Genomic DNA, 144,179 nt, shown 5'->3' with positions numbered 1-144,179 from the left:
ATTGCTTTAAAATCTTTTCCACAATTTGGACAAAGAATAACTAGATTCCATAAAATAAACAAAACATTTCAAAATTAATGACAATGATTTTAAATATTCAAAACATTTTAAAATCATTGTCTGATCTCCAGCTAAGTTATAAAGCTTGATTTTGTAAGTTTTCATCAAAACATAGTAATTAAAATCCTACAATAAAAATCTCAGAAAAGAATTAAAAATAATTAATTTAGCCTGTATAAAAATATCTGAAAGTTTTAAAAAAGTAATGCACAAAATTGATTAAAATATTTGTTTTGGAATTAAATATCAAATTAATAAAATCACTTCCTCAAAAATAATTACAAATGAAATGAAGATAATAATATTTTCAAATTAAAGATATAGTTTCAGATATAGTTCAAAAGATATAGTTCAGACAACATTCCCCTTTACTGATACTTGTGAAGGTATAATAATCAGTATGTGCAAGTAATTTCCGATATAATCTCTCAAAATCAAGGCTATTTCACTGATAAACACCATTAAATTATGAGCTTTAACACCGCGACTCTGCTATCTATCTTCATAATTCTATCCAGTATTCCGAATAAGCATCCGGAATAATTACTCATCAGTAGGAGAGAGAGTTACCAAGGTACTTATCAAGCCATCTGTGGTGCAAGGTACCCGGACAAACATCGGAAATCCTAATCAGTCGTTTCAATTCACACTTGAGCGACAGTCATCCAATTCCTCGACAGGGATAGAAAATTGTAACTGAGATCTCAATTGATCAGGAACGCGAATCTGCACGAATTTAACATCGCAGAAGCAATCACGAACGCTAACACTGGATATTAGGGATGAGGTCTAATTAAACAGATTTGCCTGGTGCAGGATGTAGTCTTCTAGCTATATGGAGGTTAATAGTTATATATGATTTAAATCCTTAACGACATAAGTTTCTCCAGTTTATAAGTAGGCGCACATCGAACCCTTCTTATCTAGATCATATTCTTCATATAAATGCATGATAATTTGTAGTTAATTTAATAAAACGCATTTGTTAAAAAATCACAATTATTATTTAAATATTTAAAAAAAAATCTAATTTTTAAACATCTTTTGTATAAACAATTGAAATTGAAAATAACTACTCTAATATTCGTGAGAACGTATCTTTCCCAACTGAAATTTGATGTTATTAAGTGCAAGTGTTAATACTCTCTCTCTCTCTCTCTCACACACACACACACACAAATATATATATATATATATATATATATATATATATATATATATATATATATATATATATATATATATATCATTCTGCTATAAAATATATATTAATATTAATTTTATTTTAAGCAGCACCATTTTATGATTCTAGTTAACGGCAATTTACAGAAAATCCATTAAAAATTTACATGAATATACTAATATAAATAAATAAGAATATTCGATAAAAACTGAAAACAACTAATCCACAAATTTGCATGCTATCCTCTACTGGTCGATACGCTTTTAAGGGGTTAGGGGACATTAATATAACTAAACTAAACTAAACTGAACTAAACTAACGCTTTTAAGGGGTAGTATGAACAATTTTATCTCTCCTTTTTTAGTCTGAGAAATTAATAAGGAAATTTCATTCTAAATCTATGAATTTGTTTTAAATACATTCCTTGAATAGTAAACATTTCTTTTTCAGAAGACATTTATTTAAAAAGACTGTTTCTTTCATTACGAATAAAAAAGGATTTCATAGCTCAAAGGCATAAAGTTTAAATTATTTTTAAGTCATTCGAAATAATTTTTGTTACTTTTGGGGACACCTTATGTTTATAATTTTATACCTAATAAACATATAAAAAACGACGAAAAAAAATCTTGCACATTTTTCCTTTATTTTAATATTACCAGCCAACAATTATTGCAGAAAATTATGATAATTTGCCTTTCTCTTGTTTTATTTTCAGTCACAATATTGTGAATATTTTGAAATAACAAATAGTACGAGAATCATGTTGCCTGCTTCAAAAAAGAAGAAAACAATTTTTTCTTTAAAAAAATATATTCCTTTTATCTGTCAATTGCAGATGAATTATATATCTATTCTTTCTGCAAGAAAACATTAATTTGATCTCTTTTAAATAACACTATTATTTTTTTCTCATGATCTATAAGAGCATTAATAATTTTAATTATATCTTGCTCAATAATGTTTATTTATTTCTGAAAATTGCGACATCTTTTTCATGGAATGCCTTATTATTCATTCTCGCTCGAATCGTAATACTCACAGAAATGTGACAAAAACTAAAAATATTAATGAATTCTTTCTTCAATAAAACGGAATCAGTGGATTCTGCTCCGAATTGTAATATTTTGCATGATAGACTTAATTGAGTGAACGGAATATATATTTGAGAAAATTACAAAGGGTGAGATCTTGTGCTATTAGTTGAAAATAATGATAGTGAATATTTATAACAAAAATTATTAAACATCGAAATTAACTGATAGAATTTTTTCGTGAGCAGAATATATCGCTTTAGATAATTACATAAAAATATCTTACTTGTAATTTTCAAGATACATATGTACACACACACACACACAGGGTCTACAGAACGTCATCACTCAACAACCAACAAGATACTCTCTGATCGATAAGAAGCTATTTGATTCTCGCCATTAAAACTGTATTCAGTACTGTAATAGCGTTCATCGATGTAAAGCGGCCCAACCGTTCGTCCAGTTCATTAAATTCGTTTATATTAAATTAGTGTCTGATTCTTGCAATATGAGCTATCTCTAAGCATTCATCTCAACCGGGCTTTCTCCTTAGGCCCGTGAGAGATATTTGATTTGATATATAATCCGGTAAGTAGAAGCCTGTTTTTCGAGCCAGAGTTAACATAAATAGTACAACAGCGAAATCTGTGATTTTAGAAACATGGAACTGTTACTGTAAAGCAAGCACACACACACACACACACACACACACACACACACACACACACACACACACACACACACACACACACACACACACACACACACACACACACACACACATACACACACACACACACACATATACATATATATATATATATATATATATATATATATATATATATATTACTTCCTAATAAGAAACACTTTTTTTCTTTATATAAAATGTTTTGATTCGTAACCAAAAAAAAAATATAATTTCCAGAAGATTGACATCAAAAACAATATTGTTTAATATTTTAAAACGAAGTGCAATTTATAATCTTGAAAAATTTGAGAACTCAGATCTGAGTTATCATATACAGCTTTCAATCTTGAATTTTCAAATCCTACTCCAATGCAAAGCACTTCACCCAAAAAAGTTTGGATTTTATACAGAAGCTCTGTTCCAGTTAATCTCACTTTTAATCGTTGTATCTAGCTATGCGCAGAACTGCGGAAGCAGAGTCGGTTTCCGGACATTGCTTCCTGGTCGCCGTTCGCCTTGTGGTTATGATAACATCCGCCTTGCTTCTAGCAGATACATAACGCTTGGGATCTTCCCTTTTCCTTTTCGATTTTCATGTATTGTGAAAGACGTGATAAGGCTTTAGGACTCCTTTTTCCGAGAAGAAACGATAAACGGCTTTCTATTTCTAGCAGTTAGTTTGGAAAATGTTTAGTATTTGGGTGATGGAAAATGCTATATAATGGCACAGATGCAAAGAATGCTTTAGACTTCATTTCTGCTCTTGTAAATTTCATAAATAGGCTGATTTAACTTTGTATTGACGATTCATGTCTCTTAGTCTACTTGAAATAATATGATCACTGAAATGCTTTAAATATCAAAGAATATTTAACCTTTATTCACTTTTGTCTTGCTTGTTCATAATAGCTTTAATGAAACATTTTTCGGAACTATTTTTGATTAATATTGAAACATGCTGTGAACAAGAGAAATATGAGATGATAGAATGACAACAATACTATATTATCACTCAGAATTGTCAGGCCTTATTTTGATTGTAAATATTTACATTTTTGATTAAAAATACTACATTTTGACATTTTTTGCAGTTGAAGTTAAATGCGGTTGAAGTTAAAATAAAAATTCAGTTAGGAAATTGTTGAAAAGTGTAAAATAAATCTATAAAATATCGAGAATAAATTTCATTTAAATCATTAAATAATTAGATTGACATATTGCAGTTTTCTTATGAGCTGTAATTCACTTATCTGTGGTATTATATCGCACCATTATATATATTTCTGTCACGCACAATTCACAATATTTTTGTCAGTTTCTAGTCACAGATAACTTTTGATAAATGTGATATTTATTAATTATTCTAAGCATATTTCTTAAAAATATATAATTAATATATATTTTTAGGTTTCCTTATTTTCTGCCGTAGTTATTCCTTAGATAGTAAAACACTATTTCTTTTGGGCCATCATTTGGATTAAAAGATATTAAATACAATTAAAAAAATTTAAAATACTTCATCAGTTGTTTTCAGCCTCTAAAACCATAGGTGTCAATAAAAGTATAGAATTTTATTAGGGCTTCGATTACCTCTTTAACTTATAGGGTTACTCAGAAGTAATGGATATTTCATTGGATCTCATGATAAATCAATAACTCCAGATGATTTTATTTGACATTTTCAATAAATTAAAAAGCAGCTAGTAAATTTTTCCTTGTTTCGGTTGATTGCCAGTAAGTGAAAACACAATTTGCAAACCTTTAAACATATTTTGACGTCTTCTACATTGTATGTTTTGATTTGCTTATGATTTTTACAGATAAAGTTTTTTTTTTCTGTATTTCTTGATCCAAGGCATTCTGGGCATTCTTTCTCTAAATAAGAGAAAGTTTGTCCGGTTTTTGGAATATAAGTTAGCATGCTAACTACAAAGTGAAGAGCGCTGAATAAATAAATTTTGAAACATAAGTTTAACACCTAAAATACAAAGAATGAAATTTGGAGACATATCCATCAAATGATTGATCATTTGTTACTTTGTACTTTCACAAACATATAAAGGCGGTAACTTAAAAATGTATCACTGATATATATCACTTAAATATATCAGATTCGGTATGTGAGTTTGTGACAACTATTGAAGTTTTGAGTCCAATAATGATTAATATCGTTTGAAAAAAATATTCAAAGTATATATTCGATTTTTTGTTGCTTATTTGTAAACCGTACCCCAGCAATTAATGTCTAAAACAATTTGATGCTCAAACATTTTCACTCATCCTAACGATCTCGTAATGAACCGTGCTTTTTTGGTACTGCATGCCGCACTTTTTTCACCATCTTCATATTCAGAGTGATAAGGAATCCTCAAATACACAAAAAAATCAAGGCATACTTCTAAAATAAAAACTAAAAAACAACTACCCACAAGCTGAACTTTTACTCTCTTATATAAGAAGCAAAAAAACACTACTTCTTTCTTTTCAGTCATATTATCATTTCTCCTTCTAATGATCTTCAAAACCGCGGTACAATTTCATTTCTTTCTTCTCCCAAGTTCTTTCTTTATTTATTTCACTCTCTTCATATCTCCTCTTGGATTTTCTTGTCACTTATTCATGGACGAACAATAATGTCTCTCCAAATGAGATAAAAATGAGGCGAGTGGAGAATTTTTCTTGTGAGTGGAGTGGAATCAACCCACTCTGATTCCGCTGGCGAAATTTCGCATGATGGAGAATCGCAGAAGGTTTGGTGGTTTCAAAGAGAAACTCATGAACGATGAAATCAGCTTCGAGAGGGGAAAATGTCCTTGAATATTTGTATTGATATTTGAAGGTCATCAGTGGAAATAGCTTTCGCCGAAAAGTGACGGGGAATAAAGTGTAAAGGCTTGAATGTATAATCAATTGTATAACAAATCGGTTAGGTTTTAAAATGGTATTATACATTGTTTAATAGCTGACTGTACAACTGTAAATTAGTAGTTTAATGATTGAAAATAAGAATTTATCTTAAAATTCTTAGCATCTTTAAATTTTTATAATGCATTGCGCGATGGGTTTAAAATGGACGGTTGAAAAGTTGTTCCTGCTATATTTTTCTTGCACAAAACTTAACAATGAATATTTAAAAATTAATAAATAAATAATTTCTTTTAAAAATACATTATTATTTTTATATCAAAAATCAATTAAAATCTGTTTGCAATTTCTTTTTTAAAACAAAATAATTTTTAGCTGCAATTTGACTAAAATCCCAGTTGCAATATGTCATCTTTATAAATAATAATTTTTTTAATTCATTCATAAATAATTCCTTAAATTTTATATTTGTTTCCCTACAAAATCCAGAATATTCTCCTTTTTTAATAAAATTCTCTACATATATGCATTATTTAAAACTTACTGAAAATTGAGATTTTTTATAAAACGAAATTTATAAAAAAATAAACTTATATATTTTATTTTTCTAGATGTGGTATACGATGGATCCTTAAGCTTAGAAAGAAATTAGTAAGAACTAAATCTTAGAAAGAAATTAGAATTTTGTAAGAAAATAAATCTTAATAATTTGTCTTGAATTATATTTATTTACTAAGGCAACAATAAAACTTCTTCATTACATACCATTCAAGAAAAAATATTTAACAATGTTTAATTAATAAGTATTGTTTTATATATCCTGAGAATAACTGTATATTAATTTTTTTCAGAATTGCCATTTTTTCCCAGAGCAAGTGCAAAATAATATTGCATTATCCTTTCCAAACAACAACATTCATGCTGATAGTATTTAAATAAAAATTTTACCTACTATTTAAGATACAATAAAATACCACTTTAAAATTATTTACAAAGGAAAACTGTCTACTATAAAAGAAGTCAGTTTCAGTACTTGTCATTCCATTAAGTTAAAATGTAGATACTGCGAAGCAAATTTAAAAATTCCAAGCCACTGTGATGAAAATCTTAAAACAAAAATTGTAAGAACATAAAACATTCACGAATAGAATAATTCATTTTTCTGTCCCCCCATCTAACGAAAAACGTCTTTTGAAGTTAGTAAGTGAATAATTTATAAATTCATATAAACTTTCTGAAAAGGAGAATTTTCAAAGCTAAATGGTATTCATATAGTTAGATCTTCGTATGACATCATATGTAAAATCAAGCTCTTCTGGAAGTATATTTGCTTCTTTCATAAGTTTGGAATATTGTAGAAGATTTGATGGAAACTCCTATAGTTTGGAACATCACTTTTGGAGGAAAAAAAGAATGATACTTTACGAATAACATTGATTTGGGTTTATTGCATGATATAAAAATGTCACTGATGTTTCGTAGAGATGTTATAACATTAAATTGGAATTCTAAATTTCGAAATGTGTTGCAGTTCTTTCAGTTTTCAGATTAACGAAAGTTTTTATACTTACTTAATATATTAAAATTAAAATTAAATTACGATATTGGAAAATTTAGTTCCAAAGGAAGAAATAAATTAAATTATTCCTCTATTGAACTCTTATCATTCGTATTGTATTGAATAAATCTTTATTAAAATTGCATTATGATTTAAAAATGAAAAGTTTGATTTTAATCATTCCATTCACTGATTTTACTCTGCTTCTAACGGATATCAATTTAATGATTATTTACTATTCATACAAAAGTTCGGAATAGAAGTAATTTGATGGAGCTGGCAACCAAGAATAAATGGCATTTTTAGATAATAATACTTTAATTGCATTCTAACACTTTGATATAATTAAGACACTTATTTATTATCATATTTATTAGATTTTCCATAAAACTTGTTTGAGCTATACTACCATTTTATTTTAAACAATTGACGAAGCTATCCTTCGCGTTTTCTTAATTTTTAATATAATTTATATAACATCAGATATTCTAATAAAAGTGGATTTTTAAGTCAAATTTAAGTGCAATGAAAAAAATCCCAGATAATGCTTCAGTTCTTGCTTGCTTCTAAAGTTATCAGAAGATCTTGTGAACAATGTCCTTGTCCTAATATTGAATACTAACTCAAATATTCTAAAAATGAACTTTGATTATTCACTTTATTTTATCCTTCTTATCATTAATTTCATGCCACAAGAAGTATAAATGTATTTTTTTATTGGCGTATCTAACAGATATACCAGTTTAATAATGTGATTAATGAGATAAATATTTACCATTAAACTAGTGTTCGATAATTCAAAATGAAATAATCTTAGACGTGAAATATAAAATTATTTTTCTATAATGTATATCTCAGATGTTATTAATTGCATATACAAATTCCTAAATGAATAATCATAAAACACTTTTGAACTGTTTGAAAATATAAATATCAAGTATTTGCTTTCTTGCTAAAATATTATTAATTTCAAAAAATTATTCCGATAAAATTTTATAAATACTATGAAACATCAGAATGAAAGCTCAGATTGGAATATTTAAATATTTTTATTCAGTATAATTACTAAATATTTCTTGAATAAAATAATATCGGACATTGGATTAATTCTGAAATTTTCACATTCACGGGAATCTTTAGGTATACTTAGTTTATTTTCTTTCTTTATGGAAATATCCACCTTAAACATTCGTTTAAAAATATTTACCCTTTCACGTAATGCTATTTTAAGTTGCGGAACCATTAAATCTCTGAACTTTATGTGACTACCATTTCCTTAATGTTATTGAAATATTCTTAAATACTTCACCTATTAACTGATCTCAAAAGTAAACTTTTTAATAGACTAAAGACCAGTATTTATTAAGCACAGAAAATTTTGATTATTATAGTTTTTAAGCAAAAATTGCTTTTTAATAAATGAAAATAGAAGTTAACGTTTTGTTTCTCGAAATGAGGAATAAATCAATTCAATAAAAGCTTTTTAAAATATTAATAATGATTTCTTAAGATATAAAAATTCTTTGAGATGCATAAAATTTTTAGAAATGCGCTTTGAAAACTAAAATCTTCATATTTCATTGAAATTCTTCACATAATCTTTTATCAAATATAAAATTTAATATTTGATAAATATTCCCAAACATTTTACTCACATTAAATATGACCAATAATATTCTTTGTAATTAAAATACATTATCGAAGTTTAAAATTAATTGTAAATGTTCATGGTATAATATGCTTACTAAAGAATTTTATCGATTCTTCGGTGAAATTTGACGTTTAATTTTAAATGTTGGTCAATAATTTTGCGATGTTAAATGTATCTGCATGATTGTTTTAAAATAAAACATACAGAGAATCGGTAGAATATTACCCACCATGAATTTATAGAAACACTGTATTATTCAGTAGAAAATTAATTTTCTTTATAAATTAATTTTTATTCATAAATTTTTATTAGCTTTACTTTTTAATTTATAGTTATGTATTTTTTGTTAAAATAAGTAATTTGAATTCGAATCTATCTTAATTTATTTTTCCATACTATGCAACTAATGTATTGTCATTTATCATTTTCATAGATACTATTTCATAATATTTGATCTATCTTATAAAGATATTTGTTGAATTAAAGAAGCTACTAATATATAAGGGTTTTTAAAATAATAAGGATCCAATAAGCTTTTCAAGCTAGTGAAATGTTTTGAAGAATTAGTAAACACATTGAAACATAAAAAAAGAGAATATTAAAGTTTAATATAAGTGAAATTTTGGTGCTTTATTTTCCTTTTTTAGCTATATATAAATCTTCATATTAATTCTCTTTACATATCCGTTTTATAAAATGTTTTTTCAGAGATTTTTTAGTATATCTGCTCTTTATTGCAACTGTAAAAGGATATTTAGAATTGTTAAAAATCTTGATTTCAACAGTTAGTAACCATAGTTAAAGGTTAATAATTAGCTATTTTTTATTTTACACATATTTGTATATCTTTTCTTTTTTCTACTTTTGAGAGTTTAAAAGTTTAGTTCTTCTGAATTAGCAATTTTTTTTTTGGTATGTCTAGACATCTATGTCGACAAATTTTGTCTCACAATGACATTTTACTTTGCTATTGTATCATAGTTCAGTAACACTCTTCGTTTAATGTTGAATTTGGAACAGAGTAGCTCACATACTCAGCTATTTTTTTCATAGATAAAGAATTAATATTTAATTAAAAGAGCTTATATTTCTTCCCTGCCTGTTCTAATATGCCCAGTTTTATTATCTGTGATATTATAATAATGTCTCTCAATTAATACTAACTCATTTTAGCAAGTACAAAGAAAAACAATAAAAAAAACTTTTTATGGAATTTTACAACAGCTTTTGGATAGAGTAGGCTTTAATCAAAGTTTGGCAGATATTTTAGCAGATAATAAAGTTAATGCTAAGATAAAAAAAAAATTCTTAGCATTAACTTTAATTTTAAATAATCGAAAATATTTATGTATGCTACAGAATTTTTTTAAATGTGTCATTTTTAGTTCATATAGCGTTTCCATAAACATTATTATCAATGTGCTACTTTTAAATTTAAATTAAATATTGTTATCTTGCTGTTAAGGTTCATTCTGTTTAGTTATAAGAGCTAAATGATACCTTTGTTTAAAATAATGCATGCTTAATTTAAAATACTTTTAAAATACTCATATTACAACTACATATTATTTAATATATGATTACCCGATTAAACCTGCATTATGTGATTAAATAGTTTCATCTCTTCAATTACAAATTTCTTTTTACATTTAATCGTAAAATTGAAAAGAAATTATTCAAAATATTTAATGAAAAAATTTTGATGAAAATAAGACAATGGGAAAACTATTAATGCTATAATAATTTTATAATTTATTGTTTTATTACCTGTATTACCTGTAAACACATAATTATACTGTCAATAAAAAGAGACGTGCTGGTCTGGATTTTGTGCTTAATTTCAAATAATATTTTTATGTATAATTTCAGCTCACTATTTCCTCCACAAAGCATTTTTAAGTTTCAATTTGAGACAATAGAGAATTTTTGATATCAATAATAAAAGCGCGAATGTTAAAGTAATATATTCTCTAGTTGAACATTGTCTTTCACGATACTGGAGGTAAAATTCATCTTTATATAAATAAATTTTGCAGATAATAAGCGAAAATTTATTTTTTAATTGGTGGTAAAAATGGTAATGGTAAAAAACACATGCTGGACAGAATTTCACAAAATGAAAAACATTGCTGAAAATCACACAAAGAATATATACACATATTTTAATTTCATAAAACTTTAAAACTATTTGTGTTATTTTCACATTCATGAATTTTAAAATATTGTAGAAATTACTTTTATACTATAATATTTTCAGAAGTTATTCCAGAAAAACGTCAAATCACACTATTTTTTAAGAATTAAAATGTTTTGTTATAATTAAAAATTAACGACATCGAGGCGCATACTTCCACCTTTTAATTTGTTTCAGCTAAATTAGGCGAAAGTAATTCAAACAATTTGGTCTAAAGAGTATTAGATATATACTAACAACAGAATTCTTTTTTTTTTTTCGTTCTTTTTTTTTGTCAGCAAAAATAAATATTGCTTTATAAAGAAGATAACAAGAGATAGTTTTCTCACCTATGCAAATCGAAGAATGCATTTTTTTCATCCCCAAATATCATTTGGATTTCCTTCGAAGTATCATTTTTCAAACTCATCTCAGATGCATTTATCAAATTTCGATGCATAATTTATCAACTGTGATTCAATGAAATTTAACTATAACAAATAGTATAGCAAAATCTTTTATTCAGATATTTCGAAGGAATTTCATCGTAAAAGAAAGAAAAAAAGAGACTTTTAAATTATTCCCCTTTGGCAGATATTTTTAAAGATTAATTTAATATTTATTACCATTAATCATTTATATGCTTAAAAGTCCAAATATAAAGGCAGGGGTCTTTCAGAAAAAAAATCATAAAATATGTTGTATATGTTAATAGTTTTAAAAATTTCAAAGATTCAAATTACATCATTTCGTTTAGATGCATTTATTATTTCGTTACTTCATTCATTACCATTACTATTAAATGTTATCTTTCAAAACTACCTCAAAGGTTTTAAAAACTCATAGATGAACATACAATTTATATTTAACAGAGATTTACAATATATTGTTCTCATGAAATTTTTATAAGCAAAATAAGGAAAAAAACAGTGCTAGTTAGAAAAAGTTTACATTTTATCTTTTCTAATTAAATTTATTATTCCAATATTTATTCAAAGGGTAAGTTTCATCCACATTTTGGAATATATCAATACATATGAATAGAAAAGGACTAAAAGTTTGTCTCCATAAATAATAAAATTTCCTGAAATTCTTTAGCATTCTCTATGAATCATCAAATATATTGTAAAACTAAGAGATGTTTATTAAATGTATCATGAATTAAGCGTGAAATGTATATTGGAGTATTTTAAGTTAGAATAAATATTTCGCGGCTGTTCTTAGTTCGTATGAAATGTTATGCTTTTGTTGATATTAATCTAATAATGTACTTTCAGCTTCTGTTCATGATTTACCGGAACAATAACTGTTAATGAAATGATGATTTCTAAGCAATGGTGGCATTGAAATGGTTATTCATTTATTCCGATATTAATAAAATCAAAATTTGTGAATAATAATGAATAAATTTATATACCATCAATATTGAAAATAATTTTAAAAAATCCTTTAATAAAAAAAAATAATTCAATTTTTTTGCGCAAAAATGCAGGAACTTAAAGATGAATTATTGCCAAAAAGTTACTAAACTTACAAATATGTAATATCACTTCCCTTTTCAGCCAGTATTATTTTAATGGATGCTGAATGGATTTCAGTTCAATAAGAAAACTGCCTGACGACAAAAATATAGGTTATAGAAAATACAAGAACTATAGATGATATCTGCCCAATCTGCCATCTGTTGATGTACCCAAGATCCAAATATCCTTCTTGAAGCTTCAACACTCTGAACTGCAGACTATTTAAAAAGTAATAACGATTTGCTGCTTATATGTGTGATGTTCATTTCTGCAATTGCTGCCTTGCGTATGTTTCAGCTACGATTAGCTAGCTATCTGTATTTCCTATTTCCGTAATGGAAATACTAAAAACGTCATTATTTGTTATTGAGCTTGTTGGACTTCTTACATCCCAAAGCACTCCCAACGGATGGTTTCTGTAAAGTCGTAAATAGAATATAAATTTTACTTTACGAATATGAAAGAATTTTTAAAGCTATACGAAGGCGATAGCTTGCCAGCTGGGAAAAGGAAAAAGATGTTCTATTGTAGTATTTTATCTCACTGCTATGATTCATAAAGAATGCATCCTTTAAGTGAGAATTCTGAATAAGACTTATTGGTTTGAAAATCTTCTTCATAATTAAGATTCGAAAGTTAATCACATTTTTCAAAATGGTGACAATAAATTAAGCTTTGCTGTATAATTATTCAATTCTTGGAAAAATGCGATTGAAATTGAAAAACTACCATTCCAAGGAATTTATAACGAAACTAAAATGACTGTTGTATTAGACAAATAACATTAATTTTTTTTTATTTCGTAATTTAAAAATGCAATTGTGACATAAATATTACTTTAAAGTGATGAGATATATTATATGAATTTAAGGAGTTTATCAAAATACTAATCGACAAGTTACATCACTTTCAGATATCAAGTTTGCCGATTATTTTCGATTTTCTATACATCTTTATATTTCTGGGTCAAAATTATGAATACAAGAAGAATAATCTTTAAAAAATTAGTGTTAATTTTCTGCAATCGTAATAAATGATTTTAAAAATTTAATTTAAAGTAGTTGTCTTTTATATTTCAATTCGAAAGTAGCATGTAATAGATTATTTCAAATTCATTGATTCTTCATTCTTTTACATTTATAACTATTAATTGCAAATGTAGATACGAATTTAAAAGAAAAATTGGGATAAAGATGCGCATTAAAACTGAAATGGAAAATCTGCTTTCATTGGCAATTTAAAAATACACGTAAGTAAATGAAAAAAAAAATGCCAGTATAGGTGTATTTACATTAAATTACAGTTCCATAGTTATTCTGTAAATATTAATTTAATATAAATTCGTGAAATGAACATTTCTATTTAAGCACCTAAACAGTGAATTAATGCTAATGACGGGCAAATAATTAGCAACGCATTCTACGAGAGTGGGTGTTAGATTTCTGCAACGATTATAGTTGGGAAAATAATTTTTGCCAATTTAATAATCTTACTCTGCTGAACACTAATTAGTACTTTATTTAATGAGTCAATTACTTTACCAGTTAAAATTCAGTTGCCATGAAAGAGGTGATTATAATTTCCTGTGTAAAATTTCTGCTAATTTACATATGTTGAAGAATTTAAACAACAAATAACGTATAGAACTATGCAATTGGAAAACTTAATAGTGATTGTTATAATAAGAAACTAGCTTATTAAATATTAGCGCCTAGCTAATATTTAAGAATTTAGCTTAATAGAAACTAACGAAGCCAGCTTATTAGAAACAGAGATATTACTCAAATTATTTAAAGTAAAATAAATAATAGTTATTATTATTAGACATTTTGTTTGGAATACCAGGAACTCCTTTTTCAGAAGTAATTGTCATTTTTGTTTCTTTTTAACCAGGATTCTTGTAGAAGAAATTATTTTATGGAAGTGGAAGACCCGAAAATCCCTTAATTTTTTGTGTATATTTTGAAGACATAATTAAAAGGAAACAATATTTTCTTTTGAAATTTTTTTAGTTTATTTCTGAACTAGAAGAAAAAAAAAGAATTAAAACAAATAACCTTTAAAATTCTTTCCGATTTAAAATATTTAGTACTCTTATATTTTAGATACACATGTTTTTGTAATTTTGAAATATTTATTCTTAATTATAGTAAAGATAACTTTCACACAATGTTCAAAATCCGTTTATTGTTAATGCAAAGTAATAAACGAAATTGTAAAAAGTGTTGATATAATATATTTATAAAATATATTCAAAAAATATTAAAATTAAATGAAAAGTTAATGGATATAGGATTGATAAAATTGAAAACTTATATCTAAAAAACTTTTATGCTCTGAATTTTTACAAAAAAGACTCTGGGAGTAGTACTGTGATATTTCACATCCATCGAATCGGGGGTTGGATATTTTTGTCCCATTTTAGTAATCAAAAATCATATCTTATACATACTTCGTTTATCTTATTCTCCATTCATGAATATTGTATAAATTAAAGTTTTTTCAGGGAGAAACTGAAATCTGGAAATGCTGGGTTCATATCGTTGTTGTCCAAATACCAGAGAACGAATTCCACACAACGAAGACAATCCTCAAACTATAACTCATTGCAATTTTTTGTAAGTGAATGCGTAATGTGCGTACACACATAATGGAATTCCTTGAATGTTATGTATTTAATGTTTATTTTTATTCAGTTCAGTTTCTTCCAATCACAACATTTATTCTTTAACAGAATGCATTCATTATCGTACTGCTCTTTCCCAATTTCTGCATGACCTTATATATCTCTAAATCATCAACCATTCAGCCAGTCATGACAATTTTACGTTTTTACGAAGTTCAATTCAGTTATTATACTTCTGCTTAAATAATTTCTCAAAAGCTCCTCTTCTTTTCATTCATTTTCGAACCGATAATATACCAAGATTCTAATCTACTAATTGAATCTTGCGATTGTTATCTAAATTAATTACACGTTGCTATTTTTATATTTGAAATTGAACAATAATTTAATTAACATCCATCTTTTTAAATCACTTTTCCCATACAAACATGTTTCATTATTCAATTTAAAAATTTTTTCTAAGAGTCCAATTGTTTAGAAAAACAAAATGAATACAATTTTATTGATTATGCATTATTTTTATTACCCAGGAAGCAAATATGTTGTATATTTTAGAGTTGTAGATTTCAAAAATATTTCAAAGCAAGTAAATAACTTAAGAAAGAAAAGGATTCAAATTTCTAATCCGAAACACACTAGTACAAAGATTCTTTTGTCTTAATTCTTTATTCTACTTTTATTCAGCACTCCAAATACATAGGTTCATACATTCAACACAAATAATGATTTTTCTATAGCTCATCATTATATTAAAAATGATGAGAGTTATGCGATTGCCAAACAAAAGTTCTTGATAATTCAAAATACCCTTATAATCAGAATATTTGCTAGTTGAAGAAAAAACATTAATGTCTGAAATGAAACTCAAAATAAAATTTTATCATTAAAAAAACTCAACCTAGAATTATAATGTATTAGCATATTTAAATCACAATACCTGTAATATAACAATAATTAATAAATACCTGGTAATTACCAACTTTACTTTATTTTAGTTTCGACTTAATTTTGTTAAATGGTGAAATTTATTTCATATTCTTCTTGGATCATTTTTATTCTCATAAAAATAATTTCTTCACACAAACAGAGAAAGAACAATTCAACTCTGCTTTAAAAGTTTGCATTATTTCTAAATGTTGGCTTTTTAATAAAGTTTTTTCACTTAACTAGGAGAAGTCACTTTTTTTTATTTACATTTTTTCCCCAATTTATTCTTTATTGAAAAGGGAAAGAAGAACGAAAACAGAAAAAAAGTTTGAGCTTTTACCAATACTCTACTGCCTTTTATTCAATTTCAACTAAAGTAAAGTAAGATGCTCTAAAGTGAAAACCCTTTTACACAGAGCTGTAGTCGACATTCGCAAGAGTTTTGATTTTTAAGGAAAAAAAATTCTAAGAACACCATTTCTTAAAAGGCATGGGGGTAAATTATTTTTGAACAGCCTCAACGACAGAAAAAGTGTCTGTCAATTTAAGTTTCAATTTGGTGTTTCTCTACAAAGATTTGAAAGTAATTTGGTTCGAAAAGTGCATTTTTCGAAAGTGCAGACAAGTGCAAATTTTCCGGTTGCATAATTGTATTTACGAACTTTGAAATGTGCGTGCTTGCTTCAGTCAAATGGCGTTTCGAAAGTTTTGGCGTAGTTATTTCTCGTTTATAAATTGTTCACGATTTATCTTTTGCGAATTAGAATTGCGCATTTAAGTTAAAAAAAAATATCTTCTGACATAAACACATTAAAAAAAGCTTTTTACTAACCATAATTTAATTATTGATTAATTATTGCATTTATTTCAATAAATACGTATAAATTAAAACGAATAAAATTCTATGTTTTTAAATTTTTATCTAATTTTAAAGCATTATTATTTTTATTTGAACAATGAAAATATTGAAATGATACAAACTGTAGCATCTAATCCTTACTTGAATTTAAAATAGTTTCATATTCGATGATATTGATCCCTTTTGATGATAATTAATAAGAGTATTACGTGCAATTTATAAATATAATTAACTTAAGTTTTCAAGAATAGCTTTTTTAAAAATTACTCAATATAATTAGAAATTATATTTCTTTGTTGCTTTTTTATAAAGCAAAATCACCAAATTATAATCATGAAAATTTACCATTGATTAAAAAAATTCGGAATGAAAAGAAATTAAATTCAAAATTTCAGCTTCAATAAATTATTCTTAGAAACACATTTTTAAATAATTTTTAACTACTTTTATACGTATACAAAGGGAAAGTTCTGTAAAAATACTGAAATTGTCAAGCAATTAGAATTCGAGATTTTGACTAAAATTCCACATTCCATACCTCTATGAATTCGAAGAATACATTTTTAGCATTATGTTTGTCTCTTTGTTCTTAAACAGAGTATTTTAAAAACGATTTAAGATAAAAGTATGACATTTAGTATCGCTATGAGCTTGTAATATAGCTTCCAAGGACAATCTAATAAAAAGACAATTTTGCGATAGCTTTATTGGATGCTATGGATACCGATTTAATGGTCTCTCGTCCTTGTCCACAAATTTACCGAGAAATCAAAAATTCCAGAATCTACAGGAATATTGGCGATAGGTCCGTTAGAACTCGATTTTTAAGATTTTTCTAGAATGTCTTTGTCCTGTCAAGGAAACTATAAAATGCTGAAAGACAGAGCTGCAATCTGACATGTGCTGAATAGGCAATGAATAGTGCAATCAATTCCGAGCTGAACATGCAATCAGTTATGAATCCACCGTCGAATTCATATCAAGCAAGTAGTCGATGGAAAGTACCTGACATTCGAGAGGCGTAAATATTCTCGTGCATTCTCTTTTCTGAAGAATTCTATCAGATCATTTTGGGCTATTACAGTAGTTTACTACCGGTTGGTTGCTATTGTATCGGTATTGTACCGGTTTGTTGCTATTGCACTTTTAAGTTATATTCTTCTGCGCATTTCGGCTATATTTTTGTCCCATTTGTGAGTTTGTGTTTTCTTGTCTGGTCTGGAATTCCTTTACCGTGCATTCATCGGATCCAGTAGGATTTCCAGATTTTGATTTTTCTGAGAGAAGTTTGATATTGTAGTGCATTGTATTGGCAACTTCTCAAGCGAAGATGGTTGAAACTTTGAAATAATTGCTTTGGTACTTCATCTGAAGAAGAAGTTTCGAATGAGAAAATGATAGCTGGAAGATAAAATATGAAGAATCTAATTCAAGTTGGACAAGAAGAATAAAAGGGAACGGTCGAAAGTTCATTTGAAATAATTATGGATTATGCTGACCGATGTGTAGGAAGAATGGAGGAAGATGTCTAAGGATTGAAAGGAGATACTCAAGTTGCAAAAGGTGCGATGGAAAAAATAAGCGGCGAAAGTCAAGTAGAAGAAGTAAATGGAAAGTTCGAAAAGGATTTACAGTCGTTGAACAAGACTCAGTAATTCGGAAGACGAACCATGGTACAATAAGGAGGTGCAGATAAAGAGAGAACCAAAAGATTATAGGACTCACTCTGTGCACAATATGATAAATTACTTTTGGAATTCCACATTCTCCTCGTTGTCTTTGTATCTAGTTACATGATAAAAGTATTTTTATACATTCGTCTGTCCTATTTAATGAAGTTTGTATGTAGAATTAATACATCTAGGTAAAATAATTTTTTAATTAAATACATTTTATAATTATTTGGTACAGCCTTTTTTATTTTATGTTTAATTTGGATATAGCTAAAGTTTATTTTTTTAAGTAGGGATATTGTGTATATGTGTTTCGTTTGACTAATTTATTTTTTATTGCTGGAATGCGAAATATTTTCTAACTATGTATGTCTAGCTGAGAAAGGTTTAGAAGCTAATATAATGTAAATATATTACCTCTTTCAATGGAAGAAACCAAGACATATCTTTAAAACATGATTGTTGAACCTCAGAAGTAACAAAATAATGTTGAGCCCTCATTAATTTGTAGTATGAATTCAAAATTTGAAATTAATAATAAATAAATAAAAAAATTACATTTTAAAACTATTTTTTCTTTTTAAAAATATTTCAATAATATACTTAAAACTTTTGTATTATCTCGTATAAAAATATACTTGCTTTTATTACCTACTATACAATATACACGCAAGTTTCTTTAAACATCCATTTTATTTAAAAACAATGCACTTATGAGAATTTACCTGTATTTCCAACATGAAAGGAAAAATAATTCTTTGTTTAAAAATGGGCAAAACATTTTGCTATCAAAGTATTAGACAAATTAAAATATTCTAAATTTCATGTTCATTAACGTTTATAAACTATCTGACCCCCCCCTCCCAAATAAAAGCCCTATAGCGCCTTTAAAACCAGCGAGCCTTTTATTTTTCCATGGAATATCTAGCAATATAATTCGGCCAAATCTGTTATATATTTGATTCTGTCATTCTGCCTGAAATATTTGATTCCGAATTTGAAGGCGGCATATTTGGAAATGTGAACGCCAGACAGCATTCATATAAACGTATCGTTAGATGACGTCATCTGCAAAGGTGTTCGAATCTTTCTTTATTTTGAAAGTCTGGAGACGACTCTATAGAAAATACTGTTCATTCAGAATGTACAAACAACATTGATCCATAGTGATTTATATCCTGTCTCGCGTATCTGTTTCTGCTATAATTCCCCTTATCTTGATTCAAGTTTTAGAGTTTAGTGTTATAGTAAAAAGTTATTTTTATTCCTGATTTGTAATGTCTAATTGTAATATCCTGATCTAGACTGATCAAATAACGAAGCAGAATTTCCAGACAATTCTTTATTTTACAGCCCTATATATACAAAGAACAACTTGTTATAATTTTGGTTAAATAAACAGTTATTTACACCTGTAGTAGGAGATACAACAGTCAAAATCGAAGGGTTTTCTTGAAACTCAGTTCTTCATCTCGTCAACACGACCATTCCAGGGGTAGTTTCTAAGACTCCGAACTCGTGGGCGTAGTCCAACAGTTCCTGCAATTCGTTTCTTCTCTCCTCTCTAAAAAATCTCCGATTCTTAATTTACATTGGTCATTTGAGCTCTCCTTCGGCCAATCGGGGGTCAGCCATATGCTCCCTCAGTGGCGCCAGTGGGTCGTGGGAAGGTCCTTTCACAAAGAAAAACATCTAGCATCCAGATGTTTGAACACCCCTTTCTCTTTGAAGGTACTATCAATACCTCTCGGACGAGGAATTCCATATGTGGTCTTTCATTGTAGTCGCTAATGGATATATTCGAGACCACCCAGGTGGAAAGATCCACCATCTGGATATCTCGATGAGTTTAGTAAGTAACAGCGACGACACAAAGAATCAGTACTACACAATGTCTTATCAGTACTGGGAAACGGGGAATGTTACAAAATTAAAAGACATGCAAAACTATTTATCAGTTGTAGGATATCTAGTGCTTGGCGCTGGAACAATCTTTGGCATATGTTTGTGTGTTCTTATAGTTTCTGAGGAAGTCAGATTTTGCAGAATGCCTTCAAAGCACTTCTAAGCTCATGATGCTGATCAATAGAGATTTTGAATAAGGAAATGGAAGATTTTTTTTTCAATTGGATAAGCATTCATAACGTTTTAAATACTGAGTTCATTTGAAATAAGAATGATAAGCTGAAAGAGGTAATTTATGCAAAATATACTTAAATTATAAAAAATTGGGACTTCGTTTCTTTATATTTTAAGGAATTTTCCAATTATTCTGATCCATAAAATATAGAAGAATGAATTGTCCAAATAAAGTTCTAGTAATCCTCAGTATTTTATTCACATCAATCAACAAAATTGCACTTCATAAAGGATAATGTTAACCTTTTCACAGTTTCGAAATTTTGCTCAGAAAATTATAAGTAAAACAATTGTTTTTATTTGCAATTATGTAAATTGAAAAAAATGCAAACAAAAGTTTCATATTTCGGAAATATTAAAGACTTGAGCATTTCAGATTTAATTCTTCACGTTTAAATAAACATATGTCTTTACTTATATTAATGTACTAAAAACTTATTTTAGTCTATTTATATTGTATTAAAAAATACATTTTATTTTTATATATATTTCATGAATCCTTATAAAAAATATAAAGAATCTTGAATATAATGTTCTTTTAAAGTAACACTTTATGCGATTTATTTGGTTTTGGTACGTCATTGGATTCTTCGATTAACTCATTATTAAGTTCTAAAAACTCCAAACCTTTTCTTTTTTCGTCTAGAGTTAGAGAGTGATTAAAATTTTAGATCTCTAATGCAATTGGAAATGAAGGGAAATAAACACTTGCATAGTCCCATCTTTACAAACATGTAATAAGTTATGTTAATAAAATATGTGTATTAAATACGTTCCATTTTATTATATTTAAATTGAAGTTATAGTCTAGTTTATCATTTCTCAAAGTGACTGCTTATGATAATGTAGCCGCTGTTACTGCTTTTATAGCCATGGTATATATACAATCCATTTATTTATTTTAGAATATTTTAGAGCAGAAAATAGAGAATCGTATTACATTTATTTATTTTTCTTAATTAAAATAATATGTTTAATACTGTAAGAAACGTTCACGTGCTGCTTGAAAGTACTAATAATTAATTATGATCATGGCATATTTCAATTACGTACGGCTGCATCATGCTGTAAAATATATCCCAAAGGTGATACTATTATATTTTTCTTATATCAATATATATATCTTGTTTGTTTCAAATCTTCATATTGCTGTTGTTTATTGGCTGATTTCTTTTCGAAAAATTTTAAGTGTAATTATAGATTAAAAATACTTATTCTGAATGTATTTTAAATATCAGAATTGCATTTAAATACCCTAGCAACTGACATCAAGCAATTATTTTTTTTATCAACTTTCTTTAACAGAATATAACAACATCAATCGTTTGAAAAGAAGCGCCTGCCAATAACATTAAACATGGATGCAAATAAAATTCGAAACCGGACATTTATTGACACAAATAGAATCACAGATTCCACTACAAGCAGATTAAACTTTTTGGCACATACTCAAATTTCACTCAGTGAACTAATTACTCCTGTATTTGGCACTTGTCATCCGATGAACATTTGTAGAGTGAGTCTAAGATGAAGAAAACTCGTATAAACGGTTTTCTGACTCTTACTCCTAATTTGGCATAATAACCAATGTACAACAATAGGTAAAACTACTGGAAAATTGTTATAAATATTCACGAAAATTAATGGGAAGTGTGATAGAGAAAGAAAAATAGTTCATAAAGCTTAAATTATAAAGAGGCATTAATAATGAATTGGTAATTGGTTTTGATATTCTGTTGCGGTAGTATTGGATCTTTACTGGATCTTTCATTAGAAGAATCTTTACTGATTTTTTAATTAGAAGCTAATTCTTCACAAAAAGTGTTTACCTTGTTCATCATGTTTTCTTCCTTTTCTACTTTCTCAATTAAGCTTTTAATGCTGGATATACAGAATCTTCCAACTTAAATCTCTTATATCCCTCTTAATTATCATGGGGATAAAACTGGTACCATGGTGCAACAAAACGGGTATGGCCTATATGCGATGAGTATTCTTATAGCTCTATTTGGGCTTAGCGTTTCTATATCGAAAATGATATAAAATAAGGGAAAAATGCCAGCTAAAAATCTGTAGAACTTTAACGATATAGTAGAAAAAGGTATTTTCTGCACTTTATATCTAAGAACAGGACACTTAAAATGCACCTATATTTTATTTTCCGAAATGAAGGACCCCCTCCCCCCTTTCTTCCAAAAATGACTCTCTTGTTGGAATATATGATCTTTCTGCCAGCAAGATAGGATTTTTGATAACAAAGCTCATGTCATGTTTTGATAACAAAGCTTATGTTAGCTCACCAACTGATATGCATGAAAAGGGAAATTTAAACAACGTTCTAAATTTGATTGCAAATGATGCAATGAAGCTTAAAGAATTACAAAACAGGCATCAAATTATAACTCATATTTTTTTCTCGTTTTAATGGGTTTTATTACTTGACCGCTTCAAACTCGCGGACAAAAATATGCTCCAAGGGCCTTTTTGTACTCAATCGAGAACGTTCCACAGCTATATAATTGGCATTCCTTCTTTCCTTATCATGTACTTTTTCGAGCTAAGTGTCCTACCTACAGAGGTTCATAAAATACTGCATATCTATTTTATTTCACCCAAATCTTACCATGTACATTTTGAAAACCATGTACATTTAAAAACAGAAACCGTGTACATTTTAAACCATGTACAGTTTATAACCATGTACATTTTGAAAATTATAAATTCTGCATGGTTTCTGAAGTTAAGGACGGGAGTATGAGAGATTTAAATGGGCACTCTGCAATAAAATGTGTTCTGTGTTCTTGTAAAAAATTCATTAGATCAGTAATGTCGACAATCACTTCTTCAATTTCTGAGAAGATACTTTTGGTTTCCAATGGTTGATTTAAAAAAAAATGTGAATTGATTCATAAATTTTGAAACATAATTCATTCAAAGTAGAAAAAAAAATGCATGAAAAAAATCTTGAAGTGTTCTTCCGATCTGTGTTGCCAAACGACACTATCTTCTCGTCAAGATGCAAGACGCCATCAAAACCCTCTTTTGGAGAGAGGTTATATATCTCTCAATTTTCTTCCAGCACTGGTATCGTAAAACTTTACCATGCTTTCCACCACACTGGATGCATTAAGGGAAAAAAGTTGTCGATAGTTGCTTTCAATGTAGGAGGAGAAAAGGAAGCAATATCGGTAATCTCTCTCGACGAAAGCTATTTCTCTGTTAGAGATTTTGGTGACTTGGCGACGAAAGGGAGTATACTGGAAAGTTCGAGAAGTCTCACGATCCATCCAGTAAGAACCGAGATACACACAGATACGCCCTGATTGGTCTGAAGATTCTAGCCCCGCCTCCCGGAACTATAAAAGACGGGCACTCTGAAGCTGCAATAAGGAAGTTGTGTGGATAGTCAGAAATCGTGTGTGTGTGAGAGGAGTCGGAGTCGCCGACACGTAGAGAAACTGAAGGATTAGACAGCAAGAAAGCTGCTGAACTAGCAATTAAATGTGCTGAGTCGTTACAATTTATTGGCGGTATTTGTAGCAGAAAAAATTTTGTAACAATATATATATATATATATATATATATATATATATATATATATATATATATATATATATATATATATATATATCTTAAGTAAGAAAAAGTTTGAAAACGAAACTAAAATGAAAACGAAACAAAACAGTTTCGAAATCGCAACTAAAATTTAGAACCTATTAAAACTAAAACCAAAAAAGAACTTCATAGTATTTAGATAGCGCAGTTGCAGCTACTTCTAAAACACAGAGGAATTGATACAAAAGTATTAGAATCAAGTTAATAGGAAAAACAAAAAAACAAATAAAAATTATACCAAAAAATTAAAAAAATATAAAAAAAGAATCCGGCCTGAAGACTTTTTCAAGGGTCACCCTCAGGCAGGGATTCAAAGGGATTTTTTCTGTGAGGAAATACAGACATTGTCTAATAATGATTCCTCGTGACCCGAAAATCCCCTGAAATTATGCTCAAGAGATATACCATTTTAACAGAAAGGAAATACAAAACAACAAATTAGAAGAAATTAACCACAACAAAGTAAAAATACAATAACAAAATAACAATAAAAACAAAAAAATAGCACTAAAATTAAAAATTAAAAACGAAAAGTCCAGTACATACCATCAATAGACAAGGAAACTTTAAACTATCGATTGTGATTCCCTGTTTTTAAAAAACCAACGGTAAATTATGTAAACAGATGTAGGCTCCCAGCGCCATCTATTGAGTGATCCAATATGCAAGGAAAGTTCTATTTTTATTTAGGCCAAAGGATTAATCCCAAACCATACCTTGTTTAATTAAAAAATTGACATTACAGTAATTTCTAGGAAATTCATTTTTAATTAAATTTTTAAGGAGGTTGTTTGATGCTTCAATATAAGAATTTTTATTATTGCAAACTATTGATCCTGTTAACTTGTGAGAAAATTAGATTTTTGAAAATTTTAGAGTTTAGATTGGAATGGTAGTTACATAGTTTTGTTATTTTAAAGTTGAAATCATCCCTTTTATCGTATATACCAACTATTGTTTTATCATTAGCAATTTAGCGAATTTTTAAACTTTAATTCCCCGAATCTGGAACACAATAGTGAAAACATTCACAAAATTAGGAAATGCATTTTTGGTCTTAGAAATAATAAAATGAAATTTTTTTTAAATAACAAATTCGGAGAATTAGAGTTTTAAAATTCGTACACTAAATGTATTATTCTAGATCTTATTAAATGTAAGCTTAACATTGAAAAAAACGATTTACTTTTTAATAATAAAAATGATGTTTACAAAGAATACTGTGTGATTAAATTCTTGGATATTTACTTCGAATATCTAAAATTACCCAAAATTATACATAATAATAATATATTTTTTCCTCTTGCAGATAAAACAACTGTATCAATAGCGTTTAGTTACACTTCAACTTTAAAGAAAATTTTTTTAATTATAATTACTATAGCAAAAATTTAGATAAAATAAATAAAACAGATTGTTACTGTAACAAAGAAAAATATAAAGATTATATAGATATTGATAAAGGTCATATTATTACAGGTAATTTAAAAATTATTGAATCCAACTCTTTAAGAGATTTGATGGGAAGATCAACAAAATTTAGATTAAGAGAAAAAATAAAACATAACAAAATTTTGATTTCTATTGCTAATGATTTGGATGTTTTTATTGCCAAATTATCTAGAAAATACCATTGGCCTGCGGAAGATTTCGGGGAATGGAAAGTGAGAATTTTAAAGGAAATTAAACTAAAAATGAATACTGATTTTGACAAATCTAAAGAACGTGGGATTTATTTTAGTAAAACATTAAAAAACGAAATAAAAAGTTTAAAAGAAAAATTTGTTATTACAGTAATAAATAAATCAGCAAATAATTTCTGTTTAATTTGTAAATATTATTATAAATATAAATATTATTATATAAAGAATTAATTAATATAACTCTAATGCAACTTATATGTTAAAGAATACCGGGAAAAAGGAATTAGATAAAAGAATGCTAGCTTTCGCAAAAAACACCAAAACTAAGACTTGCTCTCTTAACTATCCTTATTTATTCCCAACAGTTAAATTTCATAAAAATCCATTAAAATTCAGATTCGTAACCTGTAGCACTGGCAGTTATAATTACTATACGGGTAAACATTTCTTTAAATACTTAAAAATTATCCTGGACAAAATAAAAAATGAAGACAACTTTATTATTTCTAGTAACAAAGAAGTATTGGATTTTCTTAAAGATAACAACATTAATAAACTTAATACTTTTGATTTCGAAAATTTATACACTAATCTACCTCATGAAAAATTAATAAAGGTCTGCACTTTTATATATGACGAATATTTAAATGAAAATATCATTCCTAAAAATAACTGGCTTCAGTTATGTAATTTTAATATTACTGAAAATTACGTGTTTAATGGTATTAATTTTTATAAACAAGTCAAGGGCATTCCAATGGGAACAGCTTTCTCAAGTGCTTTAGCTAATATTTTCCTGCATTACTATGAGAAAAAAATAATTAAATATAATTTAATACACGGGTGGAGATATATTGATGACCTACTTTTGATTAACTTCGACAATACTAATATTATTACTAATTGCTATCCAAAAGATTTAATTCTAAAAGATACAAATAAAAATCAACTTGAGGCTACCTTTCTGGATTTAAAAATCGAAATTGCTAATGATAAAACAGTAGTTGGTATATACGATAAAAGGGATGATTTCAAATTTAAAATAACAAAACTATGTAACTACCATTCCAATCTAAACTCTAAAATTTTCAAAAATCTAATTTTCTCACAAGTTAACAGGATTAAAAGGGTTTGCAATAATAAAAATTCTTATATTGAAGCATCAAACAACCTCCTTAAAAATTTAATTAAAAATGAATTTCCTAGAAATTACTGTAATGTCAATTTTTTAATTAAACAAGGTATGGTTTGGGATTAATCCTTTGGCCTAAATAAAAATAGAACTTTCCTTGCATATTGGATCACTCAATAGATGGCGCTGGGAGCCTACATCTGTTTACATAATTTACCGTTGGTTTTTTTAAAAACAGGGAATCACAATCGATAGTTTAAAGTTTCCTTGACTGTTGATGGTATGTACAGGCCTTTTCGTTTATAATTTTTAATTTTAGTGCTATTTTTTGTTTTTATTGTTATTTTGTTATTGTATTTTTACTTTGTTGTGGTTAATTTCTTCTAAATTGTTGTTTTGTATTTCATTTCTGTTAAAATGGTATATCTCTTGAGCATAATTTCAGGGGGTTTTCGGGTCACGAGGAATCATTATTAGACAATGTCTGTATTTCCTCACAGAAAAAATCCCTTTCTTTGAATCCCTGCCTGAGGGTGACCCTTGAAAAAGTCTTCAGGCCGGATTCTCTTTTTATATTTTTTTAGTTTTTTTGGTTTAATTTTTTTTGTTTTTTTTTTGTTTTTCCTATTAACTTGATTCTAATATTTATATATATATATATATATATATATATATATATATATATATATATATATATATTCTTTTTGATAATTCAAAGACATGAAATAAGATTAAACCATTTACAAGAGTTTGGTACATAAAATTAATTCATAAAAAGTAATTAATTAAGAAAGTGACAAATTAATTTTTAAATGCGAAAAACAAAGCATTCTAAAATAAATAAATATAGAAAATCAATCAGAACATAATATTATTATAATATCTTGAATATGGGTCAATTATAATTAAAGATGTTTAACTATTAAGGACAAATGACTCAATTTCTTTCTAATTGAGCTGAAAAAGAAGAAAGTGCTTAATAAAAATTATTTTACTGATTTTACTTATTGGACAATTTTGTTGTGTTTTGAAAGAACACCTCACTAATAGCAGCCCACTATAATTAATTTTTAACCTATTATAAGGTGAGTAAGAATTTTTTAATTGCACATCCAAAGCATGGACACTAATCTGATATTACTTTAAAGTATACGCCCAAATAATTGTTTTCAGTAATTATATAATACGTGTTGTTGTTTCTAATTGCACTTGTCACAGGCGAACCCACTGTCTTTAGAAGTCAGTGATTTTAAGCTAAGTGTGCGTCTCTCGTTTTTCAGTAACGCCATCTAGGGCCAAGTGTACGACTTAGCTACACACACGTCACAACCCTTTTAACGGAGAGAATTTCATTCATACATTTCTTTCACTCATTGATCGTTGATAATTTAGACCTGGATCAAAGAACTATTACCCTTGATCCAATATCCCCAGTGGTACCGCTCTCTTTGCGACCACGACAGATTTATACTGCACCAGCCACCATACACATGAGGAGTCTTCAGCCGGCGGGGTTCGAACTCGCAACCCAAGGGACGCGAATCCAACGCCCTACCAACCAGCCATCCCGGTCCACGCAAGACTTAAGTTAGTAGTGTAAGCTTAGGGGGAGGCTACTTGGCTCGCAGTGTAACTAAAATTTATTTAACTTTAAGAAATACATATTTAAATTTCACTTCATTTACTCTGTGATATATCGCTTAAAGCGAATGGTATTTTAATTATATTCTAATTGTTAATATTAACTGACAATTCAATATTAAATTTATCAAATAAACATTGAAATAAAGCGACCTAAGCATACAAAAATCCTATAAATGAATTCATCGATTCTTCAGAATCACACATGTTTGCAAGAAACATTGCAAAAGTCAACACAATTGTAAAAATATTGTGAAAAGGAGAACGAATGATGATTTTGGCACATTTATTTCTAATATCTTAAAGAAAGTAATAAATTATTATAAAAGCAGAATGTTACCCTTTTCATTTAAGTACTTACAACTTCTAAAATTACACACAAGTGTTAAATAATTAGTAACTCACGCCATGAAAGTGAGTGTTATATTTCGGCAGTGATTATAGTTGGGGAACAACTTTGGCCAATTTAATAGTCTAGCTTTGCTAAACGCTAATTAGTACTTTATTTAATGAGTCAATTAGTTTTCTAGTTAAAAGTCAGTTACGTTTAATATGGTTGTAATTTCCTGCTTTAAATTACCTCTTCAAATTTAGTTTCACGAATTCCGGTATGAGTAAGAAATATGAAATATTCCAAACTCTATTCTTTTTCAAGGAAAACGTTTCAGCAAGATCCCTGTCACTTAATAAGCAGTTAAACTAAAATATTTGAAGCGAAATTGTGGCAGTGAAATGATGTGAACTCTCTCTGGCTCATATTTACTGGAATACTTGTTTGAAATAATTTACTGAAAAATGTTTGCTGAAATTCTAGCTAGTTCACTTAGCTAAATGTTATTTTTATAGACGGAATTAATCATTAATATTTGTTGGTTTCATTTTTCTTTTCTTTAATGTTTAAAACGAAGGGAAAAAAATACATACCCACACTTGCACAAGCATATATTTCTTGAAATGCATCTAAATTCAAGTCTACATTGTAGATTAATAATTTTATTGTACAAAAGAAATGAGATTTTCTAAGAGGAAGCCATTTGTTTTCTTGAGGGAACTATTGCCCTTTATTCCATTGAGGGAACTATTTTGCTTCGCTTATAGGCACATATAGTATATCTATTTCGTCCTATAATATATTCTTAAGTGTTGTAGGTGATGATGATATCGTGTCCGCGTTACCACTGAAAGGGGGTGTAGTAGCTTCTGAGGGTAAAGACCCCTGAGCACCCGAGAGACGAAGTCTGACTTCTAGCTCATATGAAGATGAAACTCACACATTCGCTTACACAGCCCCTTTTTACAGGGGGGGGGCACATTTACTCAACTCACAGATAGAACACTGATGAAGAACAACCATGCCCGAACCGGGATTCGACCTCGAGACGCCCAGATCACGGAGAAGATGCTCTACCCCTATGCAAGGACGCCGGAAAGTGTTGTAGGTAATGACATTGATAGAAAGATAAAAACCAGAATGAGTAATGCTAGTAGTGTACAAAACGGTTCAGTTTAGCTGGGATATTCACTCACTTTTGTTCCATTTTAAGTAAACCGCGTGATTTTTAACCATTACTGAAAGAGCAGGGCAGATTTTGAGCCACCAATTCAATCTCTGAACTTCCTTTTCATTTAAGGGAATGGCATTTTAGATTCAGAGAATTTTACGTATAACAGGTTTTAAGGAAAGTTGGATATCACAGAAATTTGTTTTGAAATACAAGATGCCCCATTCATGAAATCGAATCTTAACATCAAGGTTACTGCGATCATCATCAATTAACTCAAAAGAGAAAGCATGTCCTATCACCCAATGATCTGAATATTTGGTGAAATATTCCAAATTTCACATTTTCAGATGAATTCATACGTTCATGAATTTCATAAGAATTTGACAGCTGTTGATTAAAATACAATGAAATATTGATAAGCCGAAAGAACTACAAACAAATAAATTTCCAAATAATATTAATCGGCTTCAAATTATTGTGTATGAATTCCCCTTCCCCCATTGAATGAAATATTTCAATTTACAAACTTTTATTTATTGAAAATTTTGAAATGTTAAATAAATAGAAATTAAAAGGATTCCGCTAATTCAGGGAAAGAATTTGTCAATGATTCGTAAAATGTGTAATTACGATTCTTAAGGAAATTTTCAAAGAAAATTGTTTTATAAAATATAATAATATTAAAATAATTTAATGAAAATTTCTCGTAATTTTCATAGCAGTTGGCACTTTATTTGGAAATAATATAAATTATTTCTTTCAGTTTTCCGATGCCATGAATGCATTTTCTATTCGCAAATACATATTATTCGCATTTTATAATGCATTTTTCGAATAAAATCAATATATCATATAAAACTTCTTAAATTCTATTTATTTTATGCAATTTATATATAAAATTTATCAATGATTAATGTCTTGTTATAATCGTTTATTATGGAATTTCTATAAATATTGTTTTAAAAATAAAGATTTATCTCCGAAAATCTCATTTGTTTTTTTCAGTTAACCACATTTATCAAATGTTTGTGTGCGGACACAAGAAACTACATCATGCGCATTCTAAAGCTTTAATTTTATCCAATTTATAACCCGAAGAGTGGTTTTTATTGCCAAGCTGGCAATGATTCAATTCTGTTGAAACTCATGTTGCATAAAAAATGTTTTGAAACTCTGTATTTGTAATTAAAAATCAGTTTTTATTTTTACTTCTGTTCCATTTTTGTAGCAATTTGTATCAAATCTCTGTAAATAAATTGTAATTATTATTACTTACATTAATATTATATAGATGATTATTAAAGGTTTTCGTAAAGAATATTTTATTTAAATGAAAATGTTGTCCTCTTTTGCGAACTTATTTATGTACACATATATAAAAATCTAAGTAACTGGTAAAATAACAGATAAGTCAGATTTATTTTCTCATTAATTTCTTTCCAGCTTGTCCTGGATTATAACTCATATATTTTAGTATTTAAGTGTCTTACATCTCATCTATTTTGGTTCAAAAATGGTTAATGAAGCTGTTTGCATTCAGCTCGCGTCAAAGTGGTTTTAATCCGAGTAAGTAATTATGATGCAAAGGAATTAAGCAGGAAAGAGAGGATATGCAGAATAGAAGAATTAACCCTTCTCTATTATGATTTCAAAAATATGATGTCATACTGCCCGTAGACCAGTCAAAAATATAATCATTTGAAACAACCTATTTCGCAACTAAAGTATCACTTCAAGAAGGTAACACAAATCTAACAAGTGCCCCGGAAAATGCAGGGTGGAAGGTCGAATGCAAGGACTGCGCCCAACGACATTAAATTTCAAATCACCACGAATTAATATCTCGCCATTTAGTGCTCAGTATATTGTTTGTTCATCGCATAAGTGTTTATATAAGCACACAGTTAACAAAAATATTAAAAATATTCGGTGTTTAAAAGAACTTTTGAAGGAACAGTCAACTACAATAAACAAATATATTCTAATACCAGAAAATCGTTAGAAAAGATAGTTGGAAAAAGCTGATATCACGTTTATATAAAAATAGGCACGTTGTGGCAACATTAATTCAAACATTCATGGATCAACCATGCAACTCACTAAGCACCAAGATTTAAGACAAATTTATGATCCAATGTATGAGATAATAATGGAATTGAAATCATTGTATGAAGATGCAAATCTATATATTAATGCATCGAAAATATGCCAGTTGTGCACGACAAAAACATCAAATATGGATTTTATATTATATTATTTTATACAATTCCTTGAAGACTAATGCCATTCTTTAGAAATTTGGACAGGTGCGACTGAAATTTGCTAATGTTTATAGATAAGTCAATGGCTCTCGAGTAGAAAATTAAGTAGAAAATGTTTTAATGTTCACTGATTTACGAAATGTGTTATTCTGGAAATGGAAGGAAAAAATGTCACATACAATATTTGGTAATTACAAAACCAGTCTTTGATTTTAAGATTTCAAGAAATTAATATTTACTAATTCATTTTGCTGCTGAAAATGTTTACTAAATATTTGCACCTATAATTCATTTAATTTAAAATATTTCCATTTTTTTTTCTGAGCTTATTCAAAAGTAATGGCTTCGGTTATAGAGAATAGGTACACAGAGATCCACTTCTCCCCACTACTTCAAAACGAAGTAGAATAAAGCATTTGCGAAGAGATGATTCTTTGTGACAAGTTCATTGACGATATGACATTTCTGGAGGCGTTCAGGAGTGTGGGATTTGTCAGTTTTGATTCTTCTGTTGAGAATTCACGGGGATTCTTGTAAGTGTACCCCCGTTATTTATAAATCTAAAAAATCTTAGAGCCGATCGATGTAACTGTCTACTCCATTACCTCAAATATGTTTCATCAAGTGCGTTTGAGGCTGCATTATTGTCTCGTTATTTTTGGATAGATCTCAAAATACTAAACTACTGTAAGACGATAGGCACCATAGGAGAGCCGACCACCTGTTCACTCATCAAATTTCACCTCATCCCAAGGCCATTTGACTCAAGTCAACGACTTTAGTATGTACAGCCTACAGAAAAAGCGGATTTCGGTGAAAATCGGGTTTCGAACCTCTACCATTCGGGCCTACAACTAAAGACTAGGCCATCGACACATATATCCAGTGTAATCAATTTCAATGAAACGATAAACATACCTTGATGAATTTTTGCTACTGTGAATATTGGAGATAATTATAATTTTTCTATTTAAAGTATATCCTTCCTAATCCAGGAATTCTTTATGATAAATGTTGCAAAATACAGCTATATCCCCATATTAACAAATTGAATCTAGAACAAAATATCCAAACTGAATGTGGTTCAAATGCAAAATTTAAATGCCCCTTTGAATAATTCTTCGCGTATAACTAAAGACAAACAATTACTTAAATTTACAGCACTGAATTTATGCTCTATGTTGACTCATTTTACTGGTTATTTCATGGGCATCATAAATGTTCCTAATACCCTACATATAAATGTACATCAAACAAATGTGATTAGTTGCTTTGAGCATTACAACGCTCTTAATTTGTTCTAAGTAATTCCGTATTTTATTCCATGAATTAATTAACTCTTTTGTTTAATTATTTTGGTTTGTGTAAACTAATGCATTACGGTTAATAATAAATCACTTCTAAAATGAAACCATTTTTTCAATGGAAAGATAAATTTAAGAGATCCTAATTATATCAAGTCAAATTTAGTGATCATAGTACTGTATATTCTGTAATTAAAATGAATAGATCTAAAGAAGATACTTGAAACACTTTATGCGTCAAAACCATAATGTATTAAAGGTTACACTGAGAGTTTTCTTGCTTCGTTAGCTTTTGAAAGCCAAAGGCTACATAACATAAGAGTGTTGTATAGTTGTAATAGAAAGAATACGCACTATCTTAAAGAGTCAGTAATTGAAATTCCTAATGGCGAAATCAGGAGTAGAAAATCGTGAAATAATTTAAAGCATTAATTATAGAAACATTCTTAGGCTTCAACACTTAATTAAAATTTTAATATATACATATTTATTAAAAAATCCCATAATTAAAAGCTGGAAGGCGAATATATTATTTACTTCAATAAATAGAAGAATCTCTCAAAATGAAATTCAAGAAAAAGGTCGTAATCACACAATGAAATTGAATATGCACATGACTGAAGTACATGAGATTGAAAAGACCACACATGTATACACACTCACACACATCAAAAGCAAGCAATAAAATTTACGAACTGGAATTTCCTATATGTCAATCGCTAGAGTTCATAGTCCCTTTTACGGTTTTATAAAGAGATGCTAAAGATAATGTTCTTCTTGATTAGGCAGATTATATTCGATTGGGGAACAATAAACAATTGTGTAATAGCTTCAATTTGTTATAAAACGACATATTAGCCTAATAATCCTAAAATTGTGGATATAAGATTTTTTTTTCTCGAATTTCAATTGTTCATCGTGAGGAAAATCATCATTAAAGATGAAATTTAAAGGTTATTTACATATTTTTAGAACGACGTGAGTAAATATTTTGCTTATAGAATGTTTTGGGATAAAAATGTTTTGTAACCATTTATTATTTGAGATAAGATATATCGTGAATTACTTTTTAAATTTATTCGTTCTTTTTTTAATTAGAGCAAAAAAAAAAAATTATGGATTGAAAGTTACGTTTTTCCACTTTCCAAACAGAAGTAATCCTATTCCATAATTCAAAAACTTTAGGAAATCCATAGTATTAAAATTCTTAAATAGAAAAATATAAGCAACATTTACAACTTGGGGAGGCTACAAAACATAATCTGCATCACCTTCTGCCCTTCCACTGGGGATACCTCAGACGTAAGAATGAGAAACTCCCGGCATTGTGGTTGATTCTCACTATCTATGTGGGTATAGAAATGATGTGGATTCGAATATCCACTACCAATAATAGAACGTGTTTTCCACGAGAAGGACCGTCAACGGCCACGATGATGGCCCTTAGGTCTCACAAGGGGAGGGCACGAGGTTGAAAATTCAGTTTGGAATGAGACTTAGTATAAAGGTAGTATATATTTATAATTTTCACTCACGAAATATGAAAAAGAAATGACCAGTCAATTTCGAGAAAATGGCCCTCAAACTTTCTCCCTAGCTTATCTGTACTTATAATAAAGCTCAATGTGTGTGTGTGTGTGTGTGTGTGTGTGTGTATGTGTGTGGGTTGGCGATCTACAGGCTAGGTCATTTGACATACAGCTATCAAATTTGGTACATGTATACCTTAGAGGTCGGGAATGTGCACCTGGGGTACCTTTTTTTGAAATTTTTATTAGAATTTTAATTATTAATTAAAAACTAACTTTCCCGCCAAATAAATCTTCCATTTTCCCCAGCGCCAACTTTTTCGCCAAAAAATCTTACATTTTCCCCACCAATTTTTTTCATTTCAATTTTTTTTCTCCCAACAGTAATGAGGCTAGGGTTAATAATTTTCGGCGGATTATTTCAAACGATTCTGTTTATTTTCTTAATGTTTTATGCATTTAAAATTAAACATTGTTAATTAATCCATGTTTCAGAATCATTCTGAAGTACTTTTGAATTAAAATAACACAGAATAAAGGAAATTAAAAATGTCTAATCTGCATAGCGTTACCCCAACTGACGTAGAAAAATTCACGCATTTGCGTTACCGTAATTGGCGAAGAAAATTCACGCATGCGCATTCTGATTGTTACCATGACAACCGTTATCAACGGATGATTTAAATTATTTTTAGGTTAGTTGCATGGTTTTGTAAGTAAATTATATTTATGTCAGTTATATATTTTTTGTATATGCTTATAGTTTTAAGTACATCGTTTTTTAAGTAGTTTTTTTTAACCTGTTTTCAATGATTTAAATTATTTTTTAGGTTAGTTGCATGCTTTTGTAATTAAATTGTATTTATGTTAGTTATATATTTTTTTGTATATGCTTATAGTTTTAAGTACATCGTTTTTTAAGTAGTTTTTTAAACCTGTTTTCGACCGATTATTTTAAACGCTTCATTTTATTTTCTTAAAGTTTGATGCATTTAAAATGAAACATTGTTAATGAATCGATCTGTTCATGATGAATCTGAGAAAATTTTGTTGACAAATTCTTGCGATATTACATAACTTAAGAAAGATATTCTTTAGTGCCCATAAAGTTTAAACGCTCAGTGACTCTATTATCAGTAATCATATTATTAAAAAAAATGCTTTGTTTCAGTAAAAAATATTATTATATGAATTGCAGTTTAGTCATTTCCATTTTAATTTTAAGCATAAATTCTACCGGAACTAACAGAAAATTAGAGAGATACATATTATGTTATGGCTGAAGGACTTTATATTATTATGAGTGAATTACATGACTATCAAAATTTGAAGCTTTAAAATATTTGATGAAGAAGCTATTAAAGTAGGAATTACATAAAATATTTAATTATTAAAATTTTAACGAGCATTAAGATTGGCGAACCGGCTGGTCACCAAAGGCGGCTAGTATATTAATTATACCGCCCTTTCCGAGCCGCGAGTGGCATAATGGTTAAGACACTGGCGTAGTAAATTGAGAACCCACGTGCAATCCTGGACTAGTGTTTTTTTGTTTTGTTTTTTTAAATTCCTTTAGCAATTTACAAACAGTTTAAATTAATATTTTTTTCTTTTTTTATGCAAAAATAAATATTTATTCTCCTAATACGTGGATTACAATTTAGTTTTTAGAAGAAAAATAATTATAAGTATGAATACCCTTTTTTTGAAATATCCCGAATTACTTAAATTAAATTAACAATTTAAAAATGGTTTCAAGTAATTTGATACTCATTTTTATATGGAAAAATAAATGTGTTTTTTCTTAATTCTTAAGTTATAACATTTTTAAAAGAAAAGTAATTATGTTCTTGTATATTGTTCTTGAATTATAACTGTAATTTAATTTTTATGTGCTAAGATAATTATAAACATAATTTTAACTATAAAATAATTCAAAATAACTATTTTTATAATTAAAAGGTTTAATTTTTTGGATTTTAATAAATTATTTATAATAACTCAAAGAAGCTATATTTATATCGGGAGTTAAAGAGATCAGTTGAAATAAATAAAATTATATCTGCAAACATTCAAAATGTTAATAATTGAAAAGAAAAAGTAGAAAGCAGGTGTTAAGTTATGGAATGCACTGGCAGATGGTTCAAAATTTTTAGTAACTTACGATATGCTTTGCGCGCTACATGATTTTCTGAAGAAAAAGAAACATTTTCTGTAGGTAAATGAAATTTGTTTTTTCATCGATTGTTTTAAATTTTCTTTTGTGGATAATTATTATTTACGAATTTTGCAAGATGTCAAAATATATCTATCTTGTCTGAAATGTTTTTAAGATAATTACCATTCTGCCTCTTGTATGTAAAAAAAAAAATTAATGAAATATTTTTATGATGCAGTAATTTAATTAACATTTATCATCATTTAAGTTATACATGCAATTATTTTTCCTGCTTAAAAATAATTTACTTATTTTTAAGGGATATATATTTTTAAAGCATTCATTTTTGATAGATAAAAATAATTACATTTTAAGTGAAACTGACTGTAATTTTATTTAAATAATTTTTTTAAATCCTTGTCAACCTGAGATTCCACCAAAGTCGCGGCTGTCTAGTCATTCAGATTTACCTGTGTGCTTCAAGGCGTGCAAAGAATAGTCAATGAATGATTACCATCTTTTGAATAGGCATGTGACTCAGAATCGTAAGAGGGTAATAAATTAAAACTGTGTCACAGCAGGTAAACGAAATTTCGTTGTGTCTCTTGATGTAACAAGTTTGTTGTGGTTTTTATTAAGTAACTGCAAACTGACAAAAAGATATTATATTTATTAAGCAAATGGACACTGTACCTGTTCTATCCTAAATGTTAGCAAAATTTATTTCTTAATTAATATGATGATGGTAAGCATATGTATTTTCGAGACTGTTTATATTTTTTAACAGGGACAAATTTTAATAAATGTCGTTTTTCATAATGTCTAAATCATAGGGTTTTTCTTAAACGAAAATGAAATAAAATTTTGGAAAGCTTAACGTTCATGTTATAAGTTGAAATATTAGTGATTCTAGATTCGTTTTTGTATAATATCTGTCGGGTCGATTAGTTCATAATAAATTTTTCGTCGTGAATCAGATAATTTTCACATTTCTCTTATTCAGATGTTATAGGGAAGGCACATGTACTCGGATGCTGACAATATCCCTCCGTAAATCTAAAATTAAGGGAGACCAAAGATTTTTATTCATTTTCAAAATGAGATTATAATCTAGCATAAAGTGAGCAAAACACTGCATGAAACTATTTGAAACAGCAAAAACATGTGAACAAAACACTTCACCTCATAAAATTATTTGAAAAAATAAAATTTAAAAAAACAACAACATATTCATTAGAAAGAAAAATGGCAACTTGGAAATCACGAGTGAGCAGAAATCCACAACTGAAATCAATATTTATGATAGAAATAATTTCATTTAAATCAATAATACTTTGTAAAAATTAATTTTGCATCTTTTATTATTTCTTTTAGGTGAAACCCCTTAAAATTCATTTTACGTCTTTGAAGGATTCTACAATATTTTGAACGTCTAAAGGTTATCTGGAAAAATATTTAAAAATTACTGTTTTACTCATTTTTTATTTACTTTGAAAATCTGGAATATTTTTAACCTGATATGAAAAAAAATGGTTTGCTTTCTTTTTTTTCAATTTATTATTTAAAACAAGCTCAAGTTTTCAGAAGAACGTAAACACGAAAAAAACGTCATTAGTTACCAATATTTAGTGTGGTTTCATTAAATTTGATGAAAGAAAACCAAGATGCACTTAAGAAATGTCACTTTTTAAGCCGCAGCATAAAAAAAATTGTGACTTATTAAATAAAAAAATCTGAAGAAAAGTCTGAAATGCCATTTCTTATAGAAGTTCAAAGGCTCTTATAAAGACGCAAATATTTTTTAACAACCGTAGCACCACAGGAAAGTCCTGTCAATTGAAGTTCCACTTCGGCATTTTGCTGTAAAGATTTTAATGTAATTTATTCGGAAAAGTTAAAAGAACAGCAAAATGCAGATTTTCGGTATGAATAAGGGCATTTTAAAATTTTGAAGGGTATGTACTTGTTTCTGCAAGATTTCTGTTTTGAGTAGTTTTGAAGTAGTTTTTTTTTCCGGACATCAGTTTGTGCTCGTTTATCTTTATATGTTCAGTAAAAATCGGAAAAATTGAATCACTACACTAATGATTTTTTTTTTTCTGATTTTACTGAAATTTAATTTTTAAGTTATATACTGCAAAGCATTTGTATTAAAATAATTAATGAGTTTGAAGTAGTAAATTGTCATTCTAGTTCTACCTATTAGATAAAAACTGCAATTAAACATGTCATGTTAATAATTATTTTCAACTTTCATGAAAGGTAGAATAAAAATCATAAATTAAGAACAGCATTTAAATTAGATAGTTTTCTTAAATATTATACAATATGATATATATCATATAATATAATACATATCATAAATTTTCTATACATTTTTAATATTATGCGTTGTTTAATCATTTTCTCGGAATTTAAAATGGAAAAAAGTATACAAATATATTTTTTCTGCTATTGACAGATCAGACAAATGTTTCCGAACAATATTTACAATTAATTTTAAAAGATTCTGTATTTTTGAATTGAGAAACATTTTTAGTGTTTTGTGTCCATTTGCATCATAAATAAAAATTACTTCATGAATTTTAACGTTGAGAATCTATTAAGAAAAGATTGGAAGCCAGAAGAGATTTGTTTTATATTTAGTAGGGCATATCAATTATGAAATTCATATTAAAGAGTTTCCGTGAAATATTAAGATATAATAAAAGAAAAGTTGATGCATATTTTCTTCTTTGATATTGATGGATTTCACATATAAATATTAAATATTAAATGATATTTTGAAATGTTAATTTATTTTATTTGTTTGAGGCACATTAAATTGCTAATATAATATAATGTTTCCATAAAAATTTATTACGAAGTAACTAATTTTGACTATGGTTTTGCGTATAAATGTAAAAGTAAAGTATCAAGAACGCTAAAAAAACTACAGGAAAAAAATAAATCACATGCAATATAATTTTTTCGCACGCCATTTATAGGTACGTGTTTGTATAAGAAAATTCTGAAATTACAAAAAAAAAAAAAAAAAAAAAAAAAAAACAACATGAAACTACGAAAGAGAGTCTACTTGAATTCTTCCGATGGCTCAGCAATGGTGCATGCGTTGAGTGTGAAAGAAGAAAGAGAAGCAGGAAATCGGGTTGATCGAAATGCAAATCAACATGGGAAGGGAAGGGGGGGGGCTCCTGTTTGAAATATGGTCACAAACGAAACGTGACCACATTCATTCAAGCACGTGCTGCGAATGGACATCGAGCGTCTTTAGGAGATGTTTTGTCACTACAGGACACATTCATCGTATGAGACGAAAAGGAATATATCATCTGGTTTGCGCCGTTGAACTTTTTATCTTTTTCGATTTCAGCACTGCAATCTGATATATCAGAATGTCACTTCGGAAGAAACAGAGAGGGACAACAGGTGGCGATGATGCGAAATAATACTCAATCGTTTATCTATTGCAATGGCAACGCGTTTCCTCACATAGAATTAAAATTTCGAAGGAAATAAAAAAACGAACCTTACCTTCGGAACCTCTTAAATCTCGGCAACTAAACTAACATTTTCATTTTAAAACAATGGTAACATGTGGATTATCACTATTTAAATCCTTTTATACTTTATCATGTATTTTTTAAAAACTTTTTATACTTTATCATATATTTACAAGCAACATTTTAGTTTATATAAAATAGATTATTATTAAACAACCATAATAATATTATGGTTGCAATTTATAAATATTCCTTATTAGCGTAAAAATCTTTAAATAATTTTTTTAAATAGCCATACAATTAAATAAATTTTTTAAATACTTATTCAAATTTTCGTACATTTAATTACGAAATAAAAATATTCAAAAAGTACCCATTAATAATTCTGATTATACTGAAAAAAAAATGCAATGCTTTCTTCTAATTTTTTTATTGTCATCTATCTGCTTTTTAACAGTATATATTTTTAATAATTGTAAATATACTTGGCGTTATATGCACTTCTCCCGATGCCATGATCAAGGAACAATAGAATATAAATACTTCAAAACACATGTTAGGTAAATAAAAACGGAACTCTCGTAGGTGAGGTTACATAAACGCAATTGAGAAATAACAAACAACAATAAACATTTGTTATGTATTATTAATTATTTGGCAAATTAAAATTCTAAAAATTGTATTAGCATGCTATCTATATTGAAAATCATACTCTCTTCTTATGGGTAATATACATGACATATTAGAATCTCGCAGTTTATAAATCCATATATATCCACTTTTGATTAGGCGCTTATTGAGGAAGAAATTAATAAAATGTATATCTTCTGAATAATTTAAGAAAAATTGAATGTGTTCAATACACATGTATCAGCATTCAGTTTTATACTATTGGTTTTTCCAACTGTCAAATAAAATAATATACCAAAAATGGTTGAAACCTTTTATTAAAAAACTTTTTAAAGAACAGAAAGTATTTTTATACAGTTCAAATACTGTCTAAAAATAGAGGATGCATTTTTTTTCGAAATGTTTACAAACAAAAAGGGATTTTATTCAATACATTTCTTCAGACAAAATACAACATTTTCGAGTTTTATTTTTCTTTTTGTGAAAGAGAGAAAAAGCCTCTTCATATATTACATAACTTATTACATGAAAAAATTTAATGGACTAAATAAATAAAAAAAAAATATTTTTCTATTAACGAAACCTTCATACATATTAACTTTAAAGGATGTTAAATTTCAGCTAAAGTTTTCCAACACTGCAATTAAAACAATGATATCAATTAAGAAGAATTGCTTCACAGACGACCTTTTATAATCGGACACTTATTCTGTCTTTAAAAAAAATGTTAAAACATAAGAAAAGAAAATGTGAATTTGAATTAGGGAACAAAATTAATAATTTTTTAATGCAAAATAATAGAAAAATAAAAAAAAAATCAATAAGTAAAAAACATTCGTACAGAAGGAACAATACATTAGAAACCAAGTGAAAAAAATGAATGCAAGATAAAAGTGAATAGAAGGGTAGGGATAGAGATAGAACTAGAGATACACTATAGACACAGTTATTTCCACAGTTAGAAGTTCATAAATTACATTTCTGAGACTAATAGCATCACAGGAATATGATTAGCGCTGCCGATTTCTTTTCCATACACATTTTTTTCTTTTCTACGAAAAAGAATGATACGTTTCTATAAGATTCATAAAAACTATGATCTTTAAAAACTGTCTTTAAGTAGATTAGAATTTCTTAATGTCTATTCATTAAGACGACAGATTTGTCCAATGAAAAAAAAAAAACATTTGAAAATCATGATTAATATTTAGAAATATTTTTTATCTTTTAACAGCTGTTTAATTAAACAGTTATTAAAAGAGAACAAGCAATTTCATTTAATAATGCATTTAATAACATTGATAGGATTTTTGTGTTGCAGAGTGGATTATTTAGTAGTAATTTCTCTAATTTTGATATTACAATTTTTCATTTTTTTATACTGAACAGGTTATTTTTTCAAACTCTATTACTTCTTTTATTCTGCTTCAATAGCATTTCGAAATCAGATTATTAAAACTCTTATTCTGCTTCTGAAAGTATCATTAGTTTGATCTCATTAAAAAGATTAATTTTTATTATTATTCTTCGTAGTTATATTACTGGCACTTGTTCTGTACATATCGCCTATATTGTTTAGAAAATCTGACACTCTCTGTTCTTAAACTTATAAACTTGCATTGAAAAAATTGTCAGCCGCATTAGTACAATGAACTCATTAGCTTTCTGCTATTTCAGAAAAATGTGTGCAAAATATAGGTTTGATATTTCAAAAGGATTACTAAAAGAGAGAAAATATAATCACTGTGAAATTGTGCTGAAAATAGTTTCCTGTTGAACTTCTTCCAAATAGAAAACATTGCGTACTCAAGTGATGATGCTTTTTACTGATGAAGGTTTCATATAAGTATAGTTATATGAAGTATATAAGTTTTATATAAGTATAGTTATATGAAGTATATAAGTTTCATATAAGTATAGTTATATGAAGTATATAAGTTTCATATAAGTATAGTTATATGAAGTATATAAGTTTCATATAAGTATAGTTATATGAAGTATATAAGTTTCATATAAGTATAGTTATATGAAGTATATAAGTTTCATATAAGTATAGTTATATGAAGTATATAAGTTTCATATAAGTATAGTTATATGAAGTATATAAGTTTCATATAAGTATAGTTATATGAAGTATATAAGTTTCATGTAAGTATACTTATATAATATTCGTATAAATCTAAGTGTAGTAGATCAGCAGTCATGCTAGCAACCAAGAACTTTCACATGGTTTTATCAGTCGATAAATATAGTGTCAACCTCTAAGTGGAACTATAAGTATTACAAAGGGCTTGTATATAGCTTCTACTATAGTCGGTAAGTACTTTTTTTTCTACTAACACTAACCAATGAACACTAATTTTATTTTTTCATGCTTTTGATATAACAACAACCGACGCATTTACTGTATTTACATGGCTGAAAACTATAAGGAATGTAAATATTATCGAAGGAAATTCTTTTTTCAATATTTAAGAATAATCATATACAAATATTTTCATAATTTCATATATATTATTTTCAATATATAAAAATAACTACCCTACACTAATAACTACCCAACAAGAAACAGCAAAGTATATGAAAACCCGAATTGTGTTGTTTTAGGAATTTCAAAAGATCATACAGAAAAACGTGATGAAACACAATCCTTTATCAAATATAGTGATTCTGTATCATAGAATACTCGACAAAAAAGTGTATTGGATTTGCTTGAGCCGTATCTGCAGTCGATGCACTAAGTGCAATCGATTTTGTTGCAAAACTCATATCAGTATTACAATAACAATATATACAGATGGAATAATTGAAATAATCAAATAAGGTGAATTCAAAGTTTTATATTCAAATTTTAATTCTAATGTTAATTATTCTTAAACATATGCATATGAAACAAATGCATATTTTTTAAAGGTGGGTTCATTGAATGACCATATATGGTCTTTCAAGTTTCAAATTTCTACCTGGTTACCCTAAGGTTTAGCCCAAATCATCTGATCACAATATAATATATTAAATAATTTATTTTCTACAATTCTCCTCCTTAAAATTAATTAACCCAACTTTTGTCTTAAATTGAAAAGATAAGTTGGATAACTATCTGTTTTGTTTGAAGAGGACAACCTTTATTTTCTTTATTTCATATGGGCCATAAAATTATTGATCTTGAAAATATTCTACTCATTCAATTTTGAAATTCTATGAAATTCTTTCTTAGTAATAAATATTCTTCCTTTGAAAAATTAAAACAGTATTTTTTAAATTTATTTGTTATAATTGAGAAAAGTTGTAATTATTCAGTACAGAAATTACTGTACTGAAAGTATACTTATATAATACATTTCATCATTTTCCCACAAATCAGATTTATTATCGTACGAAAAGCCCACACATAAATCGGACAGTTTTATGTTTCAGTTCATAATTTCTGCAATTTCTCTTTAAAAATTAAATATATGTTTTACCATTTTTTTATTTATCTTCGAAAATTCTTTAATAATTATTCCAAATACTTAAAATTTCAAAATTCACTGAAGATAAATTTATGTTATTTTATTCTGCGTCAATGTTTTATTTTCATTTTGTTGATTATTGAAGAGTCAAATTATTTCACTAACTATCAGAGCTTTCAGAGAAAGAATCAGATTCTTTCGTTTATTTTCATGATATTTCTCTTTATTTCAGTTGTAAAATAAAAGTTGAGAATAGACATCATTTTATTAAATTGATAAACAAAACAACATTTTCCGTTGTATAAAAGGTTATTACACCGTTGGAAATATTTCATTTATAATCTAAATTTTTTATTATTTATTTTATGCATTTAATAAAATGAGAATAGACATCATTTTATTAAATTGATAAACAAAACAACATTTTCCGTTGTATAAAAGGTTATTACACCGTTGGAAATATTTCATTTAAAATCTAAATTTTTTATTATTTATTTTATGCATTTTTCATGTATTTACATGATTTGAAAATAAAATAATTATGCGAACCATAGTTTAAAAGAACAAAACATATCATGCATTAACAGTATTTAATCATTTCTCTAATTTCGCAAAAGCTTCGTAAAAAATATTTTCAGCATTTTTTTTTAAATATTTGGTTTGCTGTCCCAGATAGAATCGTGACGTCATCAAGAAAGAGTGGCTGTCGTATGCGTGTGGAAAATGAAATATTCTATAGTTTTCGAGGAAAAGATTTTGCATGAAATATTCACGGTATAAGCCCGAAGCCCCTGCAGAAAAATAGACGCATTTCTGTACGCGGAATACTGCATTCTCTTAGGTAAATGCGACATCTTAAAATAAATTCAACTGAGATAATAAAAACTGAAAAGAATGCATTTCTTTAAAAAAGACTCCTCATGAAAAGAAAAAAAAAATCGCAGTATTTGGTTGTTTTGGTGGATGAAGTAAAAATGATGGATGTCGTGCAGAATCCCCAAACGTTTCTTTTGCTTTTGTCAGGAGCTTTACTTGCTTTAGAGTGTTGGAAAAAAGATATTTATCCCGATAAAGCGAATAGACGCTCGCTGTTGGAGAACAATGCATACACAAAATGGAAACCCGAGAATTGCTTGAGAGCTTTTCGCTCGCTTTGAAAAGACACTCTTTTGCATAATCTTCATTTTCGAGTTGTGTATTAACTCCGAAATATCTGATTGAAGACACGGATAAAATACCCGTTTCCACTTCCTCGTCTATACTTTGGGAGGAATTTGCATTATTTCTAGAGGTGCAATTATGGCCTTTGAAAACGATGTGAAGTTGGAAGCTTAGACTATTGTGGAATGCAAAGACTCTAACAGCTACTGAGTTTAGCCAGTACAAATTAAATCCTTTATACATCCCTCCTTATGGTATACTTGCTTCAACTCTCATATCAATCAAAAAAGGAAAATGTATAGCAAGTTCTTGAATTAATGCTGACATTCCTTTCATTGTAAAAAAGAAATTCTCTCATTTGTGCTTTTATATAAGAGTTTATGTATTTTTGTAGGAATTCAAAATAATAAATCTTATACTTTTATTCAGTTCTATCCTACACGGAGGCTTTATTCCTTTTCTTTAGACTTTTTTTCTTTAAATTTAAAGTCAAAATATTTTTGCAACATTTCTCATGAGAAAAGAGATTGTTATTATCAAGCATTTCATCCATGCAAAAATTTCATAAAAATAAAGTACAAAGATGTACTAATAAAATAAGCGTTACTAATTAAATATCATTGCGATGATACTTTGACATATATTGTAATAAAGATTGAATGATCGAAATTTTCTTTTCAGCAAACAGGCACTTGAGTATTAAAGTTGCTGGTTGGTTTATCTTATCAATCCATCTCAATGTCTCTTATGTCATAAAACCACTCTTGCACAAACGATGTGGGTACTATTCCGCCGGATCCTTATAGGTACCTTATAAATGCCATTCTGATGGATCATTTTTCAAATTAAAATTAATTTAACATGGTAAGAAACTTTTATAATTTAGATTTACGATATTTACAAATGCTTATAACAAATCTATACATAGTTTATAATGTTGATATGAATATTTCAGAGATTTGATGGATCTTATAGCATGAAATTTTTGTGTGTATACAAATTTATTTCGTGTATACCAGAAATGGCTCGAACGATTTGGATGAAATTTTGGATTTAAGTAAGGTTTGTTTTTCAATTTTATCTATATAAGTGTCTTTCCTGAACAAATGCAATAAAAAAGGCATTTTTTTACATAAATAACTATTTGAGTCTTTTTCTATTTGTTCTTATACTGACAATGTCATATAGCGCCATCTGATAATGTTTTGTGGTATTTGCATTGTTGCCATAGGATAACCTACTGGTACCTCAAAACTTTGTGAGATGACGTGAAATTACATTGTTTGAATATAAATAGATTCGGCTCATATTCAATAGCACCTATGCATTCCTTGTGTTAACTAATACGAATAACATGTTAAACTAAACGCATTCAGGATTTCTTAAAAATTTAAATGACTAGCTCATATGTTGGTAAGGTTGAAAAATATTCACATGTATCAGTATGTGATTCATACGTATTCATATGTATCAGTATGCGATTCATACGTATTCATATGTATCAATATGTGATTCATATGTATCAGTATGTGGTTCATATGTATTCATATGTATCAGTAGGTGGTTCATATATATTCATATGTATCAGTATGTGGTTCATATGTATTCATATGTATCAGTAGGTGGTTCATATATATTCATATGTATCAGTATGTGGTTCATATGTATTCATATGTATCAGTAGGTGGTTCATATGTATTCATATGTATCAGTATGTGGTTCATATGTATTCATATATATCAGTATGTGATTCCTATGTATTCATATATATCAGTAAATATTTTCTCAGAAAAGCAAGATTTTACATACACACATTACAAAAATTTATCAATCCGTCAACAATATACTGGGTGAAACTCAAAGTGTAGACACAATGATACAAATTCTCTAAAAATGAAAGAAAATTCAGAAATTCTCTCATAGAATTTAAAAGCATAGTCGAGTAGTTTAATGCAGTAGTAATTGGCTGGCATTTTTACTTATTACAAAAAACAAGAAAATATATTTCAGTAAAACTCAAAAATAAATTTATTTGTCGAGAAAATAAAAAAATAATAATAATATTCATAACATTTTCCATCAATTTCAATTATTGTTTATTTTGTAAATTTCCTCAAAAGAAATTTAGTACACACTTTAAATAGTTTTGCTTATTAATTTAAATTGAAATATTTTTCTTACTACTTAAAATACTCGCATGAGTATTAAATTTTACATTCCTTATGGCTTTTCACTTAATTGAAATTCCCTTCTTTCTTCCATTATTTTTTTAGTTCATTCTTTGCTGAAGTAAAGTGGAGGAGAGAAAAGCAGATGTGAAAGAGTTTGAGCTTTTACCAATATTTTATTGACTTTCATTCAATTTCGACCGAAGAAAAGCAATATACACGAAAGTAAGAAACCTTTTACATCAAGGCATGGTGAATTAAGGCTTTTGCAAAGGCTCTGATTTTAAAGAATAAAATTCAGAAAAAGCCTGTTCTTAAAAAGCACGGTGGTAGATTATTTTTGAGGAACCGCCGCAAAAAGCGTCTGTCAATTTGAGTTTCAATTTGGAATTTCACAGCATAGATCTGGAAGTAATTTGTCTCGATAAGTGCATTTTTTGGAAGAGCAAATGAGAGCAAGTTTTCTGGTTGCATAATTCTGTTTGCGAAAGTTGGAGAGTGTGTTCTCTCTTCTGTCAAATCGTGTTTTGAATAGTTTTGACATAGAATGTTTGAAATATAAATCATTGCATGCAGGTTAAACTTGTGGAATTTCTTATTCGTCAATTAAGCTATCTATTAATACAAGGCAGTTTGTTTGAAAAAGAAATTGCCTTCGGTTGATTTAAAAAAAAATTAATAAGAAATATTTAGTGCAATATTCAATAATTCAATGATTAAAACTCAAATTTTTAAAGATTCCGTTAAATTCCTATTTTAAACGATATCCTAAACAAAATTTTATGATATTTGGAGGGTTTTCTTTTCAATGCAAAGAACGCGACTTTATTTGTAATAAAAATTATAACATGATATTCTTGAACCAAGGTTATTAAGCTCCCAATTTTTATAGTTGTCGCATTAGTTATTACATGTACAGTACTTGCTTTAATAATCGTAAAATGGCTTTATACACATAGATGTTGGAGTATCTTAAAAATCTAATGCTTAATCCTATTTTTTAAGGTATATGTCTACGTTTAAACCCCATTTTCGGCAAAAAATTATAATATATATTTTTTTAAATATTTTATCCAAAAGTCTCTTATTTCTCATTCTTAAAACAGTTTTTATTTTATGTTTGGAATAATTAGGAATAAAATGAAAAGTCATTTAAAAGGAAACATATTAAAATGGAGCTGTTCTGTGTATTAAATGGAATACATTAATGGAAGTCATATCATTTCCTCACCTTTCACTAAGTTCTTGAATAGCACAATTACTCTTTGAATAAGTTGAAAATACAGCTTTATATTCCTAGTTTATTTATATGTAAACCATTTAGTATTTAAAGAAGCTTTTGTCATGTGATTTTAAGTGAAAATATAGATTTCTGTTAATAACTGGGGAAACGATTTTTTTTTTTTTTTTGTAAAATTGTGTTTTGGAGAAAATATCTAGATGCTAATCACATGCTGATTATAAATGAATATTTTTCAATTTTACTTCCATATGAATTGGTCCTTACAGTATTTATTTTACAATTTATCTATAATTACTTACAATTTTGAAGTTAATTCAGTTTTCTTTTGAGGAAATCGAGATTGAGACAACTCTATATGACATTGTCAGCATGAGAGCCGATAGAAAAAGGCTCTAATAATTATACAAAATGATTTTTTTGTGTGTAAAATCATGGCTTTTCAGGAAAGACACCTATGCTGATAAACTTAAAGAACAAAAATATTAAATATAAATAAATAAGTAAAAAAAAGTAAAAATCACGATTCGGGCCTTTTTTTCAGGAAAGAAGCCTTCAGAGATAAAATTAAAAAGCGAAACTTTATTAACTTTAAAATTTTATCCAAATAGATATACACGAAATAAAATATATATATTTATATGCAAGAATTGATCGTTTAAAGTTCTAAGATTCCAAACATCTGCTTACATATTCCATTTAATGCATTTAAATTAAATTTCAAATTATTTGTCTCCAGCAAAAGAATTAATTTACAAAATTATATATCCAACGATATTTATACTTCGCGTTTCAAAATGTTTTCTTATACAGCAGCTACTATTTTAGAATGCCAATGAGATACAGCGTTACGGAAAAATGCCACTTTCACAGAACCATTATAGGATAAAATTGAAAATAGCTGAGTATTCTGAAAACTGGAACATTTGTTAGTATTTTTTTCTCTTATATTTTCTAAAGACTTTTACAGAAACGCATCTTCGTGGAAGAATCAAAGTCTGAATTTTGTTGCAAGTGTTCAATTTCTGTCATGGAAATTGTTACATTGAAAAAGGAAGAACGACGAGATAGAAAAGTAGAGAAATACTTCATGCAAAGCAACAAATATATGAAATACACATGCATTCTGTATGTATACTTTGTACATGTATTTTCAGGAGAAATATATTTTGGTATATTTCTTCTGAATTTAAGAATTTATTATTTGACAGAGTCATTACAAAATTTAAAACAGCAATTACAAACTTCATACAATGAAACATCAAAATAAAAAGAGCATTCAAATACAAATTTAAGGAAATTATATATTCTATAAATAGTTTTAATATAATTTGCAATTCTTTATTCTACTATAATTTCTATATCTATTGTGATATCTACATTTATCAAAGGAAGTAATTTATTTGGAAATCTCAATTAAAGTGAAAATGTAATTGCACACAGCATTTAACTTTTATATGTGTTCTGCTGAGCCATCACATTATTTCTTCTATTGCAAAATAAATTCCAAAATTAAATATACACTTATGGTTAAAATTAACATGGCTCCATATTTTAAAAAAACTATTGTTAGTAATCATATGTAATTCTCAAAATTTTTTACCAGCATAATAATTTGTGCAGATTAGGATACATTGTGCTAATTAAATCTTGTATGCTATCTGCATGATAGTATTATATATTCTAAATAGTGTCTAATACTGCCGACATCATAATATTATTGGCAAACATTTTATGCTGTTAAGGTGAAAGCAATAATTTTAATTTCAGTTTCTGTACCTAAGTTCCAGCCAGTTCGGGAACTCGATAACCCATATCTTATTATTTCGACTTATTTTAATTTATTAATGAATTATTCTTAGCGTAGCTCAAGAATTTATTCGCCATTTGCGCTTGCAGGATGCAATACAGGATACAGAAACTCTTATAGACACGGCTTCTTTTTGAAATGATATTTTTTTTAATTATTTATTGTGTTCCACCTTCTTTTTTTTTTGCGGCATTCAAAGAAAATATCACATGTTAGTCTAATTTAATTTTAGGGAAGCCTTCCATGCAGATGTACAAAGAATCTGTAATTGAATTTCAACTCTGAGTTAATCGTCAAAAAATAATTTAATAGAAGGCATATCCATGCGAAAGACCGGGATATCCTGGTTGGTAGGGTGTGGAATTCGCATCGTTTGGGTTGCGAGTTCGAACGTCGCCGGCCGAAGACTCTCCGTGTCTGTGGTGGATGGCGCACGTATAAATCTGTCGTGCTCAAGTCCTCCATGTCGATAGTAATACCACGGGAGTATTGGTTCAGAGGTGATTGTTCTTTGATTCAGGTGTAAATTGCGATCTGTGAATGAAATGCATGAATGAAGTCCGGCCCGTATAAAGGTCTGTGACGTGTGAATAGCTAATTCGTACTCTTGGCACTAGTTGGCGCTACTGACGAAACAAGAGACGCTCATTCGGCTTAAATAATTGACAGATTGCCAGCGGACTTCTAAAGTACCATAAGTCACAACAATAAGCAACATATCCATAAGTGCTTGCCTAATTTTTTTTCACTGTTGATTTGCATTTTTAAAATGTTTAAGAAAATTTTAGAGTGCAATTTATAAATTTTTCCAAATTAAAATCTTTTCGCACTTTCTAATCATTATTCAAATGATTTTATGCTTATTAAATTATACCAATTTTAATTAAACGTATTTCAATACCAAGAATGAAAATTAAATTTTTAAAAAGCTTTCGAATTTTATACTTTCTATTCAGAAGTATCATTCAGACTAATTAAATTATTCTTTATTTCGTTTATACATTTTCTTGGAAAATTGATTATTTGCTCTCAATATTAAATATTCTCTGAATGCTAATTCAAAATAACCATTCCAAAAATATTTCATTAAATTAATAACGTCTGTCCATTACTTTATTTTCTGTGATTTAGAAATATACTTATAAAATTCGTAAATAAAAAGACCCTATAAAGAAAAAAAAATATTTATTTGGTAATCATAATTAGAATTTTTTTAAAGCAGTTTCATCAGTTGCAGTATTTAAAAATTTTCGGTATAAAAACTTTTGCGTTCTTCAGTATAAAAGAAATGAATCCTTATTATTCCTCCGAAAATCATAATCAATATTTTCCCTTAAAACATCAAAGAATTAAATTTCAATTCAAAATTATTTCTTTTTTGCTTTCGTTTTTGTCATTATCTCCCCTTTTCCAAATTTTCCTTTTAACTTAATAAGTTAATTTTTCTGTCAAGAAAATTATTTTTCAAGCAAAAAATATAATCATAGATAAAAATGTTTGGAAATTGCATCGCTTAAAAACATTTATCTGGATTTTTTTTTTCAAATTAATAGAAATTGCAATAGCAAAAGAAAAAAAAAAAAAAAAAAAAAAAAACGACCAAATGTTAATTTACATAATTTATTTTTGATACAAAATATTTTTTTATAATTATGTATTGTATTTCTATTAATTTTTTTAAAAATTAAATTATATATAATTATATTTTGATACTTAAAATCTCGTAAAAAGTTCAAAATGTTGAATTAGTTTTTATCTGCAAAGCATTGGAATATGCAAGTTAATTTGTTTTCTTATGATGTATTGAAAATTCTCTATGAAAAACCCTGCACTTTGTTTTATCCCAACATTTTCTCTAAAATTTCAAACATAACTAAATTCAACTATTTGTATATTCAGCTATAACCTGTATGCTTGAAATCTACAATTAACTAATTTTACAACGGAAAAGAAATATTTGACTTTTATAACGTTGTTGTTTCTTATGACACTTGCTAAGAGTAATCCCGCTGTTCGAAGACAGCCGATTTAAGCCTGCGGGGGGGGGTGCGCCTCTTGTATTTATAGTAGCGCCATCTAGGGCGAAGGAGCGACTTAGCTACACACACGTCACAACTCGTTTTACGGGGCGGACTTCATTCACGCATTTCATTCACTTAACCACATATCGTCATTTAGACCTGAATCAGAGAACGATCACCCCTGATCCAGTACCCCCAGTGGTATTACTCTCGACATGGAGAACTTTGTGACCACGACAGATTTAACGCGCGTCAGCCACCAAGCATGCGGGGAATCTTCCGCCGGAGGGGTTCGAACTCGCAACCTAAGTGACGCGAATCCGACGCTCTACCAACCAGGCTATCCCTGGCCTGATTTTTATAATAAAAGCAGATACAATGATTTAAAAGCAATACGATTTGTTATTTCATCGTCACTCTTCTTCACATTATGTCAATAATTTACAAAACATTTTTATGTATCGAATGGATGTCTATATAAACTTATTATCTTTCTTTCTTTTTATAGGAAGTGCCATATTGAATGATTTTTTTTTTATTTTTAATGGACATAATATTTTGTTAGTATTTTTTTATAATCCATACGTTTTTTGTCGTTTTTGAAATTTTTAAAAAGATAAATTAATGTCTCATAAAGTTTGTTAGGTTCTTCTAAACTAAAGCAAAAAAGTAAATCCAAATGCAATAAAACATGTTCACTTTGTTCAATATTTTATCGTTCATCAATAAAGACAGAATCAGAAAGTTCGGAACATTCATTCTGGATTAACTGTGTTCAGCGGATGTTACCCAGTGATTATTTAGTTCCGCAGTCGTTTAATCCACGTCAGTTGTTGAGCGCAACATAATCATTTCCCCATCTTTCCTGTCAACAAATAATTTATTTTCGTCATAAATCGTCTACTTGGAAGAAAGACCAAGAATTATTCTTCGCTGTGGTAAAGATATTTGGTTGATAACGTCGGCCATTTCTTTTCTAATAATCACCTACTCACATCCATTTTTAAAGATAATCTAATATTTTATTAAGTATATTATTTGTTCAAATAATTTTGGCAATCAGCTTGTTTGTTCAAAATAATATTGATAAGCCTAAATGACTCATTTAGAAGATATTTATTTTTAGAAATATTTTTTTTTTTAATTTTCATTAATCTTAAATTGTAAATTTCGTGTTCTTTAGTTTTAAAATAAATATACTGGTGTTGTGAGCAAATTATTTAAATAGACTGCCTAGAATTGCAATACTTGCTTTTTTACTTACAAAATGGGATTAAATTATGAGATTTGTTTATATGTATATATAATTTTAAGGTAAAATATTTGGTTTTGGATATATGTAAAGTAACTAAATTATAACTGACACAATGTCTCATATAAATACTATATAAACTGTTTGAATCGTTGTTTAACATCAGACATCATAGTGATCACATTCGACTACCTATTTTTCAGAATGAATATGTGCTAAAAAATCATCCTATTTTAAGTCTTTCGGAACTGCGTATTTAAAATAAAAGTATATACTCACTTAGCATAATATTTCAAAATTTTAAACTTCTGAAATTTAATAACATGAACGGAATACGATATTATTTCACACATTTTTAATTGGTAGATATCTTAATAATTAATTATGAGTTTCTAAAACATCCATACAACTATTATTATATTGCAATATGATAATAGCTGTACGGATTTATACTTGTTAATGATTAATACATATTAAAAACAGTTATTGATGATATTCTTCTCTGCAGTTTATATTGCATTTTAACGTATGGGAAAATAGTCCTGAAAGTGTTGCTTTTTTTTTTTTTTAACTAGCCATTTTCTACGATTAGAAACGCAGTCATCGTATAAATAGTTTCCAGTTTAGTCAAATCAAATAATTATGGTTAATACAACGAATGAGTATGCCATTTTAAATAATACCCGCATAATAATATAGAATTTTGACTGTTTAACTATGCTTTTAAAAGGGCAAAACCGATCCAGATTTTGATAGTAGGAGTTCTGTTAAAGTTTTATTTTTCAATATCTCTCAAAAATGGAAAACGGAAAAGGAGCATCGATTACTGAAGAGAAATTTAAAAGCTATGACCTTTTCTATGAAAATATACTTGGCAAAATTGTCACAGGTGCGGTTTCGTAGTTTACAAACTGTAACCAGAACAAGATTTCCATATAATCCGGTTCCATTATTTCTTGTCGCCCGTGCCACTAAATTCTTTGCTAAGTTTGTTATTGTAGCCGTGGGTCATTAATATGTCATCTATTCAACGTCCATCTATCTTTCTTACCATGAAAGTCGCGCAACTGAGAAGCATTATTAAAAGTCCATAAAATTATATTATCCTTCTTTTATCCCGAAGCGTCAATTTCTAACTCTAAGCACACTCAATTGTTTCTTTGTATATAAATTTTTTAATATTACATAAATTATGACATAGTTTTGGTATCCACGTTTGTGCCAGATAGTTTTATTTACATTCTTATTATTTTGATAATTCAGCAACAATCATTGGATTAGTTAAACCTTTGCCATTTCCCTATTGAAATTAAATACAAAATTTCATCTGAAACGGCATATAAATAGAGAGAGATATTCTAAACTATCTAAAATATAGTAAGTTAAATATTCAAAGAAACTTGAAATATGAAATTACTTTATTGGCAGGTCTATTAAGAAAAGGTTGCACATTATGGAAATTTTGAATTGAAATTGAAATTTTTCCTAAACAATGTTTGCCCTGATTATTTGTTTTAAAATCAGCGATCAATCATGAGAGCTTTTTTGTATTTAATGACTGAACATTTGATTTTAATATAATGCGTGTGTTAAAGTTAAATTTCTAATAATTTTAAAATTAAAAACATTTATTATCCATTAATGGGAAATAAATATATTGTTTATGATATAAAAATTCAGATGAAATGAGCACAAAGTAAAAATTATAATCATATTTCCTTTCACGAGTAACAAGTTAACTGAATAAAAAATAAACTCAAAAATAACAATGTCTTTCATCTCCTGGAAAAGAATTTTCAAATTTTCATCGTTATTTTTAAACAAAAGAAAATCTATCGTTTAGTAAAGATATAAAACTTTCTTCATGCTTCTTACATTCGATAAAGTTTTGAACTGTGACTTTATTCCCATCCGAAGATAGACGGATAATTCCACGTTTCATTTTAATTCCAAGCCGTCACTTTTTTCTATTATTTTTATGTTTGCAATTACGAAAGGAAATTATTCTTCCTTCTTATTGCTTCAGATTATTCATTTTATTTCTTTTTACTATTTTCTAGAAAGTAATGGATTTAAGATTTCCTAAAGGAAATCGTCTTAGAATCGTAACGGCTAAACTGTCTTTATACATATAGATATATCTACATTAAATTACTTTTTTTATTACGGAGCTTTTGTCTAAGATTTTTCCAAAGACTTTGGAATGGAGATGAAACTGTTTTTACAAAGGTCTTTTTAAGAAACTGTTTTTAGGTATTTACTTTTCTTCCAAGTCAGATAACTTCCTTTAAATATAAGAAATTGATATCAAAATAGAGAGTTTTTCAGTTTCCTTATTTTAAAATCACAATTCTTCCTGAAGTAATTTATAACTATATTTTTTGTAAGAAATAGATTTGCAAAATATAATTTTCATTATTATTATTTAAAAAATCTTACTACTGTTTCTGCCTAAAAATTCCAAATCTTTATATTCATTTGTACACAAAATATTCAATCATCTTATAATGTTTTTTAAATAAATAGATCAAATTTTATTTGCGATAGTTTCAATTTTCTTTGTATTTAATTAATATTTTTATCGATAAAGGAATGAATATTTTGCATTATTTTTTTATTTATTACTTGTTATTATCAAGGAATAAATAAAAAAAAAATTGTTTTTGTTTAGTTAAAAATTAGTCTTTAGTTTTTAATTAGTTTTTCAAAATTAAAGTCAGATAATTATTTTATTTTTTGCATTAAAAAGATTAAATTATGAGAATTGAAACCTTCAAAAAAGAAGTAAAAGATAAAACCTGGAACTTACTACTGCTGCTATACAAAAAGAATTCCGCCATTCAAAAAGAATGCATCCTAACGTAAAAAATTAATTTTTCCATCATACTGATATTTTTCTAAAATCTTTCCACTGCATAGTCATTTAAGTATAAAAAAAAATTCTGCAAATATAAATATGCTTAATGAATAAACTTCTAAGAAACTGCAAAAATAATAATTTTGTAAATAAGTTTTTTAGATTCTATAATAAACATTTATTTACCTAAAACGTAAAGATATGATATTGTATTCATATTTTTTTTACTTCTAAACATGTAAAATATGTACTATTCCAGAATATATCTATTTAGGAACAGTACATATTTATAATGTTAACATTAGAAACATTTATGTAATCTGGTCTAGAATATTTTATCAAATTCCATGGTTTATCAAATTATTTCTTGTTTGAAGAAATTTAATTTATTCCTTTGATTTTTATCAAATCTCATCTAGTATAAAATAAGAGAATTGGTAAAAGATAATTTATTAGTTCACCATTTCAAATAATATCTTCCGTGCTTTGATCTTAATTAAAATATAGGGGTTTAAAAATATGTATAATTATACTTTTACATAATGAAAGTAATTAAAACTAACAATAAGTAGCTATTAAAATTAGTACTCAATCAACCAAGTTTTAAAAGGAGAAAGTAATAATTCTACAGTTGTAAGAGTCAATAATGCCATAAATTTGAACGTCAAAATGTCAAGTAAAGAGAATGTGACCGAAACTGTAACTGAAAGATGTATCAATCAGCCTCACTTAACTGCTTAGGCCACTACCTTTAGATAAACAGAAAAAAAAAATAGAAAATCATGTATATTTGATAGTTTAGTTAAAATTTTATTTTAATGGTTTTGAATAAAGGACAGAAAAAACAATTCCATATCATTTTTGAGATATATCTCGTAATGATAGATATAATAAAAAATTGATATCTAGCATATTAAAACTCTTAACTTAATGATTTGCTTTGAGAAAAAGAAAGAAAAAATATATCCTTCATCTTTCTCTTGCATTCAGAATATTTTGAAGTATATGAATTGACCAAAGTTCACTGCCTTAATTATTCAGCCAAATAACTACTAATACTAGCCATTTACTAAAATAATTTCATGTTTTATTAAAATTTCTTTTCTCACGTAATACTGTACTTTAATTAGCAGGAAATGCAATATAGATTAATTGCATTCTACTTTTCAATACTCTAATAAGAGGTAAAATGGATGCTCTTCGAAATAAAATAGCTTTGAATTTGTTTGGAAGAAACTATTTTTGATATATGATTTAATATATAATATTTCATGTGATTACATATAAAGAAATAAAAATAAACATTTTTTTAAATTTTTTGACAGTTTAAAGTATATATATATATATATATATATATATATATATATATATATATATATATATATATATATATATATATATATATATATATATATATATATATATATATATATATATATAGTCATTTTGATCTGATTTCTTAGTGTTCTCCACCTCTTGACAAATTACTCGAAAGGATGTGAAATTACTTTACCAGCAGATTTCTTTATCTGTATTATGATACAAGTATGTATTAACATATACCTAATTTTGAATAGTTAATTTAAATGAGAAAATATAATCGAAAGGTGGTAGGAATGAAGAGGTATTTAATTTTTGAATGACTTGAGATAAAAAAAAAAAATGTATGGCTCCGCCAAACTGCCGTTTTAAGTAGAGCATTTAAGATTTCGCTCATCTTGTAATGTAAAGTCGAATACTTCTTACGCTTTCATAATGTACACCATTCATTCTTTAATTCAACGGACCTCCTCATTTCTAATTGGCTATCCAATGATTGTATTGCATAGCGTCATGGAATTTTATGTATTTAAGACTGTTTCTGTGGAACTGAATACAATACTGATGAAAAGCATTTAATTTGATACTGAAACAACAGCTTCAAACTTAAAGTTATCTTCTAATTTTATATAGTTAGTGTGAATATTAATTATTATTATTAAACTAATCTATATTCCTTTTATTAGTTTGCTAAAAAATTAATGTAATTTTTTTTGTCGTGTGACTATTTTAAGCCAAATTTTGAGCAGTAGCTTCTGAGGGTAAAGACCCCTGAGCACCCGCGGGAGAAGTCTGACTTCTAGCTCAAATGAAGATAGCACACATATACTCGCTTGCACAACCCCTTTTGATAGGGGGGCTCATTCACGCACCTCACAGAGAGAACACAAGGAAGGGGACAACCATGTCCGAACCAGGACTCGAACCCGGGACTCTTAGATCACGGGGAAGACGCGCTACCCCTAAGCCGATTAATGCGATGGAAAAATCTGTTATAAAGAATATTTTTTTTTGATGTTGGTATGTCAGTTAGTGCTTCATACGATTTACAAAGTATTAAAACTGGTAAAATCATTTTAAGTTTATATATCTCTTTAGTTATATTCACATAAATATCTCTCTCTCTACATCTTCACAAGATTTTATGATACCTAGCTATATGAAATGAGTTTATGAGCTTAAAACCTTCTTGATATAAAAAGTAAAAGTAATTGTTTAACGCAAACGTTTGAAAGTGCGAAATGTTTGAAGAATAAGCAGAAGAAAAATTAAAACTTCATTTTAAATTGCGATAAAAATTTAAGGTTTGACGTGGATTTAATTGCTTTCCCTTTACTGCAAATAACTTGAGTTCAATATCATAACAGACAAGATATATCATATAAGCCCTCTATAGTTACTCAACGAAGTAGTATGATAGATTACTGCAGAGCCGGTGGCAACAGGAAATTGAATTCTCTCTACTTTCGAGATTAAATTCTTCTGTCGCGAAATGTTTATTTTTTAACAAAAATACGAGAGACTTAAAAAAAAAAAAACAAGTAAATAAATAGCCCTTAGTGATGGTGTGAAGTTAATCTATAAGTAAAATTTTTCTTCCTTGAACCGTTGACGTATTTCATGTGTGATAACGTCTCTGACAATTTTTATTTATTTATTCTTTTCAACTGTACCTTAGAAAGAAATGGTTGGAAGTTTTTTATTAGAATGTTAGAAAACGTTCTGTCTGTTACATTAAAAACGGTGAAGCGAATTTATTAAATAACAAATTTAATACTAATATTAAATAAATAATGAAATAAAAAAATATTTCCAAAATATTTCGAATTAATTAAAACTTCGTTGCTTTTTATAAGATTAGTCAAATTATGACAAACTGAAAGCAATATACAGAATACGTTTTGACCCTTATATTTAGGAATTAATGCAAAACCAACCAGTAAAAAATTTGAATATTCCTCTAGGATGTACTTGTTAAATCCTGATAAAGAAAGAATAATCAGGTGCATCAGGTTAAAATGTAACTAAAACATTTAGATACCTTCCAGCTCTGTTAAGCACTGTATCTTATAACTTCGATACAGAACATTAACTGAATTTAATTCAGATATAAAAATTTGATAAAGTAATTTATGAATGGATCAGTATTAAGAAATAAACCGTTAACTCAGAACTGATTTATCAAATGTATTCATAAAAAATCAGCGTGCTTTAATTTTCTGATATATCATATGAAAAGCTTTTTATATTCATAAAAATATTGTCACGTATATACTCTAGTATGGAACTCAATGACACACACAAGAAATAGAACTAAACCAATTTATTAACTCATCTCTGAACTCAGAACACAGTGACTGACAGATCTTCTGCTTTTCTACTAACAGGGAAAGTTCCAGAATACTTTTCTGGAGACAGTAAGAAAAGTCCAGAACACTTATCTGGTAAATTAAACAAAGGTCCAGAATCTGCTGGAACACGAAATAAAGGAAAACATAAAATCAAGGAATTAAATATTTACACAAACTGTGTATTGCATTGTCTCTAGCGGGATTCGAACTTAAGATCTATTGATTATGAGACCAGTGCTATAACCATTCGGCCATCGGCAGTCGACTGCCTCGTTTCAACGCGGCAATATGAAGAATGTAATTATTAGATTAATAACAATGCTCCAAAATGCAAATATTTTATTTCAATTTACAATGTCCTGGAAAAAATCTCACAAAAGGGTGAAATAACTTGTGAGTAAATGAAACATGCTATCTGCTTGTAATTTTATGTATCGGGAAATTAATTTATTAATGTTAAAATAAGTAAACTAATAATATATTATATTCTCTATTAAGTTAATAGAATTAATTAATAATTATAGAGAAGTGAATTGTAAAAAAAAATAATTCTTGCAATTTGCGATGATGCTGATTTTTTTTGTTGGTAAGAGAATTATAAAAGTTTTAATTTTAATTTCAATAAAGTGCTATTAAAGTAAAATTCTAGAATTCCATTTCTTTGGTAATTTACAGAAAAAAAAACTTTAATAATTGTAAAGCAGTCATATTTCAATCTTTAATTCTACTGCATCAAATGTATATGTTGCATAAATAAATTTTCATTTTGTCTGTTTACAACACCCATGCATACATAATTTTACATAGTTAAAAATTTCAATTTTTCTAACAAATTGAGTAATATTAGAATCTTAAGTTATCTATTTTATTGCGAACTAGGAATTTATTTATTTTGAACACTACATTTTCAGAAAAGATCATTTAAAAATTAAATGTGATGTTATCTTTAGCAAAAATTATTTTTGAAGTCCCAAAGCATGGTCATAAATGAAATTATGCCTGCATAAATATTATTAGGATTTTATACTTTTGGAGCTGGGATTCTGCTCTTCTTTTCTAATTCAGTACTTTTACTGAGGTTAAAAGATGTGAAGATTTGTGACAATTGCATGTTATATTAGAAATCTTTTTATGTATGAAACTATTGTTTTTCTTTGTCAATTGCATATTTATGCAGCTGTGTTCTTTTTATTTCCGCTTTATTAATATATGATGCAATTTTCTTCTCATGCTTTTATATTTCACAAAGGCATTCTTGCTCGTTTTATTAGCAACAGGCATGTCGCATGTTTCACAATTAAAGCTGTGTTGGCCTTAAGATTCTACAATTTTTTTTCTGCCGCTTTCATGTGTTTTAACATAACATATTCCATGCATTTTTTATTAGATTTACGGGCTCAGTCTCAAATACAATATTAAGCAACACTACAAACCATTTTTTTTCCATCCGGAATATTTCTTAGCAGAACTATCCCAATGCCTTCCGATTTTATGATCCAAAATGAATCGATATATTATATTAAGTGGTGTAGTTAAGAGGAAGAGAGCAAAATAGATAAAAAGAATTGAAAGAACATAGATGGCATTTCTGAAATCTGGATTATTTTATTGCGTAAAGAACTAATATAAATGACAAAAATGATGTCGTTCTCAGAAGGAATAACATGTGTATATGTTTAATTTTACGTAAAGCAAAACATTAATTTGTTTTACATTTATCTTAGTAATGATGTGCAATAGATCCTAGTGGCGGATTGAATGAGGAGAGAACATGGGACCTTGTGGTTTGCAGCTGAATAACATAACCATAATACAATAGCAATTGCTCGTGTAGCGTAGCTGTTTACTGGCTTATAAGCTATTCACTACAGGCTCTCCCTCCAGTGAGTCGGAGGTGAGACGAACGATATGACTGTTGAGTAGTGATATATTTAACTTTTGATTCTAATGCGCCCGTGCCCATTTGAGAAGCGCCAAGCGTTATGGCGAGCGTGTGTGAGTGAATAGTTGCTGATGCTGTTGCTGCGTCAAGTGAGTCTGACGACTTTGGGTTGCTGCTGCCTTTTTGTGCTGCTGCGTCAAGTGAGTCGGACGATTTTGGTTGCAGGTAGATGGCGCCACAACAGCTGTACGAAGGCGATGGTACAACCTGGAACCTGGTGGTTCGTAGCCGAGCAACATGACCACAATACAAAAGCAATTGCTTATGTAGCGTAGCTATTAACTGGCTTATAAGCTATTCACTACATCCTCCTCGGAACGTTAATATTTTTGATTTAAAAATAGATATTCTTGAATTCTTGAATATATATATATATATATATATATATATATATATATATATATATATATATATATATATATATATATATATATATATATATATATATATATATATATATATTTGAAAACTATGGTTACCATTATACTTAGTTATCTTCAGACCGAATTATCTCCAAACAACGTTAAAAAATTTAACTATGAGTCTCATAAATAATTAGAATCAAAGAACATTCCACATTTGATGGAGCTTAGAATTAAATAATGCTCCAAGCTGATTAATTTACATCAATTTTAAAAATAACATAACTAGACGCAAGAAAATACTACACCGAATACCGAAAGTACATTTTGGTTTTAAATGTAAATAAAAAAAAAATCTATAAAATCTGAAGAACTGTAGACGTATTTTATCCGTCTCTAAAATCAGATAGTTGTTAGTGAAAGCACCGATCTGAAATGGAGATTATGAAAAACAATGTCGTTTCCAAACATAAAAAAAAAGGGCTTTCAAGAAATTTCTAAGCTTCTAGTTCCTGCCTGCATTGTTCTCCAACTGCGCGCATGTCTTCGCCATATCTGAATAAATGCCTTCTTTAAGGCTTACAAAAGGAAGTAAAGCTTCCGACAAAAGTAAAAGCAGTATTTGGATACTCTGCACTGCATCCATCATTTTTCTTTCATGCTTCGAAACAACTGAATCTTGCGAAATTTTCTCCCTTCCCCAGGGTTTTAAAAGAAAGACATTTTTCAACTTTTATCATCTTCACTGAATTTATTTTTAGATGTCATATTTACGTAAGCGTAAGCATATCTCAGTGTCTTTTTTTATGCAGAATTTCTGACTTAGGGAGTGAATATTTTATGTGATGTTAAAATTTTTTCAAAGTATTTCTAAATACTTTCAAATGTCTAAAATTCAAGAATTTTTTGAAACACACACACACACACACACACACACACACACACACACACACACACACACACACACACACACACACACACACACACACACACACACACACACACACAAACTAGGAGTCTTTGCTCCCTGCTGGCTTTCACTTGCGAACTCCGATATTGCCCGAGACTCTATGCGATATTCGTTAATTCCAATTAACAAGTTTTTAAACTCCACTGGCCATTTGTTTAGATCTGGGAACTAGGATGAAATGCTTTGCTTCATACTTTTTGGTAACATTTTATATTGCAATGAGAAATATTTCACTAAAAAGTGGAGATCTAAATTTTTTTCCCTAAATTTATTTGTCAATGTTATAAAGCTTAATTCTTTTGGATTTCAAATAAAATATTTCAGTTAAAATATGCAACTTTTGACGAAGAAGAAAAATTGCACTGAAAACTTAATATGAATAAAACTGAATACTTAAGTTCGAATGTATTTAAATTATAATATTTCAGAGAAAATACATTCAAATACTGAAAATTAACTCTTTAATAAACACCTTAAGTTAAAAGCATAAAACTGTAAACATTTCTTTAAACAAAATAAAATACAGTTTGGATATAACTTGTTATCTGTGTATTAATAGAAATTTAATATTTTTACGAAGATTACATTAAAAATTGCGAATTCTTATTTTTTTACTGTATAAAGCATTTAACTATAATCACCTTATTATTTTACTTCCAGTTTGATTTTTATATGCAGTGTGGTAGAAAATGTCCTTAATAATGCATTTTAATATTAGAAAAGATAAGAATATTTTGAAAAGATTCATGTCAAATAAAAATAAAATTGAAATGAATGAAATAACCATATTTTAAATAAAAGAAATATTTCTGAAGACATGATTTTTTATTATTTTTGGCTAATTAAAAATTTAAAATGAACCAAACCATCAATTTTAAGTATCTAGTATTTCTTGGGCCTGATTGTGTATCAAATAAATTTTCTCGTAAACTTAAAATTGTCTTTAAAGTCGCTGAAAAATAAGATTCGATGAACTTTCACAGATAGAAAAGTCTAAGTCAAGGCTTTTTTCTGCACAGAAAGAACATTCTGTCTGGGAAGAACAATGATATAGGTACCAATATGTTGAATATAAAAAAGTATTTTGTCACTAAACGCATGCTATCAAATGACCAGCAGAAAGAAAACGATTTATTACCACGGTAGTTTTGCAAAAAGAATATTAACAACACCAAATTCCATGTATTAAAATATTTTCTATGCATGAGAAGCACGTTGCCATTTCGTTTGTGAATGTTTCTTTACAAGATAGACGTATATTCTTAATAGCTTTTAATTAAAAGAATTACTTTCTTCCTGAAGAACGAAAACCAGGCAGTTCCCTTGAAGGAATGTCTTGTACGAAAACATTTCTTCTATGCGGTTAGAATTAGCAAATGCCTGTAAAGTAGAACTTCATTCGATATCGTCACTTATATACCATGTAAAAAAAGAAAATAATAATTGGAGAAATAAAATTTTATCTAATAAATACTGTAATATTGCTACCGCATTCCTTACAGAGTGCAGAGTGCAGTGTTGGTGCAGAAGCTTAGAGTGCTCATAATTAAAGTTGTCCACAAACCGAATGCAGTTTCTTTCTATGACATCTAATGCTCAATACGTCAAAATTCTAATGTAATCCATAGAAAAAGATCCACAAGATTCAAAAATGATTTTCAGAACTGCTATGTAAATTATCAGATAAAAATCCTCATACCGATATTTGTAAATTTGTACTTTTTGTAGCACTTTTGGTGCTACAAAAGTTAAATGGCCATACTTTTTCTCGAAATGTTGGGCGCTGTGGAGACATGACTACTTGATAAGTTTTTTTAATATAATGAGAAATAATTTTCGATTATAAAGGTTTTTGTTCCTTCCCTGCTATATCCAATATCAGAGATTCAAGTACTAATTCAAATGAATCTGCCTTTTTTTTTTATCTCACGTTGCACAATATATTAAATGCATTTACTTTTTTCTTTAAAAAATGCATTTTTTTTGTATTTATGAGCAGACAATTATTACCGGTAACAACATTAAATGTTTTTTTTTTGAAGACTTTTCATAAGTAATGCATTCGATATTTTAGAATAAATCATTTAAATGTACTTTATTAACAAAGTTCCCTTCAACATCTGGAGGTAATAGTTTTTATTAAGATAGGCATTAAATGTAAAAAGCGGTTATAACAACGAAATCACCTTAAATGCCCAACCATAACACATGAAAGAAAAAAGAAATGGAAAGTATTCGTGCCAACTGGCAAAAATGGGTGTCCTTCCTTTTGCTTGCATTGCGTTCACAGTTAAACTAACTACAACTGCTTTGCAAATGAGAGTTATTCTAATTATTTCCAAAGTAATTTCCTCTAGTTTCTTTCCTGAAAATGGAGAGTAGTAGAGGTTACAGTTGAGAGTAACATAAATTAGCAACTTGACTTATACCATTTAGGATTCAAATAGTTTTACAGAAAGAGATCTTGCTCCACAAATTAATTACAGATGTAGATTTTGATGGTGGCTTATTAAATTGTATGGGTGATTTTTTTTCATGGGATTGAATCAAAGAAAAATTTGTTTTTAGTTCTTTTGGCTATCAACAGGACAAATTTTGAACTGCAATGTAATCGATAGTATTTTTGGGCAATGAATTGGAACTTGCTGCATTTAAAAGTCCAGCTTAATAGTTATATTATGTAAAATATTGCCAATATATAAGGATTTTTCTTTTCTAAACACACATACTTTTTATAATCTTATCTCAACTGATATAAAGATTTTTTTATTTTACATAATATTATGTTAGTATACTGGAAAAATGGTTATTTACAAGATTATCTTTGGTTAAAATGATTAAATATTTTACCAGATAAAATTTGTGATAATATTTAGAAAAATAATCAAAGTTATGAACTTTTTCAGATATGGGACTTTATTTGAATATTTAATTCACCTTAGTAGTATTCTTTTTGTTTCCAATGATTAAAGGTTTTTAAATGAAAGTTATAAAGATTAAAAAAAAAGAAACGTTATAAAGCTTTTTTAAAAAAAAGTTTTTAAAAAATTTAAATAAAGGTCTAGGTTTAAAGAAAATGCTATAAAGCTTTTTTAAAAAGTTAAAAAAATTAAATAAAGGTAAAGGTTTAAAAGAAATGCTATAAAGATTTTTAAAAGAAAAGTTAAATTTCTTCATAAAAAAATATTTTATTAAGAATCGTACATTAACTGAAACTGACTTTTATGAATAATAGTATTTTGACAAAAAATCTAGTATACCTCTCATTCAAAAGTCATCTATTAGTTTCTATTGAAAATTTAATAATCATTTTAGTATTAAATAATTCAGTACGCTGTTTGATAAGTTCACCATTTTGTGAAATACGAAAATATGATGCAGGTTTGTATTTTAATGTTCACTGAAAAGAATGAAGAATTTTGAAAATATAGAAATATACTATTAAACGAAAATAGCAAAGAGGAAATATAAAAATAATATAGATATACATGTGAACTAACATACATATTTCTTTATCTATCATTTAACTTTACTCATGATTTCATTAGAGAAATAATTTGTTGACCTTTCTTTGAAGTAAGCTATTTTTTTTATCCGCAGAGTAATTATAATTAAATTTAATTTACAAAAAGCCATAAAAACCGCCATTGTTCAGAATGACTGTATCTACTTAGTATACGTGAAGCAATGGGAAAACGTTTCGAGAAAGAATAAAAGTCTTTCAAAAATTGAGCAATAGATGGCGAAGAACTTATAATAAATACTCATGGCATACTCTACTCTTTGATCATAATTTATCCACCACGACGAGGTGACAAGGTAAATCTACAGCCAGAAAGTCTAGGAGAAAAAGTTCGCAAGATTTCAGGCAAGATTATTAGTGTCTGCCAGGTTGTTGGTAAATGGCGACCGATATTTCTGCCATTTCTAAAATGCAGATATAAAATCGCTTCACTGGCTTTGAAATTCTCGAAGGAGATCGTATTGAGTTGCATTTGTAGTATGTAGTGGCACAAGAGCCAATTCTGGCTATACTGCGCCAGCCATATGGTAAATAGTTAAAAAATACTTATATAAATAATAATTATTACTAAATATAAAAATTTTATTAAAATGTAATATATTTTTATGTTATCTTATAGTAAAAATAGCAAGAAGTTAAAGTTACGAAGTCAAATGTTTTAGATAAAATGATAAAAGCCAATAGCTGTTAAAAACTTAAAATCGTTTTGATGGGGATGTTCGCCCACTAGCATGCATATGTCCAATGATGAGCAGTTAAAATATCGTTGACGATGAAAGCTAAAATCGGGAAATTCGATCAAAATATGAACAACAGTTAAAGTTATAAGCAACTTGAGCAAATAAGATCTATTTCACCAAGTAAAATATGTCTATGAGTTAGACGGTTGTGAGCAATGAGTATTCTAGTCAATTTGACATCGCACTCAGGTACTGGGAAACCAGACCACAATGAAATTTTGGGTTTTATAAATTAAAGTTTATTCCTGACTTCACAATCCAATGACTCTTGCCACGTTGAGAATAAGCGACTCTCAAAATATTTTTTTTTTTTTGCTCGGTATATCTCACCTGAGAAAAGAAGTATCCCTTTTTGCAGCGTAACTAACACCAGGTTTGGGTGTTTGAGCTAATACTTTTTGTTTTCTTTCAAGATATGAAATAAATTCTTTAAATTTAATGGAAGTTAATTGCTTTTCAACTTTCCAGCGTTCGCAGGTTTGAGAAAACGATGCATGACAACCTCAGCAGTTCACGCATTTTTCGGGGCATTACACTGTTCACTATTGTGGTCTTTTTCTACACAGCTGGTGCATGTAAGTGTCCCGCAGCAATTAATCTTCGAGTGGCCGAAACGCTGGCATTTAAAACATCTAAAAGAATTTGGGATGTACTGCGGGACTGGTAGTTTAATATATCCAGCATATATGAATTCTGGGATTGTCGGTCTTATGATTGTTGGCTTGAAATGTAAGGATATAATGCTTTATGGGAAGAAGTTGTTCATCCCGCTTAATGGTAATTTGGTGTACATCGGTTGCTCCTTGGGCTTTCACTTCCTCAAGAGAAACATTGAACGATTCACCATATGTGATTACTCCCTTGGAAAAATTCAACGATGTATGAGGAACAACGGTTACATGGATATTAATTAAAGCTTTCATTTGCATCATTTGCTGTGCTTGCTTTTCGGTGGAGACTTCCATCAGCAAGTCCTCAGAACGCATGTTACGTGAGGCACCAATTGTTGCAATGATAGCTTTCTGTACAAGAAAAGGTGATACAGAATTGAAGGTTTTGTTTTTATCACATATTCGTTTTATTCCAAAAAAAGGGATTAAAATGTGGAAGATTGGTAATTAGATTAGGTACTTTGCTATGCCCACTGAAGGGTGAATTGGTTTTGGCGTCCATGCGACATTAACAAGGATTCAGGCCCCATGGCACCGCCCACCACGGAGCCAAAAAAGGAAAGGCAACTACCGGCTCTGGGAATTCCCGGCCTCAGTACTTACCATAGTGCTAATCGGTTGTCGATACGTTCGGAGTCACCTCCGGGGACAGTGACCACCCTTAACGCCAGAACAAGAGAGTAACCACTTCGCTTGATCCCTAGCAAACAAACCACTAAGGTTGCCTGCTACCGGCCTATTAATACATCGGGGACCATAGTGCACCGCCTGTCTAATGGGTTGCCACGTACGGCCAACAAGTGGTGTTTTTGGCTCTCCATGATAAGCAAGAAGCAAACAGAGCGGCGACAGCTTTTCAAGACTAGCTAGCTCTCTCACTTGTCGTCGAGGTATGGAAGGATCACGCAGAAAGTAAACGGCGTATAGGAGAGTAAACATGAAGAGAGTAAAGATCCCTGGGTACCTCGAGTTTGGGACGCCCGTACTCACCTATAGAATGTGTACCCCTGAGGGTGGGGGTATAAAGAAAGAATGGCTATGGATGAGGTAATATATTGGCCTGACCGAAGCTTTCCAAATAAGCAAGTATTTCTAATTTCCATAGTTTTTTTTGCGTATTGCCATATTTTTAATGTTAAAAGATTGTTTTTAAGATGAAGACTGTGTCCTCACAGTCAAAACAAACATTTTACTTCGTATCAAATGGGCAAAAATTCTTAGCTAACAATCTCTATCATAACCGTGTTCCTACTAGAAGATACACAATATTTCCGACAAATACCCCAAAAGTAATTCCGATCCTTTGGCAACTGAAGGGGAGGGGATGAAAACCCATTTCTAAAAAAATATCTTGCAAAATTTTTAACTCATCTCATCCTGATTCGTAGGTATAATAATGAATTAAAGAGAACATCGACATTTATGTATGCAGTAATAGCAATAGCATAAGCAATTGTAACAGCATAAGTGTACGGAATAAAAACATTAAGCATTGCCGACTAACTATGGAATAATAGTCAATCAATCACTTTCGTATTCTCAGACAGATATAATACCAATAACCTATTTTTAGGAATCGGGAAGATCTGAAGGGGGAGGGGGTCGTCAAAATATCGAGTTCGAATTTTTAAACGATGACAAAACTTTTTGTTATATTTAGTAGAAAATAAAGAACCAGCCGAAAAGGACTTTACAAAACTTTAAAGTTAAACCTGAGTACTAAATTCTATCCGTCTGGCTTTTTACATTTCATAATTTTTATGCTTACTTGCATTTTGAGAGAAATATAGTAAAAAATGTCGTAAGTGCAATTCTTTCCATTTTTTTTTTTTTGTATAAAGTATAACAAATTTCATTCATCTAGCTCAAAGCGAGTTGCAGTTTTCGTATTTAAAACACACACTGATAACTCAATAATAATTTTTCAGATCTCCGGGGGACCGGAAACATGGAAGTACTTTATACTCTCAGCCTCTAATTTATTTTACAACAATTATATTTCTCTCTCTTTTCGTACTTTGAATTCAGGAAAGAAAAAAAAAATTTCCTCAAATGCATTTTTTTCACATTGCATTGTATTAGTTTACTCTCATTTATATAAAATCCTGTTTTAAACTTATGCAAGAATTAAAAGAGGAAAAATTTATAATTTTCAATCTTGTGCAGATGATGAGGATGGCATGGAAATAACCATCCATCTTTACAAAATTCTAGTCGACATGTCTGTGGGTGGATGCTTGACTTGCCGTACGTTTAACATATGTAATGCTCGGCGGATCTATAATATAACCTAATCTCGAAATAGCGATTGTCCTTAGGAAGGAATTCGAACATTTACAAGGCAAAAATGACCTTCAAGTTATATTAGAAATATATATATATATATATATATATATATATATATATATATATATATATATATATATATATATATATATATATATATATATATATAAAGTTCCTCTAACCACTTGCGAGGTGATATTCATTCATTAGACCGAAAAAAATAAATCCTATCGTGGCGAGTGGTTGCCTGATTGCACGGTGCAAAGAATGTCATAATGCCTATCTTACTAAACTAAATAATTTTCAATGTAATTCTTACATGTTTCAAATTAGTTGATACTTTTAGTCCTAATTGTGCTTTAAATAAGAGTTATCGAAAATCTTTTTAAAGGAATTCTACGACTTTAAAAAATATATATTGTGTGATTTCAGATTACCTTTCTGAGGAGCAGACGACAAAAAGAAGTTTGTATTACATTTTCCATCTCAATTTTATTCTCTCATAGGTTTATTCATAGATTTCACTGGTGAAGCAACTAAAGCGAATCACATATTAATTTCAGGAAATTCATGAAATTATTATTTTGCCATTACATAATCCAATCTTAAGAGCAAACAAGCCAAACCAGCAGAGGACCGAAACGTTATCCCACTGGTTTGATGTGGGGGTGCCAGCTCAGGTATCGTCCTCTTCATCTGACCGCGGTTCAAAATTACGAGGTCCATCCCAAAATAGCCCTAATGTTGCTTTAAAACGCGACGTTAGTATTACTAAACTGAACTAAATTAAACTAACCTGCAATATTAATAATAATGTCATAAACTTATATTTATCCTTCTTAGTATTTCAGTTTCTGTAAAATTCGAGAAAAGTGATTAGAAAAAAAATTAAAACATGAAGATCTAAGGAAATACTTAAACAAAGTTTTTAGTTCATTGCAAAGTTCATTGCAATAATTTGTCATTTTGTACCTTATACGAGAAAAAAAATGCATGTAATATTTGCATTGCCATTAAGAAAAAAGCTATAATAACAGAGAAAGCTGAAAACCATAAGTAATTTTTAAAACTAAATCCCAATTCTTTTTTCTGTAATAGTTTTCGCTCGATTAATTTTTTTCCTAAATATATATAATTCTGTGTAAAGTGCAAGTTAATCAATTGTTTTAAAAACTGCTAAATGTTTGAAAAGTTGCTATTAATTTTTAAAGGATATATATCCAAAATTTCAAAATGTTCCTAATATAAATTTGCTTTCCATTTCAAGTATGCCCCTCCCCCTTTCCCAACACAATCATCGTTGCTAATTGTTGTAACATTTCTTGAAATAATAATAATAAAATTCATTGTAGCGACTCTTATCGTCTATTATTATACGAATAATGCTTCAATAACCAACAATACGAAACAGTGTCAACAAAGAAAACAACGAGGTTATCTCTTAGAGTTTTCTGTTGAAATTCATTTGTGATTTTGCAACTCGAGTTGTTCGTTGATTCTACTTTTCTTACTGCATATTGAAAGCTTTGATATGGATTTGTCAATGATTGTAGCTATTGCTGCGACTGTTTGGGGCACTTTGTTATTTCTTTATAATTTTCTGATGATGTTTCACTCGATCTGTATAATACCAGAACTCGGTGACATTGGACTCACTGCACTGGACATTAATGTCTTGAAACCACCAGAGCGCAAATTTATCCCCACTGTTCAGTCCGTAATGGTGTTTAAGATGTGTCAAGGACTGGGAATACCATTTAAACTGGCTGCTCCTACAGTGGAGAATGCACCGGAGGTTCACTCCGTCATGATTTTTAAAATGTGTGAGGGGCTTGGCTTGCCTGTCAAGCTAGTCTAAAAAAAAAAAAAAAAAAAAAAAAAAAAAATGTCACTCCGCATTGAGTTTTTTTCTGGTTTTGAACTGCTTATTGCATCAAGCGGAGTTCCTTTGGAATTAGTAACAAAATTTTCTAACTGCAAGCAACAATAGCATCCATACATTCAAACTCAAGCTATAGCCTCAATAACTATCTCCACGTCTATCATCTGCCTTCATTTCTTGGATCTGGAGCTTCTCTGCACTAACATCACTGCAGAAGAGGGACTCAAGAAAATGCTCTTTCCCGACATTGACTTTCATATAACGAATGTGACTATTAAAAACTAAATATCGCCTAAATTGAAGTGTTGTTATCTGATAGCGCACCATAACATCAGGTGCCAAAGGCTGCGTCCATCGTAAGATAATGAATGTCCACCATCTTGTCGAAAGATAATTGAAAAGCGGATGGCGCAGCAGTGCTGGGAGGGTTGGCGGGAGGGGAACGAGAGTAGCCCACCTCCACGTGGTGTTCCCCGGGCAACGATGCAATTCTTTTTGATAACTGCATCGGCAAAGAGGCTACTGAACAGTAGAGGGGAAAAAATTTATAAATTCGACACGAAATTAAAGTTTGATCTTATATGAGAAATAATAAACAAGCTTGTACTATGCTCCAAATATTACAGAGAAACAAAATTATCAGTGTGTTAAATTCTTGTTATATCATTTATTAGTTTATAAATAAAATCTTATTTCATTTTAATCAATTGATGAACTTTGCATTATTGAAACAAATATAGAGCTTTTTTATGTAACTCATACCCAAATTAAAACAACCAGCAGAAATAGAAATTTTTGGTTAGTCATTTTCCAACACTCCAGTACGAAGTTTCCTATACTTTAGTTTGTAAATAAAATTTTATTTAATTGTAATTCACTGATGGACGTTTCCATAATTGAAACAAATATACAGTTTGAAAATATAACTCATACCCAAATTAAAACAAACACCAGAAATAGCAATTTTCGGTTAGTCATTTTCCAACACTCCAGTACAAATTTCCTCAATATTGTTACAAAATTTTTCTTCTACAACGAATACCGCTAATCAATTACAATAATGTAACGCATTTAATTGCTATAGTTCAGCAGCTTTCTTGCTGTCTAATCCTCCAAGACCTCTACGTGTAGGCGACTCCGACTCTCACCACACACCGCATCTTTTTACGATCCACACGACGACTTCTTCAGCTTCAGATTGCCCATCTTTTATAGTTCCGGGAGGCGGGGCTAGAATCTTCAGACCAATCAGGGCGTACCTGGCTGTATCTCGGGTCTTAGTGGATGGATCGTGAAAGTTCTCGAACTTTCCAGCAGTATCCATTTAGTCGCCAAACTCGCGAAATGATTGCCAAGTTAATCGCCAACCTCTGAGTTCATTGACACGGCACCCGCTCAGCACACACAGGACAGATCGTACAACGGTCTTTCTTAGGATGACACTAGTCGTCTTGCTGGGAAGCAAAATTATAGGTTTGTAACAATATTGTTTGCATGCTTTAGTCAAATGTGCGTTAATCGTATTTAAATCTGAATTCATTTCAGCCCAGTCAAAAATTTTTGTATTTTTCTATGGAGATCTAAGTTTGGAGAGATACATGCGAACAGAGAAGAATATTCTCTAGAAAAATCACATATATGCAGTAGTCACTCCCAAGTGTATTTCTTCCTTTGTGTTTCATATGCCTGGCACAGTATTGTGAGGTATGGCTCTTGCGCCACTAAACCTCATAATCCAATACAATCCTCTGTGTTTCCAAAATATTTTAATACACTTCTGAGTAGCACTTGATAAAATTCCTAAGCTCGTAAGAAGTTAAGTGTACTTACTTTTTTCTCAGTCCTTTTTGATCCTATCATGTGATGACACTTAGAAGAATGTACTTTTCATGTTTCTATAAATTCTGCCAATATTATTGAAATCAATCCGATCCATCCTTATAAGAATGAAATTAACAAGAGAAAGAAATTTTCAGTAGTCTTCATCTTTGGTTTGTATTTTGTAGCTCACTTTTAATATTGAATTTTGTTCAGCTTGGTTATTCCTCTGAATTTTGCATATTTTATATACTTGTCGCATGCAACTAATCCGGATATTGTTTTGAAGTATATATTTATAATTCTAATCTGTCATTCACTTTCGTACATATCAAACCAGAAAAGTAAATATTTGCTTGTCTTGATATATATGACTTATGTTCGTTGTGTTTTTTGACAAAGCTTATTACAATGCACTAATTTTCATTCAGCAAATCTGAGTTTTGTAGTAAGGCACCTTATTTTTAAAAATCTATGCCCTTCAATATTTCAGATTTGAATTTGTCATTGATGAAAATTAGAGATGTCATTCAACGTATCCATGTTTTATCTAAAATTCAAAATAAAATTTAAATATCCAAATCTGAGCTAGACAACAATTTAAAACGTTGCCAGACTAATAACCGTTATAACGTAATTATATATAAATGCCATGTATATAATAAACGCTATAACATAATTATTAATTTTATTATAGCATGCGTGAAGTAAATAAAATGAAGAAATTATGTAAACAAATATCGTGATAGTTCTCCGCATCAGCCTAAAAACATCAAAACATGAATCATTATTATAAACAAAGTAAAACGTTTTTATTTTGTGTTTGACCAAAGATTGCAAGTATATAGAATCTAACTAATTTACAAACAAAGCTTTAGCAATCTATCTTGCTAAATGATAAGCTCGCAATTCCAGGAAAACATCTTCTGTTGTTAACAAATCGTTTTTCTTTTGAACCATGTAGAAAATCTGGTATTGATTCATTGACTGATTTTAGCTGATGACGATTTTAAATACAAAAAGTTTAGAAAAATAATAAAATAGGGAATGAAATAAAAAATTATTTTAAAAGTTTAGTTAAAATAATTTTTTATTCCACTCAAGTATAATTGCAATAGTAGCTGATTATTCTTCACAGCCTTTATACAACAATTTTTCAAATGTAGTCTCTAATCTTTAAACTCCGATTCTTACTAAGTCACACGAAAATATATGAATGACTGGACCGAAGCAAACATCAATATTAGCGGATCTGTAGTTGAGACTTAATAACCATCATCAGCCACCGTACAACCCTTTTCTTGGGAAGTACGTCCAGTCATCGATGGGAAGCAGCCGACTCCCATCTTTTCCAGTACCTATCAGCATAGTGAGAACCAACCACAATACTGGAAGCTTCTCATCCTCAATCAGGAGGTGCTCCTCATTTGAAGTTTTCAAATGTAACCGTTGATTTACAAATAAGTTATTGATATAGCAAACATACAAAGCATCAGTAATTCATCCTAATTTTTTGCGTTTAAATTTAATTGCAATTCTTAAACTAATTCCCTATTGGAGTCCACACATTTGTAAGATTTAGAATCGTAGATGAACAAAAAATACTAATGATAAGAACAAAATCGTAGATGAACAAATGCTATCTCATATAAAAGTGACGCACACATTCGCTTGCACAACCCTTTTTTACAAAAGGGATCTTTCACACATCTCATAGATAGAACATAAGAAAGAGAACAACCGTGCCCGAACCAGGACTCGGACCCGGGATACCCAGATCACGGGGAAGACGCACTTCCCGTAGGTCAGGTTGCTGGCAGAGTAAATGTCATAATTTTAAGAACTGCATTTAACATCCGAAAAATCGATTTTAAACTAATTTTGTTATTGAATTTTAACATTTTTTTTTAATTAACTAACATTTACTAAAAATAAAATATAAAAAAGTATCTTATTTATTAATTAGCACAAGAAAAAGAGTAAGGGTATTTCGCTTTCGAAATAAGCGAATTATTTAAAAAACGAAACTTAATATTTCATTTACGGAAGAAAAGTCCTCATAATAATTTTTTAAACATAAGAAAACCAAGATATGTCACCTGATGAAAATGTAAAAAAAATCCCTGGTTTTTGTCTTTTACAAAGTTTTTAACTAGGGCTTCATCTCATTCGAAGATAGACATATAATCCCATATTTCATTTCAGCTCGCGACTGCCATTTTTAAAAAATTATTTCTTCTTTTTCCTTCCATGCGTCGCAATTACCAAAGGAAATTATTCTTCCTTTTTGTGTTTCAAATTATCCGAAACTTTTTTCTTTTCTTTCCTATCCGCTGCTATGCAACGGTTTAAAGATTTCCTCAAGGAAATGGCGTTAGTAGCATAAAAGGATAAGCCATCTTTCTACATATATACATATATATAAATCTACATTCAATTACTTTTTTCAATATAAGGTTTCTTTTACAAAGATTGTCCCAGTGCTTTACTCTGGAAGGAAACTAAAACTTTTTTATGAAAATAATTTTTTTTTCTCTCAAGACGGACGCCTTTCTTTAAATTAGTGAAATATGTATTAATGTCTGTGGTTTTCCGTTTTCTCGTTCTGATATCTCAATTTTTCTAGAAATAAATTAGAATTGTATTATATATATATTTTTTATTTGTGTGATAAAAGAAAGTTCATTGTGAACGTATCTTTTAATTTTGTTCATTAAAATAGGAGAAATTTCTAGGCATTTGTAAATTTAGAATTCTAATTTCATTGTAATTTTGGAAGGAATAAAAAGAATCTCTTCGAAATCCATTTTCAGATAAGGTTTCAATTTTCTTTTTAAATAGTTAAATAAAAATATTAATACCAGAAGCTTGTCATTTTTAAGCAAAAACATTATATATATATATATATATATATATATATATATGTTACAGTTAAAGTATATAATGCAGTTATTACATAGAATGCATATAATACCTAGTTATTCTATAAATTAACTAATGAGAGACAGTTAAAGTGTAAAATAAACAATTTATCTAAAATGAAATTAAACTAATGATAGACAATTAAAATGAAAAAGAAGCAATTTATCTAATTTCAGCAGCGTATAAATGGTATTTATGGAAACTTACCATAAAAACATTTGTTACAACAAGGATTACAAAAATGACACTTGGAATTACAAAGAACATTATTTCTAAAACAAAAACATTTTTTGTTGACACACTGGGTTTTGCACGAACATTTTTTAAATCCCTGACCAGTACCTAAACTTTGAGTTGTAGCAATCGACCGGAGCGATATTTCTACATCCGGTACTTCTTTGATTTTAATTAATTTTTGTTCGCAGACACTGAACTGGGATCGGGAATATAATTGTTTCTTGTTATATAGATTATTTTACACTTTAACGGGCTGAAGATCGTTATTCTATGAAATAACTAGTTAAACCATGAAATACACGGACACGATCAGTTATTTCATGGAATAACTAGGTATTCTATAAAATAACGGATTTCATACTTTAACGGTAACATATATATAAATTTAATAGATTATTATAGCGCGCATACACACACACATATACGCATATATAGATTACTAAAAATTTCTAAGTTACCTTACACATTATAATGTCTAATAAATGTGTCCAGAAAGTTTTATTAATGTATTTGTTAAAAATTCTACAAAATGTTTGATCAGATTAAAAAATGAAACTAAAGTACATTGCTATTTTTCAAAAGAATATAAAAAAATAGGTATTTTTGCTTGAATTTTAATAATGAAATTTAAATTATCAGTTCGGTATGTACATAAATAATTAAAGCGTTTTGTATTGCATGTCAATGATAAAACTTTCATTGTAAATTATGCATACAAATATTTTTAAAGATTTATTTTAATTAGAGAAAATATTGAATGATGATATAACTATTATCATTAAAGGTAATAATTTATATTTTAATTTAAATCAATTATTAATTTAACCTGACTACATTTTTGAATTTTTTTGTTGAGGACTCAGAAATGTTTCTAAATTAATAATTGATTCAAGTTTTAATCAAAATTTCTATAAAAAAACTCTTCTCTAATTGCACATTTTGACTATTTAAATTATAATTGAGCTATATAACATAACTTTATGCTCAATATTTAGATTTAGCAGATATCTGCAGTTATTTAGCAGATGCAGTTATTTAGATTGAGCAGATGCAGTTATTAGATTTAGCAGATGCAGTTATTAGATTAGATTAGCAGATGCAGTTATTAGATTAGATTAGCAGATGCAGTTCTTTAGATTTAGTGGTTCTCTGAGAAATACAATGACAGACCCATTTACTTTTATTATTGGCTATGATAAAAGACAACTTCGGCGCAATGCCACAATGAATTTTATTCTTCATTTTATTTTATAAAACTTTTTGTGCCCAATATATGCATTTCTCTAAGATCTTAGATAATGTTAAAGTGGACAGCTTATTCGCCTAGTTTGTTGACTTTTAAAAAATTAATATGAATTTATTATTTTTTTTAGATATCACCTTGTTATATGGTAAGACAAAAAAATTTGAATTTCATTGAAGCAGCCTATCACAGATTATTGTGTATGATAGTTAAATAGTGTATATATTACCAAAATAAAAGGGAAAACGAAAATCCTTTTTTTTCATAAAGTTAATGCTCTAAACAGGCAATTCATTTTTCTTAATTTTAACACGTCAAAAGCATACTATTGAGACTATTGAGTATTTTAATGGATATGTTTGAATTTCCTCATATAAAACATGATTGTAGATTAAGAATCAAATTAAACATTTTTCAAAATAAAGTTGGGAATTGCACAGAAATGAAAGAGTGATATGAATAAAAAGGTAATTTTAGAGCTTCAGGAGATATGAAAATGAAATTGTAGCTTCTAGTGAGAAAAAAAATGCTGTTGTATGTTAGATGTCATGATTATAATGTGATATGACTTGACTTGAATTCTCATGCAAGGTTCATATATAGAGAACAACTAAGACTATTAAAATAAATTTGCTTACATGTTTGTTCTTGAATAGTTCGGATGCAAATTTTGCTCGCTGTGGCTAAAAGTTATTCAGTTTAGATCCAATTTCATTCATTAGAGCTTGATTCCAAAAGAAAAAAAAACTGTTTATGAATATGCTATTGCGCTGTTTCAGAAACAATGGACTACTCACTCCGTTCAACTTATCATCAAAACTGGTATTGTTTCAGATACCTGTTCGATGACAAGTTGTACCACATCCGTACTACTCCAAATAAGTTGCATACACCACATGGTGACTACATCAAAAGACTAAAAGAGTTTCAAGCTAGTATCCCTACTGTGTCAATTGGCATGGTTACCACGATTGCATAACATACATAGCCATAGTCACGATATCTTTCAATCGTTATAGCTCTTTTTTTACAAGAAAATAAACATTCTACAGCTTGCGGTAATTTCAATGATATGCGTGTTATGCAAGCAACAAACTATAAATAGGGAAACTTCTCTAGTACAGACATGTGGTTCTTCGAAACACAATGCACTGAATTTCAACTCTTTCTGAATTCTAATTCACCGAATTCAATCTATTTCGATCAACTTCATGAAAAGTTTAAGATGATTCTGACACATTTATTTTTGTATATTAATTATAAAACCTATCTCACAAGTATATAAATTTACAACATATTCCTAGTTTGTTTGTTTTTTAATTTCCTATCTTTTAAGCTTTATTTTTTAATTTAGTTAGAAAATTATGCCCCAATAGAATACAGTGACAATAGATAGCATTGAATTAAAAAAAAAATTTAACAAAATTCTAATCGAACTAAATTACATAGATTAGAAAACTTTGAACTGTGCTATTGAATTTTCTCCTCGAACTTTAAAATAATTGTAAACAATTGTTTAAAAAAATCAATGAAAACGGAGAACAGTATTTAGTCATTTCTTTCTAGTCTGTTATTCAAAAATAAATAAATAAAAGTGAAGATAAAAACGCTATCGCTCGAGAAATGCGTCAAAAACTCGATGAAGAAATTTTTTTATTTATTGATTGAGTTCACACTATCACTGAGAGCTATTTATTTACTTTTTTGGAGTCCCTCGTTCTTTTGTCAAAAAATAAACATCTCGCGACAGAAGAATTTAATCTCGAAAGTAGAGAGAATTCAATTTCCTGTTGCCACCGGCCCTGTAGTAATCCATCATTCTGCTTCTCTGAATAAGTACAAAAAGAAGATGATATGATACATCTTGTCTGATGTGAAATTGCTCCCAAAGACTTTACAGTATAGGAAAAGCAATTAAATTCACATCAAAGTTTTTTAAGATCTTATTTTAATTCGAAATGAATCTTTAAACCTTTTATTTTTTATCTTCATAAACGTTTGCGTAATATTATTACTATACTCATGTATATATGAAATAGTTTAATCGTCTTAAACAATATCACTCGGAACTTAGAAACGATAGACAAAAGAGTCTTTTAATATTAGTACCGACTTACAAAAACACTTTTCCCAAAATACAAATTATTAATTTATATCAATACAGAATCATTTTATATGTGAGTCACTTAAATTGTAAATGAAATTTAATACATAATTTGGAGTCAGCAATCAAGGGATGCATCATTAGAAAAGGGTACAACTGTTTTGAATGATTCTTAGAATTATTAAAGGAATTTAGTGAGGTTGAGATTTTTTCTTACAATATAGATTTCAAATAAGCAGAATTTTAATTCATAAAATTTTAATCATAAAATTGTAATTAAGATGTACGCACACACTTGAAGATTTTTTTTTTAATTTTAACTTTAAAAATCCATTTTTTTCACAGTAGGTTATTAATATATGTTTAAACTCATTTCAGTGAGAAAAACCCATATTACACTAATTATTAATTAATTAAATAATATTTAATGAGCTAATTAGCATACTTTTTGAAACATGTTATCTTAAATTCTAATTTGTACAGACACACAATTCTAGTTAGAAATGATGCCTAATATTAGTCTTCATGCTGTCTGCCTCAAACAAGTTATAAAAATGTATAGTTTTTTTAAAACAATTTTTTTCATCAACGGTGAATAGAAAAAGCGAGATTTTTTCTGTAATTTTAACTTTTAAACAGCTATTAAAAAATTATTTCTATAAATACAACTTTGATTGAGGCACAAAACATTTGTTATTTCATACAGATTATTCTGATATATAAATATCTGTATTTGCTTAATTTCTTATTGAGTTATGATTGTTTGAATGAAGCAACATAGTGGAAAAATATCACTCTTCATAAAATGAGTTTTAAAAACACCGTAACTAGAGTTTTTAATGAAAGCACCTCAAGAAAAATAATTATAACTCGAGAAATATATCGAATATTGACAACATCTTGGTATCGTTTGAAAGCTAAAGAATCAGAGAACATTATTAAGCAATAAAAAAATATTCAATATTTTGAACGATTTTCGAAGTTTCAAGTGTGTACATACACCTTAAAAATTGAATTTTATTTAAATATGCTATTGTGTTTTAGATATGTTATAATTACATTCAGGATATGTTTCTGAAAAAAATGATATATAATATTTTTTTCAACATTGTTAACATTAACTGTTTCTGATCGTGGTTAAAAATCCTATAAATCTCAAAACAAGGTCTTTCTCAGGATAATCCGATGTTTTTCCAAAGATGAAGGGGAAAACGTCTGTATTATTAACAATCAGAATACGTAAAAATGTTAAGAATTTACGCCCTAGTGGCAGTGAAAGTAAGTTTTCTTTTAAATGTATTCTTTCTTCTAAACTGAGTCAAGAAAATAAAAATTAATTAAAGCACATTTTCAAAGTTGTCTTGAGGTTTTTTCTGCGGTCAGGATTACAATATGTGCATGAAGGGAAAATAATTCAAAATACATTATACTTAAAAAAATGCGAATTAATAAATGATTTGAAATTTGAATTTCAATAAAGGAAACAAGAAGAAACAGAAACTTTAAATAATGTTTTCAGTATTTATAATAATGATGGCTATTTAACTACATGGTATGAATTAAATACCTGTATTTAATGTATAAGTTACAAATGCTAATTTTTTTATGAAAAAATGTAAGATTCTTTCATAAATGTAAAATGTAGTATTCTTTTTTTGACTTTCCATATAGGGTTGTGTGTAAATAAGTTTACTTATAGAATGTAGCCAATGGCGATTTTATTTGTTTGTTATGTATTTGAATGCCCTTTATTGTTATCAATTAATATATTTTAAAAGCTTTTCAATTCCATTTTCTCCTTATAGTTTGATATAATAGTTTCTTAAAAATCAATTGGTACTTCATATCCAATTCACTCATTAAACCAGTGTCTTAGTGTCTTGAAATGTATTTTTAATAAAGACAGTTTAATTGTGAAATTTATACTTCAACTTCATTATCCTTTTTTTAAAAGAGTTTTATATCATATTCATAATGGCAAAATATAAGAATAGTACTTAAAAATTTTAATAGGAAAATTAGGAAAATCATAACGCTCGTTTAAATGAGTAAAAGAAAAACAAAAAATACATATTACATTTTATATGGACTTCTGTGACAACAATTAGATTAAATAAATGCACAATTCAATTAAAAAATATTTCTACATTTGATGTTTTTTTTCTTTTAAAACCAGACGACAACGAAGATTCAGAAAAAGAAAATTGCATTACTAAAATTATTTTTGTCTTAAAGACAAAATATTAGATACATTTTTATATAGTACACATTTTGCTAGATACAAATTTTAGTATATTGTTTCTAGCATTCATAAAATTTAAATATTTTAAATTTTAATTTTAATAAAAGATATACAAGAGAATTCATAGTTCTTCGAATATCAAAGAAATATATTGGAATGCATACATTTCAATATACTAAGCATTCATGTATATCAAAGAAATTGATAGAGTGCCTTTCTCAGCAATTCCCTAAACAACATACTTCGGATTTGAAACAATGTTGGATATTATTATTCGGCACTATTTTTCCTTTCACTTTCAGCCTTTTTCGCCTCATTGAACATAACGATTTCTCACTGATTCTCAGTTCTTTTTCGGCTCTTAACTTCAAATGGATCATTACACAACCTTGCGAAACTTTTTGGCCATTCCAAACGTCATTTGATAAAACTATCACGAGACGTAGCAATTTTATGCCATTATCACTCGACGTCGATATATTATAGGAAGTGCAAGATGTAGATAGACAGCAAAGAACCTTAGTGTCAAAAATTCATCTGTAATATTTCACCATGCGCTGAAAATAAATGTAATTTTTAAATAGCGCATTATTTAAATGTATAACGTATCTTGAGGAACTTTTTAAAATTGATTGCACATGTGTTCGTAATAAAGCAAGCCGTTATCTTTTGTAACTTTGTTCTCCATCAAATACAATACCCAAATACTAAAAAAAGACATCCATTATTTTAAACAGTGTGAAAACGAATAATATTTGCAGTGAAAATGTATGCTTTCTTAAGTTTGTTCTCCACCAAGTACAATACTCAAATATTAAAAAAGACATCCATTATTTTAAATAGTCTGAAGACGAATAATATTTGCATTGAAAATGTATGCTTTTGTAACTTTATTCTCCATCAAGTACAATACACAAATACCAAAAAAGACATTCATTATTTTAAACAGTGTGAAGAAAAATAATATTTGCAGTGAAAATGTATGCTTTTGTAACTTTGTTCTCCATCAAGTACAATACCCAAATACTAAAAAATACACCCATTATATTAAACAGTCTGAAGGCCGAATAATATTTGCAGTAAAAATGTATGCACGTTAATACTTGATATACGGAGGAAAGATGTAATGTTGTTTTAATTGCCTTCAGAAAGTATAAACTGAATGATTATATTATTCTTTAAAAAAATCATGTCTGAATTTTTTTTTTTTTTTTTGACAACAGCACAAATTGATGAATTCTTTGAAAATTACAATTTTAAATTATTTTCTCATTAATACCATTTTTAAAAACTGTTAAGGGCATAGTATTTTAAGAAATTGTTTTAGCCCATTTCTAAAGGACTAGGAAACAAATATCTTCACATAACTATTTACTAGTAATGCATTTGAAATTAATGTCAATCAATATTTTGAAATTAAAAATACATAATTCTGAAGTTAGTACTAGATGAATCGCATATTTAACAAAACAGCATTAAAAGTATTGTTAAAAAATACTGTAGAGCAGGAACTAGAGAAAAAAGAAATATGCATCACGCAAGAAAGTTTTAAATGTTGCACACACAAATTATAATATATTGTGGAAAATGTATTCTCCAGTTTTGAACATTCTTAAGATATTCAGTTGTTCCGCCCGTCAAAAAGTTATGAGTGACAAGATCCTTTTCTGCTCGCAGGGTAGTCTTACGTCAAAGATTTTAAGGTAGTGAATGTAAAGAAGGATATAATAGATTTTCTACTTTGCGGAAACCATTACGACAGATCCATCATTATTTCAGTTTATGCATTTAATAGATATGAGTTTACATAATACATTTAAGCATTGAGGAATACTATGAATGAAATCGATGAAAAATCTTACTATAATAAAAGTTTGGTTTAATTTGGTTTGTTGAGTTTGTCAGTTTTGGTTAGTTACCCCTGCGTTTGAGGTTAAACGGGCTTTCTTAGCACAAATCCTGTAGTTTTAACCATGACCAGATGATGAAGGTAAAACTTAAGCTGATATTGAATGCTTAAATTTCCATCCTACAGGAATTTGAAAACTTTAAGCTTTGACCTCTAATTTAATGATGCCACGCTGCTTCATTGGAATTTTAGTGAGGTGTTAAACCTGGATTTGATGCAGAAGCAGATATTTTGCCCTCTTTACGATTCTTCGTATATTTAAGTAAAATAAAAGAAAAAAACTATTCTATTTTTAAATATCAGAATTTTATAGTCAATCAAATTTTTTAAAATGATCTTCAAAATTCGAAGGTACTCTTTTAGGTATTAACACAGTTGCATAGTTCAATTACTGTTACACAACCGGCGTCTTATTTTCTTCATTTGTAATTTCATATAGCAGTGTTTTTGCTTTTGTTTTACAAAAAAAAAATAATTTAGCAAATATATATAATTTTCAACAGGATCTTCAAATTCTGATATTTCGTTTTTAGATAATTTATATACTTTGTGACATATTTTCTGATAAGTAAGATTAATTTTAGTTAAAATGTCCTTCTGCAGTGCTTTAAAAAATTTTTAAATTTATAATCAATAATTTCTATTATTATAATTCAGCTTTCGAAATTTCGGCTTATTATAAATTTAATTTCGACTAAAGAAAAAAAGCAGTAAGAAAATCAGCTGCAGGCAGTTGAAAATATTTGCTCAGTTAAATTAATGAAAGAAACATTATATATATATATATTATATATATATATATATATATATATATATATATATATATATATATATATATATATATATATATATATATTTGTTGAATTGTAAAAATGTCAATTGTTTTCCTTTTTAGAAAATGCTACAAAAGCAGTGACATTAAAGGGAGCCATACCGCTGCATGTATAAATTTAACCTCACAGATTATAAAATCTTTAAGAAGTATTTTTTTTTTCTCAAGAAATATAAGAAAATAATTAAATAGAAGGGAACATTTCCAGCTAATAGGCAATCCAAGCTTATATTTTTTTTAAAAAAAAAAGAACGGTATTATAGTTTGAAGGATTATTTTAAAATGCGATTTAAAAATGATTTTCGAAATGTTCTATATATTATTTTTATTTTGAATAATATCTTTTAGTAGAAAGAAAAAGATATATAAAAAGACAGGGCGTTCTTGTTATTCATAAACTTCTGTTGCTCTTGTTTATAATCATTTACTCAAATGCAATTGAATAATGTAAGAAGACAATGAAAATATAATAAATCACACGAATATTACTTTTATTGCACAAGAATTATAAGGAAGTACTTTTTCATTTATTTACGACAATAAATATGATACTATATTCTTTATTACAATTTTTCACTAATTATCCTTCAATTTATTTTATATCTTAGCTTTAGAATCGCGAAAGAGACATTTGCTGTTGGAAAATTTGACAATGTCATTGGAAGAGAAGATTGATTGTCATTTGTTACTGCACAAGCGCAATGAAAAAATTGTATGGAATCGCAGTTTCCGTTAGGAATCTACTATTCACCCTGATTTTATCCAGTTAACTTAAAGATCTCAAACGAATGACATTAGAGTACATATAGGCCACTCTTTCATGTTTAAAATAATAGAAAACTTGTAGTATTGATGCCGAAACGTGAACTAAAGAAATTTTCGATGAATAATGATGGAAAGAATTTCTTTTTTAAACATTTGAAAGTCTGCTTAACAAATTGTGAAAAAAATACCAGCGCATGCAAAATAATAAATATATTATTTTTAAATAAGTTTTAAAAAAGTAAATAATTAAGTTGAAATAACACGTGGAAAGAAAAAATTGGGAGCAGTTAGAAATCGTGAATTAGTTTTCTAATGCATCAACATTCTTGTGAAAGTTTGAGAGCCAAATGGAATTACAATCTCATGTGTTATACATATATATATATATCAGTAAGTATCAGTAAATATATATAGACACCAAGGGAGCGTCTCTTGTTTTTGTAGCGCCAGTTAGGGCCAAGAGTACGTCGTAGCTACTCACGCATCACATTCGCTTGCACAACCCCTTTTTACAGGGGGACACATTCACACATCACAAAGCTAAAGAACAACCATGCCCGAACCGAGACTCGAACCCAGGACGCCCAGATCACTTGAAAGAAGCGCTACCCCTATGCCAGGGCGTCGGAAAAAGTTAAATATGATACTACTAATTGATTGAGTGGTGAAAAGTACTATATAGCAAAAAGTACTAATAAGCAAGTCAAGGACAACTATATTAAATTATGAGTATCGTGCTAGCGTTAAAAAGAATTATAAAAATAATGAGAATAAATGGAACCAATATTTATTAAAGCAGTTAAAGCAGACCATTCAAACAAAAATACATCTCAATCACGATTATTATAAAACTCACTGAAGATTTTAACACCACCAGTGTCGAATCACCTCAAACAACAAACAAGTTCTTCATATTTTTGTTCTTAAGAAACTCGATTGGAATGCATAAAATAAAATAAATGATTATTATTAATTTTTTTCACACGAATTTCAGATTTTAAGACATTTTTTAAAGTTACAGAAGCGTATATTTTATGAACTAAACTCAGTAGTACGACAGCCCATGTGGGCTCTGGCCTACAGTGCCCATATCTGCTTTCTTGATCGATGGCCCGGGGTGCAAGGCATATGTCCCGGTTAGGTGATCACCCAAACGGGGTGCCATATATTTTATAAAAAAATAAAATATATATAAAAAAATGAGTTTTATGGTCCTTTTTGTAATTTTTTTTAATTTTTCGCATACTTAAAAAAATGGCGAGGGTAGTCTCCCAAAACCTTTCTCGAATACTAACTAAAAACCTTTTCTTACCAGAGATCGCTTTACATGGCACTAGTGCACGATAATTTTGAAATATTAATTTTTCACGTGAATTTAGCCTTTTTACTGGTCCTATAGCGTCATCTTTGACAACTTAGGACCTCTTTTTTGGAACTTAATTCCTGGCATGCGGTTAATTGTATTCAAAAATCGAATAATTCTTTAGATGCGTTTTTTTTTTCAATCGATTCAAACAAAGATTTCACACAAAACTGCAATTGTTGTGGCAAAATTTTAAATCTAATTTGATATATTTAAGTCATTACGTTTTTGAGCTATCGCATTTACGTTTTTCTGAAAGTATAGATTGACTGTCAGCCAATCCGTGGTCAGTTTTGGCACAAAATTCGACAGACGTCTACACTATTGATGCTAAATCTGCGCACTGAATCTCATCTATTCATCACTCTTCGTTTTGTAGTTAATGTTTTAACTTGTATTTGAACATCTGGAAAAATGGATTTGCTCTTAAGAAATTTTCTCAAAATTTGATAGGCTGCACATTTTGTGTAAAGACCATAAACCAAATTTCAATAGTCTAGATTAAAGCATTGTTGAGTTATCTTTGTCACAGACAGACAGACTAGCATTTTCTAAAATATATATTTTTCTATCTCAGAGAGGTCTAAAACATGAAAATTCGCCAAAATCTCGAGTTGGAATTTTTTGTCGATTACTGTGCTTTCTCTCTACTATATATATGAGAAAGTAAAAAATGTTTCCAATGTTATATAAATGTCTCACTGTTATATTCTCTATAAGAATAGAAAGAACATATCTGCTCTAGAATGCAAAATAGCATTTGGAAAAAAAAAAAGGATGTAACACATGCTGATTTTGATGTATAAAGCTGGAAAAGGAAAAAAAAAATCAGGTACTTTCTTAATTATAGATTTTTCACAACTAAAAGGACTATCTTCCAGTTACATAAACTTCGTATAGAGAATTACTTGAGTAATTAGTACATATTACAAATTACTCTAGTAACTTTTGAAAAATATTCTTTCAGCGGCCATTTCCTAATATTTTTATATTTTCTGTGAATAAGGAAGTGAGAAGAAATTAAAGTCTCATTGTTAAGCTAAAGGTTGATTTAACGAATAAAAGCAGAGAATGCATTTGAATATCAAAGGAATCTTGAAAACTTGTTGAAAAGCGTACTTAACAAACCATTAATAAGAAATGTGTTTGAAAGTATGCCAACAGCATTCCAAATAGCTGTCTTTCTTTTTCTCTCTTTAAGGGATTATAGATTTGGTGCAAAATTATAAGTTCCAAATAAAGTAAACAATGAACTGAAATACAAGAAAATCCCAAATTCAATGGCATTTCAGGAATTTGCATTTTACAGTATTTCAAGTTTCTACATCCGTTTCGAAGAGTATAATTAAAGTCCCGGAAACAATTCATTCCCATTTTCAGCTTCAAACACAAAAGTAGAAATGAGCATTTGATCCATTTCCAAATCACATATTTTGAAGTGAACACGTCTCCAGGAAATAGAGATTATGCAAAAGAGGGTCTTTTCAAATGGAGAAAAGAAGGAAAAAAAAGTTCTCAAGCTATTCTAGGGTCCCCAGTTTGTGCACGCATTGTTCTCCAACAACGTGCATTTCATCGCAGTATCTGAATAAATATCGTTGCTTCAGCATTCAAAGCAAGCACAACTTCTGAGAAAAACAATAGGAGTGTTTAGGGATTCAGCACTACATCCATCATTTTCCCTTCATCCTACGAAAAGCCAAATCCTGCAAATTTTTTCTTCCGAGGTTTTTTTAAAGAAAAGCATTTTTCAGCCTTTATTATCTTTAAATTTGTATTAGGATGTCATATTTGTATAACAGAACATAGATCGCTTCGTACAAAAAAGCGTATATTCTTCTGCAGTATTGAGCTTAAGGAGAGAATATTTCATGCAATTTTTTTTTTTTATGTAACACCTAGAAGGTTTATTTTTGGCCTTCATATCCCATACTATGTATATTTCAGTCTAAATAAATGGATATTTATTGCATTAAGTCACGTTTTACTTTGCTAAATTCAGACAAAAATATCATTAGAATTCGCAAATAAAATGTGACAGGAATTTCATAAATAAGAATTGGACCAATAATGTCTTTTTTTAAAAATAAAATTTTTTTTCTGATTTTTTTAAAAATTTTTACATTATTAAAAAAATTAGAATATTTTTATAATATTATACGTTTACAGAGTTTTCCCCTTTAACGTCAATAGAAAAGTAAAGATGAATTTGTAAAATTCGTCTATGTGCTTTGCAAAACAATTAATTTTATTCACATTTTTACAGTCGATAAGCAAATTTAAATACAATTGGCAAACTTTTATCATTTATTTGCTTCAATATATATGTTATCCCATAAAACAATAAAGACACATTTTTTTTTTTTTAGATTCCTTCATATGCAATCTAATTTTTTGCCCCAAATAAAATGGTATTTGAAAACCCACATAAAATATACTATAAAATGGAGGAAAATCCGACCAGTGAGTGTACGGTGAAAAGTCTGGAAAGCATAATAACTGATAATAATATTATATTCTACAAGAAACACAGGTAACAAACCATAGACAAAACGCGTGCAAACTGTAAATGTTCATTTAACACCCGCAATAGCACAAAGTGCCTAAAAATATATACGATCCACTCTACTATTGATTTCAACTCTGTTTCGCCGATTTTTATAGTCCTGATGATAGAAGCTTCTAGATGGATACCGTATCTTCACTCCAAATGGAAATATCGTCAAATTTCAAGTAGCGTCGGGAGCTTTCATTTTTGTTGGCAATGTCTTCAAATACGTTGATTCGACATATCTTCAGCAGTCGTTTATATCTCTATAAAACGTCTTTAGTATGAAACTAAAATAAGTTCAGATTCGTAACGATACTATTATGGAAACTGTATAAAAGTTTAATCAAGAATAAATGGATTATTAATGGTAACGGAATTTGATTTCTAAGAATTTATGGTACCTTATATTTCTTCATCTTTTTAGGAGATGATTCTGAATGCTAAAAGGTCTAATTCTAGAAGGGTGAAATTCAAAAGAAACTAAGAGAAAACTAAAGCCAGGTTTGTTTTCGGTTTTTACATTCAGTTACATGTAAGTTTTTAAATCTTAAAAAATGACTTTATTGAAATCAATAATGTCTGAATTTTTGAAACAATAATAATGAATAGTGTAATAATGAAGAGTGTTATTACAGAGATAAATAATTAGAATTATTGCCAAAAAAACTCACCATCATTGAACCAATCAAAAGCATGCAAAAATTATTGGTTTTTATATTATGCAAAAGATAAAAACAAAAATTATCACTTCAACGTTTAACAATAATTTTTTCCCCTTCAAAATAATTAAACAGGACTCTTTAAAGTTGGGTATATGCTGAATATTACGGTTCTGTTTAAACATTGCTGCATTTTTTTTTAATACTTGTGAGGAAAATTTTCAAAAAGTCATCAATCCCAACGTTGTGATTTTTTTATCTATAAAAATAAAATCATATAATAAAATAAGAATGCTAGACTGTCCTTTTCCGCCTCTATTATTTTGAAAGAAATTTATACTTTCTGTATAAAATGAATAAGCATTTGACGCTTCGAGATTTTAAAAATCTTTAAACAGAGGAGATTTAGCTCTTCAGTAAAGTGTATTTTGATGAAATTGACGCATAATATTTTTGAAACATGTTCAGTGAGGTTTCGAAAAAAAAAATCTCTTCCAAGATAATACTTTTGAGAAAACATATTTGAAAATGGTAATTTACTATTCTTAGAATTTTTTTTAAAATTTCAGTATTACCAGCAATCGGTATAAACCGCGCAACGAAATGACGGTTCACTCTCAGTTGCTATTCAAGTTGATACTACAGTCAAAGATGAAGCAAGTGTATCAGAATCAATTGATTTTACAAGTTTTAAATTCTAAAAACCAACTAAACGAAGAAAAATGCGATCATTCTCAAATTAGTACTTTCTTTCAAGTTCTTTTGGATTGTGCTGTTCGTTAGTAAATTTTAAAATGTATTAATATACTTGAAACTCATCAGATTCTCAATCAAGAATGTAAGAAAAGACATAATTATGCATTTCATAGTTTTCGACATACTGTAAATTCGTATTATTATTGATAAAAAGCATATTTCTAATAACGAACATACTGTAATTTTCTAAAGCAATAACCAAGCGTTTTAAATTAGTAATTTTTTTTGGAGCTTTTCACCTCAGGTATCTCTAAAAATGGCCGTTGCCTACTTAGCTAAATTTATTTCATTATTTTTTTAATAGTCTTATGCAAATTCTTTTTTCCCAACGTGAATAAGACCTGTATTCTGTGCTTGTTAAGTTCTATTCATTAACTTTTGGCAATTTTTAATCCCTCTGTACAAAATGATTTATTCTTAATCAATGATTGCAAGGGATTTAATGTTGAGATAAATTTGAGTAAAACATATCTCCCCCTTACAAAATTATATCTTTTCAACACAATTCAATCTTTAATTACATTATTATTTAAATAATACTGTTACGAAATTTCCGGGTTCGTTTGGATAGTGGGAGTTATAAGGTATGGAGAACTCTCAATCAGCAGTCGGCAGTAGAAAATAAAACAATGACATTTATTTACACGAAGACACACAGGACAACACAAAGACGACAACTATATACAGCACAAAAGACGATTATCTTCAGCCGAGACGTGCAGCATACAACAAGACTCTACTGCAGAGAGTAGCGCACAGCTTAGTTCAGCACTAGCTTCACTCCGTCGCTGCTCCGCTTTTCTCTGGAAGGCCAGTTCTTTACCGTCGATCCCGACTACGACGACTCTGGCAGCCGCGGCCGCCTCCTTTTATAGATCTCAGGTGGCGGGGCTAGAAGCCTCTCAACCACGCAGGAACGTTCGAGGCGTAACTCGGTTCCTACTTAACGGATCGGGAAAATTCTCGATGTTTCGGGTATAATCTATTTTGGCGCCAAAGTCGCCAAATTCGTCGCCAAAATACCAAAGGTCGCCAAGTTTGTCACCAAGCTCTGGGACCTCCTATGGAACCAACTATGCCGGGAAGCCGCATCACAGGTTCGTAACAATACAAACCATTTTCTATACCAGGTCTTTAAAACTATCTAAAAAGTAAAAATAATTCCTTTTTGCAGAGATTTTCAATCTCTTACAAATTTTTCTGAAAATTTGTGATTGTGAAATTTTAAAATTCAACCTCAATAAAGTTAGGAACTTATAGAGAAGTAAATCTGTAATTGTCTAGGATAAATTATTTTACACTCCTCAGTTCGTTTTATAAATATGATAAATTAATTATTTATTCAAATAATTATTTTCTAATTTGTAACCTTGCGTGTTTTAAATTTTTCTATCGATTTCAAACTTTTCCCCTATAACGAAATTTGTACCTAAAACACACATTAACCTAGTTAATAGAGCATTGCCATTCAGTTCTGAGTATTGTTTAAAGTTTCATGTTTCTAATTCATCGGTTAGTTGCATATTATTTGAGTAGTTTAAAATCGGTTGCAAAATTTGTACCGAACATACAAACAAATAGACAGATAAGAATATGACTTAGAAAAATGTTTTAATATAAATTATTGAGATTTCTGATTTCTAATTATTGTCTATTACTAAAAAGATCTTGTCTTTTTTTCCCCCCATTTTTGACTTTTTTGAAATTTATACAAATTTAGGAATATCGATAGACGTAATAATTGTAAAAATATCGTTTAATTAAAACAAGAAAAGTTTTATAGCAATAATTTAAATACAAAGTAGTATCCAAACCAATTATAGCAATAGGCGGAAATAGGAACCTTCTATTTTTCTTTGATTGTCTGTACAGTTAACAGTAACAGTTTCTAATTATTTCGAAAGTTATTCCGCTATTTTCTTTTTATTAAAAAAAGTGTGTGTAGTGATTAAAGTTACTTGTAGCGTAAATTAGCTTCTAACTTCAGCCACTTAGGGCCGCAAGTGAATTTATGTAATGAGATTTGGCAACAATCCTTAACTTAAATTAATTATGGATAAGAATTTTTATTCTGATTATTAGATTTTATGAACAAAAGCTTTTTTTCCACATACCCTTCAAATAAGAAGCTAATGAATGTCGTATTTTCAGTGTTAATCAACGAAATAGGCTGAAAATGAAGGGCACATTTTTTTTTTTGCAGTAATTTGCTGTTTAACATCCTCTACTCTATTATATATAAAAATATATATTTTGCTTCCCTGTAAATTAATATTTTTAAGAAAATGATTACAGAATAAAGAAATAAAAGAAGTTAACACAAATTTTATAAGCAGTTTCATAATCTTCTTTTTTTTATTTCTTTTGTACTTCGGACATTTCCTGGAATAATTCCTCACATATCATGCATTTACAGAGTTAATTTTAATATTAAATAACTTCTCAAGTGTCCTATAGATGTTAAAATGAATGCACACGATGAAGAAGGGCTTGAAAGGAAATTATCTTATGCCACTTCCATTTTTTATAGAAGCCTTCATTTTCACGCGAACATCAAATTCATAACTCTCAAAATTGATATTTATGTGGCGAAAATTATTAGTATCGAAATAGTGTCAAATGTTAAATCTTCAAGAGTATTTTTTAAGCATGACTCATGAAAAAATAGGTCTCATAAGAAAACTTTAAAGTTTTTATCAGGATCAAAATTTCAAGGATGTGATTTTTTTTTATTATTATTTTGAGGGGCATATTTAGTCTATTCTAATGGTTCTATCTTAGTTTGTAAACATTAGTTAAATTCGTTAAGCACATTCTTTATAATCTAAAGAAGTTTTTGTAATGTCTCAAAAGTTATATCAATTAAAAGATTTAAATTAAGAAGAACATATAATTTATACTTAAAGCTTCTATATGTGTGCGAAATGTTGGTTTTGAGAAAATGTATTTGTGTATACAATGCATTTTTCACGTATATTTTTAAAGATATATTTTTTAATTACATAAACGATTTTAAGATGACTATAGTTTCAACAAATTTACAAATCTTTTTTACATTTTAATTCAGAAACTTTTAAAAAAGTTCTTTTATTGCAAGAAGATATTCATTTTCATTTAAGAATTAAAACTGCATTTTATTATAGATTCCATGAGCGAAGCCTTTATCCTCTGATTGAAATAAAATTATAGAGTTTAATTATTAACTCTTAAAATATTGGACATAACAATTTTCAGTACCAATTGAAGACATAAAAATAACTAAGAACAAAATTTTTATTTTCGAATCAATTCAATCGTTTTCAGCGTTTGTTAATGTCAAGTTTGTGCAAGTAAAAACTTTAACTTCAAATGTAAGAAGCGGTCATCTTAAATACATACTGCAAAGCAATACGTCTCCATAGCTTGTTTTAAACATTTTGAGGATAATATTAATCTATTAATACATTTTTCTCACGTGCAGCTATTAAACGTCTTTAAAATTTTCAATAGAAAAATATAGTTTTAAACGTATAAATTCATTAAGCATATTCCAAAATTTGTTGTAGCATTTTTTTATGAACATACATGCTAAATTTATGTTGAAGAAATAAATCATAAATAAAACACAAAAATGGTTGATTGGTAAGAGAACAGAGGAAAATTCTGATAATTCTAGGTAGTTTGGTTGATTTGGCTTTTGGCGGGGGGCTAAATGGGTTTTTTTTTTATCCAAACAGGACCACACATATGGTAAAATGAAGCATTGTTAATGTTTAAAATTTTCTCTAAAATCAAAAATGTTTATGTTTAAGCTAATTTAAAACAGATAAGATACAAATGAAAACGGCAGATGAGATCCGTGTTTTAAAAGAATTTAAAAAAATGGAATTTTTTAAGTTAAATATATGGTTAAAGGTATGGTAGGTATGGTATGGTACGGTTAAAGGTTAAATGTATGGTAGGTATGGTATGTTATGGTTAAATATATGGTTAAGTTAAATATATGATATGTGGTATTTAAAAATTTAAAAATATTTGGATGGTAATTCTTTCCCAGCAATTCTAGGAAAGTTACATAAAATGAATGAAAAAAATGGTGGTGATAATTCTAAGAAAAAATTAGGTGGTTAATCATGAAATACCTTAAACTATCAAAGCATATGTCTAGCTTTACAACTTGCTATGTATTCTAATTAAACTAATCCTATAAATAAAGTAATGTTTTTTTAATAATATAATCGCATCAAGTTTTTAAAAAACAAATTCCACTATCACGGCGAGCAAATACCAGTTTTAATACCCGTTACGAATATGTTTTTCATGAAAAAAGATCCAAAGTTCGAATTTCATAAAACAACCATTCCACTTAGAAAATATGTTTTTATTTACGCATTAGAGCCCTATCAAAACTCCTAACCAAGTTATTCCATGATCCTGAAATAATCTTATTTTATGCTAACAGCTTAAAACTGGGAATGCCACTTTTCCTTCCTCGAAACGTCTTTTCATTTCGAATTACTCGTGCCATTAACATCATTTTTATAACCCTGTTTGCCCCTCTAACGGAGATTTATTTGGAGGGTAATAAAAGTTACGCCTTTTAAGCACTGGCACGGGGTGGCCTTAATAGGGACTTTTCGCGAGGCACACTTGGCCATTCCGACCTATCGTGGCATCCAGTCTACTCAATTAGTTGGTTTGCTTTTCATATTTTTTTTTCCTTGTTCGATATCCTAATTCCTAAAGTACTTATTTTGGAACATCGCTTAGGTTGTCAGTATCATTAAAGAAATGGTTTATTTTACTGTTGAGGAAATTGACATAATTTTACATTTTTGTAATGGTAATTTCCAGTTCTTTCAGATCAGCTAAGTATTTAACAAGTTTTTATTATTATGAAATCTTGATGACATAAATAAAGTAAAAATTAAAATTAGATCTTTAACCAATTGTTGATAATTATATAAAGTTAACTGATTATGATTCCATCCTCTCTAATCTTATCTGAAAATTTGCTTCAAATTTATTATGCTTAACGATAAAAAAAGATGATTTTTTTAGTTGTTTCATTTGCTAAGTGGGTTGTGATATCTGAAACTTCATATTGTATCTGCTGTTTCTATTTCGATTCTTGCTTTCACGAAAATATTCAATGTATGGGTCTTGCTCACGCCAAATCTTTTGAACCCTGGTTTAATTTTATTATTAAGTCCTTATTAAAGTTTACTGAATGTCGCAGATGGTCATGTACTTTTAAGAATTCATTAAATTTACCCTCTGACTGCGTAATTCTTTAAAATCACTATTTAGATGCGTTTGCAAATAAGTTCAAATATTTTTCAAAGAAAGTGAACTGATACTATATGTTACACGATAATAATATAATATAATTAAAATCTGTAGTAGTAAAAATAAACACTCTAAACTGCGAAAAACGTTGAAACATATATCTCAGACAATAAACCAATTGAACTGCAAAATGGCATTCCAATAAAATAAAACAATGTTCTTTGTTAATCATATTTTGCACCATATCAAAGAAATATACTTTTATGAGTAAATTTATCGTTTCATACATTATTCTATAAGGAGTCTTATGTAATTGTGGTTCAAATGTTAATTTGTCAACCATTAGAGATAGAAAACTCCCATGAAAAAATGTTCCAAATGACATATTAGTTAAATAAAATTAATACTAAATAGAGATAAAAATTTTCCTCTTTCATAATATTTCAGAAATAGCATGAGTATCATAATAAGGAAAGAAAGCATTATTTGTATTCTGCGCATATGGATTTCTTGGAGCAAGGCTGAAACTATTTCTGGTATAAAATATGTGCCGAAACAAAATCCAAGAAGTACTGCTTGCTATCAAGTACTAAATTGCCTTTTTGGACGCAAAATTTTGATAGTAATGTTCGAAGGACATGGAAAATGTCTGTGGACAGACTTCGAAAAAAGAAAAGCCAACTAGTATATATATATATATATATATATATATATATATATATATATATATATAGATAAATGCAACTTTTTTCCAAAGTAAAGTTTTCGCGGAGTTGAGGATACAGAAAATAATATTTTTCAGATTTTTGCATTCAACATGTGTGTTCTGAACAGACATTCCAAAGTACTTAAAATAGAATTCCAGTCATTTTAAAGAAAGGAGGGCATTTTATCTTTTTCCTACTATTGAGAATTTTCTTTTTGAATGGTAAGAGTGGTTTCTTTTAAAGGAGTAGTTTCCATAAAATATTTTCGCAGGCTACCGAAAAAAAGTCTTATCCCCCACCTCATGTATAAAATTGCGGACCAGAAATGTCTTGAATTGGCGGACACTCAATATTTGAAAAAATACTTAATATTTCTAAAATATTAAGTGTTAAATGCACATAGTTTCGAAATATAGACATTAATCCAGTATTTCCAGCGAATATTTCGTGCGAATATGCGTTTTGGGGACAAGACCTCATACCAAAAGGAAAACAGTGTGACGAATTGTGATGCACGAGGATAGAACCTGGGAACTTGTGGTTCGCAGCCGAGTAACACGACCACAATACAAAAGTAATTGCTCGTGTGCCGTAGCTTTTAACTGGCTTATAAGCTTTCACCACAGACTCTCCCACCAGTGAGTCGAACGATGTGGCTGTTGAGTCTAATGTGCCAGTACCCATTTGAGTAGTGACTGTTGCTGATGCTGTTGCGCCAAGTGACTCTGACGACTTTTTTGTTGCTGCGTCAAGTGAGTCTGACGACTTTGGTTTGCTGTGGTTAGATGGCGCCACAATAGCTGTACGAAGGATCATCGACCGAGGTCATCAATGTTACAGATTGTTAGGAGCGAGGATAGAACCTGGGAACCTCGCAGCCGAGTAACATGACTACAATACAAAAGCAATTGTTCGTGCACCGTAGCTGTTAACTGGCTTATGCGCTTTCACCACAACAGAAGGGTATTATGACGTTTATGAGATATTGCATCGGTACAAGCGCAAATATAGGGCGGCAGATTATCAGACTTTAGTCAGATCTTCTTTAAAATTAGATACTATCTATACTTGTGTACAGAATTTTACTAGCTTTTTGCATTTTGTAGTTAACCAGTTGAATTTACTCGAACAGCCAGACAGATAGACTTAGAGTAAATGTATTTCTTTCAAAATTTAATTAAAAAAACGAGGTTATGAATCCATATACCGAATTTCATCCGTCATACAGAAAGCATATTTCAGTTATCGTGTTCAGAGACAGACAGACAGACATAGTTTCAAGATGTGTTTTTCAAACTCATAGAGATCCGATACGTTGACATTCGTCAAATTCTAGAGTTCGAATTGTTTGGCGGTCTCGATACTTTGTGTGTATTTGCATACGGGAAAGTTAAAGCTCTTTTCCAAACATTTTCTATTTTAAACATTTTTTTTTTGTATGAGAAAATATATTTTTTCGTAAGAATCATAGTGAGAATTTCGAAAAAACAAAAACAAATGAGAGTGATTTAATCCTCAAATATAAATTATATAACGAAAAATTAAATGAAACTTTTTTGCCATTATTGCATGAAAAATACTATAGAAATGTTGCCTCTCTTTTAATTTATCTAATATCTAAGGATTTTATTTAAATCTTTTCTATTGTTTTAATGGAATTGTTAAAAAAAAAGCACAGTTTTAAAGTATAAGATGAAAAATAACTGGATTTCTTTCAAATTTTAATAAAGGTCATCAAAGGTACTTTGAAGTCTTTTAATCCTTACACATATGTATAGGCGTGTGTTTGTGTGCTTGTTTGTGAGATGGGTTTTGCTATCCTTCATTGAGATGGTGGGTGGCATAGATTCCTACACTTTCGCTCCATTTGGCTCACAACAGAAGACTTAACACACCATTAACTTATCTTCCGTGAATTATGTTTCTACTTTTACGGGACTTTCTTCCATGTGATGGAGTTACAAACATGATTTACTAGCTCGAAGGCTACGCGACATCCAGAAGTCACCATGGCTATCTATATATATTATTTCTAAGTTATTTTAAAATTACACTTTAGCAAATTAAATCTTCAAAAATGTATATGCTAATTAAATGCTTTGCTAATTGTATATCTATCATTAGGTAGAAATTATATCTCAAATTCGCATTTTCGGGATCTCAAAAGCAAAACACCAACAAAAGAACATAGCAAAAATTCAACTCATGCCGATTTGAGGGTAGTGTCATGGAGTGCTTGAACTCAAGGTTCGTAACCTCTGGACATAACAGTTTAATAGAGTAATGGCATGGCAGTGAGATTCCTTAGTATGTGGTTATTCAAGGAAAGCTGATGAGTCACTTCAGTCGTTAAGAATACTCTAAATTGAATAATATAGAAGGCATATATATGAAATAAGTCATTAACATTAATATTAGTATTAACTATCAAAATAAGAAATAGATCATAGAAATATTATCTCTTTTAGATGCTGAAGAAGAAGAAATGAGTATCAGAATAAAAACAAAATGCTATCCTTCATTGAGATGGTGGGTGCCATAGCTTCCTACACTTTTGCTCCATTTGGCTCACAACAGAATGAAAACACAAAGCTATCCTTCATTAAGATGGTGGGTGGCATAGCTTCCTACAACTTTATATGGTGGGTGGCATAGCAACTAAATATTTCTAGAAAGGCAAGAGATAACTCTTAGTCCTTTTTCCCAGTGGGAGATTTATGGAGAAAATCAATTATTTGTTGACATGAAAGATGGAAAAATGATTATGTTGTGTTCAACTACTGATGTAGATTAAACGATGGCGGAACTTCATAATATTCCGTTGCATCAGTTAAATCTAGCTGAACTAAAATGAATGTCCTGATTTTTTTAATTCTGTTTTTATGGAAGGAGAAAAAATATTGAACAAACATGTTTCATAATATATGTCTTATTTTATTTTAGTTACTTGAAGTTCGATAAATTTATCAGTTATTAATATACCTGAGTACAAAGAAGAAAACGAATATGGGTTTTACTTTATTTCAGTTTCTAAAAGTCGGAAAAATTTATCAAATATTAATATATTTCTGTCCAGACAAAAATACGAATTACCAGATTGTTAAAACATCATAACAGGAAAAATGTTGCAATTGGATTTGTCTCCAATAACAAAAACTTTAGCGTAAAATAAAGCGTTTACTTTCTATTTCACTATTTTATCTAACCAAACAAACTACTTCCTGGTAAATTTAAAGATCAAAACATTCTACAATTCAATTTTTATATTGAAAAAATTGAACATTACCTCTACAAAAGAATATACCAAAATATGAACGATCTTTATGTCTTTCTTAATTTCTCAGGGAGTTTGAGTACTATTCCTCAAATAATGCTTTGACATTTTTACTAGTACTAAAGGAAACTTTTTTTCAGGTACATTATTTTCTTCATAATATTTTAACTTTTTTCAAAAACATTATATATATAATGTATATAATAATGTATAATATATATATATGTAAAGAATTTCGAATCCTGTCGGCTAAATAATATATATATATATATATATATATATATATATATATATATATATGGGAATTAATGTTAATCTATTTCGTAATTAAAAATATTACATATATTTGATATTTTCTGTAATATGATTTAAAAATATACAAATATCAGTGTTATCCATAAAACAAATTAAAAGCACTTGGAGCTATTAAAAGTTGGAGTTTATCTGGAATTCAATAAAATTAAAACAGTTAATATTTAATTACTTTTATTATGAATTTATAAACCTCTATCAATCGTAAAATAACCTTGAAATTGGGCAACATAAGAAAAGATAAATGTCCTTAAGATTTGGAGCAAATTGGTGAATGTAAAATAGTGAAGACACGCAATGGGTTGCATCAGTGTATGGATTAAAAGACCAATAAATTGATTTTGAAAGTGTGCTTCTAATATACTAATTCTATGTAAGTATATTCCACAGAAAATTGTCAAATCTGGAAAAATTTTAAACAATAAATTTTATAGATAATAGGAACATGTCACGGAACGTATTTAAAATATGTTTAATTACTCGCTTAATAAACACAACATAGTGAGAAGTGAAAAGCTTCATATACTGTGATATGTCCTCATCACCTTAGTGAACATGGGAATGATATGGAGAAGAATTTCTTTGTATGAACAGGGCATACTTCTAACAGGAGGGGCTGTGCCGAGGCCGGTGATAAACATTAGGATTCAATCATAATTCTAGCTTCATTATTGTCGTGACATTCAGTTTATTAAGAATTCCTTATACCTTCATGCAGGACAACTGTTATGGTACCCGAAAAAAAAAATACTTTTCTCGAAACATTATCATAAAGAAAGTGAAAAAAAAAAAAAAAAGAAAAGAAAAATTAATGATGGCTTGGTTCGAAAAACAGTAAGCATTTGCTTCCGTCTTTAAACAATGTTAACATGCCATTTTTATATGTAAGTAAAAATTTCCACTTTAAGGGTTTTCTCTACTTTTTCTTTCTTTATTACTCTCTTATTTCTGCTTGTTGGCACGGAAAAAAGATAATTCAGAAAAATTAAAGAACTATCTGAATAAAATGAGCTATGTGAGTTTTATAAATTATGTTATGGATCTTTATGAAACTTTTTTAAATAAAATTTCTCTAAGAACAATTCGCATCGCTTTTCTGTATGATTTTATATATATTCATGATAAAACAAAAAAAAAGTGTAGATGCTGAAATTCGGTAGGACGTTTTTAAGGAAAAATTGTAAATGTATCTAAATTTTACAATTTTACAATGTCTAGATCAAAAGATCAAACTGCTTTAATGACAACATATAATTTTTGTTTTCGTCATATTGTTTTATTCATTATGATGTGAAAATAAAGATCATAATCATTTAGAATAATTTCCATTTTTTTAACAATTATTGAAGTTTGAGAGAAATATGAAATCTTTTCTTATCTGCTACCTATATTTTGAAAATAAAATTAACTTTAAGATTACCATTGAGATTTCAGGAGCCATCTATAAATTTTATAGAAATTTTGTTGTGAATGCTTCTGAGTTTGTTGATTTTATATATTTGGGATTATACATCTGCAGAATCTTAATGAAAATAAATTGTTCCTGTACTGAAAATTTATTATCTTATCTGTACAAATTTAAACAATTTTATCATATTAAAATTAAAAAGAGATGCATTCGTATACGAAAAAGAAATCATTTATAAGGAATTCTGAATAGAAGGAATTTAAACTCATGTATTTTACTTATTTGGAATGATATATCTAAGAAATCAGAAGAAAAGTTGATTTTTCTTATACTGAAAATTTATATTATTACAGTAAATATTTTAATAATTTTATCATCATTAAAATAAAAAAATGAGCATTCTTATTTGAAAGAAAAAAAATATTTACAATATATTTAAAAGGAATTTCTGAAAATATATCTATTTTAGATAACGAAAAAAAAAATTAAGTATTGTTTGTATTAACAGAAATGGCACCTAATTCAACACAAAATACTTCTTCAGTAAAAATGAAATATCATGAAAGTGAAACATTCTTCTGTAATTATGATGTAAAAGAAACGAAGAGATAGTTTTTGAGAAATACAGATATCAAATCCGTGTTCCGAAATGATTGAACCCTCCAAAGGGATATCATTCTCTTTCCGTTTCACAGAATAAAAGCCTACCAGAGCAACTAACTCAGAAATATAACCCTCGTAATTCACTTTTTTATCGAGACGCCTATGAAGAATAAATATTTCTAATCTCGGATCTCTAGTTTTATTCTCCCTTGTACCTATCTTATTTCAGAATGAAATAAAATAAAACTCATAAATTTCTGTCTCTTCGTCTCCTATCTCTAACTTTGTTTATTACTTTCGAATTTTTTTGAAAGAAATGAAACATGTTTTCGCTGGAAACATAACCAATTGAATCATGTGGGACTTTTCTAGAAAAATTGTCAACTGCAACGAGTTTCTATAATTTTCTTTTTCGAAAAAGAGGCTATCTTGATTCGAAAGTCTTGAGATTTAAAGTAGAAATTTCTAGCTATAAATTCTAAGCTTTTTGTGTTTTAAATATAAGAAACATTGGGATGCGGTGGTCAAGGATATATATACTTTTTTTGCAAAGCAATTTTATAGATTTTTCATAATGTTTTGGCAATGAAAATCATCTGCATTATTTGGATTTTAGACATTAGGTTTATAAGATGTCCTGTTTTTCAGTGAACTTAATTTAGTTTCTTTTCTTTTTTGTTTCTAATACAAAGTAACAGCACTAAAGCATTAATATAAGCAAATAATATAAAATTTGTATATCCCACGCTATCAAGCCATGAATCGACTAGGAGGGTCAGAGAAATTCTAGAAATATTAACTAAACACTTCTACGATTGGAAGATATTAAAAAACGAAATAAAAGTGCACAGAATCAGAAGTCTATACAGCGAACTACTCAGCGTAAAAGCTCCAATCCAATGTTGTTGAACATACTGAACTGTTATGAGTATAGTGAAAACTCATAAGCCAGTTAACAGCTACGCTACTCGAGTAATTGCTTTTGTATCGTGGTCATGTTACTGGACTGCGAACCACAAGGTGCCAGGTTCTATCCTCCCTCATAACAATTCGCTACATTGGTGACTTCGGACGATGAACCTTCAAACTTCGTACAGTTGTTGTGGCGCCGTCTACCCACAGCAACCCAAAGTCGTCAAATTCACTTGATGCAGCAACGCAAAGTCGTCAGGCTCACTTGACGCAGCAATACAAAAAGGCCGCACCAACAGAAAGCCGTCATACTCACTTGGCACAACAGCATCAGCAACCACTCCCCCACACACGCTCACCATAACGCTTGGAGCTACTCAAATAGGAAAAGGCGCAATAGACTCAACAACTAACATCACCACTCAACAGCCATATCGTTCGACTCACTGGAGGGAGAGTCTGTAGTGAAATCTCATAAGCCAGTTAACAGCTACGCTACTCGAGTAAGTACTTTTGTATCATAGTCATGTTACTGGGCTGTGAACCACAAGGTCCCAGGATCTGTCCTCGCTCATACCAATGGGCTACATGATCATAAAACAGGATAAAGATTGGGAAATGTCATTCTTATCAGAGACAGTTATTTTATGAAAACAAAGGAAATGCTCCAACTGCACTTCAAGAGTTTCATAGACTTGAGAATTTACGCAATGGACCAGGAAGTACCAAAATATGCTCGAAAATATGGTTGTACCACAAGTGCAACAGCAGTGATGTCTTGATTTTATTACCTTTATGCAAGATGGAACGCCACATACTGGAGTCTGTGTACAGCAGTTTTATTGGCAACAATTTACTAATAATAGAGTGATTAGCATCGCGTTTCCAGTAACCTAACCATTTAGCTCTGCATACCTCAACCCATTTGATTTATGTCTTTGAGGATACTTGGCAGATTTGAAAGATAGTATCCTTCCGCATGTGAGAAGCATCTCAATCGACCTATTACGATAAACATTAGAACAACGGGTCTACGGAATGCAGATTTTACATCCTGAAGAAGGGAACAATTTTGCGCAGTTTTACCTACATCGATAAGGTCCTTATTATTGAATGTTTGATACGTTCGAATAAAATGTGTGACAAATATGTATTAACATATTCATTGTAGTACAGCTCCATCTGTTGTTGTTTCTTGAACTAATTATTTTTTTCGCGTAATTATTTCCCGCATGTCTTGAATAGTATGTTCAATTATTTTGGAGCCTTTGCACTTAGTAGTTCGCTGTATAGAGGTCTCAAATTAGGGGTGTTTTAATTTTGAATATAGAACGTTTAGATGTTAGAAGTTATTTTAGCTTATATAAATACACACACTTACACTTTCAACTTAAATATACTTACTTTTTTAGTTAAAATTTTTGCAATTCTTACAGTATTGTTGTCAGTTTCCATGATAATAAATTTAGTTGGTTCAATTATTGTAGGTGTTACTTTCAAAATATATTAAATATAGAACTTTCAAGGAGATTTTCCAAATCAGATTTAAATAATCTAAAGTGCTTTCTGCTTTTTAATATAATGTAAATTCATGATTATTATATTTCGGATGGAAATTTCAACGTTTTATTCAGAATTATTTTATAACAAATGGTTATTTTTTACTCAGTTTCGTTAATTATATGTGTAGTTGCATAATGATTTATTAAAACAAACGAATTTCTTGTATTTTTATAAAGTAAAACATTTTGCACAGAATTATGAATCAGAAAACCTATTTAACCCTTTAAAGGGCCATATTTTTCTAGTCATATTATGTTAAAATATTTTAGGTTTGAAATTAGAATAAGAAAAGGGATTCATTTAGCTTATTAGATAAATTTAATTTGATTAATTAATTAATTTGGTTAATTAACAATTAAGTGACAAACCAAGACGCATCATTTTGTGCGAGATAAAGAACTGAAGCATCTAAGTTTCAATCTTTCAAAAAAAAATGTGTCAGAACTTATGCCAACCTACATAATTTCATACAAATATTGATAAATTTGGTGGGAAGCATATTTCCCACGGCCTTAGAAAGGGTTAAATTACATTCTTCATTGCTAATTTTTTTTTACTTTTATTGTTCCATAATTTTTTATATCTATGAATAATATTATCACAGATTCAAAACCTTATTCTCAAACTATTTTGTATTAATCTATGTCAAAAAATATTAAAAATTAAATTATTGCTTGTTTTATGGCGTAATTAACTTTTTACAAACATTTTAAAATCAATTTTGATACAAATTTTCGTGGAATCATACAACAAGATATTTAATGAATGATTATTTTCTTAACGGTTGACAACATTTCGTTTGTGCATGTCGATACCTAGTTATAAGAATTTGCGTGTTATTTTAATTCAAAAACATTATAAGTAATATTAATACTAAAACTATTAGAGCTAACTCGAAGGAAGTATATTAATTTTATATTATTTAAAACATTTCTCTGAATGGCAAGGAATTCTTTAATAACTATAATTTCGTTACTTTCATAAATTAGACAAAAAAAAATTAGAAAAATTTCCATCCGTTGTTTAAAATATATATTCTTAAAGAAGTCGTTTATAAACAGCAACAAAATCTTATGTCTTTTTTATACAAAACTAGTCTTGATTCCCATTCATATTCAGATTAAAGGCAGTTATTGTAAATTGAATCATGGGACGTCGGCATGAGGGGAAAAAATGAAATTTTAATAAAGGCAGCCATGTTTTTAACAAACTATTCTTTTTTCATACTTATCGACCACAATTCACTTATTAAATTACTCAGAACAGCAGCTGAATGTGCAAAATTAATTTAGTTTCGAGAAAAAAATTACCTCTAGTTTTAGTTTAGTTTTTTTAGACTTCTAAAAAATTAATTTAATTTGAATACGATCGACGTTTATATTATTTCTTTTATTTTTCGTAACAAGTGAGTTATAATGACCTTCGTAATTAACTTTTTTCTACAGAATTCTTCGAATGCATTGTTGGCAAACACATTTAGTTAAATATATTTTGAATTCGCCATTTCTTTTAAAATATACTAGACTAGGAATTAAATCAAATGAACTAATAGTGGAGTTTAACGTAAATATTTTAAATATTGGAAATATATCTTGCATTTCTTATTTTTGTGTTTGTTTATGTACTGAAAGACATCATTAACGTATTATAAATAGTATGGAATATCTGCTTTTTTAACTTTTGTAATTGAAATTTTAAATCGATATATATCCGGTTAATTTTTAAATATTGACATTTGGAGCAATATTTCTCCACTTTCAAATCAAATTTTTTTGGAAATTTAATATACCTTACGAAAAATGATAATTACAGATAATTTAATTCTTTAGAAAATGACGATTTTTTTTAATTTGTCTTTTTTAAACCCTCTAGATCAAAAATAAATTTTGAGAATCTTAATTGGTATAAATATTGATGGGAATGCTAAACAATTAACCGAAAATTTAGACATCAATTTCTTGCAAATTATTATTGTCCAAATATTACTTGTATTTCACTATTATACATAAAATGAGTGCCAAACTCTAGGCAGATACTTAAAATAGTATTTTAATGACCATGAAGAAAATTAAAATGGAAATTTATGAAAAATGCACATTTCCCTAAATTCACAAGTCTATGATTTAATTTTATTAATTAGATGAAAAACAACTTTTTTATGGGCTCCCCAGATTTTTATGTTGTTTCTTTAGAGGAAGTTATTCTTCAATTAATTTCCGAATATTTCAATTTTTTTTGTTACTTTTAGTAAGTTTTGAATTTAATGACTGATTTTTTGAACCATTGGCACAAATAGATTTTAATATTTTATTAGTCATTTAATTTGATAATGCATGTTAATTGATATGAAGACAATTATTCAATAAATATAAGTCAATTTAGAATGTAAAGAAATTCATATTGAAAATGCTATTATATAGCGAACGAAACAAAATTTATTTTTTTCTAAACCAACCTAAATAGAAATAAGGAAAAATGCTTTTTTTGTAAAATTGTGTACTGTTAAATTTTCAGTTCTATTAAACTATATGTTAATATTAAGTTCTATTAAATTATATTTTAATTGAACTAATTATTTAATAATTAATTAATGTATTTAATATGATTTATCCCAATTCATTATTGGAAGAAATGTAAATTTAATTAGCATATTAATTACATTTCACATTAAGCGGCAGGATTTGTATTTATTATTCCACTCAAAGTATCCTTTTGACTGCAGTATTAAACAAGTGTATGAAATAGGCCTGAATTATCTAAAATAATATATTGGGAAAAAAATAATTTTTACTTCGAATTATCAGTGAACATATTGAATTTGAATATAAAAATAATTATTTATATTCTTTTTACAAAATATCTTATTGAATCCATCCCATTAATTATTCTTTATCAAGGATTATTTCGAAAAGTTTGAAATCATTGATCTCCTTCAAGAGCTTTCAACAAGGTCCTTCAACTTTAAGTCAAGACGGCTGCACATTTAATCCTCTTAGAGTCAGATCAGCTTCTGAACTTTGACCAACGGATTTACTACTTCTTTTAAAGTAACGTTCAGAAGATATGTTGAAATATGAAACCTTGAAACTATTTGAAGAATTCTGGAATCTGGCTTGTTGGCTTTTTCCACGTATTAAATTATTTTTCGCATATCAGCAAAGTTGTGCTGATTATTTTTTCTGACACTCAGAATAAATTTTTAAAATAAAAAATAAAATGCTGAACATTTTTTTGTAATATATCTTATGCATAATCGCGTCGAATATTAATAATTTGAAATGCACAGTTTTCTAAATAATAAATTAATATTGTTAATTAAATAAACGTAAAATGTTTCGTTATGTTGAAGTAAGCCGATAGATAACTTTCCATGGTAATTAATTGGCTCATTTAAGTATAATTAAAAGCAAACTAATGTTATTTTAATTGAGACAGAAATGAAGGATGATATGTTGTAATAGATATATTGATGCTATGTTATAATGGATATATTGATGCTATGTTGTAATGGATATATTGATGCTATGTTGTAATGGATATATTGATGCTATGTTGTAATGGATATATTGATGCTATGTTGTAATGGATATATTGATGCTATGTTGTAATGGATATATTGATGCTATGTTGTAATGGATATATTGATGCTATGTTGTAATGGATATATTGATACTATGTTGTAATGGATATATTGATGCTATGTTGTAATGGATATATTGATGATATGTTGAAGGATGATATGTTGTAATGGATATATTGATGATATGTTGAAGAATGATATGTTGTAATGGATATATTGATGATATGTTGTAATGGATATATTGACGCTATGTTGTAATGGATATATTGATGCTATGTTGTAATGAATATATTGATGATATGTTGAAGGATGATATGTTGTAATGGATATATTGATGATATGTTGTAATGGATATATTGATGCTATGTTGTAATGGATATATTGATGATATGTTGAAGGATGATATGTTGTAATGGATATATTGATGATATGTTGTAATGGATATATTGATGATATGTTGAAGGATGATATGTTGTAATGGATATATTGATGATATGTTGTGATGGATATATTGATGCTATGTTGTAATGGATATATTGATGCTATGTTGTAATGGATATATTGATGCTATGTTGTAATGGATATATTGATGCTATGTTGTAATGGATATATTGATGCTATGTTGTAATGTATATATTGATGCTATGTTGTAATGGATATATTGATGATATGTTGAAGAATGATATGTTGTAATGGATATATTGATGCTATGTTGTAATGGATATATTGACGCTATGTTGTAATGGATATATTGATGCTATGTTGTAATGGATATATTGACGCTATGTTGTAATTTATATATTGATGCTATGTTGTAATGGATATATTGATGCTATGTTGTAATGGATATATTGATGATATGTTGAAGGATGATATGTTGTAATGGATATATTGATGATATGTTGTAATGGATATATTGATGCTATGTTGTAATGGATATATTGATGCTATGTTGTAATGGATATATTGATGATATGTTGAAGGATATGTTGTAATGGATATATTGATGATATGTTGAAGGATGATATGTTGTAATGGATATATTGATGATATGTTGTAATGGATATATTGATGCTATGTTGTAATGGATATATTGATGCTATGTTGTAATGGATATATTGATGCTATGTTGTAATGGATATGTTGTAATGTATATATTGATGCTATGTTGTAATGGATATATTGATGATATGTTGAAGGATATGTTGTAATGGATATATTGATGATATGTTGAAGGATGATATGTTGTAATGGATATATTGATGATATGTTGAAGGATATGTTGTAATGGATATATTAATGATATGTTGAAGGATGATATGTTGTAATGGATATATTGATGATATGTTGAAGGATGATATGTTGTAATGTATATATTGATGATATGTTGAAGGATATGTTGTAATGGATATATTGATGATATGTTGAAGGATGATATGTTGTAATGGATATATTGATGATATGTTGAAGGATGATATGTTGTAATGTATATATTGATGATATGTTGTAATGGATATATTGATGATATGTTGTAATGGATATATTGATGATATGTTGAAGGATGATATGTTGTAATGGATATATTGATGATATGTTTAAGGATGATATGTTGCAATGGATATATTGATGATATGTTGAAGGATGATATGTTGTAATGGATATATTGATGATATGTTGTAATGGATATATTGATGATATGTTGTAATGGATATATTGATGATATGTTGAAGGATGATATGTTGTAATGGATATATTGATGATATGTTGAAGGATGATATATTGTAATGGATATATTGATGATATGTTGAAGGATGATATGTTGAAGGATGATATGTTGTAATGGATATATTGATGATATGTTGTAATGGATATATTGATGATATGTTGTAATGGATATATTGATGATATGTTGTAATGGATATATTGGTGATATGTTGTAATGGATATATTGATGATATGTTGAAGGATGATATGTTGTAATGAATATATTGATGATATGTTGAAGGATGATATGTTGCAATGGATATATTAATTATATGTTGAAGGATGATATGTTGTAATGGATATATTGATGATATGTTGAAGGGTGATATGTTATAATGGATATATTGATGATATGTTGAAGGATGATATGTTGTAATGAATATATTGATGATATGTTGTAATGGATATATTGATGATATATTGAAGGATGATATGTTGTAATGGATATATTGATGATATGTTGTAATGGATATATTGATGATATGTTGAAGGATGATATGTTGTAATGGATATATTGATGATATGTTGAAGGATGATATGTTGTAATGGATATATTGATGATATGTTGAAGGGTGATATGTTATAATGGATATATTGATGATATGTTGAAGGATGATATGTTGTAATGGATATATTGATGATATGTTGTAATGGATATATTGATGATATGTTGTAATGGATATATTGATGATATATTGAAGGATGATATGTTGTAATGGATATATTGATGATATGTTGAAGGATGATATGTTGTAATTTATATATTGATGATATGTTGAAGGATGATATGTTTTAATGGATATATTGATGATATGTTGTAATGGATATATTGATGATATGTTGAAGGATGATATGTTGTAATGGATATATTGATGATATGTTGAAGGATGATATGTTGTAATGGATATATTGATGATATGTTGCAATGGATATATTAATTATATGTTGAAGGATGATATGTTGTAATGGATATATTGATGATATGTTGTAATGGATATATTGATGATATGTTGTAATGGATATATTGATGATATGTTGTAATGGATATATTGATGATATGTTGTAATAGATATATTGATGATATGTTGTAATGGATATATTGATGATATGTTGAAGGATGATATGTTGTAATGGATATATTGATGATATGTTGAAGGATGATATGTTGTAATGGATATATTGATGATATGTTGAAGGATGATATGTTATAATGGATATATTGATGATATGTTGAAGGATGATATGTTGTAATGGATATATTAATTATATCTTGAAGGATGATATGTTGTAATGGATATATTAATTATATCTTGAAGGATGATATGTTGTAATGGATATATTGATGATATGTTGTAATGGATATATTAATGATATGTTGAAGGATGATATGTTGTAATGGATATATTGATGATATGTTGTAATGGATATATTGATGATATGTTGAAGGATGATATGTTATAATGGATATATTGATGATATGTTGAAGGATGATATGTTGTAATGGATATATTGATGATATGTTGTAATGGATATATTGATGATATGTTGTAATGGATATATTGATGATATGTTGTAATGGATATATTGATGATATGTTGAAGGATGATATGTTGTAATGGATATATTGATGATATGTTGAAGGATGATATGTTGTAATGGATATATTGATGATATGTTGAAGGATGATATGTTATAATGGATATATTGATGATATGTTGAAGGATGATATGTTGTAATGGATATATTAATTATATCTTGAAGGATGATATGTTGTAATGGATATATTGATGATATGTTGAAGGATGATATGTTGTAATGGATATATTGATGATATGTTGAAGGATGATATGTTGTAATGGATATATTGATGATATGTTGTAATGGATATATTGATGATATGTTGTAATGGATATATTGATGATATGTTGAAAGATGATATGTTATAATGGATATATTGATGATATGTTGTAATGGATATATTGATGATATGTTGAAGGATGATATGTTATAATGGATATATTGATGATATGTTGAAGGATGATATGTTGTAATGGATATATTAATTATATGTTGAAGGATGATATGTTGTAATGGATATATTGATGATATGTTGTAATGGATATATTGATGATATGTTGAAGGATGATATGTTGTAATGGATATATTGATGATATGTTGCAATGGATATATTAATTATATGTTGAAGGATGTATGTTGTAATGGATATATTGATGATATGTTGAAGGATGATATGTTGTAATGGATATATTGATGATATGTTGCAATGGATATATTAATTATATGTTGAAGGATGATATGTTGTAATGGATATATTGATGATATGTTGAAGGATGATATGTTATAATGGATATATTGATGATATGTTGAAGGATGATATGTTGTAATGGATATTTTAATTATATGTTGAAGGATGATATGTTGTAATGGATATATTGATGATATGTTGTAATGGATATATTGATGATATGTTGAAGGATGATATGTTGTAATGGATATATTGATGATATGTTGCAATGGATATATTAATTATATGTTGAAGGATGATATGTTGTAATGGATATATTGATGATATGTTGCAATGGATATATTGATGATATGTTGAAGGATGATATGTTGTAATGGATATATTGATGATATGTTGAAGGATGATATGTTGTAATGGATATATTGATGATATGTTGCAATGGATATATTGATGATATGTTGAAGGATGATATGTTGTAATGGATATATTAATTATATGTTGAAGGATGATATGTTGTAATGGATATATTGATGATATGTTGTAATGGATATATTGATGATATGTTGAAGGATGATATGTTGTAATGGATATATTGATGATATGTTGAAGGATGATATGTTGTAATGGATATATTGATGATATGTTGCAATGGATATATTAATTATATGTTGAAGGATGATATGTTGTAATGGATATATTGATGATATGTTGTAATGGATATATTGATGATATGTTGTAATGGATATATTGATGATATGTTGTAATGGATATATTGATGATATGTTGTAATGGATATATTGATGATATGTTGTAATGGATATATTGATGATATGTTGAAGGATGATATGTTGTAATGGATATATTGATGATATGTTGTAATGGATATATTGATGATATGTTGAAGGATGATATGTTATAATGGATATATTGATGATATGTTGAAGGATGATATGTTGTAATGGATATATTAATTATATCTTGAAGGATGATATGTTGTAATGGATATATTGATGATATGTTGTAATGGATATATTAATGATATGTTGAAGGATGATATGTTGTAATGGATATATTGATGATATGTTGAAGGATGATATGTTGCAATGGATATATTGATGATATGTTGTTCGATATGTTTACCAACTGATGAAATATTTCATCATTTGGAAAATCCCATGACATTCGTTTTACAGCATGTTAACTCTGCTAAAACCTTAGCAGGAGAAAACCACGGAAAGGAGAGCAGGAGAAAACCATGAAAAACATTAAGTTTTTCGGAAAATCGTATAGCTATAGACGGAAAAAGAAGGAAACTGATTAAGAGACATGAACAATAAATGCCTTGTCGAAAATGATTCAAAATGCATTCAAAGTATACTAGAAAAACAACAACAACAAAAATGTGTTATAAAGAAGGATGAACATGCATTTGTGGCTAAAAATCTTTAAACATTGTATTAACAAACAGGGATGGTTTGAGCAATTCACATTATTGATGCACATAGGTTTTCATTTTACAATGTTACAAAAATTCAAGTTTGAGTAGAACCATCTTCAAATTTCCATCAGAATAAGAATAAATATTCGAAGTTTGCAGCCAAGTCATTCAAGAAGGCTTTTTGTAAGCAACTTTTAGCACTACTGTGACATTTTTCGATTCCTGTAAAAAGACTAGGTGCATTATATAAGTAATTGTTCGAGCTTTGCAGCGAAGTCACTCAAGAAGGTGGCTTGCAAGTAACATTTTAACACCAATGTAATATTTTTCGATTCTCATATAGAAACTGGGTGCCTCAAATGAGTAAATTTTCGAGTTTTGCACTCAAGTCTTTCAAGAAAGGAAAACGGCTCCATCCTTGGAAATATAATTTGGTGAAAAATTACAATTTGAAAAAAAAAATATAAATTATAAATAATTTATAAAAATTATATTTGACAATGTATTAAAAATATTATTTTTTAATTAAAAAACAGGTGTTAAAACAGATGTTTGTTATTAAAAAGCAAATGCAAAATCAAAAGTAATTTGCAGTGCAGAAAACAATGAAGGAATTAAACTTCCAATGAGTTTCATAGGAAATAAAAAAATTCTTACAAAATAATTACATTCTGAGGGATATTGTTATTGCTTTTTAAATAAAATTTAATAATTCGTTTCTTATTTAATACTCGCCGTAAACCGAGCAATGCAATTTTATATTCTGAATGATTGTCTTCATTTGTTCTTATAATCAAGAATGATGTGTAAAGTATCATTGAGATCTAAATTTAATTAATTAATTATTTTAATGAAAAAAAATATTTATTCAAATACTTATTAAATTAATATCAATGAAAACAGTATTTTCAGTTTTTAAATATTTTTTATAACTCATTTTCATAGCATAAATTTTTATATTAATGATAATGCTTTGAATATGCATCATTATGTAACTGATACGAAATATTTTTTTTCTTCAACAGAATAAAGGATTTAGATATTTTACAAAACAAGGCTTCGCTGCAACAATATAATGCTCGAATATATAAAACTGATGAATTCAATATTAATAAAAAATAAACTAAAATAGCAAATTGAACATTATAATAAATCTAAGATCAACAAAAAAATATATTTAAAAAATGTTCGCATATATTTAGTTTCTATTATCATTTAAAAAGAAACACAAAATATTTTTTTCTGTAGAAAAGTTAGAAACCATTCCTTGAATGAAAAACGAAAATTCGAAAGAGACGATTAACCATAAATAAAAATCATAATTCCCATCTATTTTGAGAATGATCACATACTAACGAAGCTGAGCAGTTCGGTCTCAAAATAAGACCGAAAAGACTTCGGACAAAAAAAAAAAAAGAACTTTAAAAAGACCAAAAACTGTTTAGATTTCCAAGACTTCCATGGTAAAATAGCTGTATCGCTTCGTGGAATAGAGCTCCTAACAATTTATACTATATTACTTTTATTGTAATGCTTAGATATGGTTAGAATTTTCTATCTTACTAGATTTGAATTGGTTACCATGTATTTCACTTTTGCTATTTCAGTCAAAGAACTAAAAGGAAGATTTTGATTGATATTTATTATATCGTTGTACTGTCTTTGATATACATTCTCGCTTGCCTCCTTTGAGAACAGCTCATTCAAATCCAAGTATAATGTGGAATCAATAAATTATTGCTATCTAGCGCTTTATTGTCAACGTATATGAATTCGAAAGAAATTTACTGGGTTGAATTTCTTTCAACAAGTTGTTTTTCTTCTAGTTTTTAAGGAGGTAATACTTCGTTTTATATAAACACCAAATTGCTGTACAATATATTAATATGTTGAAAATTTATGAATAAAGTAATGATTATTATATTTTTTTTCTGAATTTTGAATTAATTAATGACAATCTGTCTTTGACGACCATCTGGTTCGGCGAAATTAATGCTACTTAAAATTTTCTGTTCAATATATGATGTAATTTTGCCTCTTCATGATTTCTCCAGCAATATTTTTAAGCTTCAATTTTTGATACTCTTATAACTTATAGCATTATACAAGTCTTACGCTGATCTGTACATTGCACTATATATCTATGTGATTTTCGGTGAGTTCCAGTAAAATTCAAACTTGTAAATAAAATTAAAATGATTAAATTTCATTTAAAAGGGAAACATTCTTACCAAACCAAACTTGGTTTTTTTTAAATGAACAAAGAAAACAGAAACATTCAACATTGACATTTTACGTTTAGTATAAACTGATTTTTTATGTTAATACCTTAAATAATAATGTTTTATTTAGTTTTCTGTAGAAATAGAGGCCATACTTCCATAGACATTAATGGAAATTCGTTCCAAAAAATCGCGTCGAACCATTTCCATTACCAAAAATATGTGTGTTCCAGATTTGGTAAGAAAAGTCTATATTTACCCAGTAGAAAGATAACACACACACACATGCATCTTCATTATATTATGAAATTGCTTCAATTCAATCATTCTTTTTATATAGCTATTGATGTTTAATAACATTTTTCCTACAATCACAAATAACAACATTTCATTTTACTCTTACCTTTTTCCTATTATATTTGACTACAGATTTGAAGTAAATTTCCAGCGGAAAACAAAATAATAATAATTTTAAAATACATGAAATTTGCGAATTATTGGCATTTAGGCTGTATTTTTTAAAATGTTACGTGCTCTAATTTATTTCTGTTTCCAGGATCATAATTAATTTCCCAAAATAATACATTCACATTTCTTATTCTAATCATAATACATTTTTTTTATCTTCAAATTACTAGCTTTGCAATGAAAGAAGACATCTCATAAAATGAGAGAAAGACATATCAGAAATGAATGTTATTCAAGAGTGTTCTTTCAAAGCAAGAAAAGAGCCCAACTCTTGGTTTTACAATTTGTACATTCATTGTTCTCCAACAGCGTACTTCTTTTCACCGAAACGGAATAAATAACTTTGCTTCAGCTTACCAAAATATGCAGAATATATAACAAAAGCAAAATGCACATTTGGGAATTCTGCTCTACATCCATCATTTTTCCTTCATTCTCCCCAAACAACCAAATTCTGAGATTCTTTCCTTTCTCCCGGGTTTTCAAAAGAAATGCATTTTTCAACTTTTATTATCTCTCTTGAATATATTTCTGGATTTCACATTTACCGAAGGATATGAGGAACTTTGTGTGAATAAGCATATCTATTTTTCTGTAGGTCTTTGACCTTAGGGGAAAATATTTCACGCATTGATGTTCTCTTGAACATGAAACAGTTAACGAATAAGCGTATCCAAGGCCATATATTTGGAGCCGAAGCAAATTTGAGTGGAAAAACATTATAAATCATACGTTAATAAAATCAGTTTTTATTTTTACAATTTTTTGAATATAAAAGCGAAGTTCTCAGAGAAAATCGTTCGACTTTCTGTAAAAACATCAACACAAAAATTTTGACTACTAAAATATTATTCATCATCATGTAGAACCTGAGATCATTTCAGTTGTCGTAATTACTTTTGAATTTTTTTCTTAACAATTATAAAAATTTTATATTGATGAAAGTAAAAAAAATGGATGCATAGTTTTTTTAGGATGCATAGTATCAAGGCAATTATTATCGGTTATATTTTTGATATTTTCATGAACTTTTTTCATACTGAAATTAATATTAAAGAAAAATATTTATAGTCAGGAAAATATATTTTTTTGCTTGTTAAAAGTCTAATATATACAGAAATACACACGTTCCTACAATTCAAAGAATCTGTAAGGTTCGAGACCCATTTCATCCGTTGTATCCGTCTTGTAAGCGGGTCTGGTGGATGTTAAATCCGTTGGGGCCAAACGTCCTCCCGCTGGTGTGGTGTGGAAGTTTGGAGAGGGACTGGGCTACCAGCTCAGGTGTCATTCTCGACATCTGAGCACGGTTCAAAATTACGAGGTATGTCCCAAAATAGCCCTAATGTTGCTTTAAAAACTGGATGTTAATATAACTAAACTAATCTAATCTAAGAGTCTGTATCTTGTTTTTGAAATTTTCCTATCATTATAATCATCATTTTATGGTTATTTCCTTGTTAAAAGTTAAATTTATATTCAAATATACATTCTCCAACAATATTAAGATGTTTATGCTTGTTTTTGGAATTTTTACATCTAATCTCAAGGACTTGATTATGTTTTCCCTTAATATTATTTTGATATTTTTTTTTCTAGATGCTTTTCAAAAGAATAGTATCTTCAAGAATGATTCATGTTTTTAGGCAGACAATAAAAATACATTGCCTAATGTATTTTACGCTTTTTTATTATTTATTATACTTTAAACACAATATCCGCATGAAAACTAGTCAATGCATTTTAGCCACAACTTTTAATCAAGCGTATTTCGAAACATCTATCCAAATCTCATCTATTATGCCTATATTCCTGTGTCTATTTTTCTTTTTCTTAAAATTGCAAATTTTGAATCATACCTTTATTTTCTCTACTTTTATGATTCATCTCAATATTTTTATATATGCAGATATTACAGGTAAGAAACAACCAAACAAATTATTGATTATAAACCTTTGATCCATATGCTGCCAGCATGGAGGATACATTACTCAAAGAAATCATCACTTTGGTATTTTTATAAAAACTCGAATAAGTTGTAAGGCTACATGGTATTTTTATTTGAAACTTTATGATTCTTCAAGTCTCTTACTTTTTTAAAAGCTATTTACGCTTGTGTGAGCATAATGGTTTCTTGTTTTCTGGGAGCGAGTTTTCCTGCTTTTAGCTTTCTACGGATCATTACCCAATGTTACGAAACTTTTTTTTTTACCGCCAACAGCATCATTTGATAAAATAATCACGCTAGACTTACATTATCACTTCACAAGAGTAACTTTGAAATCCTCTTATGTAATACACAGACATCAGAAGTTTTAAGATTTTAGGTCTTTTAAAACATAGTGATGTTCAGCGTTTTCTTTCACTGTATTTTAAAGCCATTTTACGCAAGACTTTTTTGTAGCATTTTCTGTGATATTAAAAATATAAACAGCTCTCAAAAGAGTTTTCTATTCCATATATTTGTCGAAAAGGAATCAATTTGTTTTAAATTCTTCTTTTTTTTTTAAAAAAAAATACATTAACTATGAATGATGATATGGTTAGTATTATGAATTATTTAACCATGAAAATTGTGCTTAATAATTTGATCGAATCCATGCATAGTTTAAAATATAGATATTTCTTGAAGTTCTATAGTTGCTAGTGGGCATTCTATAAGATGTTCTAGTAGTAACGATTACCAAAGTTACGTTTTTGAAAAGTATTAAGTATTAGATGCAATCTAATATGTAGAAATACACTTCATTCCTCAGTTTCCAGGAATTTTTCTTGATTTTTAAATCAACCGGACTTAAAAATATAAAATTGTGGCTGAAAAATGTTCTTTCAAAGCTGAAAAGACATTAAACATTCTAGCCTTCCATGGCACATTTAAAATGTATATTATATGTAAATGCGCGTTCGTACCTTTCTCTATGCACTGGTTCTCTCTAAATAAGGATCACTGAACTAGGGTTTCCAAATTTGACCATTTGAACTTTTGAAAATAAAAAATAATTCCAAAGAGCATTTTTTTTTTCAAATTTTAATTATAAAATAAATTCTGCTCTCTATCTTTCGAAAAAAAAAACTATTTTACAAAAATCAGGTTTACATCATTTTAGAATTAAAGAAAAAAATCTTTCTAACAATGTTTTTTACATGAAATATTACTCCGAATTTCGACCATTTAAAAGCCTTTTCGGATCATCGATTTTTTTAATACGCAGTTTACATCCATCTTTAATATCATCATCTGTATTGTGAAAAAAAAATTAAAGTTTCAGTATCACGAAAGAAAATAAACAACAAAATTACACATTATCCAGACATCTACTTTTTAAATTAGATTATGATATTATGGGTTACGCTTCATCAGGAAGGCTTATTTGCAAGATGAAAAGAACATATGTAAATTTGTTAAAGTAATATTCATTTAATGTTTACAAAAGAGATTAAATTGAAAATAAATTCAAACACTATTTCAGGTGTATCAATTAATTTCTAAAATCAATTAATATTAAAATGATTACAAACATTAACTTTTAATAAATACAAATACAAATATTGCGTAAATTTATTTATATGCAAATTTATGTCATTACTTTGCCAAAATTGTAAGGATATAAGTACACAAAAAGATTAAAATTTTTATATCATCAATTATACACTCCACTGAATTTCTTTGAAAATTGGTGCAAACAGGAAAATATTTACCTTTTGCAAAAAATTTAGCACATATTTCATACTGCTAAATCATAAACAAACATGCTGATATATCTTTATGGTATATACATTTTTGCAAATTAAATTATTTTATAAAATGCAACAAAAAATATAATTTTAAAGGAAATTTTGAAAGATATTAATTTTAAACTTTTTTTCAAATTCTTTTATATCTAATTCAAAAACTTTAAAACGGTTTTTATATCACAATAAATCTGCTAAATCACATTCTGCTTAAATACAAAGAGTAAGTGCAAATTCCACTTTCAGAGTCTTTATGTGTTGGATCAAATTAGATTATAGTATCTAGCAAATATTATTTAATGTAAGTGCTAAACATATTTGAAAAGTAATTGGTGTGATAATTCTAAAATAGAAACTTAGGAAGCAAATATTATATCCGAACCAACATTATGCAATGGTTTATGTTTTGAAACTTTGTTTAGGTCAACAATTCTTTACCAGGTTTCAGATTTATAGCAACGACGGTAAGAAAATAACAGTTTTAATTGCATTCAACAAATAGGTGTTTCTTGGTTAAGAGACAGATATTTCTGAACCATCCCGCTTTGAAAATTTATTTTTATTTACGAATTATAGTTCCATTAAAGCTCTTAACCAAGTTATTCTGAAAGATTAAAATAATCATGTTTTTATGCTAACAATTTAAAACTATAAATGGTTCTTCCCTACTTCTAAAAGTCTTTTCATTTCCAATTACCCTCAACATTAACATCCTTTTTATAACCCTTATTTCTCCTTTAACGGAGATTTATTTGGCGGACAATAAAAGTTGGGCTTTTTAAGTACTGGGGCAAGACGGCTTTAATAGGGCACTTGACGAGCTACACTACGCTTTTCCAACCTTATCTTGGCATCCAGCAGACTCAATTAGTTGGCGGGCTTTTTATATTTTTTTTCTGTCAAGTTTTCCTAATTATTTAGTATTTTTTTAGCACTAGTAGAGTTAATGTTAGTTTATAAGAAATGGTTTACATTACTTTAGTGAAATGGAAAAATATTTGGAAGCTGCTTGCTTATATGATAATTTCTGTTCATTGAAGCTTGGTTGACTTAAATGAGTCATGAAAATGACACGATTGAATTACCAGTTTCGTCCTGGTAAAATATAAGTTAGAAAAATATTAAAGCTTTTATGGTAATTTTTCTTAAAATCAGGAATAGAGAGTGATTGGGAGAGTTGATTCAATATTTCCCATTGCAGCCTTTGCCTTCTTTAAGATACTTTAGAGGAAAACAAACATTTTCCTGCTTTTTATGATGTTAATATTTAGCTTTCTTTAATTTCTTCTTATTAATACTTTGCTTTCTTTAGTATCAAACCGTGTTTAAAAGAATATGAAATCGAAACCTTCCTACCATTATTTATTTCTACCAGGACCACGGTGGCCTGGTGGTAAGGTCTCGGCTTCAGAACTGGAGGATTTCAGGTTCGGAACCTAATTCCACCGAAGAACCGCCGTGTAAGCGAATCTGGTACAATAAAATCCGTTGATGCCAAACGTCATACCGCTGGTGTGGTTTGCAAACTTGGAGTGGGGGTGCCAGCTCAGGTGTCATCCCGTTATCTTACCCGAGTTCAAAATTTGGAGATTCGTACCAAACTAGCACTAGTGTTGCTTTATAAAGAGACGTTAATATGACTAAACTAAAAGTCATTTCCAACATTCAAAGGTTATTTGTAAAATTATATATTTTTTTGGATATGCAGAATATAATGATTACGAGTAAAATTCAATTTTTATTTTTCTATTATCTCCTGAAAAACAGAATATTTTGCTCAATTATCCTTCTCGATTTATATCGCAGATTATCTGCGTTTGCACGTTTTATATTATTTATTTCCTGCATTATGCAAGAACTTAGATTTTTGAAAAGGCATTTTAATTAAAAGTATCAGCAGGCAAATAATTAAATAAAGGAAAATGAAGATGCACTTCAATAAACAATTTGCTTTTTTAAATATTTGTCATTTTAATTTCTTTTCTGATGAAAATTTTCAAAGAGAATGCATTTGGGTTTCAATTAATAAATAAATTTATTTATTAATAAACAGTTATAAAATGCATCGGAACAAATACCATATTTCCTGTTTCACAGTTTTTCCTACATTTTAGCCGATTGTGAGTACCATGGAAAGAAATCCTTTTAAAAATAGCAGCAATGATATATAAGTTACAATGTCCCTGGGTTAAAAAGATTCACAAACAAATCTGCATTGTAATTTGGAGATGAAAATTTAATATGAAAGTTGTGGATAGAATAAAATTTATTTCATAATTTGATTTGATGGTAACAATCAGTTCAATTCCTCAAATAAAAAGCTCTTTAATTATTAATATAAAATTTAAATTATTCTTGGGACAATTTTCTTATGATGCTATTGCTCGCATCGTTTTTGAAAGATATAAGTGTTTAAAACAATATTTTGAAAGTATTCTTCAACGTCGGAAGACATGTAATATATCGTAACTATTTAAGATCTGAAGTTACTTTTTTTGAATTACCAAGAAGTGAAATATCCTCTGCTTCTTTAAGGACAAGAAATCATGAACTTTATATAACACTTCCCAAATTTTTCACTCGAATTGGGATTGTTGGATTATAAATTGATCTATTAAGTAATTATTTTTTAATCTGCTGTAAGTTTTAGAAGAGGTTTTAAAAGTTCTTATTTTAAATTCCAAAACTATTTGTTTATCAGATATAATTTCCCACATAATTACGTCCATCGATTATTCATATTGGAGTATTTACAACTTTCTAATGCTAGCTTTTATGCGGAACCTCAGATTGGAGAACAGTACATATACGATGATTTTTTTTTAAATATGAACTTGTAGAACAGAGACTTGAGGATTATCCTTAACTTACTGCAACGAGAAACGAAAGTTGATGAATTTAATACTTGTTATTGCACCTTGACAATTTATGAGTAAGAGTATCTTTAATGTGTTTGTTAATCGTTAATTTAGCAACTAAAAATGGTCTTAGTTGCTTGTATATATTTATGTAGCAGTCGTGTTGGCGAAAATATTTAGTTTTGAGATATATTTATTAAAACTATTATTTTTTTATTAAAACGAACATTACATTTGTTTTAATTAAAAGTATTTCGTTGGCTTAATTTTGCTATAAGCAAACCAGAATTAAATGTAGTAATATTGTCCGTCTTTTTTTTATTATTATTGTTTTAGGCTTTTTTGTGGCACGAGGATAGCGATATTGTCTGCGAAAATCGCTAAACGACAATTTCCATCTTAGAAATATAATTAACTGAAATGTCGCTCAGTCCAGCATGTACCATAGTTGATATCAATCAGTAAAGAATGGTCTAGAGAAGGGAATTATATACGTTGTCCTTACCTTAAAATAATATAAAGAAAGATACGAGAGCAAAATTTTGATAATTCAAGACGAAATTCCAAGTCGCATATATTTAAAGATTAAATCGTGGTACCAAACTTTAACCAAGTTTATGTTCAGAAAAAGCACACTCGCGATTCCGGGTGTCACAAAGAAATCAAAAATCAAGTCTGAACTCGACTAACTAAATCCCAGTTTTCGAAAATGACAACATCATTAGCGTTGAGGAATGATTTTAGGTATTTGAGAAGCATGGATTCGTCAATTTTACTCAGATTATTAAATAATACGATTGGCGAAGAGTTTTGAAGTAAAATAAAATCACAATTTTATTTTCTGAAATTTATTGCTAGCAGCAGCAATTATTGCAATTTATCAACATTTATCAAGAATATTGAGTAAGGAATATATCTGAAATATACATTTCTTATCTCCTACAAGATAAAGAAGAAACTATCATCCGAATATAAAACACTAAATTCTCAATCTAATGTTTCTATTACAGCCAAATCTTTCTTGATATGATTTCAAAAGATGATTTATGGAGGTGATTACTTATTTAGTGACAGAAATGATGGGGGAATGATTATATCACATTGAAAGGCATGTATCAAACGACAGTGGGTCTCAATAATCGTTCTGTGCATCCTTTGAAAATAAAATCTAATTCTTAGATTAAAATATAATAAATCTAATTCTTAGATTATGTTGGTACTGATTATTAAAGTGAGTACTGAACAAAAAAAATTATTTGTCTAATTTTAAAAATTAAAATATTTATTTTTTCCTTCTGTTTGTGAATGTTAGCCACAGTTTATAGGATATTAATTTATACATTATTAACTGCTCAACCTGCAAACAACCAAGGAATCTATGACTTTTGGATCATGAAACCCTAAAAATCCTTATTTAATTTCTAGTGCAAGTTACTGATGAGGATTATGGAACAAAAAATGCTACTTTTTTAGATAGAGTTTCCCTATATGAACAATGTTAAATTTTCAAGGAATGAACGTTATATTGTTATGCGGCCAAAGAACATCCATATTCCCGTGTAACGTATCAATATGTTACCTTACTTTTTCATCAAGGCTGTCACACCGTTGCGTATCGCTCATATGATAAACATTTAAACTGCTATTATACATCAATTCTCCATTTGATTGTTTATGAATGGTTAATATGAATGTACCTGTGTGCGATTCGGGAATCAAACTTGCCATAAACTAAGATTTAATTATTAAAGACGTTAGTAATTGTATAAAAATATTACACACAATTTCAAAATATCTTAACCATGTGTCTTTTAGATTCTCATATGCATCAATTAAGTAGCGCAATTTCGAAATAGAAAGTATTATGATATTAGATCGATAAGAAAAGAGATCATTTGATAAGATAACAATCATAAAATCTGATTATTGAGAAAGAATGAAGTATGAATGAAGGAGAATGAAAGTGATCATGCTTGATATTCCATTCATGTGGAGAATAATTTCTTTTATACGATATTTCTGGTAAACATTATATTTAACACTTGTAGAAAATTAAAAATATTTTTTAAAAAAGAAATAAATTAAAAATTAAATAAAGATGACAGGAAACACGTAGCAAAACAAGATTAATAACTTCCCTCATTCAGAAAGCAGTTTTTTTTCCTTGATACTGTATATTTTTAACTTGAAGTTTATAATCTTACTTTAAAATAAATATTTAAAAAGTAAAACGAAATAAAAGAATAAAATCATATCATAATTATACGTTAAAAGGAATAGAAAGATAGTGTGCTGTTGGTTTAAAAGCTAATGAATTCGAAATCAAAGTGTTCATTTAATGCAAACGATATTTCTAATGTAATGCATTTTTCTATAGTTTTATTTAGATTTTGTATAACCTGGCTCTTAGAAAGTTTTTTTTTTAGAATTATTACGATGCATATGTGTATCAGATCACCGAAATGAAGATATATCATATGCAGGAAATTCTTTATGGTCATGACAAAAATATTAGTCACGCATTTAGTTTTTTTAAATAAATTTTGACAACAGGAGGCACGTGTTCCAATATAGCTATGTTTGTAAACATGAAGAGAAAAACACAAAAATTAAATACCAGACAAAATATCAATAAATGAAAATCAATGTTAGATAAATGGATTTCAATGTCAGCTCTCCACATCAATCAATACAATCATTACTTTTCTGAAATCTTTAATAAACTTTCAAAAGGAAGAAGTTTTTTTATTACATGTGACAGATACCTTTATGATGTAAAGAAAAAGAAAAAATCAAGGTAAATATACCCATGATTAAAAAGGTTATTTTTGTTTGTTCATTTGTACTAAAATTTATTTAAAGGTTTCTTGGAAAACTACAGATTTTTTATATTGTGCATTAAAATAGGGGATAATAAATCAGTATATTTATAGTAGGCATGATTACGTTTTAGATTATTCGTAAAATAAGTTTCACAAATTGTTACAGAATTTTTCACATGAAATTTTAAAGTCAACAGTATTCTACGTATATAAATATATACATATATTAATCTTCATGACATGTTCAATTGTAATAATTTTTCGAAAACACTGTTTCGCTATAAAAACATATTTTTTTCCAATTGTATATATTAGATTCATAGTAAAAAGAAATTGCGCACGAGTAATAAGCAATAATTTTAAATAAAGATGCAAAAATAATTCAGTAATTTCTTTTTGTCAACCTGGGACAATAGATACTGCGTCTATATCATTGCAGATACTGATTTATCTCCTACTAAAACACTTCTTTCAAAGCATTAAAATTTAATCGAAATAAAGAGAAATTTGATGAAACATAGAAAATCCAGTTGTAATTACGATTTCGAGAAAGAAAGTGAACACATTTTGAGAAACATAGATGTCAACTCCAAAATGATTGAACCCTCCAAAGGGATATAGTACTCTTTCGTCTCACAGAATAAAAGCCCCCAGAACAACAAATACAGAAATATATCCCTCATAACTCACTTTTTATCGAAACACTTCAGAAGAATAAATATTTCTAATCTCGAATCTCTAGTTTTTATTTGTGTTTCTACTTATCTTACTACAGAATAAAATAAAATAAGATCCATAAATTTCTTCTCCATCTTCATCTGTCTCTAATGCTGATAGTTATTTTGCAATTCCTTTGAAAGAAATAAAATTTGTAAGACATGTTTTCGCTTGAAAGCTAACCAATTGAATCATATGGGACTTTTCAAGAAAAATTGTCCACCTCTTAGAGTTTTTATAAGGAAAAGACGCTATCCAGTTTCGAATGTGTTTGCGTTTTGAAAGTGAGGTATTTTTCAGTTCTGGAACCCAAGAGGTTTATATTGTGAATAAAGAAAAGTTTGGAATGGAGGTTGTTTGTAAAAAATATATCATATTGAAGAAATAATTCTATTCAGTAAAGAAAATAAAAAATGTAACAACATTTAGCTGCCGCCATCTAAGTGATAAATAATAATAGTCTTGCACATGTCCATGGTTTTTATAATAAAATTTAACACTTCAAATATTACAAAGTGAAAGAATTTCACTTATAATAATAACACAAAATTTATTTCAGGATTCTTGTTTGGAAAAAACGGTACATTCTGAATAAATTTTCCTTACTGATGACTCCGATATTATGTAATTTTAGACTGATTACTCCGACGCGCCCGAAGGCACTTGGAGAAACTTGAATTACCGGACCGCCGCAACAGCAACTGTGGTTGAGTTCTAAGAACCCTCACTAGCCGCGGTACAACCCTTCCCTAAGGAAGTACTCCCCGTCATCGATGGGAGGTAGCCACCTCCATCCTTTCGTGTACCTTGAAAGGTGACGAGAACCAATTACAATACCGGATGATTCTCATGCTCAATTACGAGGTACCCCCCCCCCCCTGCGAGGGACTCTGATGTTATGTAAGTAAGATTTATTATTCTATGAACAAGTTTGCACAGACGTTAACTAAAAAACTTTGATAAATTAATTCACTGATTGTCCACTTAAGCAACAAACAGAAGCGCAACTTTACTCCTATATCCCTTTCAGCCCATGTATATCTGCTTTGTTTATAGCTACAGAGCAGAGAAAAGATCAATTACTGCCGTGGCTAGTTAGAAGAATCACAAATCTTCTGTTTCAGAGACTTGAAGGATTATATCATATTTCACCCACTAGCTATTTGCATTTCCACTAGCTATTGCAATGTTTAATTAAAACAAGAGCTCCACTGATTTGAAATATTTTATGCATCGTATACGGCAGATGAAAGACATATCTTTGTTGAAAATGAAAACAAACAAACTTTTGTTTCTTAACTTCTTTTAAAAATCAGTCATGAAAGCTATAAAATGGCATTACAAATTATTCTTGAGTTATTCCATATTGTTTAATTTCGATTCTGTTATTACTAAACGAATATGCCGTTAGAGTTAATGTGTCCATTTGATTTACCAGCTTCAAGAACCTATGTTTTCATTGTTTTGAGAAAAATATCATTTTTTCGAAAAATCAATATTGTTTTAATGGAATAAATATGATATACTTGAAACTAAGTATTTAAATGTAAATCTAATGTATCTAAAATGAAAAAGATTTTAAAAAATCTTATACACTTTATATTTTGTATTTGGACCAAAGTAAGCTATATGGAACTCGCAAATATGATTTTACATTTCTTGCATGATTTATTTCATTTATTATCACTATTTGTAGGACACAATCTGAAATAATACAATTATAAATTAATAGTGGAAGCTGACGTTAAATCATTTTGATTTTTAACCTGTAACCTTTCGAGCATGTATTACTTCCTTTCTGAAATAAAATGTTGTCTTTTCTAACTATTCTTATGTTACTAATTCTTTATAAACCAACCTTACTTTGGTTAATTTGTTTTCTATCCACATGACATCTATTGATGTCCAGAAAATAGCTAAGTAGCAAGCATCAATTATTTGTTGACTTTCCTGATTTAGGCAATTGCATTTTTGAATGGTTATATGAGAATCATAGTATGTAATATTTGTCTGTAATTATATGAGTATATGAACGTGTTTCTTCTGCAGTTTTATTCCAGGTATGCAAATACTATCAAAGACATTTTAAAATTAAATTCTTAGCCAAGAATATTCCAGTATTAGAATAGGTAGAATATTCCCAATATTCTATCTGGATATATTCTAATAGTATTCAGGTAAATATTATTAGAATAAATTATTGAAGTATCTTTAATTCGTCATTTTCTTTCAGCTAGTAATCGCAATGTATTCTTTCAAAATATTTATTAAAGCAGGCCATGTGACTGGAGTATTTAAAGGTTGATATGTAATAGACTCTTTTATTCATTTGTTACATAAATGATGCAAATTATGTAAAAATATTCGATGTTTCCTCTTCCTAAACGCTACGAAAATAATAAACAGAAATTCGAAAATTTAAACTTTACATATGCAAAAATTAGTTTCATAGTTAAAAAAATAAATCAGTGTTTTCTCTAAATAATTTTTGTTATATGTTTTATATAATTTGTGTCCTACGTTTTATATAATTTAGATGAACGAACATGATTGTAAGGCACTCACTTTGTGACTGGTGGATAATTTTAACAGATTAAATTACCACTCTGAAAATACTATTACTTAAAATATTAACACTTTTTATGCATAGAATAACTTTACACATAGATACATTATTATTAAAATTTCAATATTAATAATACTATATAAGAATGCATTTAATTTAAGCTAAATAATATTAAATGCATTCTTTAAGGAAGAAAAACAATATATATATATAAAGTTATCATTGCATCTTAAATTCCTTAAAAGTTTAAAATTATTGAGCTTTAAAAGTTACCAATTTTTCATTCTAACTCTTGAAAACTGTTTTATGCCGATAATTATAGAGAGAAGCTGATAAATTATTAAATACCTAAGCAGATGTTCTCGACTTTAATGGATATGTCTTTAATGAATGAATGAAAGGAAATAGTCGTTAAATTATTGAGGTTCAAACTTGCGATTTTTATTTTTATAGATAAGTAAAAAATTTTACTAAACTTATGCAGAATTATTTTTATTTGTTCCAGCATGATCGTGATAAAATTTATAATGAATAATGTATTAAGATACAATCAGTAGCTCATTATCGCTATCGCCATTTTTAAATAAAATGATCGATATACTTCATATTGCTCATCTTTCTTATTAAAGAAAAATATGATTGAAAATAAATGAATTTATAATCCAAAGTTTTTTTTAATTATAATTCTTATTCTTGTATGCAATTAAAATTTATAAATGATTTTTAAAATTAAAAATAAATATTTTTATAATGTGAATAGTTATAGTTAATATTTATCTTAATCGTTTAATATTGTTTAAAAATTAATTATTTTTTATAATTTAAGTTTTATATGCATAAATATTTATTATTTTCTTAAGAATTATGCAACATTATATGAAAAAAATTCAAATTTTTAATCTTATTTAAAATAATACTTTTTAAAAATATTTATAATTTGGATAGATAATTGGATTTTGATTTCGAATTTAGAAATGGAAAATACCACCACTTTGATATATGCTGAACAACAATGATTTCTATGCTCTAATTTTTGATTATATATGTATGGTGATAATATGGTAGTGAATTTCGAAATTTAAAAAATAAGTAACACTTTAAATCTATACTACAAATATGCCGAATTTCAATCCGTTCTTAAATTGTCACCCAGTACTCTTCATGAAATATTTGAAACTGAGTGGTAGAATAAATTTAAAATTGTTTATTATTTAGAAATTATTGTTTTCAAATTAACAGAGAGCCCAAATTTTCTTTTCCATTATGGATGGAATAATATTTGTCAGTACGTTCTAAACGTATAAACGTATATATTTCTAACTTATAAAATGAAAGTTTCTCTTATCCCATTTGTATCAGGAGCACCTTTCTGTATTTCTCTGGTTGATTTAAGTCATAATAACATTGGTGTTCGCTGGATGTTTAAGCTGTGCAGAAACTTTTCTGAATTGCAACTTTATTTCCAAAATCCGTTTTCGTCCCAATGAACCAGACTTCGCGTTCCCCCTGGTGCAATCAGGGGAAGATTATATTGGGAATCCGATACTGAGAGGATTAACTTAAGGATTACACATTCTATACTGAACCGCATTTCTATTATTGATGTAGATATATATATATATATACATAAGCAGTTTTGAGAGCAAGGGAGTAGGGTATGCTGATTCAGTCGATGATTCTTTTTATCTCATCTTCATGCATCTGGAATATTCGAGAAGGAGTAAGTAATTAGGAAAGCCCCTAATCCCGCTAAAATGCGGTGCTCTCAATCCGATTTCGTAACAACTTGAGTGTCCCGAAATTGTATTTTGGCTTGATGGGAATTGGAATCAAAAGGGCGTAAAAGAAACTTTATCGATTGGATTATCAAGTAGTTTTGGTTTCTAATGTCAAAGAGTTATGCCATAATATATAAGCGCCGTTTGAATTATGATGGAATTTATTTGAGATAGGTCTAATTTTGTTTGAATAAAATCAAAACTATCCGAAAGAAAGTTTTATTTCTTGTATTGCATTAAATCATGAAATATTATATCTTCACTATTGTAATTCCTATTAGGATTTTGTTCAAGCGTCATTATTTAAATTGAAGTTCATTTTGAAGCGAAATGATGATTACTTAGGGAAAAACATCCTTTGAATAACAATGTTCAAAGAACGAAAGCTATATCTGAGTCAGCACCAACCCACTCTTTACAAAATTCTACATTAGGCAGTAGCAAACTATTTTTCATGTAACTTTCTCCATATGAAATATTTATGTAATACGGCAGTTACATAGTTACGGCAGTTTTTAGTTGCTAAATGTCATAACATAGGGGTAGCGCGGCTTCCACGTGATCTGGGCATCCCGGGTTCGAATCCCGGTTCGGGCATGGCTCTTCCTCTTCTGTGTTCTATCTGTGAGGTGTGTGAATCTACCCCTCTATAAGAAGGGGTTGTGGAAGCGGATATGACGCATGAAGTAGCTGAGGCTTATTCTTGTCCCTAATTGGCGCTACTGAAAACACAAGAGACGCTCACTCGGCTTAAATCGCTGATCGATAACTGTCAGCGGGTTTATCAAGTGCCATAAGTCACAACAACGGGTGATTTCAATTCTGTCAAATCCATGTCTCAACATCTGGCTAGCCCATTTGGATCTGTTAAACTGAAGAAATGTTTCGTAAGAAAATAATTCAATGAGAAATTTCCTACTTTCTTTGCTTCAAACCACATTTTGTTTACAATCATTTGTTAAGAGTATAATTCAGTAAAAAGTAGTAAAGATAGTATTTAGTTAAAATTTAATAATTTCCCTTTACAATCCTTTAGATTATTTTAAAACATTTTTTTCTTTCTTGAATATAGTTGCTGTAATTTTTAAAAAATGAAGGACAAATGAAAATTAGGCACTAATATTGGTAGATGAAATATATTGATATTGTTGTCTTGAGTAATTTAGTTAAAAAATTATCTAATATTTCTTATGATTATATCTTTGCATTTGATAACATAATAAAATACCAAATGGAGTAAAAGGAATTTTAATGAGTATATTTTTATTTCTTTTCCGCAACAGTGAACTGGTGAAGTTGATGCTCAATTTTACAATAAAACTTACAAGAATATAGCTTTTTTATGGATTACACTTTCCGAGTATAATAAGATCAGTTTAATCTCAGTTTAACCTATCAGTTAAATTAAAAACTAACAGCATTAATTAAAAGCATCAATGCAAAAAGGATATAGTTAGTTTAATATTTTTAAGGGGATAATGTATACTTGTTTGCAAAATTGATGGTAGTGGATTTGTAGTGTTGAATTGTATCCTTCTGCAGGACTCGAAAGAATCTGGAAGAGATAACATTGGAATTTTAATGTATGTCAATCAAGATTTTTAAAAATGACAGAAAAAATGAATGAAATTTTTATAAATTTTAATTTTTATACGATGTATGTCTGGCATACATGCTATGTCGTAGTATTAAGTCTTCGTGCCAACTCTGGATTTTCTATTCCCAATCAAAATCAGCTGTAGAAATTTGAATATGTAACTGAACCATATTGCATTTTTTTATCACTGTAATGCGCTATTCCTTTGACAGGCTAAAGGACAGTACTCCATATTTAGAGGAAAACTAGGGATATTTGATCCAAGATAATATTTTTATATTGTGTGATAGTGGATAATGTATACGTGCCATCTCTGTTTGACCTTAGGTCATATAATCTATGGCATGAGTTTTCTAATCCAAAAAGAAAAAAATATATATTGCAAAACAAACATGATAGTTAATTTTGTTTTAGGAATCTGAAAATGAAGTTTTCCTCTTTTTCACTTCTCTGGGAATTATTCTTACAAGAATAATGAATTAAAATATGTTTAGCATACTTTTAAATATAATTTGGATAATTAACCCAAACAAAATAATTTGACTAATCAAGAATTAATATAATTTGCTATATTTTAATATTTACTGCTACTATATAATCAATGCGTCTTATTTATGAGATTGCTGGTATCGATCAAGAAAGTAAGTCCGAAATGAATTATCAACAAAAGTGCAGGAAAATTAACAGCAACATGCTTATTACTAGACTTTTGAATGTTGAAAGAGTTAAAAAATATTTCTCAAAATATGAAGTTGTGTACAAATTTTCCTTTTTCAGAATAATGATTATATTTTTAAAAAAATGAAACTTTTAAAAATTATAGAATATTGCAAATAACTTGTTCTTATGTAGGGATTCTTAATGAAAAATAATTATTATTGTTTTATATAATTAAACAAAATTTTATTTTTTCGTGTTTGTTTTCATGATAAACCAGGTTTAACGGACATTGAACCTTAGAGATGCAACATTATTAAAACACGTAATAAATGCTAAATTAAATAGAATTAAGATCAGCATTCTCAAGTGAATAGTGAACGTTGTGAATGAAGCCTATAAAAATTTTAAACCAAAAATTGGTCAAATACAACAATTTCACTAAAAATATATTTATATTATAATTAGTGAATTCTTAAACAATCATATTACAGACATAGTCTATATTTACGATATTTTTTTCAGATGTTTCAATTCAAAATTTGCGTGCTCTGATGGTAGTTTTCATTCATATAATTCCTTTATAACACGTGTTCAAAAAGAGCACATTTATTTCTTTAAATCATCTTTCATAATATATTTTACTTATAATTTTGTTTAAACACAAATTCAGAGAAATGTTACGCCATATTATTTATTTCCAATAAAACTATGAAATAAAGCTTTTAAATTTACATCATAAGCGTTTCAAAAACTATGCATTTTTTTTCATTCTGTATGTTAAATGAAGAAATTTTTTAAATGAATCGCATATAAATTAAAAATAAAATTACTTAACACTTTGCGTCCATTCAGAGATGTGATTTGTATCATTGTATTTTATTATCTAAGAATTAAAATTATGCCACAAAAAATTGGAACAACTTTTTCCATCATTAATTCAAGAAAATATCTTCAATTTGGCCTCAAGCAGAAACCAGCTGGAAAGCTTCTGACAGAATATTAATGAAGAATTTTAACTGATAACCATTAGGAATATTTGCCCATGGTAAAAAAGTATTTTCTTGGGAAGGATTGGCATATTTACAATAATAAAAACATGAAGTTGCCTTTCATTATGCGAAAATAAGAAATACTTTAAGCCTTTATTGAGATATCAATTTTTAAGATTACCCCAGGCGGATTCTCACATCAGTTCAACATCCTTTCATCATTCAAATTTTTCTAAAATTTGTCTTTCAAATTTTTCTTCGAAATAAAATAATTTCAAATGCACTATATTTTCTATAAAAAAAATTGGTAAATGATAAAAAAATGTTAATTTTTTCGAAGCATTTAACATCGGCAACACCTTGCTAATACAGCTGAATTTGAAACAAGTTTCTGAATATATATATATAAACGCCTATTTATTTTTCCCAAAATTACAAAATTATACAATATTTATATAAATGTTTTATCTAAGAAAGTCGGTAAAAAATCATTTTGAGTGTCGCAAGAAAAATAATCATTTCTACCATTCGTTTTGCAAAGAAGAGGGAGGCACCATTGTTTTCAAATCATATATTTTTAATATAATGGTATTATCAGATTATTTTCATTTGCATTATTATTCTCAAGATTATTATGATTCATCTAAATAAAGGCTATAAGATACAAAAGGCATGAATAGCTGTTTTTAAATAAACTGTATAGTAAAATTTCAAAAATGTTTTTCTTTGGAATCAAAACTGAAATGTTACTCATGAATGACAGGTCTATTATTTTTTTACATTCCTTTATCGAAATATTTTCGTTTGGATTCATTCAGTAAATAGAATTTTCATTGTACCGGAAATTTTTCATTTTTTTTCAATAACTAACATAGGCTCGTTGAGTATTTCTTTTGCATTCTATTCTTATTCTTTAGTTATTTCAAAGCTCATCATTGTTTTCAGGGTACAAGTCTATGCATCGATTTGAAAGGAATCTGCTTGCGATAGGAGAATTCATGAGGCATAAAATTGCAGTGAATCACAGTAAATGAAAAAAAAAAAAAACGCGCATCATTTTGAGCTTTTCTTCCTTCTTTTTCGACATCAGATTCAGAAAGAAGGCAATTTGTTTAGAAATATTGAATGACGGCCTGAATTTGCACATATTTCCTTTAAGTTGCAGATCATTTCAAACACTTACTCAATTCAAATTCAAACATTTTTTTATGCATTATTATTTAATTTGACTTACTTTGTATTAGTAAAAATGAAAATTTGTAATTGATTTTGCAGTTTTTTTTCTTGTGTATAAGACCTTTGAATTATATGTACAAATAATTACATATACATTTTTGATTAAACTATTATATTTAAAAAAGTGCAGCACATAATTATTGATTAATAATTTGTTAAAATTAAATCCTGATCAATGAAAATGATGGTCATTACATTGAAAATTTGGCGAACAATATTCAATAATCTATAATACTAACAATAATGAATTATAACTTTCAGGGTATGATTTAGAAAATAATTAAAATATAGAGTAACAAGTTTGATTACAGGAAAAAAAAGTATGTTTTGAAAATAATATTACTCCAATTTTTTCATTCAGCGTATTTAAATAAAACGTATTTTCCTCTCAAATTAATTTATTTACTATCATTAATAATACTGATTCTAAATAATTCTAAATCATTAATAGAATACAATTAATGTAAATAATATATTTACTAACGTAATATCTGTGAATATTATTAATTTCTCTTAAAAGGTAAATTATTAAATTAAAAAAAATCAATTAAACTATTGCTTAATTCGATTTTAAATTTTATTCGATTATACTTTGTCTGATATTCTAACAGAAAAAAAAAGGAATATCAGTATTTGAATAACCATAACTTTCTTTCTAAAGTTCTTACACCAAATTATTCAAAAATTAATTTAATTTATTTTTCAACTGAGATGCATCAGTAAGAAGATACAAAAGGTTAACCAAATATCCGCTTTGAGAGACCAAGCATGTGAAAAAATGATTTACTTTTTTAAATCCAAAATGCATTCAAAGTGACACCTTCGAAATGTAGATGAACTAATATTAAAGGTAATACATGAATTGCAGTGTGATTACTATTGCTTTCAGCATTAGACAGTCATATATAATATAATCACCCGATTTTATAGTTGCCTTTTTATACCTACATTTTTTTCCCTTTAGAGAGGTAATTCCTTATTAAATATCCTTCCAGTACACGATTTTGGCCTATATTTATCTAGCTAAATTATATTTAATAATGAGTTATAAAGCATTACTAGATTACATTTTGCGATTGCCATTCGAATTTTAAACAACAGTTTATTGTACCTGAACCAGCTTCCTTTCTCACTAGGCTTTCATTTAGGACTTCATTGAACAACGACGTCTGCATGCATGGGGAATCTTTTTTTTTTTTTTTTTTTTTTTTTTTTTTTTTTGAATTGGGTGTATAATTTGAATGCAATCCTAAGAAGCAAGCGAAGCTTGTACATATTATATACATCAGGAAAATTGCTTCTATGTAAATGGCAAAGAGTAAAACGTTTCAACTTTTTTTATCCGTAGCCTCTACTTGAATCGATATGAAATTGCCCAAATATCTCTATGATACGTAATTAGGCTTTTAGAGTTATGCATTAAAAATAAAGTCCGTTAATTTGCAATAGAGGTTCGATCAACAGTGGAAATGTTAGCCTTTCATATGTTATATCATGTGCTTGGAAAATCGAAGAGATTCAAGAAATGCATTTCAAGAAGGAGAAAAGAAGTAGGCCAATAAATAATTCTGGCATAAAAAGTATGGTTATTATATAAAAAGTTATAAATAAAAGTTTTTTTTAAATACACATAGAATAAGTTTCCCTAATTTCATTGCATTATTAACTATTCCTCGTGCTATTTAGATGCCGTAACAACTTCCTGCAATTTTTATTAGCCAATCATAGTCTAAAAACTTCAGTATGAATAAACCGTAGATATTTAATTGTATCCTTAAATACTTCATCATTTTGTGACAATATTTAACATTGTTTAAAGTATTCACACCATTTCAGAATTTTCTTTTTTTTTTTCATTAGTATCGTTCAGTACTTATTTATTCATCATTTCTTGTACTGAACAAAAAAGGATATATATATATATATATATACCTTTTTTTATTGCTTATATACCTTATATCGCAAAATTAACAGTATGAGATAATATGAGAATAAAAGTATGATTAAAAATATGAGATAAGATCAGTTTTATTCTTCTAATGAGTTTTATTTAGAAGAATAAAGCTGTAAGGAGACAAGACAAAAGGCTGGCTGGATTTCCAAGATTGCCATCGTAAGAAGGAAACATCAGTTCGCGGAACATCTCTCTTAACTCTTTATACAAAACTTATGTTGGTTCATTGTATTGATGGTTGGAATTTTTTTATCTTTTACCAGAAATAAATAAATGTTAACAAGTATTTCTGTGCCATTTCAATCTAAGAATTTGTAGCAAGATTTTAGTGGATATTAATCAAGATTACTGTTAATCTCCTCCGTCCTTGCTGTTCATAGAATGCCTGTTTCACTTCGAAGAAGAAATTGAAATTAATACTTTTCCAGTGATTTAATAGGAATAATGTTTTATGCTATTTTTCACTGAATTAAGAACTAAAGGTAGAAAATGGAGTAAACGAGTCGAAAAATAAAATATTTGGTCTCTCGCAAAACATAAAATTATTCTGCATATCGCACATAATATTTTTTAGAGAGTTATGATGAATTTTGACATTTATCACATAATAAAATCTTTCACATTTTATATTTTAATAATAAAAAAAAGGTATTTAAATTTTCCAAGCTTTTAATCTTTTATTACATCACTTTTATTCTTCAGTTATTTGATTTTGAGAGTAAGAACTCCAGGCAGCATTTTACATTCCCGTCATTTGGTCATATTTTTAGATTAAAAGTATGTGAAATTCAAAAAATGTTAATTAACGAGTATTAGTTAAGGCGTTGATAATTATTATTAATATTTTTAAGTGTAAGCATGTGTCATAATATTTATAAAATAATTTGATCGTAGCATATTATAATATTTGAATCAAAGCTACAAATGGTCATTTGTCTACAATTTAATGATTTGGCTTAATTTCAGTTTTCAATATAAAAATTAATAATAAATAATATGTAAGAAATCTAGAATTTTAAAAAAAAATGGAAATAAAATAATATTAAAGTAACTGTGTTTAGTTCGAAAGTAGAGATTGTAAAATTTTTCAGTTTCCAAAAAGAGTAACAAATAATATTAATATGAACTATTTTCATTTTTCTGAAAAAAAGCGAATTTAAAATTCTACTTCTTTGCAAAGTATATTGGGATTTTGGACAACTGGTGCACAGAATTAGAATAAATTTACACCCCATATTAAATATACTCTGTAACAGGAAAATGAAAACTGAAAGTAAATTAATAAAAAAAAAGAATACTTTTAAAAATCTAGAAATAACACTGCAAAAAACAAAGACGTAAAAATTTTCAATATTCTAAAGTTTGTAATTGCCATAAAATAAAATGCGTGACCAACAAATGTTAATTATTAAAGAAAACAAAAGAATTTTTTTTCTTCTTAAAATTCAAGTTTTAAGCATGTAAGATTAAAACCTGTCACACTGTTTGCACGAAATTTTGGACTCGAACTTAAAAAAATAACACAATGCTAAGAAAGATAATTAAAAATCATATTTTTTAAGATTCTAAGTCCTTATTTGGCTCCAACTTTGAAACTTGACAACACGAAATGTAGCAATTAAGAATGGAGAAAATAATTTGAATTCTTTAGAAAAACTTGTAGCTGCAGTTAATAAAATGCAGTGTTAATCGTATGGCTGCTTTTTTTTATTTCCCGCTGTTTCTAATTAGTTTTGAGAGAGTTTTTTTTTTTTTTTTTTGCTTTGACAGTGAAAACTAAACTGAATTTGTGAATGCGATACTGTTAATTATATACCTATCAAAGAAACGAGTTTTATCTTCACTTCATTTTTGTTTTTGCTTTTTCAGTTAATAAATATTTATAAATAAAGATAGAAGTTTATCGAAGACAAACTTTGGATAACACAGATATCCAAAATAAAATTATACGGAGATGACAGATATAGTATTTATCAATTAGTGAAACTGAAAATAAAATTCAAAAGCAATTTTATTATTTTTAAATCCATTTTAAATAAAGTTAATTTCAGATAGGATTATTGAAATTGATTTCAACCGTAACACTAGCTTTTACATTTTTCTAGCATTTACTAGAAAAGTATTACTCAGCGGTAGAACTATATCAAAATTTTAAGAATGACGTCTGAAATGATATCCAAACATCATTTTTTATATTTTCATGCTATATTGATGTGAAAGATGCTTGGCAATTGAAGAACAAATGAAATTTGGAAAAGTAACACCACAGACCATCTGTGTAATCAAAATACTAATCTAGTGATCTCATGGTCGAAATAATGTCTAATCTTAAAATATCTCTAATTTGAGAAAGAAATAATCTCTACCAATAAAAGTTTTTAGCTTTTGCTATTTTGAAGGAATAAGAATTTTCGTACCATGAAAAAAAAATTATATCTTGAAATATAAAACGTGAAAATGAAAATATTCAGTTTAAAAGTAATATTTAATTGCCTTTTTTCTTTTTAAACCCAATAAGAATGTCAAAATTGATTAGCCTTTTTGTTTTTCAGATACATCCAATGAAAATAAATGGTTTCACAAATGAAAGCAGAGTTTTGCTTCTACTGAAGCAGTTAAATAACTCTTTCGAATAACATTCGCTATATTTTGTCCATACATATATCTGAATGACAAAATCATTAATTATTTCAAGACATTTTTCAATATTTAGATAGTAAGGAATAATAATAATAAATCGAATGAAATTAACATTCGAGTTTCAAAATAAAATTAATGTAGTATTCTTAAAGAAAATGCTGTTTATTCTAAATTAATAAGCGTAAGATTAAATGCTTATTAATGAAACAACTTTTAGAATTACATTGGATCTGCTATGGAGGCATATGATTAAATACATGCTTTTAGACTTAAAAACATTTAAGATTTAAATATTTATTCAAACAATATAGAGAGACCTGTACTTACAGTTTACTAATTCTTTAAATTGAAGTTTTTGCGTAGTATTTTAAGGAATTTAACAGGAGAATGCGACCAACTGAACATTGTAAGATTTAAATTAATTTGGTGAAGGAAAAGGAGCTTTAAAGATCAGTTAACATTTAAGAAAATCAATCGCAAATAATATAATATTTATAAAATATCATAATATAAGTATCTAAAGTCATAAAACAAATACTAGGTGTGAAATACTGAAAAAAAAGTTTTTTTCGAATCCTCATAAAATAATTTTTTGTGTGTGTGTTTGCCTGTGGCATTATTTGTTTGGGGGTAAAGCGAGAAGAGTTCTAAGAACACACGAAGCTCTAAAAAAGAGATTGAGTCAAAACTGTGTTGCAACATGCATAATGACCACTAGTTTACAAGATGACCATAATGCACATGATGACCAAATAAGCACTTTTTAAAACATCAAAATACATTTACTAATCACAAGCATACGCACACAAAATTTAACATCAATATTAATGCATAATAATTATAAATAATTTTGCTTTAGAAACTAGTTTCTATTTACTTCTTGCCAACATAGGTCTAACAAACTTGTAACATTTCTTTATACACAGTCAGTTACACATTACTTAATGCGCTTCTGCATTTATCATAGCCTACGCTACATTGGCTCAGGTTTATGCAGCTACAGCATATTGTGTTACTATGACATTACATGTAGTTATTGCATAATGGAATTACAGAAAGATTCTTAATGTTGCGAATCAAAATATATTATATCAATAACTATAATAAGAATTTTTAGCATTATGTTCCTCTTAAAAAACTATAATGTGCTCCTTGTATTATGAAAATAAATAAATTACTTGGAGCTACTTATTTCTACAGATTCTGTTGATTATATCATATTTATTAAAATAATATTTCAGAAAATCATGAATGAAAATAAATTTAAAAAGAAATTAAAAGAACACTATATTTTAAATAAAAAGATGATGGCGAGTAAAATGCTTGTGCATGAGATAGTATATTTATTCATAACAATATTTATAAATTTTATCAACCTCTTCTCAGTAAAACTCCTTTCAAAAATAACTTTTTCAATAAATATTCAAACACACTAGATATTCTATCATCGGATATTAACACAAAATTCCATACACATGCATCATATACATATTTATAAACATAATTTATACTTAAATGAAAACTCAGAAAAGGGATTTTGAATATATTCT

This window comes from Argiope bruennichi, chromosome 4 (genome assembly GCF_947563725.1).
Source record: "Argiope bruennichi chromosome 4, qqArgBrue1.1, whole genome shotgun sequence".
Lineage (NCBI taxonomy): Eukaryota > Metazoa > Arthropoda > Arachnida > Araneae > Araneidae > Argiope > Argiope bruennichi.
The sequence above is the reverse complement of the archived record's forward strand: the minus strand, read 5'-3'. Positions refer to the sequence as shown.